The 144,179-nt window shown below is 41.6% G+C and overlaps 2 protein-coding genes across 4 annotated transcripts; one reads left to right on the top strand and one right to left on the bottom strand.

Moving 5' to 3' along the window:
* Positions 1–5,559: 5,559 nt before the first annotated feature.
* Positions 5,560–23,555, top strand: ECRG4 (ECRG4 augurin precursor). The gene is made up of 5 exons (XM_074155134.1): positions 5,560–5,790; positions 18,006–18,108; positions 18,850–18,897; positions 21,012–21,169; positions 23,172–23,555. Exons 2-5 carry the CDS (start codon positions 18,027–18,029, stop codon positions 23,331–23,333), a joined length of 450 nt encoding a protein of 149 aa, XP_074011235.1. The 5' UTR covers positions 5,560–5,790; positions 18,006–18,026; the 3' UTR covers positions 23,334–23,555.
* Positions 23,556–30,600: 7,045 nt separating this feature from the next.
* On the bottom strand, positions 30,601–95,228 carry UXS1 (UDP-glucuronate decarboxylase 1). 3 transcript variants are annotated; one of them, XM_074168590.1, is made up of 15 exons: positions 95,048–95,228; positions 80,541–80,568; positions 77,714–77,762; positions 75,565–75,608; positions 71,778–71,838; positions 66,731–66,911; positions 55,956–56,060; positions 54,519–54,578; positions 52,087–52,208; positions 42,014–42,133; positions 39,164–39,207; positions 37,862–37,922; positions 36,355–36,412; positions 33,782–33,885; positions 30,601–31,814 (listed from the first exon to the last, which is right to left on the bottom strand). In XM_074168590.1, exons 1-15 carry the CDS (start codon positions 95,142–95,144, stop codon positions 31,683–31,685), a joined length of 1,266 nt encoding a protein of 421 aa, XP_074024691.1. In that variant the 5' UTR covers positions 95,145–95,228; the 3' UTR covers positions 30,601–31,682. The 3 variants fall into 3 exon arrangements, with proteins under 3 accessions (XP_074024691.1, XP_074024709.1, XP_074024700.1); XM_074168608.1 differs by lacking the exon at positions 33,782–33,885 and having other exon boundaries at positions 30,607–31,814; positions 95,048–95,144; XM_074168599.1 differs by lacking the exons at positions 33,782–33,885; positions 36,355–36,412 and having other exon boundaries at positions 30,607–31,814; positions 95,048–95,144.
* Between the last annotated feature and the right edge of the window lie 48,951 nt (positions 95,229–144,179).

The following is a 144,179-nucleotide window of genomic DNA, read 5'->3' on the forward strand; positions in this document are numbered from 1 at the left end:
TCGGTCCTGGCCTCCCTTGCCTCAGGGTTGGGCAGCAAGGGGTCAGCAGCTGAGCGTGGTGGCTAAAGGCCCCCAAAAGTAGCAAGCAGGGACCTGCCAGCTCCAGACTACTGACTGTTTAGCCCGACTGAACGCATCTAATTTCTCAGTCACCGCTTCTTGTGCACATGACCTGTTAAAAGGATTAAATTAAAAGAATTCCCAGAGCTAATCTAGTGATGATATGATGAGAGACAGGAGCTCAAGCGTATCCCAGAGGTGGCTGATCGGGTTTCCTAGGATGTATTATTTATGGGGCCATCTGCTTGAGACAAGTATTGAAGTCTGAAGGGGAGGGGGATTATGATGGAATTCACTCATTTAACTGGGATAGGGGGTACTGCAGTTTTCCCTCCCCCCTCCCCCCCAAAAAAAGAAAAAAATGCTGTTGTAGTTATTTATGGAATAAAGCTGGCAGCAGAATACCTGTGTGTCGATGCCTTCAACAAAATGCTACTCAGATCTGAGAGCTTGCCCATGTCCTCACAGAAGGGGCCATTCATAGTGTGGTCCATTAGCGTACAGGAGAGAGGCATAAATGCGTTGCAGTCTGAGTTAGTGGTACTGTGAAATACAGCCGTATAAACAGAGCCGTGGCTGGAATGTGAGGAGGCAGCGGTAGCAGCCAAAAGAGGCAGACTCCGCAGGAGAACAGGAAGAATTTCCCCAAAATAGCTGGTTTAGTTTCTATATAACTCAGTAACTGCAGGATTTGTTTACCACTATTATAGGCAACATGAAACAAAATCACAGATGTCAAAATAGAAACTGTCTCTCTTTCTAATTTGGGCTGATGTGTTATTTAAATAATATGGGTCAAGAAATCTGAAGTAAAATATCTTCATGAACAGGATTTGTGTTCTTTCCTTTCTTGTCCGTCTCCTCTGGTGCTGAAAACAGCCACCTTCTGCTGACATTTCCCCATAGCAGTTGCATCATCAGCTTTCTAAATACTGAAGCTTCCTCAGGCTAACATCTAAGCCTGTCTTAGTGATCGGGAATGAAATTCCTCTCAAAGTTTTAGCTGGGAAGATTCTGCTAAACCTTTAAGTAAAAATTTGCTGGAAGCTACCTGTCAGTTTTCTGCCCATTTTCCAATAATTCAGACTAATGACTCGTCAGCCCCCCTTTGTTTTTTTTTTTTTCCTTCCCTTTGCATCTGTCTAGAAGTAGCTTTCTGCTCCAGTTACCGGTTTAATAGCACAAGGCTATCTACCGAGGCAAAATTCTCACCCAGTCTTATTTGATTTGTCTCATGACTGTTTTCATAGTCCTTATTTTGTTAGTTATTACAAAAAAAAACCAACCAAAAAAAAATCTGGGCAACTGGTTGTAGTGCTCAAAGATTTATGCCTCCTAATTGGGGTATTGTTTAAGAGCTGTTCTTCTGGGCACTGGACTCTGCAGGAAAGTTTTGATTAAGAAAAATGCAGAACCTGGTCATGGACTATAAGAAAGGTGAGTATGTATAAAATCAGAAATTCTTTTATGTAAAGTTTTCGCTTGGCTGAAATTTCAGTTTCTGTGTTATGGAAGGTTTCTTCCAGTGTTGCTGCCTGTCTGTGTTTTATCTGGACAGGCGGGGAATTAGGTTTCCATCTGATATGCGACTTGCATAGTGATCCACATGCCAAATGTTCAGGCAGGGAAAGGCAGCCCGCAGAAGGAGCCCGGACTATCATATACCAGGATTGTTCTCATTCATGAGCTTTGCTGCTGTGTTACCAATGTAGTTGACCCCCACAAGCCATCCCACCACCCTCCTGGCACGCCTTTCTGGCTGCGGGACAATCTCATGGGATGCTTTAGTGGGGAGGAGGGAGCAGAGAAGCTCCCCCATGAGTGGCCTTCAGGCACATCAGCATAAACAGTTATCTGTGAGGGCCTACGGCAAAGGGCTGGGTCTCCTCAGCAAACCCTGCTCTGTGACACCTGGACAGTAAGGGATAGGGAGCTACGAGTTGGATGCATACAGCAGAAGAGAACTGCATGAAGCCTGAGCTGTGGGGGCCGCACAGGAGCATCTCTGTGCATCCTGCCGTAAGGTACCACGAGGACGATCCTTTGGCATGTGCTTCAGTCTCTAAAGACCCAGCAAGGTGCATGTACTGCAGACCAGACACAGACCTGCATGAGATTAATGCTTGGGAATGTGCATTATCTTCTTGTTGCACTCTTCTTGCTTCTTGAGTGCACCCTCAGTAAGTTTGCAGATGACACCAAGCTAGGTGGGAGTGTTGATCTGCTTGAGGGTCGGCAGGCTCTACAGAGGGACCTGGACAGGTTGGATCAATGGGCCAAGGCCAATGAGATGAGGTTTAATAAGGCCAAGTGCCGGGTCCTGCATTTCGGTCACAACAACCCCAGGCAACGCTACAGGCTTGGGAAGAGGGGCTGGAAAGCTGCCCAGCGGAAAAGGACCTGGGGGTATTGGTGGACAGCCGGCTTAACATGAGCCAGCAGTGTGCCCAGGTGGCCAAGAAAGCCAACGGCATCCTGGCCTGTATCAGGAATAGTGTGGCCAGCAGGAGTAGGGAAGTGATGGTACCTCTGTACTCGGCACTGGTGAGGCCTCACCTCAAGTACTGTGTTCAGTTCTGGGCCCCTCACTACAGGAAGGACATTGAGCTGCTGGAGCGTGTCCAGAGGAGAGCCACCAAGCTGGTGAGGGGTCTAGAGAACAAGTCATACGAGGAGAGGCTGAGGGAACTGGGCATGTTTAGTTTGGAGAAGAGGAGGCTGAGGGGAGACCTCATTGCCCTCTACAACTACCTGAAAGGAGGTTGTAGAGAGGTGGGTGTTGGCCTCTTCTCCCAAGGGAATAATGACAGGACCAGAGGAAATGGTCTGAAGTTGTGGCAGGGGAGGTTTAGATTAGATATTAGGAAGAATTACTTTACTGAGAGAGTGGTCAGGCACTGGAACAGCCTGCCCAGGGAGGTGGTGGAGTCACCATCCCTGGAGGTATTTAAGAAATGTGTAGACATGGCACTTCAGGGCATGCTCTAGTGCCCGAGATTGTTGGTTTCTGTCTGTTTGTGGGTGGGGTGGGGTGTGGTTGTGGGCGTTTGGTTTGGTTTGGTTTTGGTGTTTGGTGTTCTGGGATTTTGGGGGTTTTTTTTGGTTTTGGTGGGGTTTTTTTTGTTGTTGTTGTTGGTTGGACTCCATGATCTCAAAGGTCCCATCCAACCAAAAATATTCTGTGATTCTGTGAAAAGTCTGAGCTAGCAAGATGATGATAAAAATCCACCAAAAGTCCCTTTTTGTTCCCACTGTTGTATGACTGATACCAGGGGCAGATATGTCTCTCCTTCTCCCAGACCAAAAGCCTTGGGAGTACTTGATTTCTGTCCTGAAACTGCTCTGGTTGGCAGTTCTTCGCCTGCTGCAGTGAAATGACTCACTTACAAGGGACAAGACCTTTGGGCAGGGCAGAGGCCCAGGGATTTTAAAGCCCTTGTAGGACAAAATACTGGAGGGGCTGGCATCAAGTGGCTTTTGAGCAGGTGTCTCTGCTCAAGGTGGCTTCTTCATTTTCCAACAAACAAGGCAGAAGAGACATGAGAGCTTCTTAAGGAATACCTACGAGCAAGTGGCATCATGCCTCACTGTTTGTACAGCCATTATCATGAAGCATTTGGCTGCTGCCACCCCACAATTAAATCAGGGATGAAATCCAGTCTGCCTGATTTTACCATTGTTAGCCACTGCCATGGCTACACCACCACGTTGGGTGGCAGCGCTTCCCAAATTGCCTCTTTTGCTCAGAATAATGTTCTCCAGGTGGCTGGAACAATCTCACCCCTCACTGCTGTTCAAAGGAGAGCCCCGTTGCTTGAGTTCAACTGCCCATTTCCACGCCCTTCCTGGTCCCATGTCATACACTGGTTGGGTGCATCACTGTTCTGGGCTCACGAAGCCAGATATGAGAGCAGCCCACCTCCATTGTTGCTGTTAGCTTCTGCTGGGTTACTCTTTTGCCGGATTATTCTTCTGCCTGTTTAGTGATCTAAACTGCCTTTGTGAAGAGACACGATGTTGAACCCAAGGTCACATAAGCGGGGAGAGCAGATGCTGGAAGGGATGAAAGGAGAAGAGAGGTGTTCATGGTGGTGAGCCATCAGGGTGGCTCAGTCTCATCTAACTTAGTCCTCATCCCTGCCTGGTGCCCTCCTGTCCACTGTGCTGTGGCTCATTCAGTCAGTGACAGAGTGGTCAGGAGATCAGGTGAGCGATGGGGAGATTGTTTCTCTTTTTTCCCTTGGGGTACTTGCAGCCAAAGCCACTTTCCTGATCTGGATTGCTGCATGGCTGTATGAAGAGCAGTGTGGGCAGACACAATGGTGCAGGAAGAGGCAGGGCAAGGATTGCTTAACCCATCTCTGCTATTAAAAAATATCCACTGCGTTGGAGCCTCAGGGATCAGACTAAATTTTAGTCTCCTAAGAGGGTAGAACTCTTCAAGTAAGCGTTGATGTTTCCTGTGGAGTGAATGGAGAGCAAAAAAGGCTTTTGGAGGCTTCCAGGTCCTGTTCCTTCAAATTTAGATGCCTACACTAGGTGGATTGGGTTTTGCACAGCAAACAGAAAGCTGCAGTAGTGGTATTTTTGAGGTGTACACAATCATGTTACTTGCAAATGGTGGCAGTAAATACAGCCCTGCTTCTCAGGGCTCCTACATGAATGTGGATGTGTGGCTGATTTGCTTTAGGTGAGCCCCATATGGAGAATCCAAGCCCTTAGAGACTGCATGCAGCTGCTTCGTGATTGCAGGTCCAGGTAACGTGCTGTGGCCACAAATATTTACCCCCATGTGGCCAGACATCCTGAGGTATGATCCAATGGGTACATTTATTTCCACTGAGTGCCTGGATATGTATCTTGTCTTAGCTGTTGGGTGCTAAAAATACATAATGTGCCTCCAAAATACAGCTGTAACTGCATCAAAAGTGTCTTTAAAATGATTGTGATTTCCTTGGGCCATTTGCAGTGTCACTGGTGTGTCCCACTGAAAACCAGACCTTTTCAGTATGCAGATGTCACACTCATTGTCCCTGTCCCTGACTAGTTACAGACTCAGGGAAGTTATTTTGATATTACCGATGTCCATTCTGTTTATTCCTCCTGGATTACCCATAGCAAGAGGTAAAAACCACTGTGCCTGGAGTAAAACATAACTTTGCTGCTGCAGCCTTGAGAGGTTTAGAGCATGGCTGGCGTTTACCAGGAGCATGGGATGGAGCCTTGTTTTCCCCAGTAAAGTCAGCCTGTCGGTCCTGCCTTCTCCCTCTGGTCCTCCTACTGACCCTAGGTGTGCATGGACCATCGGATACTGGCTCCCAACACCTGGAAGAAATTAAAGAGCGCTGAAATACTCCTGGGTGCTGGTCGCTCATCGTACAGCCGACACAAAAGCCCAAATTCCTTCCACATGAGAACACGGGTACATCTGCTTGCAATCATCTTTCTCCAGGCAGCCAGCCTGATTAAGCAGAAATGTGATTCTCCACACTCAGTCCGGATGCTAGCAGCCGAGGGGCTGGGATTTGGGAGAGGCAGAATAAACGCGCCTTTCACGCCCGGCATCCCCGGCAGTCCCGTGGCTCCTGCGCTCGCAGCCTTGGTTGCTTCTTGCCCTGCTTGCAGAAGGCAAGACATGCCGAAATAAAGAGAAACTTGTTCTGTGGCTGGAAAGGTCATTTCTTCCGGCCAGGCATTTGGGAAGGAGACAGGAAGCATATTATTTTAAAGGTAAACTGATAAAATATTTTTTTGCTGGAGGAAGGGGAGGAATGTCAAAAAACATGCCAGCGTTCTTTAGAAAAAAAACATCGTGGTGTCTTACTCCTGCCCTGACAACAACTGCGGGGTGTTGTAAAGAAATGTTTTAGCCTTCAGCAGTCCGTAGCCCCATGCAGGGTATTTTCCTTGCTGGAAGGCTGCTCTTTGTCTGTCTGTGCACGCGCGTGTGTGTGCACATGGGGGTGTGAATGCACACTCCGTAGAGGAGGAAATGGCTGAAACAATTAAAAGTAAAGGACAGTGAGTGGACACAGAGGAATATTAGCAGAGTCTCTGGTAATGCTATTGTTTGTTTCTTAATATTTTCTTTATTGCAGCTGACCAACGAGGAAACAACTGAAAATAACTACTTTGATGAAAGCTGCAGTTTGTAGCACAGATGGGTCATGTTGTACGTGCTTGTGTAGATTTGACAGATTCCATTTCCAAATTTTCCTTTCATGCTGCTACACAACAGGACTAAAAAAGTAATTTATGGGTCCAATTAAGAATGCCGTGTTTGGGGAATAAACGGAAAGTATTTTTAACAAAAGTAAGCTTGACGATTGAGTAGCTCAGCTTCACATTGGGCAAGCTGGGGGCAAGCTGAAAGCAGCAGCTGCAGTATACTTTTAATCCTCAGATCTTTTCATCAGTTAATATGTTTGTAAAGGTTGGTTTGTCCCCCCTCACAGTCCTGTTTTTACCAGCTCATAGTCCAGATAGCCTGAGGACTTCAGCCAGGTCTGCTTCAGAAGGTACTTTGCCGTTGCAGGGATGCAGTTGTAGCTGCGGTGCCCCCAGGGCACACGTGTCCCAGCCCAGTCACAGCATCCGTCTGGCTGGACTGATAAAAATGGTCTGAAGTGACATTTCGCCACATCTCTGACTAACACAGCTGTGCAGGGAAGTGCTGTGCTGGCAGGCTGGGCAGGGGGGCTCGGGGCAAGGCAGCCTGCTTTGTGTTTGCTGTTTGGAGACACGCGGTTAAATCAGACACGGATTTCTTCTAAACTCTTTAAACTGAACTCTTACCAAGACCTGCCAAGGTCTTTTTTTGGGGCCAAGCTCTATTCTTGGCTTCAAACAAATGCCTAATAGAGAGGAGAGCTCTCCTGAATAAGTCTGACTCTGGGCATTTTTAGGAATCTAGCTGGCTTATGGAAGTTCTTAATGTAAGGGTAGGGTGGAAGAACATTGTCCTTTAACAAGTGCAAGGACAGACACTGTTTTAAAAAAATGTGGCATGCAGGGGTCTATTCACTTGTATGCAGGTTTGAACATTGAGTTTTATCATCTATACTCACACAGGCAGGCAAAACTTTAAGCTGAGGGTAGAATGACCTATGCCAATGCATGAAAATTGAAAGGGAAACATCTGTCATTAAAAAACAATAGGAGAAACCCATTTATGTAGCAGAGGCTGAAATATAGAAATGTTTGCATGCTGTGTTTGGCTTGACTTACTACAGGCAAGACTTAATGATGTACAGAAGGATTGTCTGAAAGAAACTGTGCGGGGTCTGATATTTTCTGGGGCTTCTCTCCTGAATGTTCATTTGGATGTTGCAACACACTGACACTATGTAATAAATCCATTTGGGTATTATTTAGAGGTCTCATACTCAATGTCTTTTTTTTAATACGGTTTCATTCCCTGTGAATGTTAATGCGAATATACGGAGATGAGAAGCTCTCTGATGATAGACACAGATGGGATGCCTTTAAGGCTGTGTCAACGGCCTTTGAAAATATTGATCGCCATGTGTGGTTACTGAGAAAAGATGCTGAAGCCTTTGGAACTGAACAGTTAACAGAGCATGGATCAAACCTGGATTTTCAGTTATAGGACGGATAAGCCCTTATGTCAGTCGGTCCCTGTGGCAGTCAGCCAGTTGGATGGTTGGGTCTCAGTGTAGTAATGGGAAAATGCACATCTTTGTTACTCTGCTTTGTGAAGGCTGTGCTTGTAGAGAACATTCTCACCACTCACCACGCAGATTTCATCCTCAGCAAGAGGCACAAGCACAAGTTTTTGACTTCTGGGAGTAAATGTAATTTGTCAGAGCCTTACAGAATTGGGTCCCGCTTTTGCCCCTTGGTCTTTCTGATCTGTTTTGCTACCGCCCTTTTCCTGGTCTGCTGCTTTCCTGCAGCCCCTCTGCTCCTTGTAGCTCTGTCATCAAACGTCATCCATTTTCAGGTGTTGCTTTAAGCCAATGCCATACAATTGATGGGAAAATGGTAATGGTTCGGTTGAAAGAAAGTTGGCTTCAGCTGACATTTCTGCATAAGTTTGGAGCAAACAATTTCATAGGGGATTTGTAAATGTACAAACTCGACACTACCACTTGTCTTTTCCTTTCTTTCACATCTGAGAAAGATGTATTGGTTTTAAGGCTAGAACACATCACTCTGGACTGACCACCTGCGTAATTCAGAACCTCTGACATCCCTGTATACCCTCACATTTCAGGATCAAGGTGAGTACTTGTGACAGAGGCTGTCAGTTAGCAAGAAAAAAAATAAACTGTCCTTGATTAAGAAAGATCCACATAGTCCAAGACAATCTTTCTTAAGTTATTCAAATGTTGTCCAAGAAAAATGTCTTATACCTCTTACATGCTTGCTAACACCCATCTGATATATTTCCTCTAGCGTAAGACCCTGAGCCCATTACACATCCAATTAGGTTATAAGCACTCCAGAAGCGAGGCAGCTTCCCTATCTGCACATGCATCGTCCGTGCACAGAATTCAAATATTGGTAAACAAAATATACGTTTCATAACTGTAATTGCTCATGTCACAAACTCATCCTCAGATCATTTTGGATAATTTATTCCTGAAGCTGCTCACATAGGCTGGGAAGGGAAAAGGCAGATACGTTTTCCAGTATACTGCTATGCAGAGAATGTGCTTCCATCTTCGAATAATATTCCTGGTTTTTATTGTTTATGTACACACAAGAGTTTAGTTCTCTGTGTGTTAGAGCTTATTTTAAATGAAAATATATGATGTTAAATTGGAAACCAGAGATGAGTATGGGATAGAAACCTCTGATGAAATAAGAGGAGGTGGAATTTGTCCGTAATTAAACCAAAATGAAGGTATTCTGTCGGCCTTGGTTTTACTTTGTTGCTTTTTCAGCCGAGCCTGGAGTTGTCTGTGTGCTTGCAGGGAAATCAATCTGTGCCTTGGGCAGCAGGATCTCTCCCTGGCTAGGGGAGACTGATTGATTGTTTCATATATTGAGACTGTAGGTTTGATGGGAACTGTATAGGAATGCTGACAGTAGTGGAGATTTGAGGATTTTGGCTTCTTTACTAAAATACATACCTTACAATGTATGCTCCTTTTTCAGATAAAAAGAAGCCCTCTCTCTGCGGTGTATTTCTCTCCTCTCTCTGCTCTGCAGTTCTCTCCTTCCTCTCCAAACATTTCAGTATGGCTGGCTTTAAGCACAAAACACATTAATAAGTCATGCAAGATTACTACTATGGAAAAGCTTTTCCATAGACATATTTAGTGGCTTCATAATGATTCAGAGATTTGATTATACTGGTATTAGGGTGGGGGTTTTTGGTTTTTTTTCTTTACTGTAGCACTGTTTCTCATGAAATGACCAACCAAAACCCCACAACAAAAATTTCATATGAAATAATCAAGAGTAAAGTGTTGAATTTACTAAACCCAAGGACAAATGTTGCATTAGAATCAACAAGATCAAGATTATTCTTGTCCAGGTGCCTAAAATTTGTTCAGCAGTGAGCCTGGTTAGGCCTCTGAAAAATATGCTCCCGTGTCAGGTACTGCGTGCTTCAACGTGTAACTGATCTGTGCTCCCCATTTTCTCTTCATGGAGAAAAGGCAGCAAGCTTCTTATCTTTCTGTCTCTGATTAATAAGTGATTATCAAGAACAAAGTTATACAGCATGTTGCATGCTGTCCCTGCATCTGTATTAATCAGCATGAAAAATAAAAGTTTAAATTACTATCTTTAAGAAGATGTTCCTAACCCAGTCATTACCTGAGTGAAAATAAATAATCTTATGCTACTGCGTGGCTTCTCCTGCTCTACCATGTAGTCATTACTGTGCCCGTGCTGTTTTTGTAGGGTACAAGAAGTCCTCAAAGGTTTGACTGTGTGTTTACTCACTCCTGTATGGATAAACACTAACCTGGACGCACATGGGAGAAAAAGAGATCAGTGTCACTAGAGCATCACTGTACAATTACCCTGCTCAGGTCCTCCCCAGCTCCAAATAGTGTTCAGCTAATATGTATTAGACTTAGAGCCACTGCATTGTTATTAACAATTACCAGGTGAAAGCATTTTTCCATTGTGGCCATTAAGCAGTAACATTACTTAACAGAAAAGGCAATCGCCATCCTTTGCTTAGGAAGAGTACTACAGCTCTGCAGTGCAGGGTGTGAAGAGATGTTAAACAAGGGAGATGGCTTTTAAAGCAAAAATCAACTGCAGTTTCATGGAAGTGGCCATTTTCATTAAAAGCAAAAAAAAAAAAAAAGAGTTGGACACAGAGGTTTATAATAGCAGATCTTGAGAAAGAAGGAGGCAAAATACTTTTGTTGTGGCTTTGCTAGCAGTAAGTGATTAAATTGGTCACCCCACCTTGAAGAATTACAGCCTCAGAAGCAGGTTAGCTCTCTTTTTAAGCTGTATATCTGGTCTGGCCCAAAACTGAGTGATCTAGCCCCAAATGGCTCGGTCTTGCCCACTAGGACATTTTTGATGGCGAGGAAACCACATGCTGGAGATGGATGACAGCGTATTTGCTTCTCTGTGCTTCAGCCATCCCTAATGGCAGGAGCTCCAAGGTGTAAGAGCAATTATGCTGGTGCCCAGAGGAGCTAGCAGGGACTTCAGAGGCCCATCTACATCAACAAATGTGGGCAGGTTCTGCTTGGGTGATGGAGACCCAGCTTGAGTTGAGAAGTCGTGCAGCCCTATTAGCACAGACAGAGCTGGGTGAGGCTCCGTGCTGGGCTTTGGGATCAGAGCCCTGCGGTGTTCCACTCTGCCATCCCCTGAACACAGCCCCAGGAGAGCAAAGAGGTGGGGATGAAGCGCCTGCCAATCCAGGGGAGCCATGGTTTCCATACGACAGCATTTTGTGAGATGCGGGCATAGCAGCAGCAGACTGGGATTTAATCTTGCTGAGATAAATGGGATTCCCTAGGGCTCTTGTGATGAAAAATACATGTGTGCATGAATACCTGCAGGACAGATGCCTAAATGATCACAACAGGCAAAAAAACCTAATCCTCCTCTCACATTTCCATGCCCTGCAGCCGTGGTACTGCCAGGCTGGCACAGGTGCCCTTTGAAGTCACTGTCATCCACGCACAGCTGGGTGCAGCGGGGCTTCACGCGGGGAGATGAAAGATGCCACGATCTCGTACTCAGCGGCAGCACAAAGAGACTGCAGAAAGTGCAATCTCCTGGAAACAAACCAAGCCGTGAATCAGAAAGGTAATCCAACATCAGGGGAGCAGAGGCACGGGCTCACTCACAGGCAGGGCACCGGTGAAGCTGGAAAGCACAGATATATAAAGCAGAGCCAGCGAGAGTGGCCACAAAGCAGATCAAGAGAGGTGTAAGGTCACACGTGATAACGTCGGGAAGGCAAGTGAGGTTTCTGCTCCGATAACCTGAGAATCCTGCTTCGAACTGCGACGTGCCGCCTGTTATTATTAAGGCTCCCAAAGGTTTGTGTTCGACCCAAGGAGAGAGCAATCACCTGCCCTCTCCTGCCGATAACTTTGCCGTGGTTCGACCGTTCGGGCAGACATTTTGCGTGCCGGGGGCCTGCCTCGGGCAGGCTGGTGGTGCTGCTGGAAATTTCAGCTCGTGTGATTCCTAACCTGCCTGAGAAGGCAGGCGGGGGATAACAAGGTTGGTTTGTTTATGCTAAAAAAGCCTGACAGGCTTCAGGCGATGTTCCAGCCCCTGCTCTTTGAAACGGGGGCTTCAAACTGGGGTGGCATCAGCTGTCTGGGATGCGCTGCTTCTCCTTTCTCATGAAAATGCACCCACTTTGTCTCATTTCAAATGAAGAAAAAAAAAGGTTTTTATAGCATAGGGTCAGTAGACGTGTGCTGTATCCCTGCAGGTCTCTGAGGCTTATGTCCATGCCAGTGAGGTTGCGGTGGAGATGTGCAGGGCTTCCCCTGCCACCCAGTCTGTTTATCGCTGCAGGCTGCTGGGGCTGAGGGGACTGAGGCGTAGGGAAGGAAACCTTGGGTAGAGCTAACCTGTCACTGTCTCAAGCCCTTAGCTCTTCAGCAAGCTAACTTGTTCTGCTAGTAAACCTCCCTGCTCCACTCTAGAGCATGCCCAAATTTAACAGGCAAGTGAGTCATCACCAAGGGGTCATGAAGACACTGATTTGGCCTTCAGGGACCACTTTCAGGCATTGTTAAAGCCTCAAACACAACACAGGAGAAGAAAGCGATCTGACCGGGGTGCTCAGGTGGGATGGGACCAGTGTGGACTCAGATCGCTCCTCTCTTGGCGGTGATCTGCTCCTAAGGCAGTGCTTACTGAGCATTGCATGACCCTGACCCTTGGCTATTCCTTGGGAAGGGTTAGACATACCACCCACCTCCAGCAAAGCAGAGAAATTTTGTTTCACCCCATTTACACTTCTGACCATACTCTCCCATGACCTCCTTACTTGGTCCCGACTCTTGGAAACCACCTGCCTGAGCCATCACAGCTCACTGGTCTTGAAGATAACTAACCCAGCAAAAATAAGCTGGGTCTGCTGTTTCAGCAAACTGAATTGGCTCCAAAAAGTGCTAAAGCCTGTGCTGGTAAGAGAGGGGAGGATGAGGCAGCAAGGGGCAGAGAGACTTCCCCATCTGCCCCCTACCAAATTGCTAAGTTTAAGATTTTTAAGACTTTACATTTACTGATCTTTGAGTAGTTACAGCCTGTTTGTTGGATGGGGCTTTTTTTGCTGTTGTTTTTTTTTTATTTTTTTTTAAAGAGTATGTGTGCATTCTGGATGTGAATAATAAATTAGGGGAATGAAAACAGTCAAAAATAGCTCAGAAATAAGATTTCAGAAAAAAAAAGTTTTGAAGCATAAAAAGAGGAGTCCCAAGAGACAGCAGTAAAAGAGAGAATGATTCAAGTGAAATCAGTCTGTGGTAAAAAGACATGTCCTAATGTACTATAGTCCCTCTCCATCTCCCTTCCTGCTAGACCTGACTCGCAGACTTGCCATATACTTCCAGGTTTATCCTAAAAGCATACTGGAGGCAGTGGAAGAGAAAAAGGAGAAGGATTTCTTAGAGAATTTTTTGCATCCCTTTGTGGAAAGGAAGCAGCCATGATCAGATAACGCTGCTGAACTAATCTGCTTCTCACTGTGCTTATCACGAGAGCAATAAGGTTAATTCTGTAGTGAGGGCAGCAAACTACTGTCAGTTAGTGAAGGGAAGAAGACGGACAGACCAACAGACACCATTTCTCATTTCTTATCAGACAGAGTCAGGCAGGAGCTGTAAAAAAACATGAGCAGTAGCCAAGCAAAGGGGAAAAAAAAAGAAAGACTGTATTTTAAGCTATTTTCTATGGAAAATATAAATACTAATATTTATTAGTAACATAGACCAAAGTGATGGTGTAACCAGGTGAGATGCAATGGGTGAAATGTGTCACAAACCATGCATTGAGGCCAATGAGACTCACAGCCAGCAAAAAATAAACTTTCCCTAAAGCAAAAGTGTTTGTCCTGGGACTTGGGGCTAGTCCTGTCACTATCAGAAGGACTCTGGAGCAATGGAAGAAATAGTACGAAACTCAAAATATTTTTGAAAGAATGGACTGATGACTTAAATGTTCTTCCTTCTGTTTGGAAGGAAAACACGACTCCTGCGGTTTTCTTGCAACGGGCTGCAGAAAATAATCTGGAATGCCAAGTGCCTCTGTCCTAAAGCTAGTGACCAGGGCAATATGGTTGGGAGATTTTGTAAAATCCTCATTACAGAAAAAAATAATTTTCTGGGTGTTGGGAACACTGTTCAATGCTGCCATGTTCTTGATCAAATGGGTCGTTTCAGTGGATCGTTAAAATCTTCCTGGTGCTTCTTTGCAAAAGTTGTCATCTCCTGCCATCCCTGGCCAATTTCCAACTTACCTATTTGCCTACTAAGTTAGTAAGCTGATTGCAGGTCTCAGTATTTTATCGTAAGTCTTGTTATATTTGCTGGGTTTTTACCTTGAAAACCCAGCTTTGGGAGTCCTTTGACTATATAAGCATTTAATCTGCACTATATTTAAAAACATTATTGTGTTGAAATGCTTGAAAACATGAAGTTTAATAAAGGAAGAAGGAAAGAGACCAAGATCAATCTTTTTGACTCGATTTTTTGTGCTTTGAATTTCAGAATACACTTGAATGGTCATTACCAAGAGATGCTATCTCTTACATTTTAATGAATACAACACAGTTCTCTCAACAGCTACTGTGATGAGATGTAAAAGCAGAGGTGTCTCTCTGCTATTCAGGAATCTCACTGTACTTAATTTTAGGCAAAATGTATAATAATAATAAAGGAATTCAGATGCCTTGGGGCTGAGATTTTTACCCCAGTTTTGTTCAGATCAGTTAAGCCACCACATACTACCTAAACTACCACTTTAGGTTTTAGAAACCACTGGGCTTAAAACCACTACGTGTAAACTCAGGGATCGCGGGGGAAACGAGGTCACTCGAGCAGTCACCAAACACGCAGCGAGCTGCAGAACTGTTGAAAAAAATCAACTGGAATCTTACCTGCTTACCCAAAAAAATGCGCACATAGTCCTGCAGGCTCCGAAGACAACGCTGGCTGGCAGTAGGCTCAGCAATCGGGATTTCTCCGGCTCCAGCAAGCTCCTTGCCTGGCTCTTGCCCGTTGTCTCTCAAGGTCGGGCTCAGAGTGGCTTTCTGTTGGATTACTCCCAAATTTCTGGCTCGACACACAGGCTTGCATAGCCCAGCCCCATGCTGGGGAAGCAGCGAAACCCGCCAGCTCCATCCTGCTACCCCGCTGCGGGCATCCCTCCAATTAGCGGTCATCATTACACTAAGGGGCATGACGGGCTTTTACATGGTGCGTGAAAGGAGCCCTGCTCACCCCTCCTCATCCCGGAGCTGCCTGGGGAACAGTCCTGACGATGTTAATTAGCATCTTTCAACAAAGTTTCAACACCAGGACTCTGCCATTGTCACCAATGGCGATGAAAGACATTTAAGTGAATGATGTCATTAGCGCAGACTTGCTTACCTAGAGCCCTTGGGGATGCTGTGCAGCCCTGTCGGCAGAGAGCTCCCAGCACTGGTGTGCCAACGGAGGCAAACCAAGCCCTAAGACAAGCCTTAAACTCGTCTGTGCTGAAGGAAGGGATGTTTTAAAGAGGGTGACATCACCGCTGAGAGAACCCAGGAAAACACCGCAGTATCTGTTGTACCCACAGCGGCTGTGTTTTTACACAGCAAATAACAGTAAAGGGTGCCGCAGATGTGTCAATAAACATGGATACTCATTTGAAGGTAAATGCTTCTAATAATGATGCAGTAGTCGCAGGCTTAACAGAAAAAAACATGTGCCACACTACAACACCAGGGCAACTCTGCCTTAGTCCTTAAGACAACTTGGAACAGAAATAAAGATTGTTACTGGGAAAATACCAGTCATCTTTCACCACTGCCTTTGAAAAGAAGTGGTGTTCTATTTTTACACAACTTTTTTACCGTATGTCAAAACCTTCTGTCCCTTGAACTGAGAAAGTGACCTCTTCTGGGAAGATACTGCACTCAGTTTAACCCTGAGCGTTATATTCTTCTGTCAATCACTTCTTCCACCACTAGAGCAATTATTTTCTACAATAACCTTGCACTTGAGTCAATCCATTCTGTGGTTTTCACCAGATAGCATTTTATCTCAGCAGTTTCTTGAGTCATCTTGATATATTTGGTACCCGTAGGAGGTTTTGTGCTTTGTATTCCCTTGGCCCCGAGGTACAAGTACCTGTAGTTCTGCAGAGCCCCGGCTCCCACGCAAGGCTTGTTACAAACCCACCTGCTGAACAAAACGCACTTTGCCATTAGCAGTACAGCAGTGGACTGTAAACAGTCATGAGTTACTGCCCTGTTTTTCTACATTATCTACATCATGGCTGTCTGATGTAGCCTTACATAGGTACTCTTCGCTTCTGTCCCTGCTAGCTGTATTTTGCAACAAGCTATCCAAAAAACCTCAGGTGGTTTTAGCCAAGAGGCTGTCAATGTTAACGCTCATGAAAGGGCACATTGATTCTAAGGAACAGGCGTTTGCTCCAACACACGGCGTTTAGGACTGCTGACACTCGAAACATGCAGCTACAAGGAAAATAACACTCAAAAGCAGTGACAGAAAAGACAAATTTTGGCTCCCAGTTTCATAGGAGTTGAGCTGGGACACTGGTGTACTATGGGAGTGCTTCCACCACAGAAGCCTGGAAGGTGCTGCTCCCTCCCGCTCTGCCCCATTGAAGCTGTGGCTCCTGCAGAGAGCAAGGGGTGTTTTGGCTGGAGCAACTGCAGCACTTTTTCATCCTGTTGCCCCTGCCACTTCAACTGGGATGAGCAGAGAGGCCTGAGCATTATCTTGAGGGTGCGGGGCCGGAGGGGGGTGGGGAGCAGGGCAGGGAGGCGGGGGAAAGGCTTTGGGTGCAGCTCCAAGTACTTTTTTTCACAAGGGGAGAGGTGCATGGTGCAATCGAGGTGGGGGCATCACCTGAAGCAACAATTCAGGCTGGGGAACCGCTGAGGGAGCAGCCCTTGCTGGTGCTGCTTCTGTGTTTTACGGCAAGTGGTAAAGCCAGCCACAGGGGCTTGTCCCACCCCCACAATTAGCTGTGCCTGAAATAGCATTGACGAGCTCTACATCTCATTACAGGGAGCTGCCACACCACTGCACAGCTCCCTCACCATACACATGCGTGTATGTATATATACACATATGTATTCAATAGACATAGTTATATACAATTGCAATATATACAGTATACACAGTGTGTGTGTATATATATTCATGTTTCAGCTGCAACCATTCTGGAAGTAATCCTTGGATCAGGGAGCCGAGGCCCCGGCGCTTGCCAGGTTTCTCACAAGTAGGTTACAGAGCAAGCCCAGTTCTCCCTCGCTCCCCCTAAATCCCTCCGTGCTCCTCACTGTACCCTGGCACAGCTTCGGCAGGAGGTGAGACACCCGTAGCAGTCTCCTGAGTGTCATGGGTCTCTGCTGTGAGGGAAAAGAGAGGTTTGTGTCCGAGGATGGACAAGGATTTCACCGGGCTTCATTTGGGGTGTTCCTGGCATTTGCAGGGGAAGGAGCTAAGAGAAGCTGTATTTATTCACTGCGGGGACCTTAAAGCCAAATTAGGAAAAGACAGCGTAAGTTGAGGCACCATTACAGTTATCATCCTGCTAAGCAAGGATTGTTAATTTGCGAGTTTGGCTTTTGGTCCCTGTGCTCTTACTATAAGCTAAACCTGTCTAAATGTAGAAAAAGTAATCCGAATTATTTTTTAATGCTGATCAGTTTAAATGCATTACAGTTTTCTGTAGACTCAGGGAGCGGGAGGAAGGGAGAGAGAAAAAAACCTGAACTAAGTCATCTTTAGTGGATTCTGACCTGTTTTTTCCAACAAGACAAGCTCTCAATTTCCATCTACCGTTACAGGCAAGCGACAAACTGACTTTATACGCAGAGAAATCTCAAATGACAGTCTACAGCTATTTATTCTTTCAATTGCCCTGTAAGAAAAGCCCGTCTGAGTTGCTGAAAGGTCTTTGCCTCTTGCACTCGATTACGTGTAACCACTAGAAAAAAGAAAAGAAAAAAAAAAAAAGCTGGGACCCACCACCCTGTGCCACGCCAAACACGAGGGTGGACGCCTTGTCCTGCCGAAGAGCACCTCACTCCACGTTCAAGCGCAAAGGGCACAAGCGCAGGGAAGTCCACGGCTGCTCCCAGACCTGCCCTCGCTCCCCGGGCGCCTCCCCGCCCCTCACCGCGGCGTCGGGCCGGACCGGGGCGCGGCGTGGGGCGGGCGTTCGCTCCCCTTCCCTCCGCTCCGGCTCCGGCTCCGTCTTTATCTCCATCCTCTCCGTCTCCTCCTGCCCAGGTGGGTCTCCGTGCCGTCGCCATGCCGCCGCCGTGCCCCCGCGGGGCCCTGCCCGGGGCCGCCTTCCTCCTCCTCCTCCTCCCGCTGCTCTGCGCGGCCCCCGGTGAGTGAGCGACCGCGACCGGGACAGGGTACAGGGTATGGGGTGCGGGGAGGGGAAAACCTGACCCCGAAGAGCAGGAAAAAGCCTTCCCCTGGCATCACGCATGGCCGCAGACAGATCTTTCCCTTGGTATCCCGAGTGGGTGAACGTTTTTGGTCATTTGTGCAAGTTGAACATCTTTCTTGAAAAGCTTGCTTTCCAGCAAATAAATCATTTTGGAATAGCCAAGCACTTGCAGGTCTCCTGTTGTGCTGCTCAGCCATGGGCTGAAGCCTTGGATCCCTTCTGGGAATGGCCTTCAGCAGTAGGACAGCCTCGATGGGCTTTGGGACAAGCTGCAAGGAAAAAAATTGAAGCAGTTGGGTTGTTAACATGCCCCTCACTCAGGGTTTTCCAGGGTTATCATGCCACCCTGGATGCTGTGTCACAGTACTGGCACCAGCTGCTGCAAAATATTGTAATTTAATTAGCAAAGAGGGCCAGTTTTGGGGTTCCCTTGCCAAGGAAGGCTGGGGAGAGGATGCTGGAGTGTCAAAAGCTTCCCTGCAATGTATGTTGCACTGGAGCGTGGAAACAGGAGCAAAGGGAGAGGGAGGCACTGGTAGAAAATTGCTGCAGAGTTTGGCCTGGTGTTCTGGAGCTCTAACAAAAATACTTTCCATATTTTTCAAGATACGATGGGGTTTTGTTATTGTTATTTTCTTCTTAGTAAGTGTATATATTGTATTTTTGCTTGTCTAGATATCTCAAGGGGAAATAAGCTTAAACTTATGCTTCAGAAACGAGAAGGTAAGTAGAGAGACAGCAAAGTGCCTTCCCTTATTTTTCCTTTGAGTCAGCCAAAGCTGCCGATGTGTCGCCACTGTATCTCCAGCCCAGCAGCCACAAGCACCCGGTTCAAAGCTGGTAGCGCACAGCCGCTCTCGCTCCATGCCGTACCAAAACTTCCTGCGCATAGGGAGCCTGTGCCTGCATGTCCAGTTGGGACTTGGTACTGGCAAGGCTGGAGGCTCTGCTTGTCACAGCCCCCTCTATAAGCCAGGGTTCCCAGCCTCAGGCTGTACCCTGCGTTTTGCTCGGAGCAGTGTATAGCACCTACCTTTCCCAGTGTACGCGTGGCAGACGTGGCATTTATCTGGTTTATTCTGGGAAGTCACAAGCTTTTCCAAGGAGTTATAATGCACGGAAATACTGCTGGCTCAGGTGTAGACAAGAAAATGTGCAAACTGGGCTTGCTCGCAATGCCTTGACTTGTTCCCTTTGTCCTCTTGGCCCTATATGTGCTTCCTTCTTGGAAGACTGCTCTCTCTCTACAGGAGAGATGATGGCTGAGGGCCCAGCGGGCAGATGCACAGAACGGCTCACTGGTTGAGGGAAGGGGATGGAAATGGAGTTGGCCAGGGACAAGCAGCACTACAGCAGATAGGGGCAGGCTGAAACACCCCAGAAGTTTTGGTTGCCTCCCCTCAGCCTGCTCTGTGGCTGAGGGAAAGAATTTTACACCCCTCCCAAAGGCGACTCCCTCTTTCTGCAAGCCTGACTGATTTCTCACTGGGTTTTTCCTGCCATCGCCAACCACCTCTCACCTGCCCTAAAATGTGTGCTCCATTCCCAGCTGTTTGCCTTGTGTATGGGTTCCCTACCTCACTGTTCTGCAGTGCTTGCGTGCAGATAGGACTGACAGCCGCCCTCCCAGGGCCAGAGCAGCGGTTGGCTGGTTTGTTGATGTCCCCTGATAAGAGGGACCACCCCAGGGGAGGCTTTTTGGGTGTGCAGACAACATGGCTGAGCCCAGGAAGAACTGTAGAGCCTTGAATCGATGATGCAGGGAATAGGCAGCCCCTTAATTCCAGCCTCACTCCCCTTTTCCAGTTGTGCGCTAAAGCGAGCAAGCTCAGTACGCACTCCCTTGCTGGCAGCGTCCCTAGTGCGAGGCCCATTCACGTGACACTTGCTCAGCTGTCCCACCTCCCAGTAATAACACCCACCTCAAGCACACAGTGAGTTATCATCTTCCAGCTCATCCCCACAGGGCACCCTGCTGTTTCCCACTCTTCCTGTGACAACTCAGCTTTCGTTTTTACCTCTCGAATCTCCTTCCCACCGCAGTCCTTTGCCTCCTCCTGAGAGTCTGCCCAGCTCCTGCTTTCAATGGCTTTCATATCTCCACCTGTCTTCCTCTTCTGCCCCAGCCTCTTCCCTTGCATCCTCCAAAAATCCCCATCCGCACCCATATTCCTGGTCTCTCCTTCATTGCTATGACAAGACGTCCTCCTACTCCTACACACGCATCTTATTTCATGGGAAGACCAAACATCATACCACGTTTTATCATTTCTGTGCGTGACATGGGGCGAGCCCTCATCCAGACGGAGGAGGGACGTCAGTTCCTGCAGCAGCCACAGGAAAAAGCTACATTTTTACACAACAGATTAAAAAAACCCAAAACTGTCTTTTTATGTGTGCCCCCCTTCACTCTAATAGGTTCACAGTGTTTCTCCAGCTTCTTCGGGCTTTTTAACTTCACCTCTCATCTTCTTTCTCATTACTGTAACAGCAACACGCAGAGGTCAGCCTCCTGCTCTCTCCTCAAAGCGCATCACAGCGTATGCTCTTTCAGTTTGGGTTTATTTATTTAAATTCCTTACTTAACTCATGTCTTTGAGCTCAGAACAGCTTTTATCAAAGCCAAGAGAATGAGGGTGGTTGAGAAATCCTATTACATTGATGATTTCTGGGTTTATTACTGTTACTGCTGCGACAGGCATCGCGCCACCGAGCACAAAGGTGATGGCACGATGCAAGAAGCCTTTTCTTACGTGCTGCAAGCAGCACGCTTTCAGGCTGACTAAAAAATTTCCTGGCATGCCTTTTGGGGGCGGGGTGGGGGGAATTAATTTCAGCCCCTGTTGCCACGAAGCCTGAGGTGTCAGTGAAAGAAGCGGAGGCCAAGGAGTTCCTAAGCAGCCTGAGACGCCAGAGGCGCCAGCTGTGGGACCGAAGCCAGCCCGACGTGCAGCAGTGGTACCAGCAGTTCCTCTACCTGGGATTCGACGAGGCGGTGAGTGCCAGGCTTTCGGGGGTCAGTAGGGCTTCAGAGCGGGGATGCACAGCCACAGGGGCACCCAGGGGGAAGCTGCCCCCGTTTCTGTTCACAGACGCTGTGATTTTACTTTTTTTTTAAGGTAGCAAATATTGCCCAGAAACACAAGCCCAGAAAACAAGTATTTGTTAGAGATTGCCGCATTATTTTGTTAGGAGAGAAAAATGACATTAAAAGGTCGCGTGGAGTTCTTGCCTGCTACTGAACTTAAGCTGAACAAATTGCAACCGGGCAAAGTTTGCTTTGAGAAAAAGGTGGCCAGACCCAAAGCAATCAATTGTATTTTCAGGAAATTAATTTGGCAGCCTCAACCTAATCAATTTGCTTTTTATCACGCTGAGAAATCCACACCAAGCTGGTCGTGATGGGCATTCCTCAGTGAAATGGCACTAACATTATGTACCTAATGCTTGCGTGTGCCTCCCTGGTGCGGGCGGCTCCCGACCATCGCCAGCACCAGCAGTTGTGCCTCAACTCTAAGTGTGAAAGGAAAACCATTTGATAATGTGCAGCCAACCCCCCCTTCAAATACATTTTTTTGTATAAAGAGATACATAAAGGGTACAGTAGTTTTTAAAAAAACAGTTAATTTGCAAAAGCACTGGAGTGGAATCAAGAGTTCTGATTCCACAGTCAGAATTGTGGCTCCGCACAGAGCTCTGTATCTATAGGTGCTGAGAGAGGATGCAAAATGTGCATTTAGTTGCAGTCCCACATGTAGAATAATTTCTACTTTAATAAGAGGTAAATATAGTTATGGATGTTGAATTCTTGGCTTCTGTCAGCTGCATGAATATGTTTAATGAGACTGCATTGGCACAGGCAAGCTGGAGCACATTTTGGACCCTCATGCTATGTGAATCGCTTAGAAGATGAATGCACTCATTTTCAAAGCTGGAACAATTAGAAAAATAATCCTTTGCTTGGACTGAAATAATGAAGGATAGATACATTTTTTTTTTTAATCCTCCTGGATATTATGCAGATAAAAGTGATTTTTTAACAGCATGGCTATATCCCACTACCCCAATAGGAACAGGAAAAATAGGGTTTATGCATCAGAAACTGAAGACTGGGTAAATACCAAGAAGTAAGTAATAAGGACAAACCATGCAGATAAGAAGAATTCTCCTCTGAGTTCCTGTGTGCATTTCAAAAACTGAAATGAGGCCTGTTGTGGGATACAATGCATCCACTAAGTAGGTTTTCTTGAGTATTAAGACACAGTTTTAACAATGAAATAACTGTTTGCTCCAGCAAAGGACTTGGGCCATACTTACCCATTGTGTATTTTGCAAAACTTTTTTTTTTAAATCTCAGCCAAAAATATTTCCAAAGAGTCATTCAGATGGAAAGGCTTTGGCTTGGCAAGTATTTGATATCCTTGCACACTGTTTTTCCCCTGCTGTTGTGAGCAGAATTGAACTGCTTATTGCATTTCCATAGCTAGAAGGCTGCACTGTACATTCGTTTTCACCCAGGCAAAATGGGAGTGAAAGATCACAGGCATAAAGCACCCACTTTCCAGTCAGGAACATTGTGACTAAAGGCACGGGGCAACAGAGAACCAAACCTTCAGATTTTTAAGTAGAAAACATTGAAATGTTTTTATAGTCCACCACCGAAGAGGTAATATAAATATGAAAGGTGCTTGGTGCAGGTTGCAGTCGAAGGCGCCCTCAGTTAAAGCGCTTTACAGTGGGCAGAGGGTGTGGGAGTCAGTCCCAGCTGGGGCTGGGCAGGACAATTCCTGCGCTCAGGACCCTGGCTAATCCCATAGAGAAGGTAGGTGCAAATCACAAAAGATCTAGAGATATCATTTTGATAAATACGCAAAGGATCTGAATTTCTGAAAAAGACAAAAAAGAACCTCTTGCATCACTTCTGTCTCACTCCCTGCATTGTAAAGTTCCAGGCTTAGAAAGCAAGTATTTTCTTCTTTTTTTTTTTTTTTTGGCAGAAATTTGAAGATGACATCTCCTACTGGACAAACTTAGGGCGTGCTCGAAATGAATACTATGGTGGATACTACCAACACCACTATGATGAAGATTCACCAATTGGCCCACGAAATCCACACACCTTCAGGCACGGGGCAAGCGTCAACTACGATGATTACTAATGCCATTTATCCTACTGGAGCTGACGCCTATAGGGCTGCACCGGGTGAGGCTGTGTCCTCCCGCAGTCGGAATGACCCCCCTTTCCTCTTATTCATGTATAACAGGAAGAGTAAAGTAACTGCCAGGCTTCAAAGAAAGCAACGTGACTTTTTTTTTTTTAATTATCATTACTTAGTAGTACATTACATATAAAGTGTTATAGAAATAAAGCTTTTTTTGATAAAATAAACAGGTTGCCATTATTTAGTAACGCAACAGCAAGTTCCATTCCAATTGTATTACTCCAGATTCCTTTTTAAAAGGGCTTTTTCATTTGCTTTCCTGCAATCAATTGCAAAATTACATTGTATCATCTAGTTTGGCATATAGAATACATACTATAAGCCAATACATTTCAGATGCGCCTGCTCATTCAGATTTGTGTCAACAAATAAATCCAGTTATTCTTGAGGGAGAAGAAAAAAAAACGTTCTTCTCAACTGAAGTGCTTCCTTGTTGCCTCCTCTGCTGTTTCCATACCTACCGTGCACAGCCCTCCGAACTCGCGTGACACAGCACTTCAACAGTTCCTTTTGGGGCAAGGACACAGATCATTCACAAAAGCTAAATTCAGCGCAGAGGAGCTCGCCTACCTGTGAAAGGAAAGGATTCTCCAGGGAAAGGGCTCAAAGCAGGAACCTGACTTCAGAAGTAACTGCTGAGACACTGAGCGTCGAACTTGAGTGGCCCCAACCCCTCCCAGGCACAATAACCCAAAGGTTACCTTTGATGAATACTCCCCTTTGAGTCCTTTCCACTTAGCTGCAAGCTTTCGGTCTAGCTTGAAACAGTGAAGAAAATAACAAAATAAGCTATTTAGAAGGAAATTAGCATCAGATAGCATCCAACACAGTCCCCAGACATCATTTCCTACCATGAAGTTGCCTCTATCCGCAATTCAAACTGGCATCTATACACTTTAGGTTGAGCATCAAAATATATTGGAGACTGGGCATTTGTTAATGAAGCATAATGGATTAAAGGGGGGTGGGTTGGTGGGGTTGTGTGTGTTAAGAACCTAGAAATACGACCAACATTTCTACCACAACAATATCAGCTACATGGCTGCTTCTCTCTCGTTACTGCAGAGAAAGTCCTGATGCAGAGAGAAGGCTAGGAGGGAGATTTCAGTTGTCAGGGGCTTCAGGAGGAGCTTGGTCGGGGGAAAGTGCTGCTGGAGCTTGACAAGTGTAGAGGATTGGGAAGGGGCAGGTGAGGAAGGCTGGCTGACTCCATGACTTCAGGAGCTGAAGAATCAGGATAAAGAGAGATGAAACGTGTACTGCAAACTGTAGCAGTCAGAGAAGACACCATGGATGCTTTAGCTGTCTGTCATGTACAGCTTACAAGGAATTTCCAAAGCATGGATCATGGTAACACCATTTTTTACACTTCACTTAAATGCAGAGTTAAGAAAGGAGTATTTCCTAATCTTTCACTTACAGCCCCCTGTTGTGTGATGGACTGGTGTCCAGGAGAGGCAGCCGAGCACTATCCCGCTCCCTGCAGGAACGCTTCCAGGGAGACAGCTTTTTTGCCGAGGAAGCCAAATTGAACAAACATCTTAGTCACTTCTCCTCCGCACGCACAGCTACGCACTGGCCTAATAGGCTCCAAAAACTCAGCTTTCCCCTAGGCTTTGGAGTGCTTGCTCTTAGAATCCTTGCCAGTTTTATTGGTTTAAACTGGTATGTTTCCTCATTAGAAGACCCTGTATTCCCCAAGCGGAATAATCATACTCTGAGTCAAGCACACACTCTTTGTACAGTTGGAAAACACCTATTCCTAGAAGAATACTTCCATTTTGCATCCTATCAAAAACGTGCTCAGAATTTGGCAACATTTGAAGCATGCTGATAATTTCCATCATTTCCCAGAATTTACAACAACTGGGAATTTAGACCTGCTGAATAAGGAAGAATTAAAAAAAAAAGTGCTGTAAATAAATACCATCCCTCCCTAGTCCTTTGTAAGCCGTGTCCATTCCTGCAGGCTGACTCAGTCCAGCAGCTCTCTGTGCCTTGCAGGCTCACAACAAAGTCTACAATCTCTCTCTTGTGGATTCTCTAAGATAAAAATAAAAAAATAAATTAAATCTTTTCCGTTATATTGTGCTGCATGCTGAAGTTTTCCACCATGTACTGGGGGCTGGCTGGGATAGAGTTAACTTTCTTCGTAACAACAGGTATGGTGCTGTGCTTTAGATTTGTGACTAAAACAGTTTCGATAACATCCCCATGTCTTCACTGTCGCAGAACAGTGCTTGCACATCATCAAGGTCTTCTCTGTTGTTGCCCATGCTACCCCAACAGCAGGCAGGCTGGGGGTGGGCAAGAAGCTGGAAGAGGACACAGGTGGGAGAGCTGACCCCAAAAGACCAATATTCCGTACCATATAATATCTGACTCAGCAATAAAAGCTGGGAAGAGGAACAAGGGGGTGACGGTTTTGTCTTCCAGGGTAGCCATTGCTCAGCAACTGGCTGGGCATCAGTCTTGCTAAGGGGGGAGAGTAGCCTTTGCATCTCCTGAGGCTTTTTCCTTCACTTATTAAAGTGCTCTTACCTCAGCCCTCAAGGTTTGCTCATTTTTGCTTCTCTTATTCTCTCCCCTGTGCTGTTGGGGCAGGGGGAGTAAATGGCTGTGAGGGTACTTAGCTGCCAGCTGGGGTCAACCCACCACAAGGCATTGGAATGGGCTGCCCAGGGAAGTGGTGGAATTGCCATCCCTGGGTACATTTAAAAGACAGGTAGACGTGGTGCTGAGGGACATGGTTTAGTGGTGGTTTTGGCAGTGTTGGGTTAATGGCTGGACTCAATGATCTTAAAGGTCCATTCAAATCTAGATGATTCTATGATTCTAAGGCAATAGATCTAAGGGGAGGGCATCCTCCTTCTTGCAGATGGGTCCCCCTGACTTGAAGTGCAGCAGTTGCAAGAATGCAAAAGTACACGCAAGAAGGTACAAAGCAAGCAGATATGAGCCATCACAGGCTTGGACAAAAGGAAGAAAACTATTAGAAAAAATAGTTGGGCAAAAGGAAGGAAACCATTAGAAAAAATAGGTGGTCAAACATGCACAGTTAGTTAAGCTTCAAAGCTAACTACATTAACAAAACTAATTTCCTTTGACTACTTCTGTCCCCAAAAAGACAGAACTGTGCACACACACCACTCCCACTCCCCCCCAAGCCTTTCCATTCTGCTGCGCAGACAGCACAGAGAGCTTCACATCATCATCATCCCCAGCCACCCCGGCATTGACATCATGTAACCTCTCCACCAAGAGAGAAGAGCAGCCATTGTTCATTGTGGCTCCCTGCAGAACAGCAACAGCTTGGCCATGGTCCAGCACTTCATCTTTTGAGACCCGATGCTGCCACAAACAGCCCTGGTTTGCGGGTGTCAGCCAGGCCGGTCCGTCAGTCGGACTGACAGGGCAGTCCTGCCTCCATTGCTGAGAATACCTCTAAGGTAACCCTTCCATGTCAAAGCATGGAAGAACTCCTGCCATGCCTCCACACCCACTCTCATATACTCCCCCAATTCAAGACAGATGTCTCTCTCCAGATTAAGCATCTTCATCAGCAGTCTTAAATATATATTTATTTTCTTCTTTATTTTTGGGCCTTCGTTCCCTTTAGGTTCCTACTTGTAACACAAACTTTGGGGATGGGGGATCGGGCACTTTCACCCCAGGGCTGTTTCTCGGATGGAAGATGTAGGCTTCCTTGCTCAAAACAGCTTTCTCTACAGTAGGGTGGATACAGCCCTGATTGCGGTACTAAGGCCACCCCACAGTCACTCTGGCTCCATGTTTCGGACCTTCCAGCTGCTTCAGCCACAGCATCCAGAGGATCCCCCTCCTTGCTGAAGAGCACGTCAGAAACTAGGCAAAACATTGCAAGAAAGAACCAGTTGCTGCTTGTTCCAGGCTGTGAATGGCAACAAGCTGGACAAAAAGTTGTTGCCACATTCGCTATCAGAGTAAGCGAGTGAAGGAAAGGGACTGGGAAAAGGAATAGAGAACCAGAGTCCGTTTTTTGCAAGAAATGTAAATTGCTATTTTAGAAAACAACCGCCCTGTTGATATGGAATCGCATTCAGGAACGTCCTGCCATATAAAAGGAGCCCTGCTTTTCTCCAGAGCTATCACTGCTGTTCCTGGCAGCTCTGGGGAGTCAGAGCTGCAAGTAAGGCATTCCCTTCTCCTACCGCTTGTGATCCAAGCACAGGGAAACATTCACAACTTTGGATTTGTGGTGGCCACATTGCCACCGATTTTAAGGGGAGGACATATGGATGTTAGGGCTAGCAATGGTGAGTACAGACTTCCCTTGCTATTAACAAAAGCATTTTCTTCCTGTGGACAGGTTCTCTCTGATAAGCCTCTAGCAACCTTCAAGGACTTCTTGGCCTCAAGTAGCAATTAAACTCAATACTAATAAAAGCCTGGGGACTGGCTCAATCCATCACACTAATCAAAGCTCTGTTTTGCCCTCTGTAGCCTGTTCTCCAAGGCTAATGAATTTATGCAATTGTGTTTGTCTTCCTCCTCCTCCCTTGCCTCTTTCTCTCAACTTTGAAACTCAATCCCAGCCTCACCTGACAGAAGTGAAAGCTTTTTTTCAAATATATTACATTTCTAAAAGTTTCTTGAATAAAACAGATGACAAAGACATTCACAAATGCCCAGAGGGTGAAGAGCTTGCTGGCTACTGAATCTGCCAGAGTCTATATAGGTTAAGAAAAGCTGCAAATGCTCTAGACACAGGAAAACCGTCAGATCATGATTTCCCCACATCGCAAAAAATCTAACCTAAAGATAGACATGAGGCTTCTCTAGACTACACATTCACGGAACTTAAAATCAGGTCTGCATGTCTCACTGTAGCTCATCTGTAGATCAGCGATATGGCTTTACAAAGCTTCTGAAGAGCCTACATACAGAAATAAAGCAAAAATACATCATGTTTAAAAAAAAATAATAAATGCAACTTTGGACCTCACACTGTGAAAACTTCCAGCAGCGAGAGTGATCCTCCCTGTGAGGTTCAAGGAATCCACAGCAATGGATGTCCTGCACACGTGTCCTTCTAGAAGGCTGATCTCACTCTCCGGCACCAAGATGACCAGTTCACCACAGCTCTCTGCTACATTGCATATTCCCTACTGAGAGAGGACTTGCATCTAACACCAGTTGAGCTGCCCATTTGTGCAGATCACTGTGACTAAACAGCCAAGGTCATGTCAGCCTTGTCTGCCTGACCAGGTAACAGCAGAAAATCCCAATTCTTAAATTTCCTAAAAAAACCCAAAAAAACAAAAAAAACCCAAAAAACCAAAAAACATTAAAAAAACACAATATGTTGTGCTCAGGCATGGAAAGGAGAACATGGCTTGGCTTCATTTACTCCAGAGTCCTACATTTCCAAGCTTTAAGTCATGTATTCCACCACCCTCCATCAAAAGTGGCTCTCCTGGAGAGGCAGCAGCTGTTTCTCACCTGTGGTTCCCTGCAAACTCGATGTCTTGTTTCACCTTCTGAGATGTGTAACCCCAGATGGGAGTAGAGAGCACCAACATGCAAACCCTCATCTGCCTCCTCAAAGACTCAGTTCAGACCAGACCAAACTGGAAATTACCCCTGACTTTCAGTCTTAAACACCAGCAGACTTTGTTTTAACACCCATGATCCATGCCTTTCCAATCAGCTAGAAGGCCATTCAGCAGCTTCAAACACAAAGGGCACAATAGCTGCCTCAGCTGCTGCTTCTGGAAGACACTATTTAGAAAGAATATGGGGACTGAATGAGGAACCTCTGAAACAAAAACAGTCCAAGGAAAGCAGCAAATCAATACAGTCTGTCACTTGGGCCCAGCGGGAGGCCTGCCACACACTCGCAGATGGGTTGTATCGGTACCGGGCATTTGCCCTCTCTCCCGTTTGCTCCTTTTGTGAAGGAGGTCAGGCTGTGAAGTAACCTGAAAAGCTTTTAAATTCACATCTGTAGTATCCAAATGTTCAGACTTCCTGAGGGATTTGTATTTCTTTTTTGGAAAATGCACATTTTGTGCCTGTCTCCAGAAGCGTGCTTCTTCCAGTACAGTTTACGTATTTTGCACTGAAGTAATTGGATTAAATGAAAACCAGTCCTGGAAGTAACAGCTGGTACCCACAACTCCCATTTATTCTCAATGGCCGCTCTAAATGCTGAACTGGGGTCGCATCCTCGTGCACCACCTCTTCATACACGCTTTGGCATCCAATAAGCACAATTTGAATGAGGAGGAAATATAAGGAGAAACAGCACCTTCCCCCAAATATAATCTAGAGCTTAAGGGTTAAGAACACCCTGCTGGGAGCTGATTAGCAGTTCTTGCCACAAGACTATTAAAGAAGCGGGCACTACTTTCACATACATCTAGCTGTGGCTTTGAGTATGGGGAGAGGCTGTGCTTTGTGAATGTATCAGTGATGACAGGCTACAGGCACGTTTGGAGCACACACACCACGGTGTACTTTTCAGGCAACTTAACACGGAATAAATGTCCAGCTCAAGTACCTAGAAAAAGGCTTCAAAGAAAAAGCAGACCTCAAGATGCTCAGCTGTGAAAAGGTGGAGGCAACGTGTAATACCTCTGAGTCCAGACAGGAAAATCATAGAATCATTGAATCACAGAACGCTCCCTGGCTCCCTGCCTCAGTTGCATGGCAGATTTCCACTGGAAGAAAACCTGCGCATGTGAGCAGAAAAGAAACTGTTTTGTCTTAAAAGGATCGTTGCAGACCTGGTCAAGACTGGGCACGCAAAGGAACATGGCAGCCCCATCACTGTTGGAGTCCTAGGGAACTTGGCCAAACAGACTGGATGGGACTCCAAGCCTCACAGGCACCGGGAGGCTCTGGTGGATGGACAAGGGGGACTAAAAACCACACTGCTCCCTGAGTCCTCCCTGCATCCGGGTGTTAAGTCATGGCTACAGGTAACTCCCACTTTGACCATCAACCTAAAGATACTCGAAAGCTAATGAAACTTCAAGCTTTAATGAGATAAAGTCAAGTCACTTTGCTTGAGGAGATTTAGGATTTTCAATTTTGAGTGGCACCAGGCCAAAAATACCAAAAAACTCTCTGCCAATCTTCCCTCCCCAGGTATCCAGTCTTAGGTATTGAAAATAAAGGGGAACTATTAAAAATAAGGGGAATTGGATTTTTTCTTTTGTTTGCTTGGTTGGTTTTTATTTGTTAAGATGACAGGCATAGTTATCAAAGTTGAAAGCATTTACTGGCAATTCAATAACTGCTTAAAATAGAAACATTTCCTCAGTTAGGGAGGCTAAAGTTAGACTCTACAGTTTAAAGAAAATCTTATACTCCGGCATCACTATCAACTACCTGGAAAAATCATGATGTTTTTGTCTGATCTATTTCAACAGACAACCTGCAGCCCTTCCTGTATATCTGTTAAGAGATAACCAATGAAAACCCAATGTTACTAAATTTGAGCTAATTATTTACAGACTGTTACTTTCTAATTAATATACAACAAATGCACAGATGTCTAATGCCAGAGAAGTGCCCACAGTGAAACCCTGAAACTAGTCAACAGAAGTTTCAATATTTTATTAAAATAGCATATTCAACCACTGTAACCAATAATACATTAACTTTATTCCCAGAGTACGCACAACACAGTAGTGATTCAAAATATCCTTATCCATGGTAATCAATGAAAATATCTCAAATTCAAGTGTACAACTAAAACTAAACCTTTGAAAAAAAATCTCTCCTTTAAAGAATACATAAAGCTCTCATACAGAATTCTTTTAAACTCCTTTAGACATCAGTGTCTCTCACCTGACAATACCACTAGTTTTTTTCTTATGCATAGTAGAACATCTCATATTTTATAGTACCCATTTTATAAATAAATTGGCATTTTCCATCCCATTTGTGTTTATCGTCAGCTTCACAAAGAAACCAGTAAATAAAACTGTCAAGGACAGTCACAACAAAATGATCTCACAGCAAGATATAAAACTTGAAGATACTAAAAGATGCTTCTACTCTATTTTACATAAAAAGACAGATTTAAAAAGTGCAAGGCAAGATTTGCAGGGGAAGGGAAATATTTGTTAATTTTTAGGCACATCCACTTCTTTAAAGCAAGCTTCAGAATGAAATTCCAGTTTGTTCTTCATGATACCTGTTTCAAAGTCTCTCTCTCAAAAAAAAAAATCCAAGAAGAAAAAAAAAATTACATCCGTCAAATGTCAAGCAGGGAATTTCCTGTCCAACCAACAGTCTTCAGTTATGTCTTGTTCTTCCTTTTTTCATCCTTGCAGGTTTTGGCTTGGGAATATACTGATTGTTCGCCTGATACTCAAGTTCTTTACGGAAGTAATGAATTGCTTTATTCAAACCTTCTTCCAATGGGACCTGTTCCCAAAAGTGAGGAAAGAATCATATCACTCTGAGTTCACATCAGCTCTTTTCACAACGGTATCTGTTTTAATACAGCTATCAAAAGACTGCTAGGAAGTCTCATTCTCAGCCAATACAAGCATTAACAGCACCACATGCTGGTCACATCTCTGCACTGCTAAGGCATGTTAGCTTTTAAACATCAGATATATTTTCTGATATAGTAAGTCAAAAAACCCAACAAATTTAAATCATATCAGATGGCTACAATTGGTCTGTTTAGACTCAGAACAGACTTACATAATTCTACTTTCAATTCATAATACATGGAATGAGATAAGCACACAGAAATTTAAGCCCCTTCTGTTTTTAGTGATTAAAGATCCTCTTTTGCAGATTCTCGCAGAATGGTATATACCACAGAAAGTTATAAAGGTGGTGGGGTTTTTTTTTTAGTTTTTATTTCTTCAGTGCTCCATTGACATACAGAAAAAGGGATACAAATTGTGATCCAGTATCTCATTTGATAGTCTCAGATCCCACAGAAATAATTGTAATTCTCCATATTCTAGTATTTAAACACTATGATTTGTAGACAAGAACAACAGAAATACTACCCACTTTTCTCAGGAGCCATATGCTCTGACATACTTGCTGATAACATCTTCAATAGAGGAGGATAAAATAGCAGCACAAAACCTACTTGCTTTGATGTACCAACACTGTACTGCTACTTCAGAGTAAGTTTTGGTACCGACTGCGCCAAACACAGAAGGTTAGAAGTATAAAAGTTAACTGTTTTAAATCTTTTGTGTTTGTAACGTTTGCCATCGCCCTTGTGCTTTCAGGCACAGTCTATTAATATCCGGTGCCTCTGTGAATCCTTTCAGCAGGTTTGGAGATTTTTGACTGCAAATCTACAAAAGCCTACAAACCACTGTGCTAGCTAGAATGGGGAGCCGGCTAAGAAAGTCACACCCTTTCTGGGGATTAAGCAGACCTTGCCTCCCCAAACAAGCCAGCTCTTATCAACAACTATGCCTGGTTATACACTTGCACAGTTAACTTCACCAAAAAGGTTGAGAAAGGATAAAAAGCAGCAACCACCAGCATTTTTAGTTTCTTGCATATTAGCAGTGCAGAACAACCACAGCCTCAGATGGCTGGTAACTAAGCTTTAGAGGTGGACAGGCATTACTGTGGGTGCTGAGATGGTAGACTAACCCTGAGCATGTTTCAAACTTACGAACACACAGAACAAGCCCAACATCTCATAGTCTAAAATAAGAGATTCTTATTCTGCCTTACTTCAGTCTACCAGAATAAAAAAAAACACCAAACGTGTCACCTCTCTCCAGCTAGCTTCTGTTTTACCCAAGTTTCACATATTTCCCTTCAAACAAACTAAAACCCAGAATGTTTTTCTGGTGCTCATATTTCTCCCTATTAATCTAACCAAACTTTTTGGTTACAACCATGTTACAGATAATCTTAAAAATAGTCTTACTCCAAAGATTTAATTAAAGATATTTTAATTAAATAAAGCAATTTTTGTCCTTCCATAATGCATGTTACCACAGCAAAACAGGAATGAGGATTGCAAACTCATTAGCTCTCATAACTATGTACCATGTATTTCAAAGGATTCATCGGGCTTACAGAAAAGTAGGTAGATACTTCATAACATGCATGTGAAAAAGTCAAAATGCCTATCCTAAAAATGTTTTTTTCTACTTAAGTTGATTACAAATGCTAATGATAATGTGCTCTTCTGCTTGGCACAGGCCATACAGTCTTATCCAGAAGTTCTTGAATCACGAGCTAGGGCAACATACAAGACAGCCTTTTAAACAACTCTCCTGGAGATTGTGTTAAGCAGATATCCTGGTAACTGAAATGTATCGTTACCGTGTGGTCCTCTCCCACCCGCCTCTGCTTCCCTGTGTTTTTGCACACAACCACCGTAATACAGCTGTACATACCACAGGTTCCCAGCCAAGCAATAACTTGGCTTTTCTGATGTCAGGTTTTCGTTTCTGAGGGTCATCCTGTGCTTCTGAGAGAAACTGGATTTCACTCCCACTGCCTATTAAACAAGAGACCGCGCATTATCATCTGCAATTCACTATGTTTTGCATTTACATCTCTCCTACCTATTGAAGCATCAGGTCTTTCTGCAGCTTTCTGCTTCATAATTCTACCATTGAAATGCTTTCCGCAGACCCAGCTGCACTGCACGCAACAGCTGGGTGAACCAGCTGTCCCACAGCACAATGGATTCGCAAAGCATTTCACAAAGCTTTCAGCATGGATTCACAAAAAAGGAAGTTATGCTTGACCAGCCTAATAACCTTCTACAATGAAATGACTGCTTCAGTAGCCAAGGGCAGAGCACTTGATGTCATCTACCTTTACTTCAGTGAGGCTTTTGACACTGTCTCCTGTAACATCCTTATTGAGGGCTGAATGAACAGACAGTGAGGGGGATTGAAAACCGGCTGTGTTGCTGTGCCCAGAGGCTGGTGATCAGTGGCACAAAGTCTAGTTGGAGACCAGTAGCTAATGGTGTAACCCCAGGGGTCAATACTGGGTCAATATCAATACATCAGAAGGCTGTGCTGCCATCCAGAGGGACCTCAAGAAAGGAGACTGGAGAAAAGGGCTGACGGGAACCTCACAAAGTTCAACAAGGAGAAGTGCAAAGTCCTGCACCTGAGGAGGAACAACCCCACGACACCAGTACAGGCTGGGGCCAACCAGTTGTAAAGGTGCTTGGCAGGAAAGGACTTGGGGATCCTGGTGCACACCAAGTTGAATATGAGCCAACAATGTGCCCTTGCCACAAAGAAGGCAAATGGTATCCTGGGCTGCAGTAGGAGTGCTGCCAGCAGGTCAAAGGAGATGATCTTCCCCCTCTACTCAGCACTGATGAGATATATCTGGAGGGCTGGGTCCAGTTCTGGGCTCCCCAGTAGAAGAGAGACATGGACATACTGGAGACAGTACAGCGAGTAGCTAAGACAATGGAGGGACTGGAGCATCTCTCCTATGAGGACAGGCTGAGAGAGCTGGGACTGTTCAGCCTGGAGAAGAGAAAGCTCAGCTGGATTTTATCCATGTGTATGAAATATCTGATAGGGGAAGTAAAGAAGATGGAACCGGGCTCTTTTCCAGTGGAGCCCAGTGACAGGACCAGAGGCAGTGGGCACAAACTGAAACACAGGACGTTCCCTCTGAACATCAGGAAATGCTATTTTACTGTGAGGATGACCCAGCACTGGCACAGGTTGCCCAGTGGAGTCTTCCATTCCTGGAGATACTCAAAAGCTGTCTGGGCATGTTCCTGACCCACTGCCAGCTGTAGATGGCTCTACCTGAGCATGATTGGACCAAATGGTCTCCAGAGGTGCTTGCCAACCTCAACTATTCTGTGATTCTCTTAGTACTTTTGCATTGCAAAAGGATTTCACTTCCTCCTTGCCCAAACTCTCCAGTCTGATTTAAACAGCCAATACAGTATTCGCCTTTCCTCATGCCAACAGACAGAAACAGGACAATTTCTCAAACCAAATCTAGAAAATAGTTTACATGCCATGTTACTGTGGCATTTTATGGATATAGAACTAAACCACCTCTCTAGGCAGACTGAAACAGATCAAGTTGTTTGTGAACACAGAAAAATGGAAGTAACAATTATTCTATGTGCCTGATGGGTTTGGTGCTCTGATTTTCAGTTTCCTTCCCTAATCTGTGGATTCATAGATGTTGTCCAGAGGGGAGAGTCTTCTATTAGAAACATCACATGCGTCGGCTTCTGTACTGTTTGAACTTGTCTTTTTCAGATCCCTCAGAAGCACTGCTGGAATCTACAGACTACAAACCCTTGGCTAATGGCATCAGTACGTTTCATCTCATTAGGAAGCCACACTAGAAGCCTAAGTGCAGCTCTTCGCATCCATTCTTGAGAGTTCTGATTTGCTACAGGTATCAGAGGAGGAATGCAGAGAAAGCCACAGTGTTTTCCTCCCAGCCACACACAAGGGAGGCACTGACAGCCCTCACAAGAGTCGCTGGTAGATGAGTGAAAAGCAGAAAAAGACTGTCACCACGGCATGAGGTTTTTAATGGCAGTTGAAGGAGAACAGCCTGTGTAATTGTGAAGAACCACCTTACTGAAGTATCTGTATTTCAGCTAAGCTGTTATGCTAGACATCTTCATTCACGTGTTTTCCATTTCATTTATGAATTGTCCTGGTGCCAGAACAAAACTAAAATGCATAAACATTATACAAAATAATTGTTATAGATCACACACATAAATAATGCATTCATTCTACTGTTCATGCAATATTTTACACAGAATTGAGACGATCTGGATTATCTTATTAATATTTAATTATATTATCAGGATACAATTAAATGTCTTTGATAAAATTATTAAGAAATCCAAAGACCAATTAAATTATCCATATATTACACACACTAATCAAGTAATAATCATCTAACGACAATAAGCACTTAATTAGCTTTTCTAAGAATTACTTATCATACTCACCAACAAGTTTTTTAATTAACTGGGCAAATTCTAGGATAGTGTGTTCTTCTGGGTTTCCCTAGAAATAGAAAGGATATTCATTACAATAACAATTAAACACCTTAAGACATGCTAGCTTTCTGACATGAGACGATTCTAACAGGGTCATGTTAAACTCTGAGCTAAACATTATGCCTTATTCCTACTTTGATGAAAAAGATTTAACTTCGACAAGCTCCATACTCATTAGAAAAGCTGCCCTCCATTACATCTGCCTTGGTAATTCAATGTATGTAGGGGGTTGCCCAAAAAAATCAGTCTGTAAAGAGTGGGCAAATGCACCTAAATCACAGTAAAGGCATGTGCCACTCAGCAGCCCACACAACCACATCACCAGTTTGAAATCTGGATTCAAGGACTTGGCTGAGTTGAGGACACATGATACAGTGAAGAAGTATGCTAAATTCTCAGTTCATCCAAGGTTAGTAAATCAAACTAATTTAGCTGCAAACAATTGCTTTCACATTTACTACAGCTTAGGTATCAACATGTATAAGGGCTGCCTGCTTTCCTACACAATATTCCTTTTCTTAAGTCTCTATTTTATTTTTTTGTTACGCAACTTGCATGTGGACTCCTGATCAAGATTTCAGAACAAAATGCTGAAAGCTTCCTGTTAGCATTAGCTCACTTTCATCAGCCTCAATTCCCTCCATCCCTAGCTTTTCTTGTTGCAAAACTCTTCTTCACTACATCTTGTTTGACCTAAAGCTGAACGTTTACGTACATATAGATTTAAACACTGAGTTTTCTGGAGACAAAACATGTGATGTGGTTTAAAAATACCAGCATTTGGATAGAAACATAGACTTGAATTCATGACCACAGTAAAAAAGGAAGATCTAGTGAACAACTACCCTCCAGAGTTGAATATATGATTTGGCAAAAGTTGGCATACGCATCCTTTTTCTATTCTTACAGCCACTGCTGAGAATAAAGTGACAGCAACTGACACGGAACAAAAATCTTAGTAGAAAAGTTAAGTTCCAAGCAGCTTTAACCAATATCAGAAAATTATATAATCAAATACTAATCAATTTCCCTCTAATCAAGGCTAGTATGAAGTGATTTCTAATTTTTTAGGGCTAAGTATTCTTTCAGTGTGTTTTTTTCATTAAAGCCAGATTGCAATCATTTCCTTGATTTATTTTGCACTCACCACTCATATTTTGTTAGGGCCTTTTTTCATATTCTAATTACATAAATCTTTTTGCTAAAACAAATGAAAAACTCTAGCAAATTTATCTTGTTCTTATAACTGTAAGATTTCAACACCTATGGGCTTAATCATCTTATTTATGAAGAGAATACACGGATGAATACATTACTCATAATGGAAAGAGCTTTTCTGAAATGGAAAGAGCTCCGTTTATTTCTTCTAGGAATCAGCATCAGTGACAAGGAGGGAAACTGAGGTGATGTGGGCCACTGGACACTAAACATAGTAGAGTAGAGCTCTCATACTCACCAAGTTGACAGGACTGCTGACATTGCTGTTCATCAACGCCACCAACCCATTCACAAGATCACTATAAAAAGGGAAGAACAGATTGAGGTAATTTTCACTTCCCTATAAGTAATATTATTGTCTAAAAAGAGAGCTGCACCCTCAGTAAAGCAGATCAGGCAGCTGAGTGAGGAATGCTGAAATCAGATTTACAGTGTACACTTCAATCGGTGTGTGTTTTCTCGGCTGTTTGTTCCACAATCCCTCTTGTAAGATACAGTGAATTGAAGGTTAATTTGAAAGGGTGATTACCCTTGGGATACACTGGCTATGGTTCACCTGAGCATTTGAAACAATATATAAAAGTCTCAAGTTACTAAAAAACAATTAATACTTCCTCTTTCCTCCAGTACTCACGCATATTTAGAGGCCCATTTACAACACATTTTAAACAGAATAGAGTAAGTTGTAAGACAGAGGCACATGACACCACCATCTGCTTTGCAGTTTGTTGTTTGAATTGTCTTCTGCCTTTCAGAAATTCTTACACCAAGTATGCTAAAACCCAGTATTTTGGTGTTACCTTACCCCAGCAAAATAAACCGAAGTTATTTTGGGTTATCAGCAACAAACTCATCCACTCATCCCTGAACATACAAATCCAGATCTCTTTCATTATGTCTTATAATCAGGAAAGGAGTGGCTACTTTGAACTGATGGGGATTCCGTAACATCTATCACCACTGTTCTTACTTTTAGCAGAGGGAAAGAACATTTCCAAGTGGAGAATGATTAAAACAACCTAGAAGCCCGGCACGGAAGTTCAGCTGTCACGACAGAAGAAAAAATTCTGAGGAACAGATTCACTTTTTCATAATGAAAGTACGTTCTGGCCTTGCTTACACTGCAAATATTAGCTGCAGCAATACCCCCTCAGCTGACTCCTTCCCCCAGAAGGGGACACCTGCGTGTGCAGTACACACGCTGACCACAGCACCCCCAAGGACACAAGGTGGCACTATTGCATCACAAGGCAAGGACTGACAAATTACTCAGACTTAAAGCAGCACTGAAAACTTTCCTACCAGGTTACTCGCTGTCCCTTGAAGGGAGGAACACATTCATATTTTAATTCAAAGTTCTAAATCCACTAACGTTTTGTTTCTTGGTGTTTTTAAAAACTTCACTGGCTCCCTTCTGAAAGAAAAGCTGGCTTAAGAATGAACATAATTTTTTTGACTAAAATGCACATGCATACAAAGCTGGCCAAGCTCAAAGAACCAGTAAGGGAAGTAAATATCAGACAGCACAAACAAGGTTTACCTGACATACTGGAAAGCTCTCGTCTGAGTTCCAGGTCCATAGACCTAAAACCACATGAAAATTAGAAAAGTTACATAAATATGAAAGTCCTCTCTAGTACAATTCTCTTTTCCTCACCATTCTAGAAAAACATCGCAAGGAGAAACACCTAAAACACAAGCTCAATGTTGCAGGAATGGAAAAAAGATGTGCTTGCAGAACCCTTGGCAAAGAATCAGTTCTTTGAGGTCTTTTTCCTCTTGGATGTGTCTCCATTAAACATATCCTTAAGCATTTTGTTAACCGGAACTCTGGATGTAGGAAACATTCTCAGGGATATAGGACAGAGTGATGCTTTGTCCTCTCCTGATCACTGAAAGAGGCTGCAGCATGCACTCAGCCAGAAAAGAGCACCAGATATTTAAAGCAAACCTCAGAATACCAAGATGTGGTTATGACAAGCAATTTTTATTTGCTCATTAACAACAGATAACTTCAAAGAGACCACCAAATGTTAATGATCCCTAAAAATAATTGTCAAGAAAAATAGCACTGTAAACGTTTAAAGGAATCAGAACAAAAAAAATATCATGACTCTCTAAATATACTATCCGGGGAAATGGGAAGTAGAATTACGGTGAGGGTGACAGAGCCCTGGAACAGGCTGCCCAGGGAGGTTGTGGAGCCCCCTTCTTTGGAGATTTTCAAGACCCGCCTGGATGCAGTCTTGAGTAACATGCTCTGACATGCTCTGGGCAATCCTGCTTCGGCAGGGGAGTTGGACTAGACCTTTATGGTCCCCTCCAACTCTAAAAATTCAGTGAAATTCAGTAAAATAATTTCTAATGGCTAGAATTCTTCAACAAGCAAGCTGTTTTAAGTTCAAAACAGATATTAAAACATACCTAAAGCGTACATAACGATACCAGATAACAGCCATTTTTTCCTCACAGTTTAAATGTGTGCAGTACTTAAAATCCCTAAAACATGAATACTTAAATTCTGAAAGTTATCAGTAGGCATATTTAAGTGGTGAAAACACTTAAGTAGGGACATACACATCTTACCACCAGCCTGCTACAACAGAAAAGCTTTTTGGAAGGACAGAATAGAAAGCATGTTTGTTTTCCCAGAAGATGGGAAAAACAATACAATTGGTATACACAGAATCATTTTTTGGTTGGAAGGCACCTTTAAAGGCCTTCTAGTCCAATCCCCCGGCAGCGAACAGAGGCATCTTCAACTAGGTCAGGCTGCTCAGAGCCCCGTCCAACCTGACCTTGCATGTTTCCAGGGATGGGGCATCTGTCACCTCTTTGGGCAACCTGTTCCAGTTTTTCACCACTCTTATCGTAAAAAATCTCTTCCATAAATCTAGTCTGAATCTACCCTCTTTTAGTTTAAAACCATTACCCCTTGTTCTATCACTACAGGCCCTACATGACATCATCTGTCATTTGGTAAGCCTGTTGCAGTTCAAATTCAGAATCAAAAGAGTTCACAATTCAGTAAGCATTGGGTAAGATCAGGGGTTTAAGAGTTTAAATTGAGAGAAATACGCCAGAAGAGCACAGTGACAGCCTGATAGCCTCTCAAAGCAAACAGGAAGACAATTTTATGTATATATAGAGCTTCCTGCTTGTCGTCTTTTAGCTTGTGGGATAAGTTTTACATAACTAAGTCATTTGTGCATTCCTTGGTCTTGACTATTCAATGCTCTGCACAGTTTCAGATTTTGCTCTACAAGAATCACAGTAGTGGAAGTTGCCACAAAACTTGCATCCTTTTCCTCCGTGGATTATATGCTCCTTCCTAGAGGAATTCCTGGCTCAACTCTTTTTACAGTCTCCAATAGAAGGAATGCTGTCTCAATCTCAAGATAGCTGCTCCATGGAGGAACTTAGCGATATACATAGTTATTTAGCAGAAGCCTTTGACTGATTTCCTGGCAATTCATTCTTCTAATCTAGGCAATGTTTTCAAATATTTATATGAAATGTCTGTTGTATGTCACAAAAACTGTAAATGTTTCCATGAGCTCACACCTGATCTCAGATTTCAGACTACTTCCCCCTGTTTCAGGATGTCTCCTCATTTATTTTACATATCCTCATTATTTTATAACAGTAAACAGCATCAGGGCATAGGTCAGGCACTGTCTGTATTGCTAAATTACCAGCAGCATCTTTGGCGGAGTATTGGCCTGTGCCAGCTTTTGCTCTCCCAGACAACGTTGTGACATTGCTTAAGCATTATCAAGAGCCAATGACCATTCACAGCAAACAGTTTGGATGTGGCAACTTGTTTTGGCCACTGCTGCTGCATAGATGCTGCATAGATGAGGGCTATGCCACACCACTTTGTCAATGGTAACAAAAACCAGTTCTCACTTACTTTATTTATTAGTTAGTAAATAAAGGCCTGAAGGCCTTTAATGTTACATTATACAGGGAAAATTTAGGCTGATCTCCAAGCTTGCAAAAAGACATTTATATGTCTAACTTCCAAAAAGGGTTCAGAGAGAGTTCCTCAACAGGAAGAAGTACCAAAATATGATTCTGTAAACCTTGTCATGCCATGTTCCCATAGAAAGGTTGTGACAGAGATTCAAGTTCAGGATTACTAAAACACTTTCACAGATTGCAACTGGTAGCCTTGTTTCTCTCTCGCATAACACCACCAATACCACCAACAGAACTCATCTTTGCATATATCATTCTATGCACCTGAGCTTGATATACTGGAAGATTTGATTTTTCAGAGGGGAGGGGTGGAAACTCAGTGTTTCTAAAATCTAGCCTTTTTCATATCACGTGAGGATAGGATACAAAGACAAATGACTCTTTGCATCACTAAGAGGTCATTACTTACTGTTAGTGGTTCTCCCTGGAGAGCTTGTAGGATAAAATTACTGACAACTCTACCATCGTTCATATGCATTCGAGGACCAAAGGTGTTGAATATTCTGGCAACCCTCACTTCAACTCCTTCCTGTAGGCAAAGAAAAAAAGAATTGTTACTACCTCAGTAAGAGTGATTTTCTTCCTCAAAATGCAAATTAACTCTCCCGTGTACAAAAGCTTTCTTAAGAATCCTTCTTACAGCTTTAACAAGCATTGCTTTCTCACCATGTAGTGCATAGGGCAAGGGAATTTATACTACTTCTCAGTATTTGTAATGCAAACAGCTGATGATTGCGGCACACGTATTTTCTTCAAACAAGAACTTTCAAGATTTTCTAATAGTACCCTTCCAATAACTTATTTCACCTGGGACTTATGTAAATATTTTGCACATAAGTGAAGTCTTACAATCACCAGATACAGTACCAAGGCACCATTTCCAAAGATCAGAAAAGTTGAATGCTTCAGATAATTATCTTTACCAATGTTACAAAGTAAGTGGCTTTGTAACCATAGCCACAATGTTTCTTAGCTCCCTGCTACTTATTAGGCTGTGTAAATGCATGCATTACAATCCAAGTCTCTTCAATGGCTCAGGTTTTTTCCAAGAAATGTTTCTATCGTTACCAGAAGTCCTTTCTGGAGGATATTTTGCAAATCTTCAAAGCAAAATGCAACAAATACGTGAAATTAGAAACTGTCTGGACAAACTGACTGGGAGACTGCAGAACTGAAAGTAATCTCTCTCCAGGTATCTTGGCACTTAGTTAAGCGGACAAGCCAAATTTCATGATAAAACCTACAAGAAGGAGTTCAGAGCAGCGTGTTACGCTAAAAACAGACAGATGCTACCATGTGAGACTGACAGCCACAAGGCAAGGAGGAAGGTATCAGCTTCAGCCCAGGCCTATGCACCCTCCTCATACTCCCTGGTCCTCACCCCTTACAGATAAAAGCCATCCTTGTATCAGTCACAGGAAGCACTTTTGGTCTGAAGCAAACTATGTGCTCCCGATTCAACTGAAGTCACAAGGCACAATGTTCTGGAGTTGCAAACATTCGGTTCTTCCTTCAGAGGATGCACAAAACATCTTGTATTTTCAATGCTTTTCACTAAGGCTTAGACCAATGCTTGTCACTTTCTTAGACGACAAGAGTATGTGTGGAAGAAATGTACTGTTGGAACATTTGTGACTGAAGGCCACAGCTCACACACACTTCACTCAGGAGACACCTGAAAACACATTTTTCTTGGAAATAAATATAACTTCAAGTACAAGTGAAACTTGCAGGAAAATCTGATCTTCTCTCGAGTCTCCAAGTGAGAGGGGGACCTCTTGGCTGAGGGAGGAACCTCATTGCCCTCTACAACTACCTGAAAGGAGGTTGTAGAGAGGTGGGTGGTGGCCTCTTCTCCCAAGGGAATAATGACAGGACCAGAGGAAATGGTCTGAAGTTGTGGCAGGGGAGGTTTAGATTAGATATTAGGAAGAATTACTTTACTGAGAGAGTGGTCAGGCACTGGAACAGCCTGCCCAGGGAAGTGGTGGAGTTGCCATCCCTGGAGGTATTTAAGAAACGTGTAGACATGGCACTTCAGGGCATGCAAACCCGAGATTGTTGGTTTGTGTCTGTTTGTTTGTGTCTGTTTGTTTGGTGTTTTGTTGGAAGTTCTTTTGTGGGTGTTTTTTTTTTTTTTGTGGTTGGACTCGATGATCTTAAAGTTCCCTTCCCACCATGAAGATTCTGTGACTCATAAACAAATGAACCCTCAAAGAAGTTTTGGGAAAGCAATAGCAATAGCTTTTTTACAGACAGAGAGAGGCAAAACGCACATTTAATACCAGCTATTACTTGGTGTTGAGAAATAGGAAATACTAAGTGTTATAGGTAAAGCCCAATGCTTCCTAGTATGGAGAAGGCCAAACAACATCCAGTTCTGTGTAACTGTAGGTAAGGTTTCAGTCACCATGATCAAACATTTATATTGGCGACTAAATTGTAAGCTAACAGTAACCAGGGAGGTAACTATTATGCCACAGGAAAAGCTACAGTCTTGAGTCTTCATCCCACAACAAGCTTGCATCCACAACAAAGCCAAAAAAATAATCTCACGACAGCCACTTGGCCCTGCTGAAAGACCTTGGAAGGAGCAGAAGTTCCTTCCCATGCAAAATGCATCAGCTGAGAACATATTCTTCAATTCCTGTTAGCTAAAAAAAACACGGCAGTGGAACATGTCAAACATACACTTTCCACAGCATATTACAGAGCCATTCTCAATGCCTTTACTGTATCTGGAAATACATAGTCTATGATAGAATTTCTCGTTCTTTCATTTTGCCCAGAACTCTAAGGACACTTAAAAAGGACACTGACTCCTTCAAGGAGGGATTATATTTCATGTGGGCTTTCCAGAGATTGCCATTAATAACAAGTACAGAAAATGAAGCACTTGGAAGCTAGTACTCAAGGTAAAAATAACTCATTAAACAATGCTGACCAAAAAGCCTCTCTTGTACTGCACAAACTACAGCAGCAGCCTTGTTTTCCAGTATTGGCTGGAAACTAGCACGAGATCTAGAAAAGAAAAACAACACATTCTCTGCAGGCACTTACTCATAGCCATAGTGAATCCAGTATTTCTTCTCCCTTCTATTTATTCTCCTCCTCCCACTGTAATGTTGTCTTTTAAAATGAGTAACTTTTTATTAATAGTGTCATCTAGCAAAGCTTTTCTCTGCAGCCTACTGCTTTGAAAAATGTTTTCTGTGCAGCTGAATTTTCATTTGTGCCTCTATAACTGGAATCTATCTTCTCAAATGAAACTTCCACAGACAAAGAGATTTTGGAGCCAGTAACTTAAAAATTGTGCTAAGTTTCCTTTAGTCATTTCATTAACATCTCCTTTGAAGTGATCCTTTTTGAATGTTGAGTAACTCTGTTCCTTTCTGTATTAACTGCCTACAAATACTTATGGCACACTCTTACTTATGTCCTGTTACCCTGAATATCAACAATAACACGTTAATTATGATGACTACCTCCACCGTATTCCCACTAGCAAAGCAAATTACTTCCCCAGATTTGTGCCAGCAAGTCATGTACAATATTTTATTATAACCTTCAGAGAGCAGAAAAACTTCCTCGGCCCACTTTTATCCTGCTAACAAAAGAGAGTTCGAGACTAATCCCTGACGCCAAGATCAGACGTGATTGACTGGCTTCTGTCCTCATGGTTTAAGACTATGCCTTTCTACAGCAGATTAATCAGAAAGTTCCTTGAGCAACCCAAAAAAGAGCCTGGGAGCAAGCTAATAAAATGCAGCATTGTGGGCTACCAAAACACGTCAGCTCACTCTATTATTTACCAGCATGGACATGTTCACAGAGACCGTGCCTGAGCAGAAGGAGAGGGAAGACAGAAAAGATGAAAGAAAGATTGTTATGGCTTACAGAGATACCTCCTCTGAATAAATACTCAGACTATTCTGTAGCTGTCAGTCAAAAAATAGTGTTCGTTATCCAGTCTCTCCTGCAAAACAAACTCGCCCATGGTCTTCAGCATGAGTCTTTGCCACTTAGTTCTAAAGATCCCTGCTCCAGAAAGCATAAAGGTATCGAGGATGCTAAGATACCATCTTAATTTAAAAAGAAATATTTTAATTTTATAAGCCTTTTAAGAAAAGATATCTTCTTGTGTTGACTGTCTCAGAAAATAGATCAATACAGAATACAACTCAAATGTCAAGAGGTGCTTTCAACTGAAACAGCTTGAACATATGCCGTGGCTGTAATTCATAAGGATATCAGGCAAGCTTCTCTTACTCATTAACACTGCTTCTTTCTTTTTAAAGTCTGTGTATCTATCTGAACAGTGAGCATGAATTAGACTTCCCTGCATACAAAATCAGGAAAGGGAAAGCTGCGACTGTCTGCTCTCCAGCAGACAACTAGATTAAAAAAATCTGCCAGGGAAAGCCCAGACAGTTGCATGGATATTACTGTGAACTGATACAAGTCTTTATCAATGTTTCATCTAAAATTACTAACATTGTTGCCTGCATCCCTTGCTTTATTAGTCACTGTCTTACGGATTCACATTTTTTCCCATGTGTTTCAGAGATCATTAACTAACTCCTTAAAGTTCTTCCCAAAACCCTGAACTGTAATCACAGCAGAATTACTAGCACAGTGTTCACCAGGATTCATCTGTGACATGTTTAAGCTACAATACTCTGCACTGAGGCTTGGTCCAAGGTATTTTATATATATGTTGTCTATTGTATAAGCAAAATGAGATTAATTCCTGGTTATTAATAGATTTTTAAAACTGTTTTGTAAAATTAGTGATGCTGAGATTCCCAAAGAAAGTTTAAAGTCTTCATAATTTCAAAATTCAATTTGCACAACAGTGCAGCAATACCAAAACCAAAGAACTAAGTTCTCCAGTTACCTGCAGGAAATCAGAAGATGGGATGTCTTAGAGCACAGCAGGGAACGAAAAACCCCAAAACTAGAATACAGAAACTATGGAAATATGGAAAGTATTCAGACTTTTCTTGGGAAACTGCCTGTATTTTTTTAGTCTACGACTTCGATAATCAAGGTTATTTTGCAGTTGTTAACAGCACAGACCATGTTGGAACAGTACAGATACTAGAGCATTAGCGAAACCATTATGTCTAAATACGGGCCAGAAGACCTGGCAGTTTTTTCCTCCTTTATTTTCATATAATTTGGAAAAAGTGTTGCTCCACTGACAGAAAAAAGCCTCCTATTATATCCACCCTGTTTGTATCAGGACATTCTGACAGATAAAACAATACAATTTAGAAACAGATACTTAAATAATGAAACTCTCCACTTACAGAGAGGCTCCTGTTACTAGTGTCTCAGTGAAACAACAGGTTGTGTTTTTATAATGCTGCCTCAGTTACCGCAGTACTCTCCTCCCCTTCTCACCTCACTTCCTCTAACTGAATGTCAGCAACAGAGAGCTTTGGACAACTATATGCCACTTCTGCATTTGTACAAGACCAAACACAATGTTTTGGTACATGTGCAGAGCTCCTACACAGAAAAAAAAAAAAAATGACTACAGACAGCTCTAACAAGTCATTCGAAAATGTGCAGATCCATTAATCCAATAGTGCAGAGAATACGTACCCGCAGGTTTTAGAAAATGGCAGGACTATCAAGACTGTACGAGGGTACCTGGAACAAGCCAGTTTCAAAAGCTTAGCATTATTTAATCTCTAAATTATTACAGTTTGCAGGACTTAACTTTATTGAACTACGGGGAAGGACCTTTATCTGTGGTTTCTCTTTTCCCAAGTATAAAAGCCTGTTTGTGAACCACACAGTTACAGCAGCTGAAAGCAGCACTGTTTCTTCTTTCAAAGTGGAGCCAGTAAACCAAGAAGATAAAAGCGACTGACAACAAACAGTACTTGAACTTTTCAACCCAACTGCCACATTTATTGCAAATATTAATATAATTGTCAATGTGTGACCTCTCAGACTTTGTAGAGGAAAGGAATTGCAGATGATTTTTTTCTTTTCTTTCTGAATTTCACTGACTTAGTATATAATAACTCAGATAGGACACCAGTTGCTGTGTTGACACCTGCACTTCAGGGGTGCCCTCTTAGTCAGCAGAGAGTGGGGCTGTAGCATCTCAACTACTTTACAGCCAGTGCCCAGGATGGCTGTAGCATCTTACAGACTCCTCCCTCCAACCTTTGCCTTGCTAATATTCCTGGATGTAAAACTTCTCTGCATGCATGGCTTCTAAAAAGCTAAAAAGATCCATGATAGCTGTTATCACTACAATTTAGCTTTGGCCTGGTATACATCCAACCATTGTGTCCATTAAAGGACTGTTGTCTGGGCATTTGACTATTGCCCCGAAGAGATGCAGGATTCCTCTTCTTCCCCTGTGCTGTCAGAACCACAAATAATTCAATTCGATTCTTTCACAAAAAGCATCAACTCTGCTTCTTTTCTTCAGAAACTGCTAGCAAACTTCATGTGACAACACCAGAAAAGAATGCTGCATGCTTAAAAATAATCTATATTGAATATCAAGGAAAGAAAATAACGAGCAGTAATTAGAGAATACAGGATAAACTCCCAAAAGACATTAAAGCAAACTGCTTTAATTCAACATAGCTATTTGTTTTTTATCTAATTACTCAATAACCTGGTTATTCACTATTCAATGCCTTTTCAGTTGCAATTCAATCAACGGTTTTCATTAGCCCTATATTTTGCATCAAGACTCTTTATGATTACTGAAGCCAACTTAATTTGTGAATTAAAGATCAGGGGGAAAGTACAGCTCAATATAAAACAGAAAATCAGCCTCGTGTTGCAAATGCAATGCAATTCTATATTTAACTGATTTCAACATCACTTTGCACATTATTCTCTCACATTAATATAATAAAATTCACCTCTAACATGTCTTTCCTCCTTCTGTTACCTATTAAGGTTTTTTGGCACCTTGAGTCTTCACAGTTCTGGTTATAGAATATTCTGTATTGCATAGCATAACACTTGCCTACTTAAGGTTATACTTAATATTTTATTATGATAACTCAATTCACTCCTATATGCTTAGAAAGGCATCCAATGGAATTCTTAATTGGAAGATCTAAGCTATTCTACGGCAACTTGAAAACTATCACATCACATCATCTACAACTAAAGCCCATTTGCTACCACTGAAGCTTGCAGAGTCACACAGTTGGTATGAAAAAAAGGATGAAGAATGTGGAAGGAGATGTAGTATTTCCCTGCAACATTCTATAGTTACCTGAAGTGTTGCTTCAGCTCTGGAGAATTTCTTTACAGATCAATGGTATAAGAGGAGAAATTAAATCTAGTTCACAAAATACTCTGAATATGCTAAGCATTTAAAATGCTGTGTATTTGTATTTACAACATGCCTATGCAAACATAACAGATTCCTGCCAGGAAGGTAGTGTCAGATTCTGACTAGTATTTAAATTGAGCCAGAGTTGGATTGTATATGAATATTTGGATTTCCAGGTAGCTCCATAATTCCAACTGCAATTTTCTAAAAAGTTAAATGCATACTGAAGGGCAACTCCTGAACACAGCAAAAAATTCACATTGCAGTACTATGTGTTGAATCTCCCCTCCCACCTCTTTATACCCCCCTCCAACCTTTTTCTCAGTATGTTTTCTCTGCCTGTGTATGTCCAGGAAGACCTTACTTGCATTTGGAAAATGCGTTCACTTTGGAAAATGGTGGTATTACCTGATCTAGTAAAACAGAATTTCTGTGGAGGAGAAAAATTACTAGCTGTACAATCATATCATGGCTATAGCAAGTCCCACACCTGTATATGAAGTTTATGCAAAAAAGCACTTAGGAAGGACAGGAAGGATAGGCAGAACAGTAACAAAGAAAAGAGTGCAGAATGGAGAAAGCAAACAGATCAACAAACTTATTAGAAGAGAGTTTCAAAACTCTGTCTTTCTTCTTGTTAAGGCAATTGAGTGAACTGAAAAAGGATTTCCAGGAGGGAGTACTAGCAAGCACTGAAAAAGAGCTGAAGAGAAGGCAATTCTGAAGAAGTCTGAATCAGAGGATGCAACTTAGTTCCCAGGCGACCAGGGCAAGGAACTACAGGTTCCTGCAGCTTGAGAAAAGTTCCAGAAGCAGGTACTTCTACTCATGTTGAGAAGCATGGCTGGCCTATGCTCCCTCATAATTTATTGAGGGAGAGCTGCTCTCGGAAGCCTATAGCAAATACCCTCTCAAACCACACGTTCAGGTGCCTCACATGGGATGAGATGAACTTGTGTACGTGCTTTGAATTTGTGAGCCCTGCATTTCTCTGGCAAATATTTCACTCCCCACCTCTCCTTTCAAGCAGATGCTTATATATTATGGAATGCTGCTACTGCCCTTGGACCAGGACAGCAGTCATAAAGAGGAGATAAAGCCAAGAAATGCTTAATTCATAGGGTCAAAATAAGTGAACAAAACAATGTTTTGGTGCAGTCTTTTCTGCTGGCAAAGGTCTTGGTTCAGGGACAGGCTGCTGAGGAACTACGAATAAAGAGTCATCTTTGACTAGATTCAAGACTTGTTCTGATTCAAACAGCCTACCTGGAAGAATAATGTAATGTTTATTTTTATTTTATATTTTTTGGAAACATGATTAGGTATTTAAGGTACCTAACAATGTGCATGATTATGGAAATGACAGAAAAAATGCAGAAATAAGTTTGCTTGTTTCTTCTTTTTATTGCAGCTGAGAAGATTCTGGAAATACTTTAGCCTGAAATCCTGTAAATCCTATTGTTTTGGGCTAGGTCACTCCCATCTGAAAACCCTCTTAAAAGCACAATACTTATTTTCAGATCAGAAGCCAGACCTTTCCACTAACAAAAGATAATGTTTCCTCCACTAGTAACAACTTATCATCTCAACTCTGAAAAAATCCCACAGCTCAACAGTGTTTCAGAATATACGTCAATGTGAGACAAGCTTGGGCAGACTTCACTAGCCCATAATAAAGAACAATGAATATCTCACAGAGCTGCCCCTAGGACAGAGAACTCATTTGCATCATGAGTTTTCACTTAACGTATGTGTGCACCACAGTTCCACCTTACAAACCTTTACTATCCTTTGTAAATCCTGCATAAAATTTATGGGATAGTATCATGACTCATCCTGTAGCTCTAAGATACAGCCCATGATTTTCGAAATTACCTACATTCTTGCCCGTCTAAAATAATACTGCAGTGTGTACCACAAACTTGCAAAAAATTCAATACCCTACAGCACAAGAATTTCTCATCAGAACCACAATTTTCAACTCTGAACAGATTTCTAGACCCACAAGGAATATTTTGCTACAATGAAGTATAGAAGACATCACCCTGAACAAGAGCACTAGCACCATAATGGACCTTAAATGACTTAAAAGAGTACAAAGGAGACACAAACCTCTGCCTTCTCTGTCTGGCAGAAGAGATAAGAGAAAATTACTACAATTTCTGTAGTAAGTTTAATTCTGTTTTCTGTTTTCAAGGTTTTTAAAATCACTTAGTATTTTATCATTCAAAGGTTTAAAATTCTACAGAATATATATCTGATTTATATCTTTGTATATTAAGGCTGCAAACACGAACAAGTAGTGATACGGTTTTCTTCAGTGCGCCATATTTTCTAATTGAATGGTTTCCCAGAGACTAGCTGAACCGCAATTAAATAAGATTCACACACAGGTACATAGTCGATAATGGGTTAGTTAATGATGAGTTTCTACTTGTTGATTATAAACCCCACAAAAACTGGCATGTATCATTTAATAAACACATTTTCAATTGCATTTTTGTCCTCCGGTTATTGTATTTGTCTGAAAAAGTATATGACATAGCTGAGTCTTCATATCTTTCATTAAGAGCTGTATTTACACCTACATAATTTTAAGATGTTTCTGAAGTGATTTAAAATGCATTGCTCCTATATGGGTACTCATTAAAGAACTTCCTCATTTTTACCTGTATATTCTGATTTCAATTACGATCATTAAACTTTCACAGAATCACAGAATCTTCTTGGTTGGAAGGGACCTTTGAGATCGAGTCTAACCACAAAAAAAACCCAACACAACTACCAAAACACAAAACAACCACACAAGCACTTCTCAGCACAAGACCAACTTCAAACAACCCTTATCTGGCTCCCAAATTAGTAAGGTCATCTCAGTTTAATTTGTCTAAAAAACCTATTTACACGAAAGTCACAATATGTCTATCAAGAAGAATAAAGCACATTTTCTTGAAGAACACTGCTCATCTGAAAATCTCAACAGATGGGAGCAATAAAACCTTTGCATTAAGGAAAACAGATTTTGTGGCTACGGTATGAATGCTCCTACTCAAGACATTCTCTTTTGCCCTCCTACCCCAAAATTCACGTATTCCAGTTTTGACATACGTTTGGCCTTCATAATAACAGAAAATCCATTGAATCTGATACAAGTTTAATACCTGCTTCATGTATGCATAGCACATGGTCTCTGCAACTCGTTTTCCTTCATCATAGCAGGCTCTTGGACCTATTGGATTCACATGGCCCCAGTAATCCTCATTTTGAGGGTGAACTTCAGGATCTATGGGGAAAAAAAACCAAATTATCTTCTATCAAAAAGGTGAGTATATATAGTGAATCTTCCAGTAGACCACCAGTTTAACAGCTTCTCTCTGAACTATACATCTAAAAACTGTGAAGTTTCAACACCATTCCTTATAAGTGTATTCAACAGATCCATGAAAATGACAGTTACAGAAGATATGAGACTCCAGTAAGATGAGTACAAGCAAAAACCAGCCATCATCTGCTTTTACCTAAAACAGTGTGCAAACTGGGGGTTAAATTCAACTCTTCTCTGCAAAGACAGGCTACCTCAAGGGCACAAATAAGACTCTTATCTAAAGTAATTCAGAGGAAACATTATAGGTTATGTAGGTAGCACTTTTTAATGTATTTGGAAAAAAGGAAAGCAAAGCTCTTCAAGTTTTATAAAATAAGAAACAATGAAAGAAAAATGGACAAAATGGAGAAGTACTGCATGTCTTAAAGAAGAAAGAGTGATGTACCACAATGTACTTGCTATGTTTCTTCTCTTTTATCCTAAGCATTTTTCCCAGCTATCACTAGGCACAGACAATCAGTAAGGCAAACCTCCGATTTGATCCAGTACAGAAGTTCTTGATTACAGAAAAAACAACCAATGCAAAATCTCCTGGGAAGATCTATGTGTGTGTGCTTTATATGCTTGAAACAATACTTTGTTAAACAATCACTTGGTTACATTTCCCCACTTTGCTATCTCTGCTGCCCTACCGAGTTTGAAGTTTGCATAAGTTACTACTAAACTTTCAAGTGTTACAGACTAATTTTTGAAACAACTTTCATGGTCAGTTCTGATTAACCCTTTCGGTTTTTATGCTGCTCACAGACATGATTACAGATTAATTCCTGCCATATGAGAGCCACAGAGCAATGGTAAATGCAGAGAGGCTTTACATTATTATAAAAGCCTGTAGTATTCTTAAAAGCGCCCCAGAAGGTGCTGTGATGTGGAAGGTCACTCAGTTTCTGTCTCCTTTCTGGCAGAGGAAGCCCTATGAAGCACTTGGAAACTCTCGATACAACACTGCTTTGAGAACTCCTGTGGAAACAGCTAACAGATATTTTCTGTCCTCTATTTTTCAGCAAAACGACTTTGTTTAGTCAGGGTATGACGTGAATAGATTCTCTCCACTGGCTTCAGTGACACAGCAAAGACTGATAATGGGAGTTTCAAGTTTTCCACTTCAGCAGGCAGGCTGAAACAGACCAAGGAGGCTCCAAAACTTGGGGTTTTTTTTTTGCCTGTTGGTCTCCTGTTCCAGAAGGGAGGTTTTTTCTAATACAGAAGAGTCCTTGGGGCTACCATTTTTTCTCTGAGGAGCCTGTACATGGATAATCAAAGGCAAGGGACACTCAAGTTGCTTATTTTGTTGCCTGGTCATCTTAGTGGATGTCTTACTTGCGTATTTGCTTTAAGTCTTCTTAACTGAAGTTATTCCACCAAAAGTGTATACTCCTGGAGGTATGTTCTTTGTCCTTCCTCACTTTTCCCTCACAAAGCTTCATATCTTGTTACAGAGTATTTTTTTTTTTGTTTTTTTAAAGCCTAGACTCTCACAACTACTAATGGTGAGCAGGTGACTGTGCCTGCATAACTCCATTAACTTTGCAACACTGCTATTATCAATTAGGCAAGAGTTTGCAACAGCAGGAAGTTTCTCCAGCAGGCACACGGTCTGTCACACACCCCAAGGAAGTACTAAAGATTCTTGTTCTATCAGTCATTCTCTCGCTACCTCACTTCTTAGTAACAGCAAAAGGAAGGAGGAAAGATATGGCACCATTGCTCAATATGACGTTTTAAGAGACACCACAATGGCGTGCATGCACAATCGCTATTTTCTTAGCTTGGAGGTTATGTCCTTGTCTCTGGCACTGCGCTGCACGCATGAGGGTGATTGCTAAATCATAACAATACAATTCATAAATACACTGGGAAGAGAGAAGCAGATTTGCTACTGAAATTACTTTTCTTCACAGGTTTTCATTATGACATCTGGATTTTCATCAGAGTTCACCACTCAAAACTCCCCCACAAGCCATTTTGAAAAAAAGCCATAAACTAAGACACGGGAAAGTTATAAAGTCTGAGCCTCCTTCTACCACTCTGACTAGAGATTTAAAGCAATTACTAATGCAAACACTTTAAGCTATGAGAAGTACATCTGATAAAGAAATCAAGCTATGACAGCAATGAAAATCTATCAATCATCCAACAAAAAGTTTGTAAACACCCTTTTACACAGTCACATCTCAAGAGCTCTAAACACTGTTTTATCCTTCTTACCTCCATATACCTCTGATGTAGAAGCCAGCAGCAGCCGTGCTCCAACACGTTTGGCTAACCCTAAATTTTGGGCAGGGAAAGAACATCATAATTAGATCAAGTTAAAGAATCTTTCAGTCACATTAACTGCTTTAGAGTGATCCCATTTTATATGTTTTTAAGGAGAATTATATTTCTCTCACTAGATAAACCTAGCTGTAAATCACATCCATAGCTCCCACTCCAAAGCTGGAAGACTTGAGAAACGGCAGAGCAGCATGTATGATGTATACATGTATGATATGTTTGCTTCTGGAATTAAAAGTTAAACTGAACCAAGAACTTAATATATTACACCCTAAATAAAGGCCAAGTAAGCATAAACCATTCCAGTTACGAAATCAGGATACTGAAGCAACACACCATATTATGATTACCAAAAGTTAAAGATAAGCTACATAAAGAAACTGATACAGAATAACATGTTATAGGACAAGATCAATCATTTTCCCTTTATTATGCCCCTTTAAGCAGCCTGGACTATCCTATCCATCACCCAAGATTATTCTGCATGCCATTTCAATGACTTTCTGGCACTCAAGTTGGCATGGCCAATCAAAGAAATCTCTCATCTGTCCTGTACGATTGTCTGGTACCTCAATAGCTTCTGAATAACTTAATTCTCTGAATTGTACTCACTAGAGTATCACTCAAATGAAAAACTCAGCTGAACTAATACCCAGCAGGGCTTTTCTTGCCTCTTGATAACACTTAGGATCACTGACACCCAGTTCAAGATGCAGCTTATGCCAAACTGATCAAAGATGGGAGGAAAAAGCAGTGAAGGCTTGAGGCCTTCTTTTCATAGGCTCAATCCCAGCATCAAAACCAACAGACAAAGCTGAAAATGTTGCCTTGTAATTATTTACCATGAAGCTAGACATTAAATGTTGGTGCAGAATTTGCTAGCCAAGGCACGCACAAGAGGGTGCAGTTCTCTTGATATTCAGGGTTTGTAAACCAATGCAGTTCCACCCAGTTCAATGGTTGCTGCGGTGGAAAGGAAGTCACTCGTAGCAAATGTGGGAATGTCCCACAGTCACTAAGGTGAGAAGTGTAGTCATGGACACAACTTTGCTATAAAAATTCCATGCTCTTAATTGTTCCTATGACTTCTATAATTACTGCTCTGTTATTACTCCATAGCCAAGTTACAGGCATGAAGTTCTTGTGCTCCGATAGCTGGCTGAGCTTGCATGTTGTCAGCATTCATCTGCAAACATATTTAAAGGAAAAGTACAAAAATCTTTAAAGAGGGGAAAAAAAACCCCTCATTTTTCTTAAAGAATCAACTTTTAAAAATGTTAAACTCATCTGTTCCATCCTCCTCTCCCTCCATTAACTCTGGCCAGGTTATATTGTGTCTAATAGTCAAGTAAGAAAAAAAATTCCACTTACCCAGCATGTTTAGTGTCCCAATAGTGTTGGTCTTTAATGTTTTTATAGGATTGTACATGTAATTTGGAGGAGAAGCCGGAGATGCTAGATGATAGATCTGGTCCACTACGGAAAACCAGAGGGGAAGGGAAAGAAAGCATTATTATCTTCCTATGTAACATATTAAATGAGAAAACATTAGTGTCAATAAACAAGTATTTCTTGCTGCATTTCCTCACTCTGGAACTCAGCACTTCCTGTACTCCTACCTACAGATAACATACACATATGCAAACCTGTTGTAACCCAAAGCAAGACTTACTTTTCAGTAAAACAACAACTAAAGCATAGTATTTATTAACACTATTGATACAGATAAAGAAGTCTGTCTGGGTGTTGACATTTTTTACTTGTAAAAGTTTTTTAATTATGAGTACTTCAGAGATGTTTAGAAGCTGCAAAAGTATATGCATTATTCTATTATCCTCAAGTTTTTAAGTGGTTACCAGCTTCAGAATATTTTTCTCAAATGGAATCCCAAGCAAAGATGGCAGAAACTTTTTTTTTAATACCAGGAGGAACATTTTTGGAAAAATAAATATTGTATTTTTATTTGTAAGACACTTGTTGATTAAATATTAATGGGATTACTATCGTATTTAAGTATATATGCCAAGATATGGGCATGCAACTTTTGTCCTTCTTCCTCTCTATTGCCTTTGCTGTACTGGTGTTCTATGCCGCGCTTCGGATAATGCAGCACTTTACCTTTACAAAACAAACCAACCAACCCTACCCAATACAGAGATGCAATCAGTGAAGGTATACTGATGCCTAACCTAATTTAAAATAGGTAGTTTGAGTACTGCCAACAGATTGCCCACATAGTGCAAGTCCTAATTCTAACTAATTAAATTTGCTGTATTTCTGTGATTGCAGTATAAACAAACCTAAAGATTCAAATCACCCACAGGAAATACATATTCCATGCAACAGCAAAATAGAGACTAGTACCAAAACCCTAAAGTTACACCACTGTCATGAGTATACACTACAGCCTGTGAGAACCTCATATAGTTCAACAAATCCAAGTACTAGGTCCTGCACCTGGGTTGAGAGAATCCCAAACATGAGGATAGACTGGGCGATGAGTGGATTGAGAACAACCCTGCAGAGAAGGACTTGGGGGTACCACTGCATGAAAAACTGAATATGAGATGGCAATGTGCGCTGGGAGCCCAGAAAGCCAACTGCATCCTGGGCTGCATCAAAAGAAGCGTGGCCAGCAGGTCGAGGGAGGTGATTCTGCCCCTCTGCTCTGGTGAGACCCCACCTGGAGTACTGCATCCAGCTCTGGGGTCCCCAGTGTGCCCCCAGGGACATGGACCCTGCTCGAACTGGTGCAGAGGAGGGCCACGAGGATGATCAGAGGACTGGAGCACCTATGCTACGAGCACAGGCTGATAGAGTTGGGATTGTTCAGCCTGGAGAAGAGAAGGCTCTGGGGAGACCGTATAGCAGCCTTCCAGTACCTGAAGGGGGCCTACAGGAGAGATGGGGAGGGACTCTTTATCAGGGAGTGGAGTGATAGGACGAGGTGTAATGGTTTTAAATTGAAAGAGGGTAGATTTACATTAGATATTAGGAAGAAACTCTTTACTGTGAGGGTGGTGAGACACTGGAACAGGTTGCCCAGAGAAGTTGTGGATGCCCCATCCCTGGAAGTGTTCAAGGCCAGGCTGGATGGGGCTTCGAGCAACACGATTTAGAGGAAGGTGTTCCTGCTCATGGCAGGGGGTTTGGAACTAGATGGTCTTTAAGGTCTATTACAACCCAAACCATTCTATGATGCAATGATTCCTAATTTAACAATTATTCCTAGCACAAGACAACAAAGAGAGAACAGAGAATAAAGACTGTAACAGATTTTAAGTTCAAAGGCCCAATATGTCATCAATCAGCACTTCTTCTCTCTCCAACTTCTTCTACTTCAGTGTGTTTCTATCTTAAGCTAAATGTATTGTACTTTGCTGTCTATTCATCCAGTAGTCAGGCACTTACTTGTTTATTTTCAGCTTTTTATTCATTTTCACAAAATGTGAAAATTCACAATTTTTTTTCCAGAACAAGCATAGCAGTCATTTCTATCAAGGTAGTTCAGAAGACGTGTATGTATCATAAATGGTATCTGATACACGGAAAACAAGCTCAACTTCGGTTTTGTAACAGGCCATGAGGAAAATTGCTGTCTCTATACTTCAAAACTTCACAGAGCTCAGCTCACCCCAGCAAATGTAAAGAACTGAAAAAAAAAACCTCATTAAGCTATGCAGAACACCAGAATCAGCCTTAAATATGAACCCTAAAAGAATCCCAAGATATTATTTGATTAACAGTGGTAATCATGAAAATCTTAGGCAAATCTTAATTTGAGACCAGCTTCAGCATATCAGGGAAAAAAAGATTTTGTTAAATTAGAATTAAAAAAAATACAAGAAAAACTGGTCCCATTTTCACAAGCAGTATCAAATATTCAACAAAGCTCAACCTTCAAGCCTTTCATAACACATCTATTGTAAATATAAATAGTCTGTCTTCTATGTAACAATCACAGCCAGAACTACTTAAAAGAACACGGATAAGCTGATGCCGAAAAAAAAAATTTAAATGTAAGATCAAATGAGAGACAGCGGTGCTGAAGAAAGAAGAAAGAAAAATCGCCTACCAAGGTCATCCAAGGAAAGTAGTCAAAAGATGATGTAAGAATTAGAATGGCAGGATGGAAGAAGGGAAAATAATTCCTTCATTGTATTAAAAAAGGAAAGTTTTAGAAAGACTCAGCACTGAAACCTGAAAGAACTGGGAAAAGTCAAGGCTAGCTGTAGCTGCTATTCTGGCAGAAGACAATATTATCGCATAGTATAAGGCCATCTTGCCCTAGAACAGAACACTATTAGTCAAATGGTACACTCAAACATTTTTCTTTTAACTGCTTTCTCAGATGTTTTGTAATTTACAAGCAGCAGCTAATAACAGCAATATAAAATAAAGCTGTATTTGGACAATGTATTGATTACCGTTAGCCCTCTGTTTGGTTTAATTTTCACAGTACCTGTGACACAATGAACTTTTTTCTCCAGTTTTAAATTAATTCTTCTACCGAAACCAGGGTAGAAGCATCTTTGACTTTCAAATGAAAAAAAATAATCAAAAAACACAAACTTGCCCCAGTTTTCCTTTTTCTCCATTTGAATATAACTATCTTTGCTTAAACAGCACAAGCTATATATAAGGTACAACTAGTAGGAAAAAAAATATGAAATATGAAGTTATCACCTACTCTCAACTAGCTGAGAACACTCAAATGTTAGAGGAATGTGTTTCCTGTTGAAGACTTCTGTTCTTCCCTGATTCCCAAACTCCATTTGATAAAGAAAGCACACAATCCTTTGCTTCCTGACCTCTCTCTAACACAGAAAAGCAGAGTGGTTAGGGTAACAGTGTATGTTAAGTGGCTTGATTTATCCATGTGGAATGTACCTATTACTTTTCCACAATCCTTCTAGCAACGAAAAAATTAAAAGTAGTTAAAAGTCTTCAGAACATAAGCATGTCTTCATACTAAAACACTACATCCTTTTTAAGGTAAGCACATGTTCTGATAATAAAGCTTTAAAAATATTGGCAAAATTGTCAAGGTTAAATATTTAACCTACTTTCTTTCTGAATCCTTAGTGAAATATGCTTGCATGTATATTCTACATTAACTGTTGTTATAAAGTTTACTGGTCAAGCTCATAGCTCCTGTGAGTGCTTACTGGCTCATCTGTAGGAGGCATGTCAAAGTTTACGTGTGCCACATCTTTGCATTATAGCCCCAACACAAGAAATCCTGCAAAATAATTCATGATTAAATTTTATTCACCGCTTAAGCTTGCAATGTCAATAGTGACCAAAATAAGGAGAAAACCTCATCACACAGAATAATTAACCATCAGCATAAACACAAGATCAGCTTCTAAGGCAATCTGCATGACTCCATCACCCTCAAGTTTTACTGTCTTGACAGAATAATGATATTTGACAGTTAGTATGCTCAAGCAGATGCCACAAAATATATCCTCTTCTTACATCTTGCCATGGTTTCTTTGGTCTACAGCTGTTAATCTCTAGAGCAGAGATGTCCATCTGCCCACAAAATTTCAAAACAACCCAGAAAGCTAGAGATACAATTTAGGCAGATGAGTCACATTGGTGAGGACTTATTCTCACATGAAAAAAGTGCAGAGAAATACAGTTTCATCTAGCACACTGCTCTGCTATTTGCTCTCCTATCAACAGAAACTGTTATTTCCATTCACTGTCAACTCCAGTGCAGAATCAAAAGAGAGCTTTTCACAGACGGCAACCTATAGATCCAAAGACAGCCTGACACAGCGAGTGCTGGAGGAAACGACCTCCCAGCTCAGGCTTGATTCAAAGCCCTGCCTGTATTGCTAATGCAACTTAAACTTTTAGGATTCCATCTGCAACATGAAAATAGTTAATTGTTCCGTGTGATGAAGCACAATGTGGAATTATTTCTCCTTATTTTAGTCACTGTTGACATTGTATGCTTCGGCAGTGAATAAAATGTAGTCAAATTTCTTGTGCTGAGGCACTAATGCAAAGAAGTAGCATGAGGTAAGGTTTAATTGGTCTGTTGAACTTTGACATGCCTCCTACAGACAAGCCATGAATATCAGTTAAATACATGACTGCCTCAAGTTATGCCTCTGAATGTAAGCACCCCCCTTCTCACAGCATGGTGCTGTTGTGAAACCAAAGAGAAGGGCAGACTGGAAGCTGGCGAAAGAAACCCTCGGAGGAACCGCTGGCTGCTGCTTGTGGGCAGCGGGGAATTCAAGCGCAGTGCCTCAGAAAAATGAACAAAGCAATAGCTAAAGCCACCTGCAGCCAATTGCAGACTTGAACTCTGCCCTGAGTTCTGTGCTGTTTCTCTCCACCTATTCTATCAAAACCCCTTCTGAATCTAGTTTTCAACAGGCTGCGGTGGAATTTTTGCAGAGTGAAAATGTCACTTCAAAAGCATTGTGGTCAGTCAGTAACTTACTGCCCAATCCCAGTCTGTCTAAGCAGAACTGAACGCTTTCCTCCTACCTCCAGACACTTCATTTTTGTCATTTTTCAAATACCTGCTGAATTTCTGACACACAGCAGCTCCTATAGGAACGGTTCCTTCAAAAGCGCGTGGCAATTCAGATGAACAGGGCCAAAGACAACCTTTCCTTTTGCTGCATCAGGGTACAACTAAGTCTGTGATTATCAAAGTGGCTGTAGAATTGTTAGGTATATACAAACTAAATACAAAATCCCAAAGGTTTCTTATAATCTTCAAATTTATTTATTTTTAAACAAGAAGCTAAGTATAATGGACAGCGCTCAAAGAAAAAAAGAAAAGGGAAAAAAAAGAAAAAAGAGAAAGCACTCTTCTTCCTTTGGTCTTTCTTGCCCTCACTTTTTATTTTTTTCCCCAGCTGGCACTTGCTTTAAACTTGACAAAGAGAAGGAGCTGGGAGACAAACAAGGTTTTCCTTGCCAGAGACATGGTCTTGCCTCGGTGTACTTCCTCCCACATGCACAGAGGCAAAAATAGACCCATGTGATGAAAAGCTTCAACAAGAGCAGAACTAGCAGACGGACGGAAGATGGGGCATTTGGCAAGTGTCAGATGACCATCTTCTAGATCAAAGGGACAGGCAGTCAGGCAGCTCCAGGACCTTTCTTCCTTCCCTAGGAAGGAATCTTCAGAATACTGAGCTTTAGATCAAGTCAAAACATCACTTGTTTTCCTAAACATTTAGAGAGTGTTGGACCTTTCAGAAAAGTGGAAAGGCAAGTTTCCCCCCCAAACTGGTCACATTTGAGACATCAAGCTGAGGATGTTGAGACAAGTACAGCTGTTTCTGTTTTCACCTTCTCTCTTAACTGTCAGGTCTAAAAAACACATACTTTTTTGTCTTGGAAATCCAGCAGGCCAGCCAGATACGCCAGACAAAGCCATCTATCTGGTTTGGCTGACAACCTCGTGTGCTCCAGCATAAAGCTGGCAGTTATTTAACACAGCAGGCAACTTAAAATCTCCTCAAGCAAGAACTGTGGAAAGCCGTCCTAGAGGACTAACTGTCTCGGTGACTGGGACAGCATCTACTGGAGGACAGGAACAAATGCATCTTGCAATTGACCTCTATGCCTCTTCCTTTTGTATGACGTAAAGAATGAAAGTTTTACATTTAATTTTGCCTGGTATGAAACCTTCAGCTAGCTTTGCAATTAGGCTATAGTGCAATTAATTAAAACGGTGTGAAAGATTGCACAAAGCTTTATGTAGATAGGTAAAGACCATAAAAAAAGAACAAATGATAACAGTAAAATTCTCCAAGTCTTGTATGTAACTCGTATCAGGAGATAGAACTCCGTAAGCCACTGTGAATACAGCAGCAAGAAATAGTTTACCAAGCACAGTATGGCAGACCAGTGATACAACAAAGCAGCATTAAACAAATTTCTCATGTTACCGTTTTGCTGAAAAAAAGGCAAAAAAAATTCCCTTTCAAAATAGTATGGACATAGAAGCTGGCATAAACATTCAAGTCATCAGGTATCAGTAACAAACATAGAAATCTATGATCAACATAAAGTTTTAGTGACATAATGCAAGGTCAACAGCAACTAAAATTTGTCAGTTGTGCCTTTTTCTATGTGAAAAGCTCAAAAAACCCCTCTAGTTAAGTGCACATGGACTCTGTAATACCTAAATCCAGGCACAAACATTCAGTCTTGTTCTCCTTAATGCTAAACAAGTATGATCAATATACCCACTCACTTTTACAAAATACTGCAATAAAACTACCTTCCTTCATATCATCTATCTTTATTCTCCAGTTATACCACTGCATGCGTTCTCCACGCTTCCTATGTGAATAGTAAGGGTGGAATCTACTACCATTCCTATGATAGGAAATGACATTTCTTCCCATGAAGAAATGACCTTTACTTCAATTTCTGCCTTCAACATGTGTCATGGTGCTAGAAAGGACACAATGGGTCACTAACTCCACTAAGCACCTGCATCCATCACTGTACTTGCTAGTCAGGAAGTACTAAGCAGAAAAGCTTTGATCAGAGGCATACAAACAAGTTTCTACAGCTTAAACATATGGACTGTTCTTGTAAAGAACAGCTATGCCAATTCCATTACTGTAGGTCAGGCCAGAGAAACTGACACAGTGAAGCAAGACACTTCTATTGTATTGAACTAAAAAGGATTACAAATACAAATTAGTTTTCCTAATGCTAAAAATGTTGCTTGTACCTTAAGGCAAATTAGAATAACCTTTTAAAGGTTTACCACCATATTGCTTGTACTGGAGGAATTTTGGAGAGCTTTACCAGAGACCCAGGTACCACTGCACTTGGCTCTTGACAAACAAAATTAGAGTAGCATATGTTATCTTCTGCCTTGTCATTACTTTCCATAATTGTACAATTTAAAACCATCAAGTTGAATGTATTAAGTACCTGGCAGAGGGAATGGAGACTAAGGGGAGAAAAATCTGGAATGGAAGTACTGAAGAAAAAAAAAAAAACACCACAAAATCACAAAGTATTGAAGGCACTCATAAAAAGTTAGAAGCTGTATTTGTATGTGCCTTAAATTACCTGTGAAATGATTTGGAGATGGAACAATTCTGGGAATCTGTAGAACAGCATTTAGTAAAATATTATCATCTTAACTTCTGGAAGGCTGTTATTCAAAAGAAGGCTACAGCCTATTCTTTTGGCCATCTTATAACATTACCTTGAAATTGGCGCACGCGCGCGCGCGCGTGTGTGTGTGTGTGTGTGTGTGTTTCGGTGGGCTTTTAGTAGGGTGTATGGTTTGGGGGTTTTTTAGGGTTTGTTTTAGGCAGTTGTTTTTTTGATGCCTTTTTTTGTTATTTTTTATTTTCTTTAACACACAGTCAAGTGTAACAATAATTCACAGCACAAATACTTCGTTAGCTTAAAAGTGTTTAAAAACTTTTCTTTTTTCCCTGACAACCACACAGTCAACTCTAATGCAAAGGTCAGTATAAACAAGACAGCACAAATCCTATGCAAACAAAGTACATTACTTCTGTCCTACATTTATTTAATTTAAAATTTCATTTGGTAGTTTTTAATGCAATTCTATTACCATGAAGTGGGGTAGATTCCGATAACACCAGATCAAGCATTCATTCTCATTTGTTCTTCAACTAATAACTGTGTGTTTTTACACTAAGGTTTGCAGGAACATGAGCCACAGTGCTCTCAAGTGACCACCTTAGAGTGCTTGTAATCTTAAAGAACATAGAGAATGAGAGGCAGAAAATAAGCAAAGGTGGATTTCTATACTTTTTTGCTGATAATACAGAAAAGAACAATAATAGATTCTTTTCTTTATTCACCACCCTTCAGAAAATAAAACTGTTTTCCTGTATCAAAAAACCCCCCATTTAATAGTGGATTGAAACTCAACAAAAGCATTAGGCTGAAATGAAAATATCTTTTTAAAATCCCAAGTACATTAAGAACACAGAACTCAATCACAATAAAAAAAATATGCAAAGTTTGGAAAAATTTTTTTTCAGACTATTTTCTGTCTTTCAAGATTCTTAAACTACTTTCATTTCATTAAAGAATTCAGGGCCTTTGCTCTTCTGCTTGAAAAAAAGCAAAGGAAATCCTAGTGGAAGAGAAGAAAGTCATTCAGCACTACGATTAACTATAGGTATACCAGGGCTGAGAAATAAAATGTGTGTTTAGGTGATGTACTGCTGTTACTGGCCAATCCAGATTAAGATGGAAGAATGCCAAGTGCCACTTTATGTTATGGATCAAAGATAATGACTCAGACAAGACAGATTTTAGCTTCACAGTGATGCGTACCCACACACACACACAAAACGCATCAAGAGATTTAGTGAAAGCTAGGCATCTTGAGACTAAGCTCTTTCCATATCAAAAGCGCAAACATTGTTCTTTCCAGATCAGAAATGAGGTCGTCTTCAGAAATAAAGTACTGATTACTCTCTCTGGAATTTGAGCGTCAAACGTCCTTATACGACCTCGTTTAAACAGGACAGCAAATAAACAGGTATTCTTTAGATACAAACCTTCTTTTGTCATGACTTCACAGTCATTCCAATTTCTATTTACAAGTAAAAAGGAGAAACTGGGACTAAGAAAAGAAGTATTGATCCATATGCCAACTTGTTAATCTGTTACAATAACTATCCTTCATTGCCTCATCTTCCCCCCCCTTCCTATATTGAAATATAAACTCTGCACTGAAACGAAATTTTCATGGTCCTATACCAGTATATCAAAGTTAATTTTATATTAGCATTTTGCCATACCAGCTTTAATTTATGCTGTTGGAGCATGAGAAGACATTCAACGAACGGCCCACTGAATAACATGTTGTCAGTACAAAATGGGGAATTGGTGACTTAATTACACAGAATACAGGAGAGGTAGCTGAAGGATCTCAGAATTCTCATTCATTAGTGCCTAGTAACTGGGCAACAGTATTAGCAACAATGATAATTCTCTTAGAACGTCTCAAGTGTAACCAGGCAGAAATAAGGTAACGCAGGGGAAAGATGAGGAAAGCTGAAAAACTGAACTGGATGAGGTATAAGCTACCAGCATCTGGAATCAATGAATAAGATCCTAGTCACATTATCCTGCCAGCGGAAGCAGAATTTTGAAGTAAAATAACAGGCAGTAACTGAAACAGTGTATTGTCAGAGCAGAGAAGCAGAATGTGTTTGCAGGACAGTTTCAGTAGTGTTGTCAGGAATTAAATCACAAGCAATAATACAAGAGATGCAATTGCTAGAAATTTTCCCTGTGAAATTCCATCCATTACAATTCAGCAAGAATAAAAAAATACAACCTCAGTTTCATTTTTTTGTTTAAAAAAAATTAAACACCTACATAGCTACAAAGTTTTAAAGAGATGGAGCAAACCCACCAGAACTGCAGTGTAATTTGAGTACTGTTTTTATTGATTCACTATATGCTTACACTCTCTCAAAGAAGTTCAACTTCAAAGTGGAATAGTTTTTTGTTTCTTTCTTTGTTTCCGGGTGGGTTTTTTTTTGGTTTTTTTTGAAAACTTGGGAAATTTTGTGCTGCCATTTTCCTATTCTACAGGCCGTGGAATGCTTGTACCTAAAGTAGGAGCAATGTTTTCCACAGATGACACATAAGGCAATTAGGGAAAGTGAGCTGACTTGCCCTCTGAAAGAGCTTATTCTCCTCTCAGCTGACCATACACAGTTGCAGGATGTGTGCCGTCTAGTGTAACTGCAGCCCTGAATTAAACTTCTCAGCTCATGACACATCGAGACCACAGACTCAGTGTGCACGGTAAGCCTGTGGAGGCACACAGGGATGTGACAAATCAGATGGGACAGACAGACTGACCCATTGCCATCTTGCCTTCTCACATCATCAGTCACAGACAAAGTTTTTAAGATTTCCTTCCTCCTGCCCACCCAGAAAGGAAGAACTGATTTCCAAGACAAAAGTCCTCTGAACTTCTCAGTTCACACTGGTCACAGAAATCAGGCTAATAATAAACAAAGCATATGGGTATTAAACCAATCCAGAATTCAGTGCATAAATTTCATTTCTTTACAGACATACATACTTCAGAAGGTGAAGCACAACCAAGTACAGATGCCAAAGCAGAGACTACTCACCTTCAATGTACAGGGGCTCAACGACATCGTGATTTATCAGTTCGAAGTTCTCATGACCAATCCAGTGCTCCACATTTCTTTTCCTGCCCGTAAAGAAGTTGTCCACAACTGTAACCTCATGGCCATCCATCATTAGTTTGTCAGTAAGATGAGAACCCACAAACCCTGCTCCTCCAGTTATCTGCGTTAGGACAGTTGGTATAAATTTCTTTTTCTTTTTACAGAAACACCAGACAAAGTCTACAAACATGAAGACAGAAGAACAGTAGCTTTCAGGTCTTTGCTTACCCCAGGGGAAATAACTCCATTTCCATGCTTAATTTTTTTTTTTATCCAATATTTACAGCATTTAAAAATTCAAGAGAGATGCTTGACACGTTTCATCATGGTTAGGCTAGAAGTTCACCTAACCATCCTCATCAACAAAATCTAATATCAGAATTTTTTTCCTTTTTTCCTTCAAATTGGATTGTGCCCTTTTATGCAACAGCAAAGCCTAAAAAGACCCAAAAAGGTAAGAGGAGAATTCTCTGTGATTCTCTTTTCTCAAAAAAGAGATGACAGAATGCCAGGTTATATTTGTGGAAGATTTATAATATCAGAAATGTCAAATCCAGCTTTTCTCTGATTTAAATGGAAGACGTTAGGTGTTCCGAGTAAGCACTACAAATTCTTTCACCCTTCATAGAAGGAAGCAAGCATATTCTTATAGACGAAAAGACAAAATATATATTCTCAAAGACGAAAGCAAGTCTTTGATGATCTCTCATTTGAAATATCTGCTAAACCCAAGATTATTCCTTTTGTGTTTTAATGCATCCATAGCCCACATCCTATCGTCCTGTTTTCAGCCTCTCATACCATTAGCTCCGACATCCAGCATTTGCCTGTCTTGGAACTTTATGTTGTTTTACTGCAAAGAAATAAGCAGAAATAAAATATTTAAAAACTTGTACTGTTGTTCCATTGCAGATGTAGAAGCAAGGAGGTTCTTCATCTTCTTTCCCTTTCTGCACTTCAGTCTTTTAACAGTAAACAAAGAAACAAAAAATAAATCACTAACTCAGTATTGAAGCAGTCAACACAAAAGTAGTAGAACTGCAAGTTGTATGACACCTCCAGACAGACATATCTACGGAAGCCATTATTTTCTCTGCGCTTCATAAGCTGTTTTCAAGAATACACAAAAACATGACAGATCACCACTCTCAAAGAACAAAGGGACTTGTAAAAGCCCAGTGTAGCAACAACTATATTATAAGACTGCATGATCAAATTCACATTTTGAAAGTGATTCAGCTGTTGATCTCAATTCTTCAGCTGCAGTGACAACTAACAAAACAACAAAAGGATGTGGTGAAATTGTCAAGCAGGAATCTAATGAATGGATGATGTGCTCCAAAGACAAAGTGCTGTGTGGAAAAGGATGTAGATACCTGAAGTTCTTTCCCTTTGGGCTAGTCAAAGCCTAAACTTTTATCCTGCCCACTCCATCCCCATCCACTATCAAAACAAGCCAGACTAGCAGAAATTTTCTCTCTTTTCTTTTTTTTTTTTTTTTTAAAAAACAACAACAACCACCACCAAAACCAAACAAAAACCCCCCGAAACCAGGGAAGACACAAAGGCAAATAGAAAGCTATCAAAAACTGAAAAGGAAAGAAGATAACTACATCTGTTCTCTTCTGTAAAAATTCAAATGTCCACTTCTTGTAGTCTCACACTTGTTTCTCCTCTTAAAAATTCAGGGCCATCAGTGTGTCAAATACATTGTTAAGTACCAGTTAATAAAATAATCATTTAAGTTGGTCTATCTAGGATTCTTTTGGGTTTATCAGGGCTTCCTTGTAGCAGATTCAATATATGATTCAGTTCCTTGACAAACCTGAAGAAGAAAGAGGATTTAGGAGAAGCCCTCTTTCCCAGAACAGACAGGAGGGAAGAACAGGTTTCTGGCAGAATGCTGTTAACTAGGAAAGAATGGTAGTAACTGAGGGAGAACAGTGCTCTACGAGGTGGCACCACATAACAAGGGAAAAATAATATGCAAGGAAAACCTACTGTCATAAGTTTTTAACTTGGAAGTGAGCTGCAGCCTTGCTGAATGTTCCAAGGGTTCTGCTTTTTGTGGTGACCAGGACAAAAGATTTCTGTAGATGACCTGAACCTATTCATTCAACTGAGGCCCAAGGAAATCCCCTGCTGCTACTTCTATTTTCAGGATTCCAGAGAAGACAAACTTGATGCTCGCAATGTGTCTTTGGTGTAGTAAAAGAAGATGTCATCTTCCCCATCTTCCTTTTGGAAAAAAAAACTGTAAACCAAACCAAGCACTGCTTACGGCACTCTTCTATGCTATATGCAAGCCAAAAAAAAAAAAAAAAAAGGAAAAAAAAGCACAAACCAATTTTGTCTGGAAAGAAGTCTCCAATTACTTTAAATCAGTAAGTAGTTTTTATGACAAATCTATGGTAGCTTTATTAACATATCACTTCCACAGGTATTAGATAAAGATCTACTTGGAAAAGGAGCTGAATTTCCCCTGGAAAAGTAAACAACTGTATAAATTTTTATCATTACTTGAGGCTACATTAAAAAAAGAAAAGAGGATTTATCACTGAAGCTCTCTGTATAAACTTCCTGTAATCACTCACAAAAGCAAGGTCAATATACTTCATTTCTAAATATGACTTCCTGCAAATCACAATGACATATTAATCTACAAAATTATATATTGCATGTGAATAATTTCCATATCAGAAATGAAGCACCAGCCCCATGGGCTTAAATAGGCATTCTTTAATAAGACATCATTAATAAAAACATCTAATTACTTAGTAGTGCCAATATGCTCAGTAACTTCAGCATCTACTAGAAGGCACCAATATTACTGATAATTTCCTCTAGTAGAGGCACTTCAGTTTTGTGTATCTGCTAGACAGGTTCATTTCTGCTGTCTGCAGTCAGATTCAAAACATCTAATGTCCCACATGGAAAGTATCTTTTTTTTTTTTTTTTTTTTTTAGTTTTATGCTTTAATTGGTCTACCACATTTAATTGAGAAAAGAAACCACACAACAGACTGAACCGGTGTCAACACTATCATCCATAATATTAACAGAATTCCTTCTCTTGCATACAAAAGCCTGTGGCTAGTGACTTCAGAGAACCGAGCAAGCAGATAAATCATGCACAACAGGACAAAGACTTGAGCTCTTTTGAATGGAAATGCCAGAGTAGTCTCAGCTGAAATACTACCCCACTAGCAATCATCTCCAAACAGATGCAGTATAATAAAAAAGTAACTGCTAGAACTCGTCTGATCAGGTCAGCACTGTGGAGTCTGCATTCAGAGAAAAAAATCAGAATTATAATGGATTCCAAGAAAAGATGCAGCATCAACAATACACAAATCAAATCATCTACCAAAATTCACTTGGCTTGCCGATTTTTGTGTTTACTCCTGAGAAACTTCCAAGTATCGTGCAAGGTCTACATGAGTCCTCAATAAGCTGACTTCAGCTACTCAAAAGAACATTTTTCCCTGTAGGATTATGACAGCAACATTCTAACAGAACGAAACTGCCCACGTGGGCAGGAGGCTTGTGAAATCCCTTCTGAGTTGCCCCTGAACTAGTTCCCAACCACGAGAGAGAAGAAATGACTGATCAAGTCCCTGATCCTTTCGGCCAGCTTTCTCTTTATTAGTTTAAACTCTACAGAACAAGCGGACACCAAAAAACTATTCACCTCCGAGCCACCAGAAAACACGCCTATTCCAACTAGTTGCCATCACCATTGAAGCAACAGACTTCATCAAAATATCCAGTATCTTTAAGAGGCAAAGTTTAAAAGTTAATGTGCAGAGCTCCATAGCCTAACAGCTTGCACTAATATTTTTCTTCAAAGTGCCTTCTTGCTTACACAAAAAAAACATGTCACTAAGTAACTTCATTATACTTGGACACATGAGCATGTGACTTAGGAATTTTCAGGATTAAGCCTCTGATGTTTTCCTCAATGTGCCTTCCATATTCAACAAGGGAACAAGGAGTCTAAAGATCTATCTCCTTCAGACTGTCATAAAAATGACAGAGTAACACTGAAGAACTAAACTAATTCGGTAACACTTATTCTTTATAAAGTTTTGCAATAGCAGCGAGGACTGTAAAGCAGTAAAAACAAAATTTGTTTTTATTTATATCTTAGTGTTTTTCTTCAAAATTTTGAAGCATCAAAGCAAAGGAGAACATCACGTAAGTCAGGCACCTTACCAGGGATTTGTCCCAGGCACTGCTCTCTACTACAGAGGCAGACATTCGTATTTCTATATTTATACATCTTAAGTAACCATAATTTCTCTGACTTTCTCTTTCTGTGGGGACAATTTTTTCCCCAGGACAGACAGAAACAAGAAAAAAAAAAAAAAAAAACAGGATACAGCTAACTTCAAAAGTGTTTGTAGACAGAACAGGAAAGCTGATGTTGCAGCACATTTTGTTAAGTTTAAGAATGCCTTGGATGACTACTTGTCCTGACTTAGCCTGCCTTCCTCTTCCACCCTAAACCACCTGTGATGCTTCAAAATATCAGAAATAACACAGAAGGTAACAGAGATGAGTATTCCCTCAGTCTAATTAACTGGTCCTTCTTAATAGTGCTGCAGTGCAGGTACTTCTCTAGCCTTAAGACTAGAATTTGTCCAATTCAGTCACACAAGCTTTCTGTCAACATGTGCCTAAGCTTCCCAGCCTCTGCAAGTTTAAGCCATCTGGGAGCACAAGATGAAAGACCCTTTGGCAATGCAGTCCTGAGATGTTACAAGCAGAAAACAATAGCTTAATTGGCAAGTCAAATCTCCAAACCAGAGCCCAAGTGTATTATCCATATGCTGAGTTTGAGAACATCAACACAGAGTACATAAAGTACGACTCTAAATCCTGTACATATGACATAAGAGGTAATTTACTTTATCCTTGCTCATGTCTTTACATTCCACAGATTTATTTATTTCCCCAAAACAACCCTTGAGTAAATAACAACTTACCAGGATTCTTTTACGATCCTTTTCTGATAAAAATTTCACCGGAGGGTATTTCTGGGTGAAACTACAGAACATTTCAAAATAAAGAAGAAAAACTATGTAAGTTTCAGCCTTGCTTATTCTTTCACATATCAGTCTTTGAAATATGAAAAACTGCTCTGACAACCTCCCATTCCTAAAGTTCTGCTACAGATATGTTTAGTCCTTTTTTCTAAAGAAGGATCTAGGGCCACATGAGAAAATGCCTATGCTTTGTAAAGTACTGCGAGAAACATCAAAATTGAACTGCAAGAAGTCCTTTTAAAATTTCTGCTTAACTGATTTTCTAGAATGAATCACTTCTATCTTTTGAGAGCAGAACTGGTGCCAGGCATGACATCACAAGAGAATAAAACAATAAAACAAGAGTAGCGATTGGACTTTTTTTCTTTAAGTTTTAAAAAGCAAACAACCTTCTTAAAAGTTCCAGAAAAGTAAGCAAACTGTTTTGACTTACCACACTGACTACAAACATTTCTTCTTATAATATAAATATAACATTGAAACTTTAAGTTTTAATTCTCCCTAAAGTTTCACAGTAATCAATGTAAAGTTTACCATCAGAACATCAACGAAACTCTCTTTCAGATACCTCAATAATTTTTGCCAGAGATCTTATTCAGTATGAAAGCTAATCCTAATTTTCTGCTCAGAAATGGCTAGACCACCATTGCTTTGATGCTCTCCAAGCTACATAAATTTTTTTTGCACCACCTGCTTTACAGGAACTTAATCAAAACTAAAATATTCTAAAAGTAAAATTATGTGATGTATGACTCTTAGATGCTCTCTCAAGCTTTAAATTGATGCCCAGAACCTTGGACAACTTCATGGACATGGAACTGTATCACTTCTTTCTCCCCGCATTGGCATGCATTCTGCATACAGCAACAAACTCCTCCAAAAGGTGTGAGTTTTATTTATTTCAGTAATTAGCACCGTAGTCTCGGCAGTATTTTAATAGCCCAGGTTTTTCTTAACTAAATATCAGTGTTATACTGGACAAACATCAAATTATGGTAACTCTTCTCCTCCGGTAAGTCCACATGCTAGAGATGCAATTGGATGTAGCGTGTAGGAGGTGTATAGGCACAAATAGACTCTGACTGACCTGACCCTACACCTCTGATCTTGAAACACCTCCTCTGCTTCTGACCTGCAGTACTGGCTCAACAGGAATTCTTCAGCAGCAAAGCACATAGGCTTCTGTACTTGTATCAACTTTTCATCCCAGAGAGCAAGCAATTTTCAGCTTCCTGGATAGGGGGAACATGGCAGTGGAATCTTCCAATATTACCCATACAGGAAGAGTGAAATAAGAAGCTACCTACTCTTGCCTTATATCACCACATGGGTCACTAACGGTAACCTTATTTCTTTGATTTAAGCTGAGAAGCAATGAGAAACAGCAAAGCATAAGTATAATGCAGACTTGTAAAACACAGCCCTCCTGTGAGAGAAAGGCAAATGCACCAATAACAAGAAGCAGTTTATGGAGTTTAAAAAAAAACAGAGTGCCAAATAACTTGATGCAAGGTAAAAGTCAGTCTCCTCCATTTTTAAGGCCACTATTTTAAGGTCACATTAATCTAGCATGGAATAATACTGCTGCCAAAGGGACGTCCCCACCATTTTTATTCCTTCCATTACACCTGTATTAGCTTAGAGGCAGCGGGCAGGAGTCTGGAAGTGATCCAGTTGAATGTTTATCTTCTGGCAACAATGTTCAGTTTATCTTGACCTAATACTTGCTTTGATGACTACACAGCAATGCTTTTGCTGTGCAAATTATTAATAAAAACTGTCCAACTTTAGCTTCAGTTAAACAATCTCTTGTCATGAGACTAGCATTAAGGAATTCTTGCCTTTCCTGTTTCCCAAAAGCACGACGATGGTTTGACTTCAGGCTTTATCAGCTTATGAGGTAAAAAAACATTTACACTAGAGAGTAAGCTTTGCAAACAGGATCAGCCTTCAGGCACCTGACAGTGATTAGTTATTTACTGTCACTTTACATAGATATAAAATTCAAAAATTAATTGCAACAACCCATATGCAGTTAAACCAGCAGAGGCAAATGGCTACACTATTTGAAGAACCCATATTTTGATATGGGCCATAAAAGACCCTAAGCCCGTACTTTGTGAAAGTATAATTCCCAGATTGGCTCATACAGAGGTAAAAAATATATTTTGATTCTTTCTCCTCATTGCTAGACATTTGAAACAGGACTCATCAATACACTACAAACACTGCTCAAGAAGAAAAGAGCATTTAGATGGCTCCTGGGAGAAGTTTTAAATTCATGGTTTCACCCAGCAACTCATTGCTCATTTGGAAAAATATAACAATTATAAAAAAAAGAACCAAACAGGATACGCTCCCACAAAGGTCCTCTGTGAATGGCAGAAGGAAATACCCAAATTGCCAACCACTGAAGCTGAAAATATACTGGGCTATCAATAAAGATTAAAGTAAGTCAATTGAACAGAGGCAGGACATCAAAAATTTCTTCTGAACATAAAATCTCTATTATTTGACTGTTGTAATTGGTATGGTAGTTTCACACGCAACTACTACAGGTGACACAGTCTGCTATTTGTTTCATGTTGCCAACATCGCCTAGTTCAACCCACGAAGTTCATGCTTATATTAAGAGATGAGCAATCAGATCAGTATTCTCACTGAAATAAATTGCACATGGCAGGTCACTGAATCTTTCATATCCATTGTAAAAAACAGAACTGACAACTTCATATATATATATTTTTATTTTTTTTTCAGGACAGGAGGGGTGGGAGGAGGAGGTGTAACTGCTCATTGGCAAGACAAAACTCAAAACGCTGCAGGTGTCAAGCATACCACTGGCCAGGAGCAATGGGATTCTGCCCCCCTCTCCAGAGGAACAGCACACAACCACCAGTACGCCACACATAACCATCCAGGCTTACTGGCACTGCTTGGATAAGTCTGGACTTGGCCCTTTGTAATGCAGCATTCTCGGCTAGCTGTTCGCTTGGGACATCAACAGTGCCACTGTCAAAACTGGCAGTGTCCTTGTTAGAGCTGACAATTCCCACCCCTATTCCAGACTTTAGTTTGTGATGAAAAGCACCTGCTTTTTTTTTTTTAAAACAACTTTGTCAATTTAAGGTGCTTGCAGAACTACAGCACATATGAAATACCTGCAGCTCATCAAAAAGCTTGTCTGTTTTTCCTCCATCACACGATGCAGTTTAATCCAAGATACCACATTCCCTTACAAATCCTGAGAGAAGCGCGTCAGTTGGGCTCACCCAAAGCATGTGCACAGGCTAAGCATGTGCACAAGCAAATCAGTGTACATTAGCTGAACCACGGCAACTGATCACAAGTGTGGGAAATGTGAGGTAAAACTTATTTTCAGTTTCCTGAAGTTGAAACCAATATGCTTTAGCACACACCTAGGCTGGACTTACGGTAATCCATTTACCACCTGGACTCAAACTAGCAAATTCCTCCACAGGATTTGACCTTCACAGAAATCCAGCACTCCCAGTTTACTTTAGTGGAATTAATTAAAAACTTGAATACCTTAAGCATTAACGTCTTCCAGCATTCAAGGCCCCATCCTCACTTATATATGATAAAAATCCAAAAATACTGAGGGTATATGCAAAACATTTCTCAAGCCTGCAACTACAGAATTGACTGCTACAGAACAGAAACTGTGCTTTCTAACTGCTTCCCAAATTTAGCAGAAAAGGCTTACCTTTTTTCTAGATCTTTGATTTTCTCCCGTAGAGGTGCAATAGCCTAAAATAAAGGAATATTTAATCTTTGAAGAATAGAACAAGATTCTTATCACAAAACATACATATAGGACATTACTTTAGAGTAAAAATTATGGCAAATAGTCTCCTATGAAGACACTCCAAGAAACTTGCATCTTAAAGCATCCTTTATGTCAAAAAATCCTTTAATCTCTTTCACCAAAAATTAAATCACCGAGTACAATGTGAAAACCCTTAGCTTACCACTGAAAAAAAAACCACCTCAAAGCTAGGAGTGCCATAGCCTTGTTGATAAGAACGTCCAATGTTATGATTCCTATTTGGCAAATTGAAGTCACAAGCGACTTGTCTGAGGTTGTTAAAGGCAATCTATATTGAGCAACAGCACAACAGAACAGTCAGTAAAACCTCAACTATTTAAATGGACAGCAAATACACATACTTAAAGAGTACACAGACCCAGGAACAGGTATTAGCTCCAGTGCAAAGGCTATATATAATTCTCTAGAACACGGAATGTGAATTCCAAGAAACTTCATGTTTAAATATCTAAGACAGGTTTGACATTATGATTCAAAAGTATATCTAGGCTTTTAAAAAATATTAAAAGGAAACTTGTCAGAAAATACAGTTCATCTATCAAAACTTGTTTGCTTTTTCACTGCTTTGAAAGAGAGAATCAATTAAGTCAGCATTAGTTTCAGGTCCTTTATCACATGACTCAAATTTCTACCAGTGTTGCCAAATTACAAGTCCCTGAACTCGTTTTTAAGTTTACTAAAACCTTGTCAAAAATTTTACCATCTAGGGCCACACAAGTTGAAAGCTATCGGAGGCTTATCACTTGAAATGGTGCTATATAGCAATGGCATATATATAGGCACCAATCACTATTAAGTAGGTTTATACAAATATTGATGGTTAGAGCTAGACAATTCAGGAACTTCATAAACTGAAATAAGACGCATATTCATGTTAAGAGAAAATACAGAATTGTCATGTACATTCATTAAATATCTAGCCCCGTGGAGCAACAAATAGTTCTTGAAACAGATGTACTTATTTTGATGGTTCAAGATACTGTATAATTAAAGCTTTAAAAACAAGATCCAGAAATGCTCACCTTATCAGACCTTATAGTAACTCTGATTTACCCATTGCATTTCAATCATTTAACCATTGTTAAACAACTGGGATTTTTAGAATCCTTCTTGCAACATTTACCAGAATTAGGAAAAAAAAAAAAAAAAGAGAGAGGAATGCAAAAGACAAACTAAGAACACTATTTTTCCATTGATTTTAAGCAATTTCAATGGGGTTCTCAGTGTGTCAAGAGGAACAACAGCTATATAAACCTGTTGGAACACAATACACCAGGCAGACCAGACTACACCAGCATGGTCATGCACACCCACACAAGGAGTAAGGGATATTGACTTCAAAGTCTTTTGTACTTATGAAATTATTTATTTTATTGTTATTAGATTGGAAGTCTAAAAACATCTGGAGAAAGATCTGTTGCATGCATTCTTAATATTTCACAACAGAGGTTAAAATGGAAATTCAGAGGTATTGGTACAGCAGTTCAGAACCACCGACGTGTTCAATATCCACGTCTACTCCAGAAATTTCCAGGACTTGTGCTTAAAGCATTGGTACCACACAGCATCCCTGGCCACAAACACCGCTCCCTTTGTTCATTAGTTAAGAACAAAACAAAGCATTTTTCGGAGGGTTTGAATCTCTAATCAAACATATATATATATTTTTAAAATTTTGTAGGGGTGACAGAGGAAAGACTTTGTGTTTATCCTTCATTCAATAACAAAAAACAGTTCTCAGGAGCACTCTACCACAGTCTCTGCAGCAAATGAGACAGTAGAGCTATTACTTCAAGAAAGGATTAGTGGGGAAAAAAAAAATAACAGCCAACCAGAAATGAGCGTCACAGATCTGTTAGAAACTCCAGTACAGTGAAGAACAGTTCAAAAACTTATGTACAGACACAAATCCAATGGTTTAAATGGTTTTAGTGGAATGAAGAGTAATGAGATAGAGCTAAATACACTCTTTCAATATGAAATGAGTGAAATGAACAAAACAGACTACAACTATTAGCAAACTAACCTCCTCTATTTTACTTTCCACCTTCTGATCCCCATTTTCTTGAAGAGACCTGTTGGCAAGAAAAGAAAAAACATAATCCATATCTAAAGCAATAGTTGCTCCACTGCGCCTGCATTATGCTTTTCCTGTTAAAACAGTATCTTCAAAGCATCCCCTTCAAAGTTAGTATTATTTCAAATACTCAGAGCAAATGAAAGCAGATGGTCCAATTCCCACTGAAATCAGCCAGTCTTGTCACCAAGTTTGGAAGAAACTGAACCAACCCCACAGGAACCCATAACAACAATAAAGATTACATTCATTGTGGAAAAGTGTCTAATCACTGCACTAAGGTAGGGTCAGCAGAAATATTTTTGAGTGTAGCTTTACTATGCAAAAGCCTAAGATGTTTTTTTGAGGGTCTGTTTAATCTAGGCTACAAGTATGCTAACAAAACATTTTCCTTTAAAGCCACAACTGTAACTGTAATTTCAATCAAAAAGAGAGAAGGCCAAATGTGTCTAGCTTTGACTTTGAACTTTTACAAAAACAAGGAAAAAAAAACTATACCAAAACTTAAGTGACCATATAATGGTCAATACTGACTTACCACACAAACGTTACTTGTTTAAAATTGTCAAGCTTATATACTAAAGGAAGTCAAGGTAACTTGTGAAAACAAGAGTACTGTTTAAGAAGTTGGTGTCTTGCACAAATACGTGTGGTCTTATTTAGCATCTAATTGTGTAAAGTATCTCAATTTGTTGTGTTCATTCTTTGAGTAAACTTCTACAAGTGTAGAATATGTATTTTTATATTCTACCTCTTGCATCTAGTCTATGTGATTTTCCTTACGTTTGCAAATATTTTTTTTTTTCAATTAAACCTTCTGAAAGCAGAATTATTTATCTTACAGTAGTAAGTTTTTGCATACTAGAGGATTCATGGGTATCCAACATAAAATGGAGTTCTTTCAAATAAAACAGAGCTCCTTTACTTGGGACCTGAAGTCATTACACCTACAGAAACAGAAGATCCTTTGTTAAGCAGATGTACATATGCCACACTGTTAGAAGTTAGAGCAATGATTCCCTTCATATCCCTCTGTAAAACTCTGTTACTAAAAAGTCAGCTCAGTCTATTAATGAAGCAAAACCCTTACTGACCAGATTGGTTGTGTCATATCAGTAAAGAGTGCAGTAAATTCCTAGACTAAGACACACAGACCCTGAACCACTTTCTCAAAACATATTGCAATTTATTGTAATAGTGGCAAATAAAAATCCTCCAGTTAACATAATATGAATTTACTATAAGGAAGCAATATTAAGTAATTCTTGTGAATTTTTCAAATGTTTTCCCAAATTACAGAAATCTACAAAAAGCTATGCGAACCATCTGTGAAATACATAGCCTTTCCTCTCTGCTAATTGAGCAAGGAAAATTTGGGAAACTTCTCAGGATGTAAAAAAAAAAAATCCCTCAAAAATAGTTCCTACTATTGTTTATTCACAAATCCTGGAACTTAAGGACTGGCACTCCGCAGTTTAGTTTTTAACGAGCTCTTCCTCCTAAGAAAGCCAATCTTATTGGCTGAGGACCAACATCAAACCCTCAGAAATAAAGTTTCCCCCTTGATAGCTCTATAATGGACACCTCAAATAAGAAGTCAGATGCAGCTAATAGCAGTATTTGTAAGGATGGCTTATCATGAACACGTTGGATCTCATGCCCACATGCCCTCCTCAAACCCCTCTCTGAGGTTCTTGTCCTTCCTTTGGAAATGCTCAGCTGCTGGTATAACAGCTGCTAAGCTGCCATAGTTTCCTGGTCACGATAACACTGTAATCTAAATGTTATCTCCATCTGCAAGAGGCAGCAGCTCAGCAGCTGTTTGCCTAACAGCTGAGCACTTTGTAGCACGGGTGGGAAACTCCCAGAGAAGTAAAGTGCATGGCTTCAGACAGGAACACATCCCAGGGTACACCGTCCTGGGTGAATCAGAGCCCACAGAAAATGCATTAATTTTTCTTACTCTGCCTCAAACTTTCTTTACTCTCTGCTGCTAAGCATGGCAACAGGGTACCAAAACACTTTACTGGCAAAACAACATGGTGAAATAGTTTTATCCTCCAAGCACAAAGGCTTTGTCATAGGGAACAGACTGTTCCCATATTCTCTTCTTTTTCAGTTGTGTCTTCTTGGTGAATTTTCCCAGAGGACAGAGACGCACATGCAAGCAGAAATGCTGTGAAAATCTGCGTGTTTTGCATGCGTATGCTATGCTTTCCTTTTTCTAAGGGCAAAGATTCTGGGGCAATGCGCAGGATTTTCTTGCTTTTCAGCAGTTAAACAATCAGATTCTCCCCCAATGAATTGTGGAGGAGGAAAAACCCTCAAAACCACATTTCTAATTCTAGGTACAGAAACATAATTATGGCAAGCCGTGGAGGATCTGCTGCTCTTCAATATTTAAGCCTGCACTGTCGCTGAGATATAGTCAGACCTACGCTGAGGAAAAGCGGAATCCAAACCTAAGTGTCCAGCTACGCCAACCAACTTGCCTGAAAATGTGTCCAAAATCAGAGGAGAAATTTGTGTAAAGAAAGGCAGATGATGAAGTAAGAGTATGATCCTAAGCAAGATTTGCAGCAGACATATAACCCTTTTTGAGACTGCACACCTTGTATTTAAAAAGTGGGATCAGCTGCTTAGCAACTACACAAACAACAGTGTGAGCTACTGTTCTATTTTCTACTACTTAATACACAGGGATACACGTTGATGGGAAAGGTAAGTTAACTGTATTTCAGATAAGGTTATTCAATACAAAAAATATATACATTACCTCATATTGACAAAGTTTCCCCATACAGCTGGAAAATAAGAAAAGAATGAACATTAGTGTCATATAACTGTACCTGAGGTAATTTTTTCCTATTATCAAGAGAAGGAATTTAAAACGATATTACACGTTACACACAAATTATCTAAGCTACATACATGATATATACACGCGCGCACACACACACCCCCAAGCGACTAGTACACAGTTTAAGAGTATGGAAAGAATTCTGATGAAATTACATAAGACTATAAAAAAGTAGAAAAACACAGTAATTCAATAAAAAAGGACTAGACTTGGATTCCAGTGCACACTTGGAATTATCTGACCGGTAAACCAGCAGATAAACATATCTGATCATTATCCTCGCACTATATTACATAAATAACATGTACAAGAATTCTCTGGACTATAATTTGACACCACACACAGATTAAACAAACGAGAGCTCTGGACTTGTTTATTAGGGATACTGAAAAAAACAGCAAGAGCACAAAAGGAGTCCTGTAGACCCGAACCACGCCAAGTGGAAACTGCAGACTGACAAGAGTAAAAGGACGGGATGCTACACGTGATAGTTATACCCATCCAAAGAGGTGCCCCAACAGTCCTGCATTAAAGGTAGCAAGTGCTTGTGCAGATGTGAATTCTCTAATTATGTATGTATCGTGATGGAGACGCAAAAGGTACCTAAGCAACCTAACCAAATGCCTCACTAAGCAAGCACAGGTCATTTATTACACTCTTTGTATGACAAACCACAGTGTAAAATAGCACAGCAAATACGTATCAGCTCTTTCTCTGTGTTCACAAAAGGATTCACCTGCCCAATTTATTTTCTACTGAAAAAAAAAAATCTTCTGAAACTGTTCAGGGTTTAAGTGATTACACAAAGACAAAAACACTGATTTTCCTTTTAACTTTCAACTAGGACACAGAATGTAGTTTAAAGTGAAAAAAATGAGAAGCCATAAACCAGGCTACACTAGAACCAACAACTTCAGACTGTCAAGACAAACAAGGTTAATACAGAACAGTTACGTAAGGGACTCTGCAACAATAAGCAACACAGGAATTGTACCCAAAATATCACCAGAAAATCATTCTGCAATTGCTCTTTAAGAGACAAGGCTCAACCTAAGGATCTAAATCACACTTCTTAAGAAGGAGGAGTAGCCTATGTGCAATATTAACATACATATAGAAAGCTTTTGAATTGTCCTCAGTTTTTGTAAGCTGTGCTTCAGGTCTCAAGTAGCAGCTAACGAAATATTTTCCTGAGATTCAGGCTTTGCACATACATTTTCATGATTATTACTTATTGAATTCAAGCAGACGATGAGGTGTTATGGAAACAAGAAAACAAAATATTGCTACAGTCACAGGCAGCTTCCATCCAAGAGAGGAAACATAGCCAGGAAAGACGAGCGGGGAGGACACGGGTGAGGATACAGTAATGGAATGGCTGTTCCACCCTTTACAGGATGGCACAGCTACTGAACTGTTTTTACCTATTGAGTGCTGCTGAGTAATTCAAAGAGTAACTCAAATGAATCCATGACCACCAAACAAACTGTAGGAAGGCACTACAATTGTGATATCTGTGGTGGTATCATAAAACCTCTGTCATCTTCTCGGAAAAGATAAGGAAGCTTTATAATATAAAAGATGACCAATAAAATTCAACTATATTTAATAAATACTGTGGATTTTATGTTAAGTAGGTAAATTATCTGGGGGGAAAAAGGGATACAGTGTTGAGCACTAAATTAAATTCAAGTTATTTACTCTCTGTCTAGGATTTTAGAATTATTTAGGATAACATTAATGGAAAAAACACCTCTTTTTTTTTTTCTTCCCCAGTGAATGATGACCATCTGGCAACTACAGGTACAGAATTCTCAAGTTATGCATTACTCAGCTATACTTGCAATCAGTTATTTTTCTGGGTTACAGAAACCCACACAAATAACATATCGTATTGTTTACATGGTGGCAGGAAACATCTGAGCTTAGTTGGTGAAGCAGGAATTGATTAAAAAAAAAAAAAAAAGTCACCAGCTGCACCACAAATACCACCCTGCCAGTTTTGTTGCAAAGACAGTGCAGTTACATCGCATACAAGAAACTGGCTTCCTAAAGAAAACGTGTTAATTGTGTGTGCTCAGTATCCACAGCAGGGAAGAGGAGCTCAGAAAAGCATTCATGTTCTTCCAGAAATACTACACTCGATACCCCAGTTCTGTAGGAGTACCTGACCTTCCATTAAGCTTCTAGGAAGCATATTTTTGTACCATTGCAAAAAAGAATGAAATGGCAAAATGAACCACATAGGAAATACCATACAGAGGGATGTGAAGAACTCCAAAGTCTCTCTCACGTGCAGAGAGGTACTGCAGAAACTCACTTGAAAATACTGCCCTCACAAAGGCTTCTGAATGCACAATTCTAACAAGAATCTCCTCAGGTACTGCGTGTTCACATACAGCTTACATCAAGGTTGAAGGGATGAGAGGTAAGGTTTTGCACTACAGTGAAATGAAGGTTGTCTTGTTTTTTTTTTTCTCAATGCATACCACAATTGTTTATATAGCGGGCTTACACAGCAGCAGAACCAGCAGTATGACTATGGCTTACAGAAGATTTCCTTGATTTGTCGCTTCCTTGACCTAAAGGTTATGTCAAGGCCAGTTTGCCATTCAGGCAAGAATGACTGAAAGATATTAAGGCAAGCGGGCTCAAATCCACAAGCAGAATGACACAAAATTATACATCCAGGACAAAAACCCTCACAGGTACCATAAAACCCCTTGACATGCCCACCAAGTTCAGGCACCAAAAGCTGCAGATATGGATGGTTAAAAAAGCTTCCATACCAGCAAGGTCATAAATCAGGCACTACACATAAACCCAGTTTTCAAGAGCATCAGGCTCCTAAGGGACCCAATATGAGCAAATGCTAGCATAACTGAGCACCTCAATGTAAAAGTCAGTCTTAAAAAAAAGAATTAAAAAATTCCAACTCTAAAACCAAATCATTTAGGCCAAGAGGTATTCATCCAGGACAACAGTCCTATGCCAATTCTCAAACCTTAGAGATTTCATACCCTCACCAACTCACAGCCACACACAGCATGTATATGAAGAGCTTCCTATTCATCCAACTAGAGAGCATTCATGGACAGAAAGTCTTCCGGCCATCTAGTGAAACTCTATTCAAGGGAAGAATTCATGATTAATTGGACTAGACAGACAGAAGCATGACTTGTAATCAAGCAATTAAGACACTCACCTTCAAGAGAGAAGAAATAGAAGTTCTGCTTATCTGCTCAAAGACTATCTGTAAATCTCACCCAATGACTGATTAAGGTAATACTAAGTTGTCATTAGAGAAGAGATCAGAATATCTGGATTGTTCTGACACACATGAAAGCCTGGTTTAATGGCCTGTAGGAAAAAGATGTAATCCTGTTTTGACTCTATCTGTTCTGGGATGCTTTCTACCCTCTGCATCCCTTCCATAAAGTGATGAGAACAACCATTTTTACTGTAGCATTTTTGCAAGGATTAATTGCAAGTACCATGAAGATTAAAAATACATCAGAGGCATTAATCACTCCCACAGACATTACACTTTAAAGTGACAGCTTCCAGAGAAAAAGAATGACATGCCTTGGATGAAGCAATAAAGAGCTGTTCTTTTAAAAAAGAGACTTGTTGCTTAAAGCCTTAATCACAGTATTGTTATTAAAGAGGTATTTACATTTTGCCAACTAAACATCAATCACTCATGGTTTTCAGAAAACCCCAATCTCTTCTTTCTTTGGTTTGTTGTGTTTTTATTTCCCCTCCAGCCTCTGAGAGATAAAGCTATAACTATTTGGCAAGCACAGCCTTATGGTAAAATGGTTGTAGATTTGCAAGACTTCTCAAAACTACATTAAACAAAAGCCAGTCAGTTGCAGATGAGTACAGAATGTTTTTCTTTCTACTGGATAAATTTATATTCCTGGAAATTTCAACGTTTGTTTAGTTTTTCTAGAGAAGACCCTTTCAGAAATTGTGCCGGTGCAGAGCAGTACAATAACTGGGCTACTTTCAGTAAAGGACTATTCCAAGAGCTATCCTTTGGATAAAAGCCAACCCTGCCTGCATGAATTTAAAAAAAAAAAAAAACAAAAAAACACCACCACCACAAAAAACCAACCAAACCCAAACACAGAATCTGTTAAGTCACACTTGAAAAAGTACAACAGAAATCCCAAGCAATTTGCTGTTGAGTAGCCACTAGTAAATGGACACTTCCTTATCTATCATCTTCAGACTTTTAGCTCTGACCCGCTGCATTTCATAGCAGGCAAGTTATTCTTCCAGATCCTCAGAATGTAGGAACAGGGTATATGCTTTCAACTGAATGTCCTTTGAGCCCGTCATCTGCAATAATACTTACTGTATAGGTTTCTGTAAAACACAGATAACTATTCTGAGAACCTCGCGTGCCTTAACTCATCCACAATAGGCTAGGGAACCAGAAAAATAACACTATCACAGTCTGAAGGTGGGAAAAACCAGAATATCTAAGGAAGCCTGTGCCTTTGCCCCAAGATGATCCCTCTTCTCTGGGTCTCTTTAAAATTACATTAAAATCAAGTCATAGACTATCACAAGGCACTGACCAAAATAAACACTTATAATCTGAAATTATTAGTGACAATATTAGTTTCAGCATCATACACATTTTAAAACAGGTTTTTTAAAAAGCAAGACCATGATGCCCATAGAGATCCAACTGTACCAAAATCAGATGCAACCTCTCTTAAAACCATTTTCTTTCCCAATGGCTTTGTTTTTTGCATTTTCAAGACACTCAGTTAAAGAAACTTTTACACAAACTTTTGTCTAAGATTTAGCTGAAAACAGGAATTTTCCCCTGTATTGCCCTCCGTACAACCTCTGCTCCTCAGAAAAAAATAAAGAGCACAAGACGATGTTCGTTGTTAACAGATCTCACCATCAACAGAAACAGCATGCAGGAACAATATGAACTGATACACAGTCATAACCTGAATTTCTAAAGCAAAATCATAAGTTCTGAACGTCTGGAGTGGATTGCTTCAGCCAAACTTTCTATTTCACAGAGATGCAATGTCATTCAAAAAGATTTATTTTTTTTCCTTAAATCTGACTCTCCACAGTCAATCAGCAGCTTCAGTCTCCTGGTAGAAATAAGCTTGTTGTCTCCAGATGAAAACTTGACAAAAAGGATAAGTAGGCAAAGGGAGGTCATAAAATGCAATAAAATGCTTATTATTACAGATACCTTAAAGTCTTAATTTAATTCTTTTGCAGATCTCAATTAGGTATATAATACTGTAAAGAAAACAATTATTTTCTTTGGGAAACTATTATTTCCCAAACAACATCCTTGTCGCTAAATTGGAAAGATATGGGTTTGATGGATGGACTCTCAATGGATAAGGAATTGGCTGTGTGACTGCATCCAAAGAGTTGCAGTCAACGGCTCAATGTCCAAAGGGACATCAGTAACAACTGGTCTCAGAGGTCTGTATTGTGTTCTGTGCTGTTCAGTACCTTTATTAATGACACAGACAGCAGGACTGAGCACACCCTTGGCACACTTGCAGATAATACCAAGCTGAGTAGTGCCACTGAGGGAAAGGACACCATCCAGAAGGACCTTGAGAGGCTTAAGGAGTGGGCAAATAGGAACATCATGAAGGTCAACAAGGCCAAGTGCAAGGTCCCACACTTGGGTCAGGGCAATCACCAGTATCAACACAGGCTGGGTTACAAATGGGACTGAGAGCACCCCGCACTTGGGGGTACTGGTGGAGGAAAAGTTGAACATGAGCCGGCAATGTGCATTGGCAGCCCAGGCGGCCAACTGTATCCTGGGCTGCATCAGAAGAAGTGTGGCCAGCAGGTTGAGGGAGGTGATTCTGCCCCTCTGCTCCGCTCTAGTGAGAACCCACCTGGAGTACTGTGTCCAGCTCTGGGGTCTCCAGTACAAGAAAGACATGGACCTGTTGGAGTGAGTCTGCAGGAGGGCCACAAAGATGATGAGAGCGCTGGAGCACCTCTCCTATGAAGACAGGCTGAGAGAGTTGAGGATGTTCAGCCTGGAGAAGGCTCCGGAGAGACCCTATAGCAGCCTTCCATTACTTAAAGGGAGCTTATAAGAATGATGAAGAGAAACTTTTTCCCAGGGACTGCAGTGATACGACAAGTGGCAATATCATTAACGTGAAAGAGAGCAGGTTTAAATGATATACAAGGAAGAAATTCTTTACTCCGAGAGTGGTGAGACACTGAAGCAGGTTGCCCAGAGAAGTTGTGGATGCCTGGAGGAGTTCAAGGTCAGGTTGGATGGGACTCTGGGGAACCTAGTCTAGTGAAAGATGTCCCTGCCCATGGCAAGGGGGCTGGATTAGACGATCTTTAAAGTTCCCTTCCAAGAGAAACCATTCTATGATTTGCATTTCAGACTGCATTTTATAGTCTAGATTCCATAACAATAAAAAAAAAATCCTCAGTTGTATTCTATCTGTAATTCCAGTAGGTTGTTAATTTGCTTTAGAAAATTACTATACTGATGAGAGTATGTTGCAATATTTGTGGAGGTAACAACATACAATTACTAATCATAACTTTGTATTACAGAATGTCACCTTCCTGGGTGAAGTTTATGATTATGCCTTTGGGGAATGTACAACAACTTGAATATTCAATAAAAAACCCCTACTCCTCTGATATGTCTATACAGATGTCTGTACAGCAAGTAGTTCTTCCTGTTATACTTCCTGAACTGATTCCTTGTTCAACAGTAAAGTTCCTGCCCCAAATCAAAGACAGCAGATAGGAACTCTGGCTTTTCCACATGGGAAGTACCCTAGACACCAGGATACAGGGTTTTCTGAAGGGGAAGATGCTCTCTTTTCAACTTGGATAACATCACCTCTCTTTGTCAATCCCTCAACTAGTCATCACCTAGCAAAACAAAGGCAACATAGTCACCAGGACAATGTTTCTGTACCTTCTCTTAAGAATGAATACTTAAGCTTTAGCAAACTGATACATTCCTACAGCTGTGAGATATAACGTTATGCAAATTTTCTTTCTTTACAAGAGTTAATGGAGCTTCATACTGGACGAGAAGCTAACCATGAATACTTATTCTAACATTTCACTTAGCATCATCACTTTATGACTGAATGTTATTCTTCGTTTCCCAGATGGCAAATTCTTTCCAACTCTTCTGTTAAGTCTTTTTCCCAGTTCTCTGTTCAGTGTTTCTGCTCCTTCCGATCTCGTATTTTTAGCATATCATTCTTTACCACTACTCATCCATTTTTGTCTATCCTTTGTATTTTGCCACAAGTAAGGTAATGCACTCCAATTGTTAGTCACTACAAACAAAAAAAAAAGAAAAATCCGTTATTTACAACAAAAAACCAGAACATGTATAACTCATCACCGTTATGAAGTTCCAAGCAGGATCTTTGATTTTCATCACCACATATACTTGCACTAGTGTGCCTGAACATTCTAAAACTTTCTAGCTTTGAATTTACTGGCTTGAAACAGCAAAGTGGTTTGCAAATATGTTGACCGCCTATAAAAGGTTTGAATTCCCAAGGGAGACAACCTAACTGGAGTACTATGTAATAATTACATTCTGATTTGGGTCAAAATTATTTTGGCAATGGGAAAGCTAAGCAATCTAAATCACGAACATCCCTGTGTCCCCTTTTCACTTAAAAATAGAGAAAGAACTGAAAACCCTAAGTGTATTTCCTTAAACAGCAGCAGATGATGAAAAAACCACTATGAAATGACATCTATCTCCAGATAAATCTGATCTACATAATTCAAATGCACAAAATTTATTGAGAAAAGCATTTTCCCCCTTTGCTTTAAAGCAACATGGCAGGTTAAAGAAACCAAAAACAACCTTCTAAAGCCAACAGACCTGTACACCTGTACAGTATGACTGCTGCTATGGCCATACATCTCCCCATTTCAAGTAAAGGAAAAATAAAGCAGCAGAACTATTATCTCAACAACTGGACTGTATCGTATGCAGTTTTACACAAATCATGCTTTCCCCAATCTAGCTTGGCAGCCCTGATTTTTCAAATGCCTTTTAAAACAAATAAAAAAGGGCAACTGTCATCTTTAACTTAGTCCTTGACCTTCCCTCAGTTTCACAGACATGGCTAGCAGAACTGTGGGACATGTCTCAAGGAACTCAAAGAGGCAGAGAATATTCCACTTTCCCAAGATAACAGTGACACACCAGCATGCACGTCAAACCCCAGAAACTGAGCAGGCACCCAAGGTAACATGACTCAAATTAGGGTGGCACTCAAATGAAGGGTCACGACTCATTATTTTCAGCACTTCAAGTTTGTTGACTGCAAGGATTATTTTCAGTGGACTCATGCCATGCTCCTATGGTCAGCACTGTAACTGAAACAAACTCACTTTTCCCAGTTACAAGGTCCACAAACAAGAAGATGAAAACTACCAGTTTCAACTAAACTCTGCTTTGGTCAACCAAACTTACAGAACAGAAACAAGCAATGTAAATGACGTGGAAACACTGCCCCTTTGCAAAAACACAAAGGGAAAACAAGATGAAAGCTCCTAAGAGTGTTTGTCCTTGAGTAGAATGGTGGCAGCATCAAGATGATGCAAGTGCACCACCTCTTGCGCATGCAACAGAACAGACAAATACTAAGTGGGGATAAATTATTAAAGACAGATACTAGAGACAAACATTAAATGGAGATAAGCTTGGAACCATACAAGTTCATTTCTCCAAGATGCCAAAAAATTGGCTTAAAACATCATGGCTAGCAAAGCAGAGTTGGAGTCCATTTATTCCTGACAATCTCAACTGAAGCATGAAAAAGTTTTCATAAGCTACACGGCTACGGCTAGTTGGAAGGAAGCCTGGTGAGCAGGGAACTGGAAGCTGTTGGAGACAGTAAACTTATTTGCATAAACCCACAGATGAAAGGCAGCTCTGCAGGACATGAAGCCAGCAAGCAAATGTTTTTGGTTTGGGTTTTTTTGGTGGGGAATCCATGGCATGCTGACACAAAAAGCAGGCGAGCCTGATGTCACATCAGACCATTTCTAACTCTTCCATGCCCAGTCAATCCTGCTGTCTAGTTGTAAAACAGCTGGGGAAGAAATATTTCTGGTATTCTCCACAGCAGTGCTGAATAACCAGCCTGAAGCAATAGGACAGGACCAAACTCGCAGCTGCTTTTCTGTTATGAAAAGTGAAAGTAAAAGCTTATCAGAACACAACATTAAGTGGCATTTAACCTTTGTTTTGAACACATGCAAGACAAGCAACATGCAAGGGGCTGGCAAGACTCAAACCACAAAGCTTAACTCACACCTTGATATTCTGAGAAAATCACACTATGTTCTTCCTAGCTGATGGAAATCTGACAAAAAACAAATGGCTAAGCTTGTAAAACAAAGAGTAACAACCATGGAAACTAACATTGCTGGGAGAAGTCAAGCCACTACACTGCAGAATGTACTTCCCTCACATTATTTTGACATTTTGTTTTTAAGTTGTTTCAGTAGCTGTGCTGTAATTTATCTTATCTTATCTGTAATTTATTAGAGGTAACAAGGTCTTAAGCTTCGATCTCATGACAGCACCCTACTATTCCTTCTTTTTTCCCTTGGAAATGAAACAAGGCTACTGACATACTTCCTGAGAACTATCTGATCTACAAATAAGCAAAGAGAAATGTTCTACTTTACCAGAAATAGAGCTCTTAACTTTATTTTCATTAAGAACATGCAACTCCCTTGTTATACCAAGACATAGTAGATTATTTACAGTAGCATCAAGATTAAAGCAAACCATGCAGATTGACAAGCTCTGATCTTTAAATCCTGGCTACAAAATTTTACAGTATATTTTCAACAACTTAAATAAGGTCCTGACTCTACAGCCTCACTGAAGCATCTCAGTATGCCCGTACAAAGCTGAATAAACATTTAAAACTCTAAAGGAAACAAGTTTATGGTGTCTATGCACTGACACATCAACCCACAAACAGGTGGGCTTTTCAAAAACAGAACCCTCAGCCTGCATGTAAATTACTTATATTGTGGTGACATTGGATTTTTTTTTTACAATACCTATTTAATTTGTTGCTGGTTTATTATCTGTCTACATTTCTCAATACAGGCAACAAAAATGAATTAAATCCACTTCACCTGTGTTTATAATCACCTTGTGTTCCTAAGCTGTGGTTTCACAACAGCTTCAAGATGATGCAAGTGCAACCCATGACTGAAAGGATTTGCTTCAGTTCACTTCCACATTCCTCCCCCTCCTTTGGTTGGCACTAGCACTCTTGCAGTATCTTGCTGGGGGTTAAATCAGAGAAAAGCTGTAGGAGAAGGCTTTGTCCCTTTAAAAGGGCAATGAAAATTCAAGCTTTGGGCAAGGCTTCCCATTATATGTAGCACAGTATAGCTATGCAATGTTCACAGAAGAAGACAGCACTGCAAGTGAGTCAACTACGCCAATTCTGAAAAATATTTAAAAAAAAAAAAAGTGAGTAACATTCTACCAGATTACAGAGTGATTTTGACAGCTCACTAGCTGCACTATCGCCACATTCATCACTTGGGCAATCAGGAACAAAATCATCAGGCTACAGGTAAGGTAAATGTATCTTGGTTAAATTCTGTTCTCTTCAGTTTTGCCAAGGAACAGTCACTTAAGTTAGAACAGTTTTTAACTGCCTGCTGCATGGAAATGCTCCACTGGGGTTCTATCTTTATATGCACAAATTATGTTTAGCACACTGTTTCAAGTTAATAACTATTAATAGAGATTATATTCCATAGAATCATAGAATGGTTTGGGTTGCAAGGGACCTTAAAGATCATCTTGTCTCATTTCTGTAAATGAGACATCAAATAATACTTTAATTCAAACCCAGAAGTAAAGTAAGGATCCTTCTCACTCTAAGTGCCACTAGGGAAACCAGTCAAGTCCATAAAGAGTTCAGGGTATCTTTAATGTGAGCCTGACAGAGAATGACAGAATGCTATGGGGTTGGAAGGGACCTCTGGAGATCATTCAGTCCAACCCCTCTGCCAAAGCAGGTCCACCTAGAGCAGGTTGCACAGGAGCATGTCCAGGCGGGTTTTGACTATCTCCAGAGACGGAGACTCGACCACCTCTCTGGGCAGCCTGTTCCAGTGCTCTGCCACCCTCAAAGGAAAGAAGTTCCTCCTCATGTTTAGATGGAACTTCTTATGTCCCAGTTTGTGCCCATTTCCTCTTGTCCTATCCCTGGGCACCACTTAAAAAAGACTGGCTCCATCCTCTTGATGCTCACCCTTTAAGTATTTATAAGCATTGATCAGATCCCCCCTCAGTCTTCTCTTCTCCAGACTAAAAAGACCCAAGTCCTTCAGCCTTTCCTTGTAAGAGGGATGTTCTAGTCCCCTAATCATCTTTGTAGCCCTTTGCTGTACCCTCTCCAACAGTTCCCTGTCCTTCTTGAACTGGGGAGCCCAGAACTGGACAGAGTACTACTCTGCCCTGGTAAGGCCATATCTGGAGAGTAGAGCACTGACTGTGCACCTCACGTCACGGTGGCACTTTATGTAACGTCAACAGGACTCCTTAGATGAGACACTAATTGTAGATCTGCAAAGCATGTGACAGCAACGTTGCCAACAGCACTGCCAGCTGCCCATTTCACCACTGCACAGCCTCCTCAGTTGGGCCAACACAGCTGTCAGAATACCCACACTGCCCAGATGGTTACAACCTGAAAAGGTGAGCTTAGTCCAGACCACCTCCTGATGCACAGCACAGAAATTTAAGTCCTTGTATGTGACGGATGCTGGTGGGATACGGGAGATGTGGAGCTGGGATACCTAACCCAGCTTAGCCATCCAACGCCCTGCGCTGTGGAACTACCAAGAGAGCCACTCAATGACTCTTGAGAGTGAGATAGATGAGAACCTTTCAACCACCTGCAATAAGTTCTTCCTCTAGTTTGCAAACTCTCACAGAGAAGTTCTTTGGGCACGTTTGTAACAAATTTGCATTCCAAGGCTGAAGCTTTTTATGAAATAAGACACTTTTAGAAGAGATGCTCCCTAAATGCTCTCTCAGGGTTTCACACACAAACTGACAAAATGGCACTATCAAAAAAGTCCTATCTCCTAGTTCATAAAAAAAATAACGCACTTGCTAAGTATTTCATTCCCTGTAACATAATGTGCTCCAAATTTAATTCCCCATGTACTAACTCTGAATGGATATGCATGGAAAGGAGGTGCACAGCCTGAAAACATTTAGTCATTTGGACAGCACTTGAGAAAGGAGGAGTGTAAGAAGTGCCAGCACATACACCTACACCAGCAGCTCAGTCTTCTCAGATTCTATGCTATTTTAGTCTGGCATTATCTGACTGCAAGCAGAGCACAGTGATGATTCAGTAATATTGCAAGGAGTGCACTTTTAGGATAGGGGGATGGGATCATAATCACTTCCATAGAAAAGGAAACAAAAAACAGTCTCTCTAGACTCTATTAGATCAGTGGCATCTGTTAGTATATCATACTATTGAAAAGATACCAGGGCCATAACTAATGATTCCACTACTTTTGACCACTAGTGAAAAAACTGAAAAAGACAGCAACTTGACACGTTAGACTTCCAAAAAAACATACTCCCATCAGGCACCAACCTTTGTAAACTTTTTGCCACATTGACCTGCAGACCCTCTTCCTCCTCCATTTTTTCTGAATCTCAAAGAATGACCAGAAACAAGCGGTGACAAGACTTCTCTGACTTACAGCCTAAACAGCATGGCATTTTTTCCCTTTCTTAAGGCTAACTTTTACCCACAAAGCTAGACAGTAAACACTAACTACTGTCCACAGAATCTAATCAATAGCCAGGTCCCAATCACCATGTCAATTGCCATTCAATCCCAGTATTTTCACAGCAGCCTATTAACTTTGTTTTCAAAATTAAGTACCATTTTTGGCAAAACATCAAGCCCTTTCAAAATGAGAACAGACACTAAGCTGTCCCTGCTTCAGTATGCATGGAACCTGAAGTCACTTGTCACAAACTGTCCTAAAAGTCAGAGCTAGCATGTAACTTCTTACGTTAACAGCATTATCTAAATAACGAGATCCTGCAAACACAGAAACATATGGCAGTCAAGGAAATTCCTACATTGTGTTTCTGGGGTAGGGAACACCACCCCTTCTGCCTAATTCCTTGAGTTGTACCTCTCCACCCTCCCAAAGGCAAAGGGAGGATCCTAAATCTATCTATACACACACCCATCCCCAAAGCTAGCTCACCTGTGTGTGTTTTGAAGCATCATGAGAATCACTTGTCCCTAGAAGCTGACAAGGCTTCAAAGATCCTTCCTCATGATGTGTCGTCTACACAAAATCTACCTAAGTCTAAAAGCAGAACGGGCTAACATTAAACAAACTGAATATGAAAAATGCAACAAAAAGATCTGGACAAGAAAGGGAAGAGAGCTGACAGGACAATGTTATAAATCCGAGACTCCCTTTGACTCATGCCTAATAACTGAAGTCATAAACATCCCTGTCAGTGGTTATTCTAAGACTTTCCCAAATATCTTTGTGCCTCTCTTCAGGCTCTTAAGACTCCAGCTACGTCCTGAGCTAATAAACAAACAAGCAAACATTTACTGAGCCCCCAAAGGACATCAGAGGATTTTACAAAAACCAGACCCGAGGCTTGCCCTGGAAAACTTCCCCGCAGGCTCGGCTCACCTCACGCAGCTCCCAGGTTAAGATCCAGGCGGACAAAGAGCGGACCTGAGGAGCGGCTGCGGAAATACCGACTCCTTGAGCCACGTCTGGCTCCCGCCGCTCCCCCTCGGCCTCCACCGGCCCGCCCCACCTCACCTCACGCCCGGGGCCCGGCCCGAAGGCCAGCTGCCTGCCGGCAAGCACCCGGCAGCCCCTTCCCGCCGGGCACCGAAGGGAAGCGCGGCGGCCTGGCCCCAGGAGCACGAAGGGGAAACGGGGGGGTTTCCTCCCCGCCCAGCCCTCCCGGCGGGGCAGGGGGGAAAACACCCGACAGGCATCCCCGGCACGGCACTGCGCGGCCCGCCCGCCCGGTGGCCCTCCGCCACGGCCTAGTCGGCTGCCCGCCGGACTTGGGAAAGTTTCAGCAGGGCAGGGAGGCGGGGAAAGTGGGGGAAAAGGGGAAGCCCCCCGACCCCGCCGCCGGGAGGCGCGGGGGGCTGCCCAGAGCCCCCTTCCCTGCCGGGGCCGGAGCAGCCGCGCTGCCGCACCTCGCAAACGGGCGGCGCGGGAAGGAGCCGCCGTCTCCTTCCTCTCCCCCTCCGGCGGCGGGGGGCCGTGGGCGCCCACACCAGCGAGCAACGAACGGCCGTGCCAGACCCGCCCCGCCACTCCCGCTCACTCACAGGCGACATAGGCGAGACAGGCGAGCCCCATGAGCAGCTTCATCCTCCTCCGGTTGATGGCGGTCAACAGGCGTAGCAGCGGCCCCTTGCTCACCATGCCCAGCGGCAGCCGCACGCAGCGCCGGGCGCCTGCCTGCACGGCCGGCCACGCCGCCACCCACCGCTCGGCTCGGCTCCCTCCGCCCGCGAACCGCCCGCGCAGGCGCAGCAGCGGCGCCCGCCCGCTCTCCCTCCTCCCCCCCCTCCGTGGATGCGGTCGGCGGCTCAACGGCGGCCGGAGCGGTGGCGGCGTACCGTGGCGCATGCGCGGGGCCGCCGGCGGCCTCAGCTTTTCGCTGGTGTTGGGGAGGGGCCGGTCGGTCTGTCCGTCCTTCGTGAGAAGCGGCGGGCTCTCGGCCTGCCTGGAGGGCGGCAGAGCGTCCCTGAGGGAGAGGGAGGGCGCCCGCGGCCTCTCCGTGCCCCTGGCCTGGTCTGGCTTCAGCCACGGTGGTCTCGGTTGCCTGTCGCCTCCCGCGGTGGTGGCCCTTGGGTGGTGGCCCGCTGGCGTGGAGGGAGGGACAGGAGCGCACAAGCGGACAGAACCTGTGTCACGCTGTTTCTTTCAACACCCAGCAGTTTGAAGGCACCATTTGCCTCATCCCAAATACGCTTTCCGTAACTGCACACATCACTTCGCTGTGGGAAATGAAAAATGTCATGATTCTTTCTTTTTTCCCCAAAGTAACAGTTTGTGAATTTGCCTCTGCTTAGGATAATGAGATTGCAGTTACTTTAAAGTGGTTTGCATTTCTTCCTCAGGTTCCATCCAAAGTCCTTGTGGCCTGTTGCAAACGGCATACCCCTATTTGCCTGGAACAGTCGGCACCTTCCTCGCGTGTCAAAACGTGTTCTCCTGCCAGTCAAGTACACTCAACCTGAAGAGAAATCTCCCACCACAACCCAACCTTCCCCTGCGGTTGTACGGCCGTCACACAGGTTCTAGGGGATGCTCTTCCTCGCATTCATCTGCAGGAGAAGATTGCAAGAACCTTAATTAAATGACTAGTTTCAACCATTTAAATTCAGTGTAGAAATACAGCTGTTTACACTGAAGACTTACGCCTTTGTCAAAGACCCGCGGAGATAACAAGAGTTAACTCCTCCTTCTTAGGAGGAGTAAAGCCAGCCAAATGGAAGGGTCAATGCAGTAAGATGCCGTTCTGGGTGACAAAGAATATCCCCCTGCAGCCCAGAGAGGCGAGGTGACTTTATTCAGGAAGCCTTGAGAATTGAAATTTCCTAACTCCTGACCCTGTGCTTTGAGTATAAGGCCACTCCTTTCCTCTTGACTTTTGTTTCCTTTGATGTGTATGTGATATACTTTACTTGCCAGTTAATTCTACTGCTTGTAGCTATGTGGAGCAAAGGGAATAAAAATATCACCATTTAAAACACAATCTAGCACCAAATTTATCTGCATAGTAATCACTCAAATAGTAACAGAATTTTATACCAGGAGTAAATCTGGCCATCAAAAAGCTGTAGGTGAATGGTGCTGCATGAAAGCTAGGGAATATTACAGGCGTGTACTCCCTCCCTGTACCTCAAACTCCCGTTGTTTTCAATCAGGATTTTCCATAATGGTATCCCCATGCACAGTACCGATTCCACAAGCCTCTCGGGGTAGGCAAGACGCTTTTAACAGTTGCCCTGCCCAACGCTGAGCTGCACAACCCATGACTCCATCAAGCTGCCTGCGTAAAGCACCTTGTTTGGCACCATGTTCAGTGTTCTGGCCAATTTTGCTGCAGAAACACGTTGAGGCAGGTTGCAATCCATGAAGGAAGAAAAAGGAGAGCAAAGGAGGAGCGGCCGCTTTATGGAGCTTCATGGTGGAGGAGACTTAAACCCTGTGGGAAGCAGTCTGACCCTGCTGTCTACAGGGACAGCTGTTTGTCATGCATGACACCAGGGCCAGCAGCATCCACACCACTCTCCAAGTAAGCCAGAAGATTTCCAAACTGCAGGAGGGCGAGTGTCAGTCTGTCATATCTCAACTACAGCTATAGACATGTATAAGTACTATTAAGTTCTCCAGGTACATAATGGCCAAGAGCAGGGACACTTATTTCAGGGTACGCTGGTCACATTCGCAACCTTGTGCCAAGGACTGGCACCAATAGCAGAGGTTCTCGTATGTCACGGCTGCTGAATGAGCCAAGAGAAAGACTGAGGGATGGTAAGATTTTGAGTCCTCTCCTCTCCTCTCCTCTTTGGAGTGAGCCATAGATCAGGAAGCAGGCATCTATCTGCCTGCAGGTCATTATCTTAATCAGACTGATAGCATGACCTCAGCTAATGGCAGTCCTTTCTGGGCTGGTTTGCAGGCAATATACCATCTGCAGTTTTCAACTTTATTTCTCAAAGTGCTTTATGAGAGCATTTTGATTTTTTTTTTTTCACTAAACCACAGCCAGTAAAATGATGGGGGTTTTTAAATGTTGGATTTTTTTAATAACTTTTTTAATGGTTAAAAATGTGAATGTGCAGGTATATCTACCTGAAAGACCAATATGAACTTAGAATTCACAGCACTCCTGCAACATACTTTTCCTTGATACCAGATCAGAACAGTGCAATTACCCAGCTATCGTTCCAGAATCAGGAAAAAAACAAACCCAAACTCAACTGCCACAATTTGCATGATTTCCACATGATGCCATGTGAGGAAGACTCTTCTGCCATGTGGAAATACAAGGAAGATCTTGTCTTAATTGCCCTGATCATGTTTCTGCAGGAGATGAAATTCACCGTATGATCTGGGAGGCAGAATTGGACACTGGGCGCTGACACCCAAGCAGAGAGAACTGCTGCATGTGAGATAAGGAAATGAGTTGCAAAGCACTGAAAAAATGTAAAAGTAAACAAACAAACAAAAAAAAAGCCCCAAAGCCCAAGCCATTTCAAGAAGGTACAAAGTTGCACAGCTGTGCGTGCCTTTCCTCACCATTCAGCTGTATCCTACAGCTAGTGAAACTTAACCTGGTAGGAATTGTTCTGATACCCTTCTCCTCCTCTAGTAAATCTACAGATGCTTCTGTGGAGTAACGCTGTTGTACTGTATAGGCACAACAATCCAGTCATACAAAGCCCTAGATAATCTTGAAAAACTAATGGCATTCATGTCTGCACAGATAGTAAAAATGTGGTGTTTTTTTTTCAAAAAAGATTGGAATGTGAATCTTTTTTGGGTTAATTCTACTTTTAGAATGACAGAATCATAGAGTGGTTCGGGTTAGAAGGGATCTTAAAGATCATCGAGTTCCAACCCCCCTGCCCATGGCCACATGTCCCACTAGACCAGGTTGCTCCAAGCCCCATCCAGCCTGGTCTTGAACACTTCCAGGGATGGGGCATCCACAACTTCTCTGGGCAACCTGGGCCAGTGCCTCACCACCCTCACAATAAAGAATTTCTTCCTAATATCTAACCTAAATCTCCCCTCTTTCATTTTAAAACCATTACCCCTCATCCTATTGCTCCACTCCCTGATAAAGAGTCCCTCCCCATCTCTCCTATAGGCCCCCTTTAAGTTCTGGAAGGCTGCTATATGGTCTCCTCAGAGCCTTCTCTTCTCCAGGCTGAACAAACCTGGGTCCCTCAGCCTGTCCTCATAGCAGAGGTGCTCCAGCCCTCTGATCATCTTCATGGCCCTCCTCTGGACAGATATAGTGGGGAGGGGAACTCACACAAAAATGAGTTAAAACTAGCAGCATTTCTTTTCAGGGAAAGTTAGAAGTTTGAGGGTTTGTGTGTTTTTTATAAAACTAATGAAAAGAAAACATGCAGCTCTGGGAACAGAGTCAATTCTTTTAATATTAACATCTCAAAAGAAAAAGCTGCTAAGTGCTTCAGACAGTTATTATTTATGATTTGGATAGTGATGGCAGTAAACAGTTTCAAATACAACTGGATCACAGCTGTCCTAAGTATTACATGAAAGCAGAGTTGAGACAATCCCAGACCTTGAAAACACAGCAATTAAGAGACAGATCATCCAGTGAATGCAAACAAACAAACAAGAAGGTGTCAAAGCCTAATTTGAAAATGACTACTTAGATACAGATCTGCCAAAATTAGGTGAATCATTTAATGATTGAGACAGCTATTTGCAAAGAATAAATTATAAAATATAAGGAAATAATTGCATTTCAAACTACAGCACAGCCCATCTATTTTGTTAACCAGTTTTGGCAGGTGTCATGTGAGAGTAATCCCAAGATTTCATTCTGTAGAAGTTGAGGCTTTTTTTCACATCAAGCATGTAGAAACCCATACACAATGCTACTCAGAGAAGTTGCTTCAGGCTCCAGGCTTGAAACTGATATACTGACTAGATTAAACAAAAAAAGTCAAACAACATTCCTAAATTGACTGGTAGCATTACCTACATAAAGTACTTGTTCTTCATGATGCTTTTTTCCCCTGAAGACAGCCCTGTATATTTTCAAAGTTGGAAAAAGATTTTAAGGTGCTGTGTCTGTTCCAAAAGTGCAGAAGGCCACATGCAAGATTTTCTGGTAATTGGGTCAGAATGAAATAGCAGAGATAGTGGCTAAATTACTGATTATAAAAACTTGTGAGCAGTTAAAACCACTGTTCCTCCAAGTTCTTTTATCATCCGTCAAAGCGGCTAGTTTATTAGGCTAGATCAGCAAGTAAGTTATTCGTTCACTGCTGTTTTACATTTCATAATTTCCCCAAGCCCTTTGGAGCTTCTTAATTGGCATCATTCTACCCTACAGCACTTGGGAAGTGGTGACTTTGAATGGATCTATTTTGGGTTGGATTCAGTCCAGATTATGCTGGAATTAGTACCAAAAGAGCCCATGGCTTCTTTGTATGATGGTACAAGAAGTCGTAACTATATGCCTCTGTTCCCCAGTATATCGCTGCCCCAGAAAGTGGACAAAAATAAACCTATCTTGGGGTGGGCCAGGGGTGAATATGCATGTAATATGCATGTGATGCAGTGGCTGAGGACAGCTCATTGTTAAGAAAACCCACTTCGGGATTATCCTGGAAGTCTCTGCTGGCCACTGCAGCACTAGGAACAGTGAAGCTGTTTTTCTTCTGCATCTTTACTTGCAGTAACGCGAGCTGGATGTGACTTCAGCCATTTTAGCAGTATGCTATATATAAGGTCTACTTCTCTTTTCCTCATGCAACCCTCAGGCAGATGGTTCACAAGCAACCTCAGTGACAGTGTTTCTGTGTTACACTAATGTGAAGATTATCAGCTTAATTGGAATAAGGGCCTGGTGCTCTGAGTAACTGGAAAAGCAGGACTGTAAGATGCTGGAAAGCACATCTGCTTGGCAGATATATCTATTGGTGTTTTGTCCTCTGAGGCAGAAAAGACTTAGTGCTCTTCAACTACTCTAATGCTGTCAATAAAGCAGAAAGTGAACAAGGTCTTTAAAGGTGTTAGAGAACTTGTGCAGTTGAATTTATAGAAAGACATTACTGAGAAGTGTCTGTACCACAGCCCAGTTGAAATGTATTTGGAGTGCACAAATTCCTACTGATATTTGGTATTATTTCTCTTCCACTAATTTCCCTAGCTATAGTGTCAGAGAAGTTAGATGGATGACAGAGAGAACACGTACACTCACATATTTCTGGAAATGTAATACAAAACCATTGTTAAGTTTTGTGGTCCATAGCTATGACAGTCCGTGGCCTTATGAAGAAGGATATAGGACAGTTGCAAACAGAAGAACCTTGTGTAGCAGGCTTATCTGAATGACGGGGCAGAGTGTACTCTCAGCAAAATTGCAGATGACACCAAACTGGGAGGAGTGGCTGATATGCCAGAGGGTTGGGCTGCCATCCGGAGAGACCTTGACAGGCTGTAGAAGTGGACTGACAGGAACCTCATGAAGTTCAACAAGAGGTACAAAGTCTGCATCTGAGGAGGAACAAGCCCCTGCACCAGTACAGGCTGGGGGCCAACCAGTTGGAAAGGACTTGGAGGTCCTGGACACCAAGCTGAACAAAAGCCAGCCGTGTGCCCTTACGGTGAAGAAGGCTAATGGCATCCTGAGCTGCATTAGGAGGAGTGGTGCTAGCAGGTGAGGGAGGTGATCCTTCCCTTCTACTCAGCACTGGTGAGGCCACACATGGAGTGCTGGGCCCAGTTCTGTGCTCCCGAGTATAAGACAGACTTGGACATATTGGAGAGAGTAAGTGAACAGCTACTAAGGTGATTAAGGTACTGGAACATCTCTGCTATGAGAACAGGCTGAGAGAGCTGGGACTGTCCTCCCTGGAGAAGAGAAGGCTCAGGAGGGATCTCATCCGTGTATATAAATACTTGAAGGGAGGGTGTGAAGAAGATGGAGCTGGGTTCTTTTCAGTGGTGCCCAGTGACAGGACCAGAGGCAGTGGGCCATAACTGAAACATAGGAGGTTGCCTCTGGATATCGGGAAACACTTTTTTCCCTGTGAGGGTGACCAGAACTGGCACAGGTTGCTCAGTGAAGCTGTGGAGTCTCCATCCCTGGAGATATTCAAAGGCTGTCTGGACATGGTCCTGGGCAACTGGCTGCAGGTGGTCCTGCTTGAGCAGGATTGGACCGAATGACCTCCCCAGGTACCTGTCAACCTCAAATATTTTGTGATTCTGTGTTTACAAAGCAAACAAAAGCACAGATCCACATATAATACTGAGCTTTGTTCTTTTTCTGGATGCAGCTGAATAGATACAGAACCAGGCAAGTGCAAGTACCTTTGTATAAATTTGCTTTAGTTATCTCCATGGAAATATTCATGTGAGTAAAGACACTAATGAACAGCCTTCTGTGTAACCTTACTCTCTTTTGCAATTACAGGTTTTAGAATTATAGCCCATGGTCAAGGTAATTTACAGTATCAAATTTCTGTTTTGAAGTAAGGAGGATTAGGAATTTTCAGATAAGTTTTCCAGTAGCTAATGAGATTTAACCAAATAAACTTTCATTGCTGCCTTCCAAAGTTAAATTATGGTCTTACATAAACAGTAAATTCCCCCAGTGAATACCTGTTAAATGAATTTGGAAATTGTGTTACAGCCCAACAACCAACCAACCAAACTTAACAAAGGAACCCTTGAATTTTCTTGTTATACAGAGTATAAATTCACTGCCGGTGAAAACAATACCCCGCAGACTTCCAGATCATGTAAAAGCAATGTGAACTTTTGAGTTTGAAACTTATTTGCAGAAAAAATTGTGCCAATTCTTATGGTCACCCTTTTACCTTGTTCCTCTCATTGGCACTGAAGATTTATTGCTGCAGTACTTATTAAAAGCAACCAACAAAAGACGGTGAAGGTCTAATGTGTACAGCATTTACATTATTCGATCAAAAATGATTATCAGAAATTTATCTTTTCATGTTATGCCAGTGCTTCTATGGAAAGATTTTATAAGTGAGCAAGTTTACATTTGTCATGGTCTTCACACTAGGCAGTTAAGCTAAGTTGATTAGGCCAGGCCTGGACAATACCATATGACCTTACTGGCTCATGCAACCTCCTCTTTTTAGCTATGGAGATGATACTGCTAGATGGACGGTGAATTGAGGAAGGAATGCTATGAAGATAAAGCTGGAACATACACCTGAACTACATCTGGGAAGTATTCCTAGATCCCAAAGTTTCAACACGTGGACTGCTTTTTGAAGAATTCAGCAAAAGGTTCTGGAAAAAAAAAAAAAAAGTAATTATATTATCAGGAGACTTACATCTGACGTCTGGGGGAGGCTGTAGGTCAAAATGGTTTGGAAACCTTTCTTCTATGCACATGTGACAGGCTGACTAGGTAGGAACAGAATCTCAAACTCTAGTGCCTGTTACAAGGCAAATCATTATGTTGATTCAAGTTATTGGTAATTTCTACAAAAACATGGCTCAGGAGCTTGTCTACTGTACATTAAGAAGTATTTCTCAACCTAGTTGTTCTGGATTTGCTTCCAGGTAGTACAAATGTGCCCACATAGATTATATTGAAAAAATTGGGTAGCTTCAACTAGTAACCTGAAAAGAATCAAGCAGTATCAGTAAGATAGATTTTACTAGACATTTTTCCCTAGTGTCTCTGCTAGTGATGGCTGAGATTTTTTTTTGCCTGAGTACATACCTGTATAAATGTACGTACATATTACCATGTCTCTTTATGTCTCTCTCCCCGCTCTCCTGTCTCTCTGATCCCTCAGTAATTTTTTAATCACCAGCTTGTTTCAACTGAAATTGCATAGGTCTCAGAGATGTTAATTTCCCTATGCATTTATTGGTGGTAGGCGGATGGGAAATATATAGGTTATGCTTAAGTCTTATTAAGCAGCAAAGAGTCCATGCAGGAGAAACACATATGAATATTGTGACTATGAGAGTTTCAATCAGAGCTCACAATTTATTAGATATGAAACAATCCAACCACAAGGCACAAATTATTTGGAAACAAGGCTTAGTTAGCTCTTCTATTCCTGGAGTTGCTAATTGTTGTAGCAAAACTTAAGAGCAAAGCCCGCAGTGCCAGCTTCCTGGGAGAAAAGAATGGGGCCCCAGGAGCAGAGAAATCTGCAGGAGAAGATGGAAAGCAGTATGGGAAGGGAAAAGAAAGAAAATATTCTGTTGAAACTAAGAAGCTGTGCCCAATTGTCTTGAAGCACAAGCTTTAATTATCCACGTTTCTCTCAAGGAGTTTGAGAACAATGCCAGGTGATAAAAACCTAAAGTAGATTTCCAATCCCTTTTTCTCGCCACACCCAGTACTCTACGGTATTTTAAAAAAAGAAGAGGTTGTTAGTATGAGGAGAGAAGAAGAAAGGGTGTCATCCACATGAATGGCACTTGGGTAGTGTGCCTTGGCTCAGCTCCCTCACTCTCACCGAAAATGAACTTGGCTGGAGAGACTCCAATTACTTATGCATCTCACGCAGCCTTCATTTGCTAAATCCAGCCAACTGGAGAGCAAGTGCAAGTAAGACCAGTTTTGTACTCCATCTGTCAGGCCATTCATTGTCGCCTGTATGGTTTTGTCACGTCAATGGATATTTCGAAAGAAAATGCGTTTGAAAGGCATTGTTTTACATTTTCATTTTTTTAAGAAAATGTCCATACTGAAAGACTACATCGGCAAGCTTTGTCTAGAGATTTGTGTGCTCTTCTACAGAAGTTCCAACAAGACATTCCTGACTACCTTTGTTATTTATTTCAGTGTTTACGACCGTGCAGACTTACGGCTTATAGCACCTAAATTAATCTTGTGAGACTGTAAAATCTGTAATACTCTTACAGGTGGCACCCTTTGTAGTCATCTAGCTTTAGTAAAGGCTATACTCATACATTTATGGACATACTTTGTGTGGTCGCTGAATAGAAATAGCTATGCCTGAACAAAAACTGTATTAAAACCCCAGCTATTAAGGACCTCTGATGCCCTTCAACATGGTCATGCACTTTGGGAAATAGTTACAGTTTATTACCAGGACAAAAAAACTTCTCTTTTTAGCAGTAGTTGCTATCTATATTGCATCCTGATATTAGTTAAGATGCTATCTACGGGACCACTGTCCTTCACTTGGAGCTGAAGGACACGCTAATATCAAATTCCTCATGTTCCTCACTGTTTTGGTCTCAGACCACACATAAAAGCACCATTACAGTGCAACAGCTGGTACAAAAGTACAAAAGTCTTTGTATTTCGCAGCTTTCATGTGCCATCTAGTACATCCCACTGCCAGTCTTGATGATTCCTACGGGAGTCACGGCTCCATCTGGGGGCTGCCAAGTGCAGATCCTGGGGACACCATAATCAAGCAGTAGGGAATGAGAGTAGTCCAGAGATGTAGACACCTGGCCTAAATTTTCATCTTCCCCACATACAGCTAAGCTAAGATGTCGGTCAAAGTGAGTAAAAAGGAAGGCTCTTTATGTAAGAGAGAGATACAGAGCTGGTGTTGTTGTGGGTTAACCCCAGCGGGCAGCTCAGCCCCATGCAGCCGCTTGCTCACTCCCTCCTGGTGGGAAGGGGGAGAGATTCAGAAAGGTAAAAGTGGGAAAACTTGTAGATCGAGATAAAGACACTTTAATAGATAAAGTAAAAGCTGCACGTAAGCAAAGTGAAACAAGGAATTAATTCACTACTTCCCATGGGCAGGCAGGTGTTCAGCCATCTCCAAGAAAGCAGGGTTTCATCACATGTAACGGCTACTTGGGAAGATAAACACCATAACTTCGAATGTCCTCTGCTTCCTCCTTCTTCCCCCACTTTTATTGCTGAATATGACATCGTATGGCATGGAATATCCCTCTGGTCAGTTAGGATCAGCTGTTCTGGCTGTGTCCCCCCCCAGCTTCCTGTGCACCCCCAGCCTGCTCGCTGGTGGGATGGGATGAGGAGGAGAAAAGGCCTTGACTCTGTGCAAGTATGGCTCAGCAGTACCTAAAACACGGGGTGTGTTATCAACACTGTTTTGGTCACAAATCCGAAACACAGCACTGTATGAGCCACTATGAAGAAAATTAACTCTGTCACAGCCAAAATCAGTACATGTGTGCAAACAAGTGAGAGGAGAAGGGCCCTGGAAAGGTATGGAATATTGATTTATCTTGCAGTGCAGGCATCATGGCCCAGCACGTTCCACACTGTGTGTGGTTGTGACTAGACCACTAAGAGAAGGGACCTGCAAAAACACACTCTGTGGTCTTAAATGGGGCTTTCCAGCTGGGGCTTGTACACAGAGATGCACTGCAGACATGGATACAATGTCCGGCTAGAGGCAGGGCTCTGCCTTTCCCTACGCTTACGTGAAATGGCTCACTGTTCTCACAAATGCTTCCTTCCCGTCTGTTGGTCCACTTGGCTTGGAAACTCAGAATGCCACTGATAGTCATTAATCAAATAGGAAAAAAGCAGGTTGAAAGGAGAGGGAGAGGATGCTAGGAGGTGTTTTGTTGTCATGGCTTTTTATACTTTCTAATTTGTATTTTAAATGACTTTGCAAAATATTACTTTCAGCTGGGACTACCATCCCTGGCTATTGCTTCTGCTTGAGATGATTTTTATTTTTTTAATCTTCAGCTTTTCAAGAGTTAATTTTCCCCCAAGCACACAGACACTTCCTTACTCAAATATCTTTCCTTTTTAGCCACTGACAGTGTGGAAAGGTAGAGCTCTGAATATAGTGAAGTAACCAATGCAGAATTTATGCATCCCTGCAGTAAAGCCACAGCAAGCAAGCACACTGCAGCTCAGTTCTTCAATTTACTCGTTGAAACACTTTGCCTTGAACATATTCAGGTTTATTATTTGAAATCAATCACTACAAGTGATATAGGGGAATTTTTTCATCCTTTTGATATATATAGTACTTCCATTAGCATCATGCAAAAGATCTTCCCAGTTTACAGATCAGACAATTTCAAGAAGGTAAGTAAAGCCTTTAGAACAATTAATGCAAGTCACTGAAAAAGTGTTCATGCCTGCATTTTTTTAGACTTCAGTAGTTTAATTGCCTCTTGAGCCTGATGAGGTGTTGATCCCTGCTAGATTGCAATAGCTGAGCTTCCTCTAGCAATAACTTAGAAATGGAAATAGGGTAATTATCATCTGGCCATACAGTTTTCCAAATAAGACCTGGAGAAATATTATTTAAAATCTCTTCCATCAGCAGAAGTGATCATATAGTTTATATAATTCTGCTTCAATCTGATAAAATTAAGAAAGGTCTATTTATAATCTACCTACTCGCTGCCTGGTTTGGATAGGGGAATCGTTTTTTATTTATGTTAGCATTGTCTCCCTCCAATCCTGCAGGATCAAGCTAACTCAGAGAGAGGGAAGACAGGAGCTAAGGGGCTGGTATTCAGTCAAACGTTTCAATATTTAATATGTTGCCCCTCTTCCAGAATACACTTTTTAACAGTCTTTCTGCTCCCTGTGAATTTAATGGGAGTTCTACCTACAAAACTTGCCTTTTATGAATATGGATCACTGCCAAGTCAGTAAAGAGCCTCATACAAGAAATCGGGTGAATTCCTTGAGGTACAAGTTAAAAGTAAGAAAAGTAAGGAAAGTAAATTTCAAAAGAGTGAATCACTAAGAGTGATTTATTATAAACACAGTGTTAAACCACATGTCTAATGACCAGATCACAGAATCATAGAATCATTTAGGTTGGAAAAGACTCCTAAGGTCATCGGGTCCAATTGTTAACCTAACACTGCAAAGTCCACCACTAAACCACATCCCTAAGTGCCACATCTGCACATCTTTTAAATATCTTCAGGGATGGTGACTCAACCACTTCCCTGGGCAGCCTGTTCTGATGCTTGACAACCTTTTGGTGAAGAATTTTTTCCTAATATCCAATCTAAACCTCCCCTTCTAGTTGTATCCTATTTCCTAAAGGCTGTATCTGCAATTCATATGTAAACGTGTCTTGAAACTGTCATATTCTTTGTGACCCCACTTTAGCTATAACTATTTGTGTTACAGGATCGAATGGCATCTAATAAATTGAAAAATGTGAGTGGGATCTTCCCCCACCCACCATTATAGCAAAACAATAAGTATGATACACAGGAACTCCTTGAAAGTCCTGAGTCTACTGGGAACACTACTTACTCAATGCTAGGACCACAGAAGACGCTTTATAGTTCATTGTTCAGATGGATTTTATCTTGAGCTAGCTGATTCTTCTCATATATTATGCAAAGAACTCAAGGCACAGGGGTATAGATTCAACTTTGGGGTCAGATATCTAAGTATTAGACTCTGTGGGGTTCAGTTTTTAGGTGATTAAGTCCTTCATCAGCTCTAGCTCAAAATGCCTACCAGGTTCCCACAAGAACTAGTTCTCTTTTGAACATCCTTCATTCTGGATAGCCCCCTCTTGCACCAGTTATCATCATGGGGCTAGATCAAAACTATCTTCCCCCTTGTTTCATGAAAACAAGGAAAACAGTGGAGCAACCTAGAATACCCTAGGGTTGCAGGTTGGAAGCCTTGCACAACAACTAGCAAAAACAGTATTACATGATTTAAATAACAAAGGTGGTCTCTGTAAGCTTGGAGGAATGACTGCTTCCTAGGTTCATGGAGATTTTATAAAAAAAATAATAACAAAGTGCTTATCTCACTCTTTCACTAATTTTTCCATCTAAATTATTTTGGTAGTTCAGCTGTTATTCTATATTTCCACAAAACATGTTCAGCGAGCTAGCTGGCTAACTATATAGTTAGCTGGCTACTATATTTTGATTCAACGTTTTTCATTGACAAGGAGTCTGTTTGGTTTCAACACCAAGGGTGTGGGTTTGATTGTGTGAATGGATATTCTTTTTCCATCTGTCACTGAGAAATAGCATGGATGTCACCTAGACTGCAACAATCTCTATCCATTTTTAAACACAATCAGATGGCAGTTTATTTTCCTATTTTTCTTAGAGGGAATATCCTATGTGGTTTAAAATATTCTTTACAGCCGCATGCCTTTTTTGACCATAGAGCAAAGGAAACACTCAGATCCATCATTGCTCTTAAATTACATTACAGCCTTCATGAAAACACATAATTCCACTTGTAAGCTCTGTTCCCATTTCTTCCAAGAGCTCATCGCTGTTTAGAAAGAGAATCCACGCTCAGTGCTGATGTCAGAAGTCCAGAGGGTATCAGCACAACCTCTCTCCCCACCTGGGAGTTTGCCTGCCTGGGCTTAGGACCAAGAGCTTATGTGGCTGCGTTCAAGGCCACCTCATTGAGAAGAGCCCTTGTGAAGAAAGAGCTGGAAGATACCTTGGCTAAGTGTCCTCACTCCTTTCCTTCAGAGTTGCTTTTAAGCTGAGGCTCTTGCCTTTGTCCCCACCTGCACTACCTTGCAGTTGTGCCACAGTCATGCCCATCCCTGGCCATGGACACTGTTGATCCAGACACTGATCCTGACTTGTTGGCTTGACTCCATGACTTGATCAGTCCTGCTTTGTCTCTATGGTCTTGTCTGGTGATCTATACTGAGTACTGTCACCGGACCTTCTCTGGTCACCTCACTCAGGTGCTGCGGGACTCAGCCCTTGCTGGCACAGCACCTCTGTCTGTCAGCTACTTCATCATGCTTGGCTCCCCACTGCCTTTTGCTTTTGGTGCAGCTGGACCTTGCTGCTCCCTGACAGGGAGATTCATGGCAGCAGGCATGGTTTGTTAGCAGTAGCCTGAGTATCATACTGTGCAATGACAGCCTGAAGAAAGAGAAGCCATTTGAGAGGTGAAGAGGGACCTCTTGCAGGATAAAGAATAGTCATGCTAAGACCTTGTCTATACCTGACAATTTTTCCTTCTGTACTTGTGCCAGAAATTAAGTTTCTATCTTCCCCCATCACCCATCCACTGAGATATACTCACAGTGGTACAGTGATGTTATTATTGGTCTTATTATGAAAAGCTGAGAGATGTATTCTGTACTGTATGAAATACATGGCACATATAACTAGCTGACCTGGCAAAAAAATCATACACCCTCTCACCAACATACTTAAAAATGGTAGGATTTTAAATGTACATTAGGCTCCAATTTGTAATTTTGATGTAGTTTTGCTGGTATTTGAGTTACCAAACCAATGTTACTCTACTCCTTTCCAGTAAAGTCAAATCCAGGCAGGTGTGAAAGTTTGTCCTATATACAGTATACAAAGATGTTTGGAGGTACGTACAGAATTTCTTCTTTTTCATCTGTCTCTCTCTTTAAGCAGTTTTCAGTCATGCCTGTCTTTACACTGCACAAATACAACTACCTAACATTCAGGTCATACAATCACACCAGCGCCAATGTGCCAGGGGGCCAAGTGTGGGTTACATAGCTGAGGATAAGCAAATACTTGTGCCTTTACTTCAGCTGGCTCTTTTCTACATTTTTGCACAAATTCTGTATGACCTTGAATACTGCATGTCGGGATTGGCATTTCCTCCTTTTCGAGGTTTTTAAGCTTCTCCTATAGCTTTTCTACCCTTTAAATTCTCATTACCACTACATGTTTTTTTCCGCTTTTTAAAACTTGTTCTTGGTAATACCTTGTTAAAGCTGAGAAGGACTCTAACGCATGCTATGTACTGCTCACTCTGAAAAGCCTAGATTGCAGTTTTCAAAAACAATTTAGCTGCCTAGAGCTAAATCTGCGTCAGACCTTATCTGGAAAAGACATATTAGTGATCCATCAACAGTTACTACATAACACTTGCACACCAGATTCTTCACAAAGAGAGAGTTTTACTGATAGCAATTTCCTGGCAATATCCGGAACTCACACAGACTACACTATCACAGTAACAAATTACTGCAAGCAAAACAGCTCAACAGTGGAAATTTCAGTCTCAGACATTCACTCTAAATTACATATTATTTATATGTTCTGCATACAGAGCTGGTTTCGACCAGGTGGGAATGAAAGCATCAATATATTTGAGGCAAAAGCAGAAAGGTAGAAACTGCAGTATGTGGAAGGAGAGAGACATGTTTCTTTGGTTTATTTGTTCTAGAAACAGTGTAATTTTTGCAGGCTTTTACAAGACTACCCAGAAAGCTCACTTATGTGTTGCAACCCTTTCCCATCTGCCAAGAGGCTTCTACCTCTGGGACGATATTACATGAGGGCATTGGCTTACTCAGTGTTTTTATTTTTGTCTGAAGGGTCTCCCATGACTAACTCAGCTCATTGCTCTTGTAACTACTGCTAATAGCCTCTCTTCACAGCAGAGTTAACTCAGCTGAGAAAGTATGATACCAGACCACTCAGATGAAGAGTATGTTAGGTTTAGAGGTCTTCATCCTTGAGATGTTGTAGCCCAGACCAATGGGATTGTGTCCATAGAAACTCTGTCCCAGCCTAAGTGCTTTAAAAAGGACTGTTCAATGAACTCGTTCACAAGGTGTTCTCTCGTCTGCCCAGAGGTGCTGTCTATGGCAGTGACATGAATCAATGCTTTATGTAAGTAGCTTCCAGGCAGTTACTCATTATTAATGTAGATAGTGCTGACAGCAAAAGCAAACAGCATTTGGCAGCAAGAACTTAGTAAGAATGTCATTAAGGAATTCAGTCTGCCAACCAGCAAGTGCTTTGTAGTGCAGTGAGCTGGCTTGCCTGCCTCTCTGCCTCTTTTTTTGGCTGCTAAACATAAAAATGTCATTAAATGTTCAAGACCAGGCTGGATGGGACTTTGAGCAACCTGGTCTAGTGGGAGGTGTCCCTGCCCATGGCAGTGGGGTTGGAACTCAATGATCTTTAAGGTCCCTTCCAACTCTAACCATTCTGTGATTCTATGATTCTATGAAATAGCTGGAAAGAATTGACGTATCAATTGCTTTGGAAAGGTTAATCAACAAAATTGGCATGTGGCACTCGGCCTTGGCATGCCAGATATGATCCTTTGTGGCTGTACAGAGAGAAAATAATGTAGTGCTCTGGTCTTGGTTCAGATTCAGCTGGCGTTGGGTCAGCAAGTCAGCACGTACCTACGATTTCACTACAGGTGATCTGCAAAGGAGAATAATGTTTATCAATTCTCTTAAAAAAAAACAAGAGAACAAAGTGCAGAACCATAAAAGGCCTCATGTTTGGAGAATGAGCATCACTTCCCAGACTTTTTTTCTGTTTCACTTTCTAATGTTAGAAATATCAGGAACAGAAATCTTGTCTGTTATACCTTTGCTGAAAGATTTATTCAGCATCTAATTAAAAGAGCAGAAGTGTTGAGTGATTCACACAGATAGTATTTCTTGCAGATAATTTAATTAAATGAATGTAAACTAACTTTAATCAAACAACAACAAATTGCACAACTGAGATGTTTCAAACAGTCTGAATAACGTTCTCATTTGCTTTACTTGATCAGTCAGAGTTCCTTGATATGTGTGATATCATAGCACTGCCATTTCTCTGGCTCTCCATTGAGATTCTAGGGGAAAACAAGCCCTGAAAGTGTTTAGGGTTTTTTTGTCTGTTTTTTTTTTTTTTTTTACAACCTAAGTATTTAAAACTAAAATACTTTCAGACTGTCAACCTCGCTATAATTTAATTCCCTTCCAGAAATTATGCCAACTTGTGTTCATAGGATCATCATCAGCTACCTCTATTTGAAGTACAGAAAGATAATACACAAAAGCAGAAATTGGTAGCTTTTTCACAACCACCCTGTCTGGTCAATACATATGCAATCAAGGTAGAGGAGTTGGGTTGAGTAAACATGGCACATGGAACAACTAGGGACCCACTGTATCCAGAGCTCAAGTGTCTCTGAGAGTATTCTTGAACACTGGATAGGTAAATGCCGCTGTTATATTATGTATTCTCCTGAGACTGAGGGGATTTTTCATAGTTACAGAAAGAAAAATTGGTAATACTTTGACCCTGAGACAATTTGTTGTTTGGTGGTGGTGATGTGTACGATTCTGCATTTTACTAGATGAAGTATTCAACTCTGTTTGTCACCATTCTTATACCACGGCATATATGTTTTGGAACGTGACCTGTCCTGGCTAAACATGTTTTTAAATAAGCACAAAGTCTGCATTTGTTCAGGCAGACACTATCTGTAAAGTTCCAAGAATGTACAGAAATGCAACATTAGTAGCCATCTTTCTTATGAGCTGATTGTGGTGTAGCAGAGTTCCTCTTACAACGATATCCAAACGTCACTTCAGGTTTGTCCTGCATGCTTCCCTTTATCAACCCATGAGGCTTGGCTACACAGATTTTGCGCTGGCGCTAGTGATTTTAAAAGCTGCTTCAGACGCTGAATGCCCCATAGACACTGGCAACCTACGGTAAATCCCACAGAATAGGGAACTGCTCTTATTCCAATTTTACTAGTAGGATGCTGAAGCAGAAAGGACAAAGAAGGCCATAGCCTACTTCTCTCTGCAGGTTATGGAGCACTTCCTTCAGCAATGGCGCTCCCTGACTACTCACCAGATACTCAGCTCCAGTAAGGGAGGCAGAGCACAGCTGTCAGTGGCCTACCTACCTTTGGAGACCTGAGCGGTTTTATTTTTGTTCTACACTCTAAGACACCATACCTGTGCTGAAATAAGCAATCCTGCCTTTCATGCAGCTGCAGTGAGCCAGACTGGGAACTGATCTGGTGAAAGTGCACTTTTTTTTAGTGGGTTATAAAGTCTGAGGATTGGCAGGCAGCAGGGGTGATTGTTTTGCTGGAGGGGCTGCCTTATGCAGGCTTCACCTGTTAAACCATGGCCTTAGTTTCGGGATACTGTAGTATCTTCCAGGGATAGCCACAACTGATTCATCTGCTTTCTATTCTTATTCTTCTATACAGCATTTCAGCAAACAGTCTATATCTATAAAAATGTCTTGTTTAAAACCTATGAGTGCATCAGAATTGTGAACAATTGAACAATTAGAATTAATAAATTACCAGCTGACCATGGCAAACCTCAGTTTAGATGTTCTATGTCCAATTGGTCCAGAGAAGTCTTCTGGATTATTTTCCCTATGCTGCTGCTTTCGATGTTTTACTTGAGCTAACTAGATTATTTTGCACTTCTTTTAAGGATTTCTTATGCGCAACTGAATTCTAGAAAAGCTAATTAGAAGTTTCAGAAGTGATCCCTACCAATACCTTTCACACTGCAGATTTACACATCTTCTCTGAGTTTTTTTTGCCTATTGCTGAGAAAGTAAGGTACATATTATTAAAATCTCTATTTATTATTTTTTTGTTTGTCTATAGCCCCTCCTTCACTGATTTTCTCATCTTTGGAATTAGTGTAGTTTGAAGAATTGTCATTTACTAACCCAGTTCCAATCCCACCAAAGGGCAAACTCTGTAGGAAAGCAGTGCTATCTGTACTAATAAGCATTAGTGACACTTAGGAAAACTGGGTCTTCGGAGTAGACTCTGCATGTTGCCAGTTCTCTCTGCCATTCAACACTAATGAAAGAGTTGATGACCTTGCTGCAGCTAACAGCTGCTGCAGGAAAGGTTGCAAGGTTATTAAATTAGGAACGCAAGTACAGTACATTAAGACTAATTGAGCGTGCTGGTTCCTGTTGCGATTGTGATGTTGCTGGTTGGATAATGACACCTCTGCTGAGAGTTTCTGAAGCATTCCAGAGTTCTGGCATAGGAACAGATGAAAATTTTGGAATAGAGGCAATTTCTGAAGTAATGTTAATGGCAGCACCAACAGTTCTGGTGACAATCAAATAGGGAAGAACAGTCAGCTAAAGACTACCAAAATCTCCAGGTCTACTCCGCTATAGAGAATGCTGGATTGTTGTCAGAGTAGCATGGCAAAGTGAGTTGGAAGGAGCCTTCAGGATTCACCTACCCACTTCCCTTACCCTGCATTCCTGGGAATTATTTGCTGAGCAGCTAATGGGGACTCTTGGAGCTCTTAGGCAATCTCCTGAAGTGCCCATTCCTCCAATGGAAAGGGAAAACTACATCTCCAGTACATTTGGTTCTTCAAAACACTTTTTATTTCTAGATCATATTATGTCAGGATGACTGTTGTTTCCCTTGAACCAGCTGCTTTCCATCCAAGATTGCTTTTTGGGGAGGAAGGACTGATTCAAAAGCTTCAGGAATGGCAGAGGTTCCACCAGCAGAGAATGAGCCACACTACAGCAACATAGGTAAGCTCACAACGTCTTGTGGTCTTATGCTTTTGGAAAGAAGAAGCAAAACCAACAAACCCTACAAGTCTCTAGTGGCAAGAATTTCAGAGAGGAGGAACTGTTCTCTTTGAAACCTATTTGAGTTCTGCTGCAGAGAAAGGACTGAAAGCTGTTGCTGGGCTCTCTCTTCATACTCTTATGGGCAAGTTAGAAATACCCAGTTGCTGAGAAGTACTCAGTTGCTGAGATGCCCAGCAAGTTGGACACAGATATCCATAGGACCATGGAAAAAATGACTCAGCACACCATGACTTCTCTCTGCCCTCACCTGAGCCCCCTCTCTAAGACATCCAGAACATAAGCAGCTGTTGCATATAATTGCAGCTTGACAATTATTTCTTATTTAGTGATTTTGTCCAGGCATTACAGTCTGGAGAAAGACTCGCAGCTGGATGGTACCTGAGTAAGCCTTGCCTTTTTCAGAATGAGGTGACATACAGAGATTTTTTTATCAGTTTGATATTTCAATTCCTCTATGAGAGGCATTTACTAGTTCTTTAAAAAGTGAAAAAAGGCTATTTTTTAATAAATTTTACTGGCACAGGGAAGCATACATCTGATTCACAATTTGCAGCTCTGTATTTCTTAAAACTTCTCAAATTTTATCATGAGTGAATGGACAAGGTCGGTCAAAAATGATGCAGTTGATAACATTGAAGTGTTGAAAAGCCACGTCCTTGTACAGATTGTCCACTGCCTCTTTTCCACAAGACGACACTTCCCACAGCAGACGTCTTCTCCTTTCTGGCTGTAACTGACAGAAAATATAGTATATGTATCAACATATGCAAGTCTTGTAGCATTTGATTTCAAGGCTCTGGCATTTACCAGAATCTAAGATACTACCCTCAAAACAGCAAGGAGGGGAATATTTGTCAAGGAAAATGGTTCTCATGCTGCAGAACATCCATATTGTTCATTTGCTGTATACTTTTGGTTTTGATGTGTCTCTTATAACCTCCATTATGAAACTACACCATTGAAAACTAAAAAACATGGTAGATTAGATTAACTTCTGTGGAACTGGTGTGTGTCTACTTGATACTGTGAAGTGAATGACTTCTTGAGAACCTTCAACTTTGTTTTCTATTATTTTATGTCAATGTTTTTATTATGGAATTTTTTTTTACCTATAGAGGAATTAGAAGTAAATTCTGAAATTAAAAAATACTGAAATAAAATATCTAAGATTAATTCAGAAGTACCCAGAGGAGCTGTTGTTTGGATTCCTCATGGCATACTCCTGTATAAGTGAGGCTTCTTGATTCAAATAAAGCCCCAGCTGAGTTTTATGCTCTCCCATCCTGATGAATCATTTAAGGTTACACTGGGAGTACCCACATGGAATCCATACTGGGAAATGGAATCATGTTTGGGATTCTGACCCAAGGGAAACAAGAACACTTGAGACAATGAATTCTCATGAGGTCTTACATTAAGGCTTCTTAAATAAGATCCTTTTGATTACTGAGTTATTTAATTTCTCCAATAATAAATTCTTTTTTTTTTACTTTTCAGGATTTAATTTCTTTACAGAAACAAATGTGAGATTTGCTGCTGTTCATGACTGTGACTGAAAACTTTGAATTGAAAACTTTCTGAATTGCTTTAATTCAAAATTTTCACACAGTTCTTTTAGCCAGCAGGAAGTATCTATTATGATTAGAGCACTGACTTCTTAGTGTTTCCTAGAATATTGTCTTCCATGCTTTTGTGCTCTTAATACAAGAGTGCGATGGCAAGTGATACTGAGTCTGTGTAGCCTGTTAGTTAAACTGAAAGGTTATCTTGCATTCATAGATAGACGGAGAACAAGTTGACCAAGAATAACACCTAATTTTTCACACGGTAAGTGATAAGAAAAAATTAATACTGAAGCAAAGACTTGCTGCTTAGTCATTATTTTCCACTTTCCACCTTGGCCTTGTTTGATTTGGCATCAGTTGCTCAGCACATTTGGCCATGCTGAATCAGAGAGGAAACAGAAAGCAATGAATTCCACTTGCTGATGCATCCTGCTTATTCTGCCCAGTTTTCCAGGCAGTGCTCAATCTGCTGCTTACAAAACATTTTTATTCTGGATCTTTGCAGATAATGATGAAGAAAGTTTGAATACATATTTCAAACTGTAGTTATGTGGGACTGACTATTCAAATTGAAACAGAAGTTATGTAACCAGGTATGCATGTGTTTAAATCCAGTACTGTAGTCTGGTTAAGACCAAAATTAATGGATTTCTTAATATAACCAAAAAAACCTCCAAAAGCCATATTTTGAATATGAAGAACAGTGTGAGTCCACAAGTCTAATAATACACTCTCATCCCAAACTCATACCAAAAGAACAAGGACCTCAAATTTAGACCTTGAAATGCTGTCTCCAACAAGGAAATTAAAATTCTGCAAGCTCGACTTAGAATTTGAGGTTTTTGTATTTTATTCATTCATGGTCTTAACAATGCACAACAGCTCTTCAGGGGTTAAACAAGTTAAACAAGAACCTGCTTTATGGAATCAGTACCAGGAGGAGTGGATCACATTTTGGGTTTTCTTTCCAAGCTGAGAACACGTTGTGTAGACAGAAAGTTGAGCCTAGAAAAAGTTCTCCTGTGGCTGAAAAGTGGTTTATTTATTTTTTAATGTGACAGACAAAATTGGTGACATGCACAGTGAATAACCTCTAAATCTGTTCAGCCAGGGGAGCAATGACTGAAGAATTATTCCGTTCCTCACAGATTCTGTTTATTATGCTTTTAAAGAAATTTTCAGGCAAGTTGAGTTTTTGTCCAACATGACTTACATATGATTTGATGTCTGTCCAAAAATCAGTGTGAAATCCTAAAGTTGTATGGGGTTTTTTGGTGATTTTTAATTGAAGAGGGATTAATCTCCATGATCCTCTCCCCCCCACAAAGCTCCTCATCTTCATGAATATTTTACATTCCTGCCAAGTATGAAAAGACTAATGTTTACACCAAAAAGTTACATTTCAATCTCCAATTTTTCAATGGTTCCATACTAATTCTTCTGATTTAAAGACAAACAGGTCATACAAGACCTTACTTGATATTTGCTGGAGCATGTTATGGGGATCTGTAGCTGCATCTACATTATACTTTGCTTTGATACAGTATTGAAGCTATGTGGTGAATTCCTCCAACTGTCCCCAGCTGTGTGTTGATTGATTTGGCTTGTAGAGCAGTTGGATGTATGCAAACCCAATACTCTTTTGATGACTATTAAACCAGAAGCTGTGCTCCTGCTGTGCATCAAGTGCGCCCCAACCCCTAACAGACCTAAGGGTCTGAATCGATGATAGTCCTTTGGACAACTTCAGTCCACAGCCAGGGGGGCAGATAAAATCTGATCTGAAGCAAAAGCACTGTACCATCTTGTATAGCTGGGTAAGATGAGCATTGATTGCTTCCATGCTGAGCCACTTCTCTCACACACAAGTGCTTGCTAAAGTAGACATCGTCTCTGATTCTTCACTTTCTATAAAGTGTTTGAATCTCTTTATTTTCATCTCTTACATGCCTCTTTGTTTCCCTTTTTTAATTAATACATACACTCACTCTCTGCCATAATAGGATGTATTTTTTCTGGTTTGTTCTTGCCTGAACAACTTCTCCAGCTTCCAGTTTACATATGCTGTCTAAACATAATTTATCATTTTCCATTTTTAATTTTATTCCTTCCTGGAAGGTTTTGCTTATTATTTTTGTGTCTTTGAAATACCTATTTCCCTGTTAAGCAGAGTGGCACAAAATGATGAAGCCACTTGCTTATAAATTACCTCTTCCCTTGACTTACATTTCTAACACATTTTGCAATGGCTGATGTTCAAAAATTCTTTGGGGACATTATTACAAGGGATTCTCAGTGAATTACTCACAGAGCTTAACATATTACATATTACAGTATAGCAAAAGCATAACAAAGGCATCATTCAGAAAATGTTATTAAATGTTAATATGCTTGAAGTAAAACTGTAGCAAGCCTTCATTTCTACCCCTGACTGTTTTTTATTTATATATCACTCATACATGGCTATAGTTTGTGTAATAAGTTTGTTCTTAGACCGTTTGTACTGGTTTTGCTTCAATCACCTTTCCACGCTATCTTTTTAGATTATTGGGCAGCGTAATTAGGTGTTAAAACTTTACATGGGTTCATGAGAGGGCAGGACAAATTGCCAGAAGACAAATGCAAAATGCAGGATGTGGCATGAAAGGTAGGAGGAGTATTGTACCTCCTCAGCCTGCTCTTACCCACTCTCAGGAATCTGCTTCTCATCACCTAGGACCGCTTCAGGCATCTTCGCCATCCTGTGGATACCCTGGTTGCCTTGACAGCAGTAGGCTCTGCCTGTGTTTACCAGCTGCAGCTCCAGGCCTCCAAGCTTATGCCTCCGAGCTTATGCCTGCCTCAGAGGCAGTGACTTTTTTACTCCCTTTCCGTCCTTCAGACAATCTCTAGTATCTCTAGTATCTTCTACCCTTTCCTCCACATCTTTAGAAGCAGATAAACAAAATCCCTTTAGGGAAGAGATGTTCCTTGGGCAGGAGGAGGTGGCCTGCGTTTGGCAGTGGATGCTAGATTTTTTAATTTGTGCTGTGCTGCTACTTTTTGATTTCTCGTCACCATTTTTCCCTCTGATGCTCTGGAGCATTTTTATTTTGTAAATACGTAGAAGTTGTGGTTTTGTATATAGTGGTAACATAGTGCTACCATCTGTAGTACATTCAGGTGCAGGTACAGCCCAATGACAGACAGGTGGCACCTAATATTGTTGAAGTTGCTTTGCAAGTTTTAGATTGCTCTTGTAGCAATAGCTGGAAAGAGGGGAGTGTATTTTCAGACATGCTGCGGCTTTCCTGCTCTAGGAATTTAGAAATGTGCTGAGGTTACAAGAAAACTCTTCCCTCCTGCTGTGTTGGAATGCAGAAAAAAACAGCCAAACAAAAAACAAACCTAAAAGAACCGAAGCCCTCACTATTTTTAGTGCAGGAGCAAGCTAATAATGCTGGCTACAAATTCACGCAGAGTACATGCAGGGGTTTTTGAAGGACAGTTTGTGTCCTTCCCACTGTTTGCTCCTTGAGGCTTTTCTTGTGGGGAAATGGGAACCCACAGCCCCAAGTGCAGATGTTGGGATGGCAGCTGCAGCCAGTCAGTTGCTTTACTAAGTGGCTGCTGTCCTCCTGAGCACCAGCAAGGAGCAACAGGAACTCCAGAGAACATCGCATGCCTCCACCGAGTCCATCTGACACCACTCTGCTCATAATAGAGTTAGAGGAATCGCATTAGACCCAGTTAGACCCACAGAGCGGTAGTCTTCTCAGTTAACTTTAGGAATCCACAGGTGAAATGTCTAGTGTTTTTTTCCAGGTTCCCCTTGTAATACAGGGGATGAGATCATCACCTCCATCTGGGGATGCCTTCCAGCTGCAAGTGCTTCTTTCCCTCTGCTTGCACAAAGGGAACCTGAAGGACTGCCTTCCATGTTTAAGAAATACCCACCAACCCCAGTGATGGGAGAAATGCTCCCCATCATTAAGGTGGGGAGAGGGGCACAATACTTTAAATCAACCTTATTATAGTGGTGTCTAGGATAATCCTGATCTTACTGGGGTGGCAGCTGTGTAGCCACAGCCACATCCCCTGATTTTGGGTGCTCAGTTTAGACACAGCAGCTACTATGGTGCCAGTTCAAGAGCCTGAGACCCTTTAAGTACCAGCTGCCTGGTATTGCCAGGCCCTGCCTCTCTGTGAAGAAAATCAGCTGCTAATGTGAATATTTGGAAACAGCAATTTCTGTCATCACAGCAGCACCAAGCGTAATTTCAGGATTTCTTTGAAAAAATATAGTTGAGTTCAGTGATACAACATCCACATCCAAATTAAATACTGTTCAAGAGTTTTGGGGCTCAGCTCTGGCAGCAGGTTGAGTAACTTGTCCTCATATAAACAAAACACCTCAGAAAGAACTGGAAATCCATGGGATTTCCCAACCTAGCAAGCGCTTTGCTAAATCAGTGCAATGCTTTCATATATTGACAGTTTGTTCAGATGTTTAGTATTCCAATTATCTAGAACAACATTACCACAATCTCTGGGACAGAAACAGATAATTTCATCATAGTGTTCTAAAAACCTACTTTCAATAACCAGGCTGATTTAGAGTGAGCGCAATAATTTAGGATTTACTTAGTGGGCTAATGCTGAGCCAAGTGAATGTGACATATTTGTTCCCTTTAATCACATCAGTGTTATGTTGACAATTAACCTTTGATGATTCAAAAGCCTTTTGAAATAACTAGTGGCACTACAATGCTATATTTAGATCTAATTAAAACTTTTGTTCTGAACATGATTTTCCCTTTAATGCCAACTGCATTGCTATATGTGTTACAAATGCAATCATATAATTGAATGGATTTGAAGTAGTAGCTTAAAAAGAACAAATGGACAATCTGAGTGGGAAAACACTTCAGGAAAAAATGAAATGGTAATTAGCTGGCTAGCACAGCATTTCTTTTATTATTTTATGAAAAGTGGAATGTTGCCACTTTTTGTATTTTATTTTCATGATGTCACCTGTGGCATTTCCTATTTATACACCTTTGCCTTTTGGAGTAATCTAAATCTAAGTTTTTTTGGTTTTTGTTCTTTGTTTTTTTTTAAATGAGAGTTTTTTTATGTATATAACTACTAATATCCTTGGAGTACAAGTGACTGGTGGGTTGGAGCCAGTTCTAATTGAAAGCAATCAAATGTTCATGCTGGCATCAGTGTTTTCAAGATATGCAGAAGGCTTAGCTATTATTCTGAATAGTTACCATTGTTAATTGTTCCCTGTGTTATAATCTTATCAACACCCTCTTTTTTTTTTATGAGCCCAATTCAATTCAATGATTAAATTGGACAATGTGGTTAACTTAGATATTATATTTACTTATATGCATGTAAAAACCACAAGCATACCTATATATACACCTTCCCCCTGTAATCTACATCGTGAACAAACGAATGCTTTATCTGGTAACCATAAATTGATAGTGGCTGCAGGATATTTTTTGAATGTACATTTGTTAGCAAATATCAGCACCTATATTTCATTTAGCGGAGCTGGGATAACAAGAAATTACTGGAGCAGTCACTTCAAGTTAACGGCTTCCCTCTCTCACACTCCGGTCTGACCAGTGAGGCCATAGAATTATAGAATTGTCTAGGTTGGAAGGGACCTCTAGGATCATTGAGTCTAACCATCAACCTAACAGTGCTAAAACCACCACTAAACCACGTCCCTAAGCTCCACACCTACTCATCTTTTAAATACCTCCAGGGATGGTGATTCTACCACTTCCGTGGGCAGCCTGTTCCAATGTCTGATAACCCTTTTGGTGATGGTAAACAAGCCCTGTGTTCCTTATAATGCAATATATGTCACTAAATGTGTCATTCCCTCTGCCAGCTGCCCCCGCTGGTGGGGCTGCCGCAGTGGGGCTGGGCAGGGCTGGTGGCGTGATTTGTGTGCCTTCCTCTGCCAAAGCTAATGGCACCTGTGTCAAAAGGGCAGACAAGAGAGGGAGAAAATGGGGCCGAGTGGTGATGTGCTGAAAGGATGTTCCATTGCAAAGGGCAAGGGACTGAGTCAAAGTTACCATAAAGATGGGAGCACCATTTATGGTTTCTTTATAGGTAGTATTTGACTTTTCTCATACTGATGCTGTCCCATTTGCCTTTCTGTGTCTTCTGTACAGATTTGGTATTTGCAGGCAGGGAATTACTGCCTGGGAACGGTACCCTGAAGATGGATGGAGTAATTCCCATGGGTTTGAGTAGGGATTTGTTGGGGTTTGCAAGAGCTGCTATGCAACAGGAAGCTGGCAAGTGTTCTTGGCACTGTCAGGAAGGCTGCCCAGCTGTGTTTCTAAGTGGACTACAATGAGTTTGTTTCATTAGCAACTGTTTTTCTGAGGGAAGCAGAGTGCTCATAGAGCAGGAGGAATGAGGAGAACTACTTTGGAGTCACGATCTTAAGAAACCAGCTTTCTCTTTCACTCGAAGATACTAATTGTGTAGGTCTCTTGTGGACTAAAAACATCCTTTTGCAGGCGTCCCAGATTTTTCCTCTAACAAGACACTGCTGTGTCTGGTCAGGAGACAGGGAGCATGCCTGGTGAATGGTGCCATGTGAGGGGACAGATCTAAGCACCCACTGACCAGCTGCATGTGGCATGCCGGGTGACAGCAGGAGAGCCTGCAGCACTGCATTGCCCGCCATAGCAGGCCTGTCTCTCTGTGGGGCAGAGGAGGGAAAAGCCTGACTGGCCCCTGCTCGGTAGGAGTCTTGACAGGATGGTGTGCCTGAGAGCCCCTCTTCATACTGTCTGGAGAGTGGCATGAGAGTATCTGTAGTGTGATGGATGTCCTGCTCAGTGCCCACAGCTCAGGGGTGCCCTTGCTGGGAATGAATGGGGTGCAGTCATGCAAGTAGCCAGTGTTTTTAAATTAAGTACCTTTGTGTGTCACTCAGAGGAGCAATTGCAAAAGTGAGAAATACAGGTGGCTCTCAGATGGCAACGCTGTTGTAATGGTGGTTTAGTCAGTGAGAACTGTCATACAAGCCAGCAAAAAATAAATCTCTCTACGCTGCCTCACAGTGAAATAAGTATTTGCTCCTGGAGTGTGGTCTTTCTGCCAGTGACTGGAAGCAGCAAAGCTGCTGTGAATAAAGCGCCGCTGTGAGCAGAGGGTCCTGGCATATCGGTGATAAACATTATAAAAAGGTGTTACTGCTAGGGACTGTGCTATGTACACTTTTACTGCACAAGGACAGATAAGCATAGGTTGTGAGATAGCGCATAGCACACTTGTCACATAGTATTTTGAGGAAACCCCAGAGGGCTTGGACCATGAAAGATGATAAGAGAGGATTAAAGAGTGTGTCTTTCTTCAGTGAACTATACTTTGCATAATACTAGTGACTGCTTGAATAAACAAGCTGTGTAAAAAGATGAGTACACAAATGCAACATGAAGTTTGAAAAATTCTCTTATGGGAGGTTCAAGCTTTCATAGGAAATCAACTGTTCCAGGCAGATTTTGGGGACATGGCCTGATAGAGAGGTAGCCACCTGTCCCCCAGATTGCACATAACAGTTTGTTTCCTTGAGGTGTCAGAAATCAACTTAGGGGACTAGACAGTCTTTATTTGGCTTGTGCTGTGGTGACTCTTGCTTCACCTCAGCTTGTAATTTCTGGAGAACCTAGCAGCTTCAGGATGATTTGGAGATGTAGAAAACCTCAGGGAGAGAAACCCAGGGACATGGTCCAAAGGCAGCCTTAGTCATTTAGTTCCCGAAGGGGTACAGGAAAGGCGGTTTTCAGTGATGCAGTTCTAATTAACTCTTCAAATACACAAGTCTTACAGTCATCTCATTCAAGATGAAAACTGTGTCTAATAAGATCATCTGTCAATAATAACATCAGAAGCAAGTAATTCTGTGCACAGAAGAACTGAAGTGGCCCAGTTTCCAGTGTCTGTTTCTCCTCATCTCTTTCTTGTTTCCTCACCCCTACTAGGGGAAATTTTGGTTTCTAAAGGAGAGCAAAACTGCCCCTTAGTGGGAGCACCAAACACACGAGTCCACAAGCTTTATTTCCTTAGATAAGCACACTAAAAATCAGCCCCTTCCTGGTTTAAACAGTTGACTACATGCTATTACCAAGGGGAGCAGTGGGGGAGGAAGAAATACCGCAGAAACATTAATCTTTGTGTATATACAACAATGGAAGACTAGCATTGCGCTTGTATCTGAAGGGACCTTCAGATGGGAGTTTACCTGCCTAAAGACCTTACAGTTCATCTCATTGTACATTTAATTTTGTTTTTATTCCTGATCTTGCTGAGACTGGATAATTAGGTACCAAACCCAGTGCCCGCAGGGAGCCTAAAATCAACAGAGCTCTCCCACATGGCCTTAGTTACAAAATTCTAACCCTCTAATGCAATAAGGCATCTCAGAGCCATGTCACAGCAATCTGTTCTGGCTTTATGTATGCTTACAATACAAAATTTAAACTCTTAAAAGATGCAGTTGCAGTATTTCTTTCCCTCCGTGAAAAACTTTATGTACAGTGGAACCATAAACAGATCTAAATGTGAAGACAAATAGAATTTGCAATTCAATGTTTCTTAGCATCAGTCAGGAAGGAAATGTATGAACCCATCAGTGTGCTGAAAGAATTTATTTTAATTTGTTTTCCATTTGATCCACTTCACATAGTTTAGTAATGTCAAAATTCTGTTGCTTCACTGGAGCTGTAGCTTTAGCGTGATCTTTGTACGGTATCTTGTACTGCAAGCTTTGCTTAGTGTCTACTGCTAGACAAGGGTCCAAAGGGAGAAGAGATCATTTTCTGCAAGACCAGAGACAGGATGTTTGTGGTTATGCTTTATGAGATTTATTCTTTCACCTCACTTAACATCTCCAGAGTTAGTGCTCTGGTATTTTGCTGTACATTACTGTGTTTCTTTACATGAGACTTTTGCACACATTACTTTGTGTAAATTCACTGCTCATGCTGTTATCCTGACTAAATTTGTTTTGAGAACCACGAAGCAAAAATGGTATTATTTCATTCAAAAATACAAGTCTAAAAAACATCTTTTAGGGAAGCCTAAGGTTTAGCATCCATTTCCTATCCGGTCCCTTTTGCCAATGGAGAAAATGCAGATCAGAGTGGTTGGAGAGGAGGCAGAAATTTTGTGTCAGACTTGGACTAGATTTTGCATTATGCATATGAAAGTGCAGAATGGATGAAAAGTAGCGCATGCTCTTAAGCCAGAACGTGCCAATGAGGATGGGGAATAAAAGCCCTGTACCAGCTATTCCCAAGATACTGTTCAGCCTTCAGCATCAGCCACCAAAATCTGCCTGATACATACAGTAGTTCACACTGCACTGAAGTTATTTAAATCAATCTTATGAAATTCTGTCGCATCGGAAGTGCCAGAGTGAATTCTGTCTAAAGATTTTGGTTTTCTCCTAATGACAATTTCTGATTTTTTTTTTTTCCAATGAATCAGCTTAATATCTGTAGGGTGAAACTTCAAAATTGCTTGAGTATTTATGGTTGATTTGGCTGTATATTATTCTAAGGTATTTGCACAACATCCTGAAAGCTGTGAAAAGTACTTTATAACTCAGCAACATATAATCAATCTATTTTCGACTGAGCTCTTGAGCGCATTTTCAAAATCCCTACCTGAGTCAATCAGTTGCAATCACCTAGAGTACACATGAATGATTGATTTTGACATCTGGAATGGTAAGATTATTATAATACAGAATAAGCACCTGTGCCATTTCTGCCTTAAATGGCTGTTAAGATAATAACATAAAGCAATGAACTGTCTAGCACAAATGTTTAATGAGAGCGGTTAAGCTTTCACAGTCAAAAGAATGCCTTGTGAGGAGCAAGATTTATAAAAAGCTTGTCTCACAACGCATAGCATCATCATCCCATGTAAAGACCTACGTAATCATGATTCTCACTTTCAGCTCACAGTACCCAGCACTGTATTTTGCATAATTAAGGTAGCATAGGCTGGTATTTAATGTTGCTCAGCTGGCATACATACTAGTTACAGAAAGGCTTGCTATAGTAAGAGTTCCAGCGCTTGATATTTTTGAAAATAACAAAAAGAAAGTAGTCCAAATCTTTGAGTATAAATAGTTCCGGTCAAGTCAGTGGAGCTGTATCAGCTCAGCATTTAGCCCATCACTTTAGTACTCCTGATAAATACTACTCAATAAAGTAACAATGAAGTTTTTCTGACAAGTATGTCAGTCTTTTTAGCAAGTGAATCGAGCAATTTCAGAGTAATTTTTATTTTTCTTGGCTTATTTAGAAACTGGATGTATTTCTTACTGGTTTTGTAAGTCTCTATCTTATAGTTAGGGAAAATCACTCCTAGCTTTTATAATGGTTGTGCCTGTTCATTTATAGTTCCCCAAATTTCCAGACTAAATCTGGAAATACAAAAGCACCTATTCTGCATCAGATTAATTCCACATTTTTCCCCTTGCTTTTCATGATGGGGCTTTTCAATAGGAAAATATCAGTAACACTAACAATGTTCTATAAAGTCCATTCAAAAGGGTATTTTAAAAACAACAGCATTCACCTGGGAGAAAGTCCCAACATTGCAGCCAAAAACATTGCAGTACTGGGGGCCTGAAGAAGTTGATGGTGTTTGAATCAGATTGTGGTTTTCTTGCTGTTTCAGGTAGTTTTGCCTGTTGCAAGTTGTGTTCTTCAGAATGGCTAAAGCATTGGATATTTTCAGTTAAAGCATTTTGCTAGCCGCACCACAATCTTCAGGCTGTACCCAGACATTTCAGACAGGAACAAATATTAAAAGTTTTAATAATACTACTCAAAAAATTAATAGAACACAGAGGCATTTACATAAACAAGAGTTGTTTAAAGGTGTAGAAGCTTGGTTGTGCAGAACCAACCAGAAAGCTTTAACAGCTCTAACAAAACACTTCCAACCAAGACTGCTTAGTGCATGAGAACTCCCTAAAGAGACAGCACCTTAATTACTGTTTTTCTGTTTAGAGATTCAATAGAAACAGTCTTGATGCAAATTAAAATGGTGCAACACTGGACAGGCTTCTTTTTTGAGTTTTCTAGCTTCATTTCCAGTTCCACCAGTCTGTGTACTCTGGATCCACACAAAAAAAGAGAGCTTTGTTTTGGGAGCTATAGGCAACATTGTTTTGAGACTTAGAACCTGGATAAAACCTTGAAGTACATATGTTGCTAGGACCATCCATGCTTAAAATTTAGTATATGCTCACTGAAGGGTCATTGCCCAAAGATGGTTCCAGATAGTAAAGAAAGTATGCATAGAGCGCATTATTTATCTTTGTGTTGGGAGTTTCACATACTAAGAGAGTGAAGAAAAATCTGCTTTGGAGTTTTGCAAATAATGTGTGAGTATTCACCGGTGCATGTGTGTTTGTGTTTGCATGTGAGAGAACAAGACATTTCTCCTCTGAATAGTTGAACTGTGAGCCCTCGTGACCTCTTGTGAAGAAAGCCCGAAGCAAGGGCCTGTCCCTCCTTTCCCTTGGGAGCTGCTTCTAAGCTGAGGCTTTACTGATGGCACTTTCTTGTGCTACTGTCACAGCTGTGTAACTGCTGTGTCTGCTTCTGGTCTTGGACCTGCCTCATCACTGTGGACTTGCTGCATCATCACTGGATGGTGTAGGTCACCATCTCCTGACCTGATCTCAACCCTGACTTGCTGACTTGGCTTCCTGGCTCCTTGCTGGCCAGCTTGCTGCTCTTGCCGACTTGCTATCACGCTCGACTTCTGACTCACCTTCCTCTGTGGAGCTGCTGGCCCTTGCTGCTCCCTGTCACTGACAGTGTCCTCCAAATGGAAATTCAGGATTTACCACCCAAGAGGAAAATAAATTTTATTTGGAAGAAGAACAAGACTCAAATGAACTGGAAGTGACCACACCAGAACTTGCTGGGTTTCACTCCAGCTGGGGGCAGATGGGAGCTGGCCGGAAGGATGTTGCCTCTCACCAGTTACCTTGTCCAGACCTTTTTCCCCCCAGAAGAAAGCAGCACGTCAAGTTATCTGTGTAGCTGGTTACAGTCCCCCCTCACTGAACTCAATATTCCCAGGGTCTAGCCTGACTGTGCCAGGGTCTGTCTCTTTGCTGTAAAACCGGAACAAACACAGGGCACAGTTTTAACCAGCCTTGTCTCTGCATGGGCTGATGGGTGTATTACATTCTCTGCCCAGAATTTCTTGCCTACCCCTCTCCTACCGAAGGCAGCCTTTCTTTTCTCCTCACGAGGCCCGCGTGACCCGCTGCCAGGCAGACTGAGAAAAATTCCCTTTGCATCTTCAGCTAATGCTCTTCTTGCAGTTTCTTAAAACACCGCCAACACCATAAAACACTCATTGCCAAGTGCGAACTTTTATTTTAACCTTGTTAGAGTTATTTTTGCAGAAGAGACCTCACATCTGGGGTCCTGTTTGTCATTTTATTTCCTTGGACTGCAGGGCCTGCACAAAAGTGTTGTCTCAGTAGACATGTGCTTGACATGAAGTTCAAAACTCAATGGAGAAGTTGTCTGGCAAGGCTGCCCTACCAGCACCTACTGCAGAATATAACCATGAAGCTGCCTCTCCTCTTTTCAGTGCATGAAAAAGGGTCGGATCCATCTCAGCTGGACTTGGGCAGCTAATCTTAGTCATCACAGCAATTCTTAGTCATGTTCAGACAAGTATCTAAAATAACTAGAAGGAGCTGCCTGTGAATGTGACAGTTGCTCTCTCTTGACTAGAGGAAATGTTCCGACTGCCAGCTCAGACTGGACACCTATTTTTTAGACAAGAAAATTAGGTGATATCCGACTAATAGCTTCTTGTATTATCTCATATTGGGTTACTTCAGCTGCTTCATTGTATTTTAGTCCTTCGCTGCCTTCTCCAACAAGTGAACTCAGCTTCTGAACCCCTCTGCACCTGCCCATAACTGCAAATGTCTGGTCTTGCTATCAGTGTTATCCTCACGGTTGTTTTTGAACATCACAAGGAATGAGCAGCAAAGGTCTGCAGGATGCCATCTTGTGAAATGTATTAACCATTGTGCCATTCTCTGTCACAAAAAGGGGAGTTACGGAAGGTAACCTGCACAGCAACCTCCTCTCAAATGTGGACCCACTTTTCATCTCTTGCCAAAAATTGCTGGACCTTTTGCTTTCTTCACTGGACACCAAACTCTTTTTTTCTCTGACTGACCCCCACCTCCAAAAAGGAAAGAAGAAGCTTCTCATGTATAACAGAAAACATGACATCTCAGGTACCATTAGGCATTATGAAAGGTAATTCATAGTCTGGTGACAGGAAGGTTGTGGGAGAACCTATACTTCTAAACTGGCTTTAGTTATGAAAACAGTATCTATCTACCAAGGCACACTGCTAGCACTGCATGACTGTCGTCACATGCAAGGCTTAACACAAGAAGGTTCTGCCGACCTATAAACAAATTGCCTCTGTAAACATTATTTTTTCCCAAACTTTCTTTTTCCTGGACCATACAACTCTTGTTGTGACTGCAAAATATAAAAAGATTATATAAGCCAGAGTGGAGTAGTCTCAGTGATGGCTGGAGATAAATATGTGAAATATTAACAATAGATTAAGCAAAAAAAGCATAGGTTGTTGTTTGGTTTTTTTTTTTTTTTGCTATTGCTTTTGTAAACTCTTCCAGTGCTTCAGCTATTAATTTCATATGAATAATTTTCATTTGAAATTATTTTTATTGTTTCTTCTCTATTTCTAGCATCTCTGGCCAATGTACTGGGCAGTTATTGAAGGGTCACTGAGAGCTGGGCCACTTTTATGGTAGCTGTCCTAAACCTTGCCTCTAGTTCAGTTTTCCACAGAAGACATACAACTTCTAAAAAATCAGGTTGGGATTTTTAGGAGTTCCTATGGGATTTGCATGCTGAATAATCCAAAATGTGGTGGAAGCTGGACATCTAGCTTCTGTAACACTTGCAGGTCACTCTCCCATCACTTAGGAAGTGGTAAAGAGCAGGTACTGCAGGAAGAACATCCATTCTACTCTCTTTATTAGGTAACATTCTTTTAAATTTGCCTACATATAATTATGTATTTTTCCTTGTTCAGAGGTGTACAGGAGAGTTATGACCTGCTTCATGATAGAGTACAAAAAGATGTTAAGCAAAATCATTTCATCATTCATCTGAAAGGAAATGGAAAGTTGTATTTCAATATAATGTTTTTAAAACAGGATGACTGAATCGATTGTCAGCAACGTGATAAAAGGCTGTCAAATTTGTGCTGCTGCCACTTCATAAATATTAGTATGATTACCTTTTTATTTACTGAAAAGTCATCTTTTAGAGAAGTGACAGGTATGTGATATTAAACTAATTTTTGCACGTTATGCTTTGCAAAAAATATGCTGCTAGCTGAAAGATGCAGAACTCAGTTGTGCTATGGTACAAAACAATGTGACGTCATTAATTCCATGGCTTTTGTAAATAGGTTTTCTTTAAAAGAAGACATGTACCTCAAAAGGAGCACATCTTCGACCAATTTTTTATGAGAACTGATTTTAATTATGACTAGAAACCTTATTTATCTTATTTCTCATGTCTTAGGTTTCTATTTCCATTTTCAGTCACTCTGTCTTCTGATCAGGTAGTTGCAGACAGCAAAGTTTCCCCTAAGCCATCTTTTCTGTAGACTGAGCAGACTCAGCTGTCTCAGCCTCTCCTCATATGTCCAGCCCAAAACTGGACATAATACTCCAGTGCAATCTCACAAGTGCTGAGTACAAGAAGCATCACCTCCCTGGACCTGCTGCCTACTTTCTAATACAGCCAGGGATGTGGTTGGCCTTTGCCATAAGGGCACAGTGCTGGCACAGAGCTGCTCCTCAGACAGTCAGCCCCCAGCCTGCAATGGTGCATGGGGTTGTTCCATCCTGTTGAACTTCATGAGATTTCAGTCAGCCCATTTCTTCATCCTGTCCAGGTAAGTGAAGGATGGTTTCCCTTCTCAATCTGAAGTCTATAAGAGGAAGAAGGGAGATATTTGGCTCTTTGTTACTTAGCTATAGAAAGTTTGAAAGGGATCTTGAAGACATTAACAAGGGTTAGATTTAGATGTATCACACATAATTTAACCTAAGCATGAAGTCTAAGTTTATTGTTTATATGCACTGTACAGACTCCGGGGAGAGCTAGTTGCCTCTGGGTGATTCCTCCTATCTTCCCATCCAAAACCAAGCATAACATCTCTTTAGATCTCTTCCTCTCTCCACTTAGTACAGAGGGAAGCTCAATAACAAGCCTCATCATTAGTTAGTGTTCCAGTAACCTCAGCTTACTTATATAGGTTGTGCTGAACTTCTAGTAGATTCATTCCATCTGTAGTCAATGGATATTAGGTGTCTGGTACTAGACTCTGCCATTGATCCTACCTCTACCTGCACAAGAATTTAATAGTAGCTTCCTTCCTTTTTTCCCCTCAAAAAAGAAGAAAGGGTTCCTGGAAAGAAAGGTGGGGATGAATGGATTAAGAAGAAAGGGCGCTGTGGCTAGCTGTTGGGGGAGAGGCAAGTCTTATACAGTGGGGCATTCCGTCTGCTATGTCTGCTTTTACTTCTGCCAACTTGCTTTGATTTAAATTTTTGAAATAATGAGAATTTTATACTGCTGAGATCTTTCTTTCTCCAGAGGCAGCATATCCATTATTACACTGTCCTGATAGCTGACTGGTCTGTGCAACAAAAGACTACATGACACAAATTGGTGTGTGATAAGTAAATCCTGAAGAAACAAGACAAAGGGGTAGGAAACATTCTCTAAGCAATCCTGCTTCAGCAGGGGAGTTGGACTAGATGATCTATATGGTCCCTTCCAACTCTAAAAAAAAATAATTCAGTGAAATTCAGTGAAATTCAGTGAAATATTGCAGGACCATTCCAGCCCAATGTACTGAGCTGGACATTTCTGGTGGAGAAGAAAGTGCATCCCTTATGGTTACACATTTTGCTATACTGTGGTTTAATGTGTCACAGAGAATATTTTGCCTGAAAAAAACCCTTCAGAGGTGCCTGACAATTTGCCAGTCAAGTTTGTCCTGAGAGTACAAAGTATTTACCTTAGGATTCAAGAAAAGAGGCATCGCAGTCATCATGCTCTGGGTAGTGCAGGTTTTTTTGTAACTTCCTCCTATTTGCACAAGAAAGATACAGACTCTTACCAGTTTAAAAATTTATCCAGCAGACAACTGCAGAGCTGCCTCCCCCACAGGCCTCTCCCACATCCCCCCTCAAACATACCACCAGCCCCCCCTGGTTACACCCTATAACTAGGAGTCAGGCACAACTGCTGTCATGGACTCATCAGTGCCTCCTGTGCTGCATTACTTGGTTGTGTAGGTTGTAGCCCTGCAGGTACATAAAAAAAAAAAAATTGCAGTTTTTCTTTAATGCATCTAAATTAAAGTTGCCTCTGGCCAGTATCTTCATAAACTCACGCCTGCATACTGCTGCTTTCTATTCCTACCCAGATTGCTTTTTCACTGCTAAAACTACATACATACTAAATTGCATATGACCGAGGCTTGACTTTTCCTACCAACACCCTATGATTACTTAATGGATTAGGAAAAATACATGAACAATCTTTGTCATGAAACTACACGTGGTGAGAATGGAGGAGCAGTACATAGTCTGTTGGATGAGGTGATCGATGGGTGCCTTCCACAGAGGTAGTGTTTTCTTAAAACTCATCTTATAATTCATCTGTTTGGTGTATACAAAGCTACATATAATTACACATGATATGTTGGCAAACTCCACATGTGTGGGGGACTGCGGCGGGTCCGCGGAACCCTTGATTGTGGGAATGGAGTCAGGAGTTGACCTTGCAGAGATTAAAGTATATCCTTGAGAAAGAAGGGAGTAGAAAACATCCTGAGAAGTAAAACAACTTTTAGGTACCAGCTGGGGACTGACAAGATAAGGAGTAGTTTTGATGTTTTGCAAGAGACAACCAATGATATATTGTTATAACAATATGTAACCAATAGTAAAAGAACACATGTGTTAAGAAAGAATATATAAGAATATACGTGTGCTAATAAAGGGGGACTGTTACTGCTTGAACTGCTGAAGATTACTGTCCGTGTCGTTTGTCCGTCTCAACAACAACGACAACTGGTGACCCCGACGTGATTCTGCATAGGAAAAAAGACGGCTGGAGATAGCCGTGGAGACGGAGCCCAGTATAGCTGAGAGCGGCGGGGAGAGCTGCTGATTGATCCGGATCGTGAATAAGACACCTGGAGAGGTGAGCTACTGGGAACATGGGAGGGAACTTGTCCAAAGAAGAGGGTATCATACTCTCTATGTGGCAGTTGCTTTTGAAACGGCGAGGCGTGGACCTCCCCGAGTTGACTTTACGGAAAATGCTGCTCTGGGGCAAAAGACAAGGCATTGAAGTTACCACTGTCACAGCGTTTAGTGTATCACAGTGGAAAGACTTGGGTGATAAATTGTTCGATGGTGCTACGAGAGGCTCCAAAGAAGCGACTGAACTACTAACAACGTGGCGTTTGCTACTAGAGACTTTGAAAGGGTTTAAAGAGCAGAGGGAACAAGCGGAGACTGCGGGAAAAAATGAGTCGCCTGATCCTTTCAGGCTGGACTTAAAAGGAGGGGCGGAGCCATCTGCGGTCCCAAAACCCCCGGTCCTAAAACCCCCTGTTACCAAGAAAGAAGACGGGGGGGGTACTGATGGGGGGGGGGGGCTGCGGCTTTCCGAAGGAAAAAAGTATAAGTATGTGCTGCCCCGAGAACAGATAGAAGCGGCAAGAGACTCGCATAAACAAGCGGCAGATTCGGGATATGTGTGGCCGCAGGAGGGACTCCCTGTATTTAAGTCAGGAGAGTGTGTGCAACCCTCTGCTCCGCCAGTGCCGATTGCGGAAGAGCAAAAAGCGCGGCCGTCGCTTAACCCCTTTTTGTATCCACCTCTGCCAGAGGATTCGGACGTTAATGTTGATCAGGATGATCCTATGACAGGGCAAAATGAGCTTGAGGAGGTAGTCCCTGAGAATCCGGGTCCCCCTTTGCACACCCCTGCGCCAGTAAAACCTTCCGAGCAAGGGGGGGCAGAGTGTAGACCAAAATACCCTCGTACTTGGGATTTACCTCCAGCCTCGATTACGGTTAGACCGCGAAATCCTGTGCGATTCTGGAAAAAGGTCAAAGCTAAAGCTATGGAGTTGGGCGACTGGGATTTATCAGAGAATATATCCGTTCCCCTCACCACTGATGAACCTTTGAATGTTGAGACTGCTGGGCCTGCAGCATTTCCTGTGGTGTATCATGACCCAGCTGCAGGGGAGCCTCATGAGCATGCTACTTATTCCTGGAAGGTGATTCAGGATTTACAAAAGGCCACTGCCCAGTATGGCCCCAACTCCCCTGCAGTAATGCAACTGATACGATTATTGTCAATGGAAGCTATGACCCCTTATGATATTACTCATATTGCTCAGATCATTTTTCAACCTGTGCAGCTTGCAGTGTTTCGAAATATTTGGCAGCAAAGGGCTGAGGCTCAGGCCGTAGCAAATCTGCAGTTTCCACAGGGTGATCCTCGCTATGGCAATGGTGCTGATGTTTTAATGGGTGCTGGGCAATTCAATAACCCACAGCATCAAGCGCAGTGGCCCCCCTTGGTGCTTGAACAAGTAAAAAGTATAGGCATCGAGGCAATAATTCGCACTGCAGAATTGGCAGAACCAAAACAAAAATATACCACCATTAAACAAGGCACTCGAGAACCATTTCTCTCCTTTGTTGAAAAGTTACAAGCTGCTGTTGAACGTCAAGTGTTTGATGCGCGCCTCCGTGAAATGTTAGTGAAACAATTGGCTCGCGACAATGCTAATGCGGACTGTCAAAAAATAATTGAGGCATTACCAGGAGACCCAACCTTAGAGGCAATGATTACTGCTTGTGCCAAGGTTGGATCTGTGGAGCATAAAATGACTGCACTCGCTGCCGCAATGGCAGCCATGCGAGTACAGGGCCAAAAATGCTATGGCTGTGGTCAAACAGGTCATGTAAAAGCTGAATGCCCCAAGAAAAAAACGGGAGGAACTGGCTCGGGAAAAGTCAATACGGCGGGGGACACAGCAGAAATGAATTGCTATAGGTGTGGAAAGGTTGGACATGTTGCTAAGCAATGTCACTCTAAATATCACCTTAATGGTCAACCATTACAGCCGGGAAACGGCAAGAAGAGCGCGAAGGGGCGCGTGCAGACACAAATGCCCCCTACGCAAATGCCCTACAATTCTGGCAACCCATTTCTAGGGTCAGTGCAGACGCAACCCTCTGTGACAAGCTATCAGGGAAAACCAGTGGATCAGCCGGGATGGATGTATCCACCGCCCACACAGTGACTATAACAACTCAAGGGGTGCACAAAGTGCCTTTAGATGCCTGGGGACCAATTGGTAGGGGACTGAGTGCTTTACTAATAGGAAGATCAAGTACCACCCTACAAGGACTCATGGTGCATGTTGGAGTTATTGACGCCGATTTTACAGGACAAATTTGTGCTATGGTATCTACAGCAACCCCACCGGTAACAATAGAAAAAGGAACACGTTTAGCTCAACTTGTGCCATTTATGAGTTGTGTCCCCAGGACTGAACAGGTTGTTCGCGGTGATGGCGGATTTGGATCAACAGGAAAACCACTTGTTTTCTGGACTCAGACAGTGTCGGAGAAACGGCCGCAAATGATCTGTACACTCATGATGAACAGTGTTACCCCCGATCAGGTGAAACTGACTGGGTTACTCGATACAGGGGCGGATGTGACTATCATCTCACTGCGCGAATGGCCGAATACTTGGCCTTTGGCCTCAAACACCTTGGGGGTGGCAGGACTTGGAGGAGTTGCAAATAGCTTAATATCAGCCAAACCGATTACGATTGTTAATTCTGAAGGTCAAAGGGCTACGGTGAGACCTTATGTGACCTCGGCCCCATTAAATTTGTGGGGAAGGGACTGTTTAGGACAATGGGGAGTACGGATAACAACGGATTTTCAGTAGGGGTCACTGTATTGCAGGGCATTTCTCGACCCACTCTGGCATTAAGATGGTTAACTGAAAGACCAGTGTGGGTCGATCAGTGGCCCCTCAGTCAAGAAAAACTCACTGCCCTGCAGTCTCTCGTAGCAGAACAACTAGCTGCAGGACACATAGAGGTCTCACACAGCCCTTGGAATACCCCTGTGTTTGTTATAAAGAAAAAATCTGGAAAATGGAGATTGTTACATGATCTGAGGAAGATTAATGAGGTTATAGCAACCATGGGAGCTTTACAACCTGGATTACCCTCTCCCACCATGATTCCGATGCAATGGGAAATTGTTGTAATGGACTTGAAAGATTGTTTCTTTACAATTCCTTTAGCAGATCAAGATATGGAGAAATTTGCCTTTACTGTACCATCCATAAACAATATGGAACCTGCAAAAAGATATCATTGGAAGGTGTTACCGCAAGGTATGAAAAACTCACCCACAATTTGCCAGTGGTTCGTGGCAAAGGCATTGAGTCCAGTACGTGCTTTGTTCCCATCAGGTTATTGCTATCATTATATGGATGACATTCTCTTAGCTGCAGCAACTCCACAGGAGTTAATTGAGATGGAGAACAAAACACGGGAATCTCTGTGCCGATATGGACTAATTGTTGCGCCTGAAAAGGTGCAACGGCAGCAACCATGGCTCTATTTAGGTATGAAAGTCTTAACTCAAATGGTGATGCCACAACCCATACAATTGCAAGTGGAAGTGAAAACATTAAATGACGTGCAAAAATTAGCAGGGATGATTAATTGGATTCGACCCTACGTGGGGATTCCTTCTTCTAAATTGCAACCGTTATTTGAACTACTGCAAGGAGACACAGATATTTCTGCCCCACGCACCTTGACGGTAGGTGCACAAAAAACAATTGCAGACATTGAGCGAGCAATTAGTAGCAAACACGTATGGAGAATTGAACTGACAGTGCCTGTCCAGGCAATCATTTTGATTGACCAGTTGGTACCCTTTGCCATGATTGCACAATGGCATGAGAAGTGGGATGATTCTCTACATGTTTTGGAATGGGTTTTCTTGCCAAATAAAACAAAAAAGACAGCTCCTGGCCTTTTTGAGCTGGTGGCTCAAGTAATTATAAAAATCAGGACACGCTGTATGGAATTAATGGCGAGAGACCCGGAAAAAATTGTACTCCCAGTGCAGAGTGATTATTTTGAATGGTGCATGGCCAACAGCTCTGCTTTACAAGCAGCCATGATGAACTATACAGGGCAAATAAGTTATCATTTGCCCTCACATCCATTGGTCAAACTAGGAAGTCAGGTGAGATTTGGTCAGAAACAATTGAGTCAATTGGATCCAGTAGAGGGACCCACGGTGTTTACGGATGGATCAGGGAAAACCGGAAAAGCAGCCATCGTTTGGAAAGATGGACCACAATGGCAGCATAAAATCGAACATCAAGAAGGCTCACCACAAGTGGTTGAACTTAGGGCGATGGCCATGGTGTTTCAAAACTTCCCTGGCCCAGTAAACATCATAACGGATTCTGCTTATGTGGCTGGACTGGTACAACGATTGGATAAAGCTGTGTTAGGGCATGTGTCTAATGAAACGCTGTTTGGGGTTCTGAAGCTATTATGGTTAGAAATTCAGAAACGTCACTATGAATATTATGTCATGCATATTAAAAGTCACACTACGTTACCGGGTTTTATAGTGGAAGGAAATGCAAAAGCAGATGCTTTGGTGTCCGCAGTGGCATTAGGACCTGTTCCCAACATTAAACAACAGGCAATAGCTTCACATCGCTTTTACCATCAGGGCTATCGGGCCCTGAAACGTCAATTTCATATTTCCAATTCTGAGGCACGTGCCATTGTTGCTGCATGCCCTGATTGTCAGGGCCATCATGTCCCTATTTACTATGGCACCAACCCTCGTGGCCTCCGTGCCTTGCAGATCTGGCAGACTGATGTTACGCACGTACCCGAATTTGGGCGTCTGAAATACGTGCATGTCTCTATAGATACTTTTTCATCAGCTCTTGTTGCCACTGCTCATACTGGGGAATCTGCACGTGATGTCATCCGCCATTGGCAACGTGCATTTTCCATTTTAGGTGTTCCCCAACAAGTTAAGACAGACAATGGCCCGGCTTACGTGTCTCAGAAAGTTGCATTATTTTTGCAGCTTTGGGGGATATCCCATGTTACTGGAATTCCCCATTCTCCCACAGGACAAAGCATTGTAGAACGAGCCCACGGTACACTCAAGCGCTTCCTCCAAAAACAAAAAGGGGGAATGCTGGGTGAACCACCTGATGCACGATTGGCTAAAGCTACATATGTTTTAAATTTTTTACAGGTTTCTGATGATTCTCCGACCCCAACACCGCCCATCCTTCGCCATTTCAATTCCCTGGTAACTCAGGAGGGGGTGGGGCCAGGGGCAAAGGTGTTAGTGCGGGATCTACATACGGGTCAATGGATGGGTCCGTATGATCTATTAACCTGGGGAAGAGGTTATGCTTGTGTTTCCACAGATCACGGGCCGCAATGGATGCCGGCACGGAATGTGAAGCCTGTGTTATCTTCCTCATGATGTGTGCTGTGGTTAACGCATTTTGGATGCCAACGCAGACAAGGACCAATGTATGGATCACTCTAGCCAACATGACTGGCCAAGATTCCATATGTCTGGCCACTACATCACCAGAGAATCCATTTGTTACGTGTCTCGTTGGTGTTCCAGTGGACAAGTGGCCGGTACCGCATGAAGCACGGGCAACTTTTCAGAACGAGTCGTTGGTTAATACATGGGACGCATGGGTGCCTTATTTGCCTAAAGTGCCTTTGGAACCTCAAGAGCTTGAACTTTTGGGATCTATAAAAATGGACTATTGTCTGTATTTCAATTATACAGGAAAGAATCAATCCCTGGCATGGGTGGTAAATTCAAGTATGACAATTTACAGAAATTCAAGTGTATGGTGTAACTTTACCTCCCCAAATATTTCTTGATCCTCAAATGTCCTTTTGGCGCTACCCCCGGGGATATTCCTGATATGTGGAGATCGAGCCTGGGGAGCCATACCTTCTCACATAACAGGAGGACCATGCAGTTTGGGACGCTTAACATTGTTAACTCCTAATACGTCCATGATTTATCAACATCGCTATTATAAAAAAAAAAAAAAAGCTAAGAGGAGCCTCCATGCTTACAATGAAGACTGTGATGACCAAGTCATTTTTTGGAATAAGGGTGAAATATGGGCAGCCTCCATGTTTGTACCAGGAGCAGCTGCTGCCAAAGCATTAAGTACCTTGAATAAGTTAGGATGCTGGCTAGCAAAGCAAATGAATGCAACCTCTGCGGCATTAAGCAATTTACTATTAGATGTAGACTCAGTTAGGCATGCTATGTTATAAAATAGAGCGGCAATAGATTTTTTGTTATTAGCTCAAGTACATGGATGTGAGGATATTGATGGAATGTATTGCATGAACTTGTCAGATCACTCTGAATCAATTCATAAAAGCATACAGTTGTTAAAGGAAGGAGTACAAAAGCTGCAAGTTGACAATGGATGGGATTGGTTGAACAGATTGTTTAGCGAATGGGGACTGTCGGGATGGTTGTTGTCAGTAGTAAGAACGGGATTAGTTATTTTACTGATTGTTGTAATTGTGCTATTAATGTTGCCATGTGTCATCTCCTTGCTGCAAAGGGCCCTGCAGTGGACGATGAGGGCGATATTTTTGGCACAAATACAAAAAGGGGGAATTGTGGGGGACTGCGGCGGGTCCGTGGAACCCTTGATTGTGGGAATGGAGTCAGGAGTTGACCTTGCAGAGATTAAAGTATATCCTTGAGAAAGAAGGGAGTAGAAAACATCCTGAGAAGTAAAACAACTTTTAGGTACCAGCTGGGGACTGACAAGATAAGGAGTAGTTTTGATGTTTTGCAAGAGACAACCAATGATATATTGTTATAACAATATGTAACCAATAGTAAAAGAACACATGTGTTAAGAAAGAATATATAAGAATATACGTGTGCTAATAAAGGGGGACTGTTACTGCTTGAACTGCTGAAGATTACTGTCCGTGTCGTTTGTCCGTCTCAACAACAACGACACACATGCCTGGATTTTTTCCAACCACAACATGGGATTTCCTGCTTGACTCCAAAATCTTTTTCTATTTAATAGCTGGTGCAACAAAAAGAGTGACCAGGTTAAACTTTATATTTTCATTTTCAGTAATCTTATTCATTTTGCTTTGAGTTGCTGTCCATGGGTTTTTTTCTTACCTGTTTAAATTGTGCTGGAGAAAATGCTGAGAGAACATCTGGCATATCCAATTTGGTTCCATTCTGAACGAAATCACTCCAAGCTACTTTAGAATGGAGCTTATAGGACTTTTAATTCTCTATTATTTATAAAACCATAGTAGCGTAGGGCTTTATAAAGCTCTGGCTTGGATTCTGAAAACAAAATTGAACTGCAAACTCCTTTTACGTTTTCAAGTGTTAAAAAACCTCTTGCTGCTCGCTTCATTGCTGCAAACAGATAAAACCAAGACCAATCCCTTGGCAGCTAACAGAAATTGTAGGCAAAAGTTGTAGGTTTCCTTTGATATTTCCTCTAAACTCCTGATTGCAGCTATACTCAGCTACTCTCCTTCAAGTTAAAAGTCAAATTACACAAAGTTTGTTAAACTGTTCTTTCACAGCAGAATTACTGATCTTGACTATATGGCTTGTAATAGTAAATCCAAAGTGAACCCAAGCTATCAGTGGGGCACAGTTCTCCCTAGGATTGGTGAGTGCATGGTGCCCACATCAAGAGAAGATCAGACCTGTCTAGATTCAGCTTTTGTCCTGTTTAATAGGTTCTTTGAGCACTGTGATGAAAATTCATTCTGATAGGCTTAATTATATTTTTCAGAGATAAAATTTTTCTATTGCTTATAATAGATGGATTGATATAGCAGAGATGACACATTAATTGGGCTACTGCTACACATGTAATTCAGCGTATACATTTTATTTGCTTTAAAAAATATGTAGATCATTAATACTGATGCTTTTTGAAACAAGTTGAGAAATGGCAAATCAGCAACTAACTTGTTTGGTTTCATCTTATCCACAGTGACTCTGTGCCCTAGTTTCTTGTTCCTCATCCTGCTGTTCTCTTTTCACTGATGAAAACTATTCATGATCAGCTTCCCTACGGAGCAGTAATGCCAGGTACAGTGAGAAGCAGAGCAGCTGAATGCCATAAAGAACATAGTTCTTGAGCTGTTTCTTAGCTGGCCTGGTAGCCCATTAATTTTATTAAGGGTATTGCTTTTGAAAGTGCAGGGGGTGAATTTATCAGAGGATAGAAACCTGTACTCACAGCTGCATTCAATTCAACCCATATGTGTTCACCCGCCGTAGTTCATCTGCATTTTTAAAAATGTTTGGGCACCTCCTGGGATTGGCAGAGTGTCTATTTGGGCTGCATTAGCCACTGATGTGCTTTTGCCTATCTGTGACTTGAGAGGCATGGAATATGAAATAAAAGAGGTGTGCCAGCAGAACTCCCCTCTTACCCAAGTGCCAGAAGAACTGAGCTGAAAAAGAACATGGCACAGTCCTAAAAACAGTAACTGTCTACCTGAGGGTTCCCAAAGCTGCTAGCAGAGATGAAGAGCAGTAACAACAAAGAGGAACTTTTAGCCCATTTCTCCCCAGGGTGAGCAAGGTCACTGTGAGAACTCATCAAAAACAAACATAAAAGCCATGCTTGGGCTTCTCTATCTGACACTTCGTACCAGGAAGGTCACACCGCTTCAGCACAGGGAACATAATTAAAATGTAAAACGACAGCAGACGGTGTTATTGTGAGAGGAAGGTTCATTCGACTGCTGCCTGCAAGTTGCTCTGAATCGCTTCAGAAATGGTGACATCAGTGCGAATGCTCCCAGCAGCAAGAGCCACTGTGGAAAATATTTATATCTTTGCTTAATTTCTGACAGTTAATGAGACCTATAGGGATTATTCACAGAGCAAAAAGCACCTTGTTTTGGTTTGTTTGCTTTCTATTGCAGAATATTTATTGGTCTCCAGTCACTCCCTGATGACACTTTCCTTTTTCAGTCTTTGGCCTCTGCCATTCCAGATATAAATAAGGAGAGGCTTTGCAAACTGCTCTTAAAAACTGCTTCTTTGCATTTCCCCTGTGGGACCTGTTTGCTCCTGTTTGTTAAGTATTTGGAGCTGTTCACCTTCCTGATCTCTGGCACAGGAAAGCCAGGGGCTTGGGTCCTGAGCCAGCTTTTCCAACTTCCATGCAGGAAAGGCCTTAGGTCCATGGCCTCGCTGGTACATCCTGGCACATACATGGACTGTTGTACCAAGGCAGCATTATGGTGCCTGGGGCAGGATGTCAGGGTTTTGGCTCTGCCTCGTCAGCTTATTTGAAAGAAAGACTGTTCAATGAAAGGTGATATGGAGAATCTTCCATGCTGAGCCCCCTGTGCAAACACAGAATAAGGAGGAAGATTTTGTTCTGTAAATGAGTTTGCCCTCTTTTATTATCTTCTTGGGACAGACATCCTTCTCAGGCTGTGGCGTGCACAGACAGACACTGCCTGTGGCATAAACACTGACACACAAATGGCTACCAAATGAACCGGGTGTCTCACAGGGTAGCATAAGCACCCATATGCTCAGAAATAAGGAAAATAGCTTCAAAGAGGTGTGCAAGGCTGAATCTCTCTTTGCTCAGAAGGAAGTGACTGTCATAGAAGTCATTTCGCTTAGACATTGCATGGTTTCCCTTGGTCAGAGGCCTGATGATGACATGCCAGGAGGTAAATGTACTTTGTCTTGCACTGTCTGTCGACAGATAAACCTGTCAAAAGGCAAAGTGGTATATATGATGTTCTTATGTGTGCCTACAATACTGCAGCTGGTGAGCACTGGTGCTCAGTGTCACTTCCATTGCTTCAGACTAAGAGGAGAGGAACCACTCCATTGTAATGAAGATCATAAATGCTAATGTAGATTATTGGCTTGAACAGTGGAAATATATACAGGGTTCAATGTGGCTGTACCTGCCCACTGCTAACTTCAGTTCACAGCTGATTGTGAAGGTTTGAGCATATAAAAATGCACCGGTATAGCATTAATTGGCTTTTATAATAGGCCTAGTTAAGCTGCTGAAAAAGGACCATGTGGACAGTGTCTTATTTTGATGAGATTGCAAATGGTTACTTCAATTGGTAAGGATTGTGGGGAAATGGTTGGGAAGTGAGGTAAATAGGAGTTGCAAGGTTTGTCTTTTTGTCTGCAGGGGGAAGGAGTATGAGAGGAGAATGAAGACAGTTGTGGGGCTGGAGGTTATAGTAGAAGGTCAGTGCTATGTGTGTGTGAAGGCACAGCAAAGGGAAAAGAAATCCTTCAACTTTCCCCATTTGTTTGAATTTTTTGTTGCTATCAAATTGAGAGTTTCATACTTCCTTTTTAGTTAACTCTGCTATGTCTAAATTCAATCCTTAAACTATATTGCTGTGTTTCACGATTTTGTTTATTCTGCAGACCAGATACTTAGAAAATCTTAAAGAAAACAGTGCGATACTCTAGGGATACTAGGTCAATATGCCTTTCCAGACAAAACTGTGTGAAGTTTAGCAGTTTTGGCTAGCTAAA

Source organism: Numenius arquata, chromosome 1 (assembly GCF_964106895.1).
Source record: "Numenius arquata chromosome 1, bNumArq3.hap1.1, whole genome shotgun sequence".
Taxonomy (NCBI): Eukaryota; Metazoa; Chordata; class Aves; order Charadriiformes; family Scolopacidae; genus Numenius; species Numenius arquata.

What these genes read in the sequence shown, in the direction of transcription:
- ECRG4 (XM_074155134.1), top strand. Translation starts at nt 18,027, where the DNA reads ATGCCGCCGCCGTGCCCCCGCGGGGCCCTGCCCGGGGCCGCCTTCCTC. An exon ending in TATGCTTCAGAAACGAGAAG is followed by an intron (nt 18,898 to 21,011) that starts GTAAGTAGAGAG and finishes AATTAATTTCAG; the next exon opens with CCCCTGTTGCCACGAAGCCT. An exon ending in ACCTGGGATTCGACGAGGCG is followed by an intron (nt 21,170 to 23,171) that starts GTGAGTGCCAGG and finishes TTTTTTTGGCAG; the next exon opens with AAATTTGAAGATGACATCTC.
- UXS1 (XM_074168590.1), bottom strand. Translation starts at nt 95,144, where the DNA reads ATGGTGAGCAAGGGGCCGCTGCTACGCCTGTTGACCGCCATCAACCGG. An exon ending in GTTAATTAAAAAACTTGTTG is followed by an intron (nt 33,886 to 36,354) that starts GTGAGTATGATA and finishes CTTGTTTAATAG; the next exon opens with GCAGTGGGAGTGAAATCCAG. An exon ending in TGCTTGGCTGGGAACCTGTG is followed by an intron (nt 31,815 to 33,781) that starts GTATGTACAGCT and finishes TTTTGGGAACAG; the next exon opens with GTCCCATTGGAAGAAGGTTT.